The 144179-nt window shown below is 41.2% G+C and overlaps 6 protein-coding genes across 15 annotated transcripts; 2 read left to right on the forward strand and 4 right to left on the reverse strand.

The window, feature by feature from the left end:
* Positions 1-3730: 3730 nt before the first annotated feature.
* RTF2 (replication termination factor 2) lies at positions 3731-54962 on the reverse strand. 2 transcript variants are annotated; one of them, XM_073309300.2, is made up of 9 exons: positions 54819-54959; positions 52189-52283; positions 51993-52086; positions 49585-49724; positions 44171-44249; positions 10789-10902; positions 6385-6439; positions 6207-6299; positions 3731-4542 (listed from the first exon to the last, which is right to left on the reverse strand). In XM_073309300.2, exons 1-9 carry the CDS (start codon positions 54885-54887, stop codon positions 4355-4357), a joined length of 927 nt encoding a protein of 308 aa, XP_073165401.1. In that variant the 5' UTR covers positions 54888-54959; the 3' UTR covers positions 3731-4354. The 2 variants fall into 2 exon arrangements, with proteins under 2 accessions (XP_073165401.1, XP_073165402.1); XM_073309301.2 differs by lacking the exon at positions 10789-10902 and having other exon boundaries at positions 54819-54962.
* LOC140897036 (putative beta-1,3-galactosyl-O-glycosyl-glycoprotein beta-1,6-N-acetylglucosaminyltransferase 7) lies at positions 26149-38072 on the forward strand. Of its 4 annotated transcripts, XM_073309297.1 has the most exons (5): positions 26149-26475; positions 30252-30310; positions 31078-32112; positions 32618-32713; positions 33783-38072. In XM_073309297.1, the coding sequence occupies exons 3-5, from the start codon at positions 31137-31139 to the stop codon at positions 34007-34009; spliced, it is 1299 nt and encodes a 432-aa protein (XP_073165398.1). In that variant the 5' UTR covers positions 26149-26475; positions 30252-30310; positions 31078-31136; the 3' UTR covers positions 34010-38072. The 4 variants fall into 4 exon arrangements, with proteins under 4 accessions (XP_073165398.1, XP_073165400.1, XP_078704471.1 ...); XM_073309299.1 differs by lacking the exon at positions 30252-30310; XM_078848345.1 differs by lacking the exon at positions 26149-26475 and having other exon boundaries at positions 29955-30310.
* A 1804-nt stretch (positions 54963-56766) lies between the features above and the next one.
* Positions 56767-92088, reverse strand: CASS4 (Cas scaffold protein family member 4). 2 transcript variants are annotated; one of them, XM_073309302.2, is made up of 7 exons: positions 88849-92088; positions 72421-72852; positions 67031-67135; positions 66407-66556; positions 62179-63537; positions 61013-61093; positions 56767-60212 (listed from the first exon to the last, which is right to left on the reverse strand). In XM_073309302.2, the coding sequence occupies exons 1-7, from the start codon at positions 88882-88884 to the stop codon at positions 59799-59801; spliced, it is 2577 nt and encodes an 858-aa protein (XP_073165403.1). In that variant the 5' UTR covers positions 88885-92088; the 3' UTR covers positions 56767-59798. The 2 variants fall into 2 exon arrangements, with proteins under 2 accessions (XP_073165403.1, XP_073165404.1); XM_073309303.2 differs by lacking the exon at positions 88849-92088 and adding an exon at positions 85369-88022.
* Positions 92089-92214: 126 nt separating this feature from the next.
* On the reverse strand, positions 92215-107866 carry CSTF1 (cleavage stimulation factor subunit 1). The gene is made up of 6 exons (XM_073309304.2): positions 107169-107866; positions 100778-100973; positions 98032-98309; positions 97199-97396; positions 95576-95966; positions 92215-93120 (listed from the first exon to the last, which is right to left on the reverse strand). The coding sequence occupies exons 1-6, from the start codon at positions 107313-107315 to the stop codon at positions 92861-92863; spliced, it is 1470 nt and encodes a 489-aa protein (XP_073165405.1). The 5' UTR covers positions 107316-107866; the 3' UTR covers positions 92215-92860.
* Positions 107867-108546: 680 nt separating this feature from the next.
* On the forward strand, positions 108547-120431 carry AURKA (aurora kinase A). 5 transcript variants are annotated; one of them, XM_073309308.2, is made up of 9 exons: positions 108547-108739; positions 109721-109779; positions 111272-111560; positions 112175-112229; positions 113199-113390; positions 114963-115101; positions 115972-116120; positions 117634-117808; positions 119557-120431. In XM_073309308.2, the coding sequence occupies exons 2-9, from the start codon at positions 109726-109728 to the stop codon at positions 119746-119748; spliced, it is 1245 nt and encodes a 414-aa protein (XP_073165409.1). In that variant the 5' UTR covers positions 108547-108739; positions 109721-109725; the 3' UTR covers positions 119749-120431. The 5 variants fall into 5 exon arrangements, with proteins under 5 accessions (XP_073165409.1, XP_073165410.1, XP_073165411.1 ...); XM_073309309.2 differs by lacking the exon at positions 108547-108739 and adding an exon at positions 108747-108855; XM_073309310.1 differs by lacking the exon at positions 108547-108739 and adding an exon at positions 108897-108978.
* A 4423-nt stretch (positions 120432-124854) lies between these two features.
* On the reverse strand, positions 124855-134408 carry MIMS2 (mitochondrial inner membrane scaffold 2). The gene is made up of 3 exons (XM_073309311.2): positions 133719-134408; positions 129636-129811; positions 124855-126725 (listed from the first exon to the last, which is right to left on the reverse strand). Exons 1-3 carry the CDS (start codon positions 134196-134198, stop codon positions 126509-126511), a joined length of 873 nt encoding a protein of 290 aa, XP_073165412.1. The 5' UTR covers positions 134199-134408; the 3' UTR covers positions 124855-126508.
* Between the last annotated feature and the right edge of the window lie 9771 nt (positions 134409-144179).

Genomic DNA, 144179 nt, shown 5'->3' on the forward strand with positions numbered 1-144179 from the left:
TTAAATAGATGGATACTTGAGGTAAAACCCCAGCTCCAAAAAAAGTCAATGGCAAAACTCCCATCAATAGAGCCCTGTGTGGATACACAAATGTGTATCTAGATCCGATCCACTATCCACAAAAATTATCTGTGGAGTTGTAGGGCTCTACACTGGGGGCTGGGCTGAGGCTCCAAGTCATCCCCCCCCCCGAGTCCAGTCAGGGAGAGCCATGTGGGGAGCCTGCGTGGAGTCTGACCCTCCACCTGCCCTCAGCAGGGTGAGGAGCTTGGGGGGGTGGGGGGAAAACACAGCTGGGGCTGCTCTCAGCACCCTCCCCCCACCCCACTGCGAGCAGATGGAGGGTCCGCCGTGGCTCCCCACAGCTCCTTAGCTGGGCTCCATGCTGGCCTGCCGTGGGGGAGACCTGTGGAGCTGCCCAGAGGCTACTCAGGCCCCCTGCCCAGGGCAGGTGGAGGGTCTGCTGTGGCTCCCCACAGCTACCCATCTGGCTGTTACCGTCGCTGGGCTGGAGCCGGGTTGGGTAGACCCGTGCTGGCAGCTGTGCGGAGCTGGGGTAGACCCGTGCTGGCAGCTGTGCGGAGCTGGGGTAGACCCTCCACTTGCCCTGGGCAGCTCGACAGGTCTCCCCCAGGCCAGGCCAGAATGGAGCCCAGCCAGGGTCCCTGCCCCAACCCCACCCCACCCAGCGTTCCTGCCCCTCAGCCCCTGCCAAATGTCCCTGCCCCCCCAGCCGAGGGCAGGTGGAGGAACCCAGGCTCCCCACAGCTGCCAGTGTGGCTCTCCCTGACCCAGCCTGGTCATGGTAAGAGCCGGGTGGGTAGCTATGCAGAGCCACAGCAGACCCTCCACCTGCCCTGGAAAGGGGGGCCCTCCCAGCCCCCGGCCCATGTTCCTGCCTCCCAGGGCAGGTGGAGGGACCCAGGCTCCCCACAACTGCCAGTGCGGCTCCCCCCGATCCAGCTCCAGCCGGGGGGCAGGCGGCTTGGAACTGCAGCCCAGCCACTGTAAGAGCCAGGCAGGCAGATGTGGGGAGCTGCGGTGGATCCTCCACCTGCCCTAGGCATGGGGCTCAAGCAGCTCCCCCCCCAGTGTCCCTGCTTCCCAGGATCCCTGCCCAGGGCAGGTGGAGGATCTGTGCCATGGTTCCTCACAGCTGCCCACTTGGCTCTTACCATCAAAGCCCTGCGTGGATACAAAATTTGTATGCGCAGAAATGGTCCATGGATATCCACATCCATAGATATAAAGCAGATACCCATGGATGTGCAGGGCTCTACCCTTGCTTCCCATGCTTATTTTATTTTGATAGTTTCTTTGCCAAACCATGTGATGATGTAGCTATAAATATTTAGCATTATCCCATAGGACTACTACATATAGTAAAAAGGTGTGCTTGAACACACATTCATTTGTTGTTGAAGCAGGATTAGATTGCAGATAAATTGTCAATTTCTGAATTGTACCACACTGAACTCAACATTTGTGCTTACGTAATAAATGAAAAGAATGAAGAGGAAAAAAAAATACAGAACAGGAAGAACAAAGCTAATTGCTAACGCACCCACATTTTATATTTATGTTTAAGTACTTCCTTGAAACTCAACTAAACCTCAACTTGACTTGATTAGAATATTAATTGTATGTATCTTAAGTGTTAACATATTTGGACAACTGAAATGCTTATGTATGTTTCATGACAAATTCCCATGGAAATAATGCTATCAAAATAATTACAAAATATTAGTTGCATTCTACACACATGAATCAGAAAGACCACGTAGACAAGTATAAACAAATCTAAACTTCCAATTAATTATTGCTGATCATAAAGGAAGGCACTTTTCAAAATAAATTACAAGGCTAATTAATTGCTGTCACACAGAAAAGTAACAATGTAACATCGTTGTGCAGTAGCTTTAAAAGCCTACTACTTACTGTAACTTTAGCTTGGTTAGTTTGAACAAAGGCTATAACATTTAAAAAAAACAAAACTAAAGTTTCCAGCTTTTATTTTGATCAATTTAGATATTATTGGATAACAGTATCGAGTATTGTTAGACACTGAATAATTGGAAGTGGAAAGTTAACATTTAAAAAGGCCTGCTAAATTTCAAATAAGGTTAAAAAAAGGGCTCAGAGGAAGGCATATGACAATCAAAGATGACTAACATCTAAAAGTTGCTCTATTCAAGCACTGACATATGCTATGTAGGCTACCAGGAACCTTTATGGTCATATGACAAAACCAACCACTTACTTCAGTCAAAGTTACAGGGACAGACTTGATCAAAATAAGAGCAAGTCGCTGTGCCTTGCTGTACATGCACATAGTATCACTCAGTTCTACATAGGCAATACAGTTCTGACTTGGACTTGAATTGGACTGGTTAACATGTTCAGTTCCTGTTAGAAGCTTTAGGATAGGAATCAAGAAACATGGATTATAGACGTTTTGGAAGCAGCACATTTCAGTAACCTGCAATGCAAGAGTGCAAAGAAAGATTACCACTGTGTTTGAAGACACAAAGGGCCCAAATTTAAAATGGTCTTTATTAATGCACGCCCCCAAAGTTTGCAAGTGCATCTCTTTATCCACATAAAAGAATGCACACATCTGGGTGAGCATTTGCACATGTAATTACACTGTTTTGCTGGGCAAACATTTGAACTCAGAGATTGAAAGCATTTCTTTTGGGATGTCTGCAATTTAGTCCACAGCTTTTTAAATAAATGTGGTCAGATTCATCATGTAATTATTAAAGAAGAATAATCAAAACACTCTTCCATACTCTTGCAAAATGATTCCAAGAAGAAACTGAAGGACTCATTGAAATGTATAGATTGGACTTCCATAGTTTAGCCTGTCTAGAGTAAAAAGGAAAAAGGGGTGAAATTAGCAGCCATAGTGTGGTAAGAAGGCTTGCAGTTTCTAAAGAGTAGCTGGGAAATAACATTTAAATAAAATAGATTTCAGAAGTCAATATTTCCATACCTGGCACTATATAGTATCTGTAAACTTCCCCCTTAAATCAAAACTACTATCTGGCACAGACATCATTTAAAACATGTAAAAGTTTTCCATACATCTGGACTTTTTATATTAAAAACAAAGCAGATGGGCTAAAGGCAATTTTCTTTGCACAGTCGCAAATAAAATTTTTTTAAAAACTGAGTTTGATATTGATTTCTCCAAGGAGTCCTCGGTAGAATTCTTCTCTCTTCCACCCAAACCTTGAGTCAGAATCACCAATCTTTCAATGTGTTTAAACACACTGATATTCATTTTAATGTGCAAGGTTCATAAAACAGCTTTAACCAGATGAACTAAATGCTTCTCCAAAGTCTGAAAACATCAAAAGTTACGGTAATAAGTGAGTTCATATTTTTCAGTTGAGCTAAAAGGATTTGGATCCATTAATTTGTTTTAATTAAAGGCAAATTGCTGCTTTATGGTGTACAAAACCCAGCCTCAGTGCTACTTCAACTGCAAGGAAGAAAGCTCCAGCTCAAGTTTCAGCATGGTGTGATGCCATTATCCTCCACAGTTCTCCACCAAAAAGATGGAAGCCCAGACTTGGTATTTCTAATGTAAGAAGGGAAAAAAAGCTAGAACACTTTTTGGGGGGAACAACAAACAATTTTGGTGCCTTCTTTAAAAATAATTTAGCAGTAAATAGCAAAACATTTCCCCCACCTCCATTCTCCTTTGAAATGGAACAGAAGACTATTGTAAAAGTTTTTACTTTATTTCTGAGATCATACTGAGCTTTCTGAATGACTCCATCCTGACATATGTTAATTCAAAGTGATCTCCAGCACCTTTAAGAGAGACGTGTACTGGTTTTGACTAGAGTCAAATTAATGTAAGAGAGGAAATATTGTGGGGGGGTTTATTGTTAGCAAGCAGTGTCAGAAAGTTACAAACATTAAATTTAGTCTTAACTAACACAAAGAAGTTCAATTACAACTGCAGCTAAAATTGTGTAGGTAATCATTCTACATCTAAAAGCATAGAAGGATATATTTACTAGTAAGCAGATTCTGCAATCCTAACTGGAACTGCAATCAAGAGTAAACTACTACTCAGTGTAACTAAGGATGGCAGAATCTGACCCCAAAGAATTATATTTTTTGTAAATAATCTTTTAAAGTAAGTCACATTACCAGACATGGATTTTGGCCATCTATTTCTTGTTTAACAATAGCTGAAAACAACCTAAGTACACAGGTTATTTACAAGTTTATAAACAATTTGCAAAGATTACAATGAACATCCTGTATCAGAGTTACACAGAAAAAGCCTCAGGGAAGAAAAGCAGCAATGACTTTTACAATCATGCATACAATTGTTTCAGAAATAGTATGCTGTGTGAGTAATCCAATTGGAAGACTCCTCCTTCGAGCGTTTTGCTGAGCTGTGTGACGTAAAAATAGACTTGTATGCCTCTGATTTCTCCTCACTGTTGGCAATGGATCTCTTGGTGGTGCCAGCTGAAGCTTTACTGATTTTTTCTGATGCAGAAGAACTTTCATTAGCTTCTAGAGAAGAAACGAAAATTCAATTTCTCTAATTTGCAAATTTAAAAAGCCCCTAAGTTATTAAATCATTTTTGTACCTCTGGAAGATAAGTTTATTGATGGCTTGATTCAGAAATCTGACAGCTATGAATATCTTTCATGAATGTATGAGGTAGGTTCTAGTTTGTCATTTGTACCTCTTTCCGCACATACAAAATTGGCAACTAAATCTAGATACAGGAAAGTATGTCTCTCTCCACTCTGTGTGCATGTACACCCTCCCTTAGCCTTCTGCACTGCTTAACACAGTATTGACATCATCTACTCCTGTATGCAAAAAACAGAGCTCTGAACTCTGGTCTTAGCAAGTAAGTGTAGGAGGCTATTTTTCTTGATGAAGTGAATGCCAGAATCATCATTTATAAACTGAAGAACTCAGCCCTTCTTTGGGGAGAGGCAGGGATCAGACACTTTTATAATGAAAATACTCTGATTACTACACAAAAGCACTATTGCTCATCATATAACTATCTCTGGATTCATCAAACAGATAACTTTCTCTTCAGAAAATGTTGTCTTCTCTTACTGTAACTTACATGATTTTGAGTCTCATTTCTAAACTCTGACTGACCTTTACAATGTGCTCATTTTTATAGCTCTGGATAAAAAAAATCAATGTGAATTAGAGACATTAAATTTTGTCATATTACCTAAAGTCATACTGCTACTCTTAGTCTGGACTAATGGGTAGCCAAGTGTAATCTTAACTGCATGACTGCTGCTGAATATATTAGGTATGTCCTGAAGTTATTCTCCAGTGTTCTGATATGTAACAGAACAGCAATCAAGTTATTAAAATATCCAAAGCTGATTAGTTTCGTTTGAAAGGAATGTCAAAAGAGACTTGTCCTTCTTCAGATTTAATGGGAAATAACAATTTTTCTGCAAAAGTTATAAACTCCTCCCCAACACTACCAACCTTGCAAACTTAGATGGGCAAGAATATTTATTTTTACCAAGTTAAATCCTATAAAAACTGGAATTGGTAATGAAAACCATAAGGTGACCCTGTCTTATTTTACACTAAGTCCTCTATGATGCATTGAACAAATCTCTCACAGGGTCATATACGGGGGCGGAGGGGGGGGAATAACACTACTTTTAGCATAGCTGACGCTTTTATGGTTTGAGAGGAAATAGTAAACAATCTTCTTCAACTCCTAAATAATGGTATTAACACCACAAAGTGGAACCGATTAAGATACAATCGATAAAACAGACACATAAAAGAAAATATGGATGATATTAAGTACCCAATTGTCAGACCCAGGCTTCTGGGTGTGCATGCAAACATTGGACTGCACTCTGCCCACACGCTTGTGCATTTGGAAAGTTTTAACACCTCCATGTGTGCACAAATGTTAGAATTTTACCTCCAACTGGGCTTTATAAGGACAAATTCTCTAACACTCTGCACGTGCTTACATTGGAATTTTCAAGCATGTTTGCAACACGTGGTTGCATGGGTATGTATGAGCCATTTTGAGCACACACCAAGGGAGGAAGGGTAAAAGCCTGGTCAAAAATTTGGCCCCAAATAGCTTACAAAGAATCTCTAAAAATATCTGAACACAGGAAAACTGTTTATGAAAATTTTCCCAGTTAAACTGAAACAAAACACCAACCTGCACTCTTTGTGAAGACAATCTGTTTCCTTTCTCCAGAATTAGTGTTCATACCATCTTTTGCAGTCTTTACTTCTGATGGCCCTGGAGAATCTGCAGAAAAGGAAAAAAAAGCAAAAGCATAAGCTGGTTAAATTACTCAGAAGGTAAATGTAAGTTATAGCTGTGACGACGTTACCTTCAGTGGTGTCTTGTTGAGAGACTGATTCCGCTGCCTTACATTTCTTTGATTTCTGAAACAATATAAGCAGAAAACAGGTTACATTTAGAATCTCCATACTGGATATCAAATCAAGTGTGCATTTGATAGAAATTCAAGTCCCTTTGCTATGCTTATGTTTTTTCTACAATGAACTTGTTTCTTTCCATACAGCTGCTTTATGCTTTTCTTACTATTTTAGTATAGAAAATAATATTTGATTAGCTTGGAGGCATCTCAAATAACAACACATAGGTTGAAACTAAGCTGCCTAGAAGCAGTTTTTTTTCTTATTTGGTTTCATCTTTTTACTAATAAAATTAGTCTTTGTATTTTTTTTTAAAATGACCAGCTCTTCGGTAATTTTATTGACTAGCATTGAAACCATTTGGTGAGATACTACAGCTGTGCACAATTGTAATGAATAATGGCATTTCTGAACAAAAGAAACTTCAGCATAAACAAATAATTGGAATCCTTACTATAATTCAATCTTTATTTTTCTCAATTAATCTTGGTTTTAGCTGCTTTATATTTCCTAGTTTTATGAAGGCATTCCTTCTTATATGGATACTCACTTGAAAAACAAAGCTTAGTAGAACAGTTCATTTTAATTTCTTAGAAGGCTGAAAAAATATCAGTTCAATAGCATCTCTTGGCAAGATTTTCAAAGCCCACTTTTGTATGTGCTCAAATAAAAAATCTCTGTGTTAGACTATGTAAAAATACATTTAAAAAAACCGTATGAAAGTATCAGAGAAAAACAATGACAATATTTGATGTTTAAAGATTTGCAGATACTGTCAGCAACTGTAAATTTCTTCAAAGTGAAGAAATTTACTAACACTGCAAACAGATGACTAACCCCCATGAAGGTAAACGTTTAAAATATGTTGCTGAATCTATGAGCTTGCATACTGTCACAAGTATGATTTAATCTTAGGGGAAAAAGTGACCTAGCAAATGCTGCTCTTAGTCTTGTCCAGCAGGTGATGCTAAAAGACCACTATTATAAAGCCAGAAATAAATTACTCAAAAAGAAAGGGCATACTTGTGGCACCTTAGAGACTAAACTAATTTATTTGAGCATAAGCTTTCGTGAGCTACAGCTCACTTCATCGGAATACTCCTTTTCTTTTTGCGAATACAGACAAACATGGCTGCTACTCTGAAATAAATTACTGTGATTCCATCCGATGAAGTGAGCTGTAGCTCACAAAAGCATATGCTCAAATAAATTTGTTAGTCTCTAAGGTGCCACTAGTACTCCTTTTTGTGAATACAGACTAACACGGCTGCTACTCTGAAATAAATTACTGTGATTTCTTTGCAGTATGTGGATGTAAAGAGCACTCTTTTCACTATGCCTCCATCTTTGTGTTATGGACATGCAAGACACTGAAACTTACAAGAATGCTATCTGAGTGCTTCAGGAAACAGGATTTTTGTATATTTCAATAACCTGTCTGCTTCAAACACAGAACAGGCAGAGGGAAGGGATGATGTATCGGAAACGTCTTCGTTCATGGAAAAGGTCTGCACACTAAATCTGACAATGGATCACCTGACAACAATTGAGGCTTTCACATATTAGTTCTTCATCCAATAAGCAGACAGAATTAAACTTAACAGCTTACAACAAAAAATTGCATTTTCAGGGTAGGTTTTAGCATTGAGTATTTCTTTAGCAGCCCAACTAACAAGCCTGTCACACTTGCCTGCTCTCCAGTTAATCCAGAGTCCAAAGTTCTTACTGACACCGGATAACCAATTAGAGGTGTTGAACAGAAGAAGATGCAGCCCTAATAATATTTACTGATACTACTGAAACAACATGGATTTGGGTTTTTTTTGGTTTGAACAATGCAGAATATCTACAAAAAACTTGGCATAAGACACGTTTCTCTCTTCCACATCTCAATTTTAGTTCTTGAAATGATCTTCTCATTTCTGAAGATAGATGAGGAAGCACTGTTCTTGAAATGTAGACCTAAATAAGAGTTTTGTTCATTCAAATTTGCGTATTTGGATGGTTGCTACCCAGCAATTCCAAAGACCAAGGAGGCTCCCCATTGAACCAAGGAGAAGCTGCAATGAGCACACAGTATTTATATTAAATACTTCTTGTATAATATGCTACTTTAATTCAGTTTGACAAGGATAAGAACAAGATGCACTCTACCCACAGGAGAAAGGATCAGCAACCAAAGACCAAAATTAGATTGTAAGAGAAGTTATTACTCAGACTGAGTGAAAATAAGTTAAATGTAAAAACTAGTGCCAGTAAAATAAGTGTTCTTTCGTATGGCTTGAGTAGGTAGCAACAACTACAAATTAGTAAAATATGGGTTACTAAAAATGGTAAGTTATTTTATTAAAACCTATTTAGAAAAGACTACCATGAGCTTAAGAAATGAATATAAAACATTGTAGAATGAAACTTGTATAGATCTTATAGGCAACCACCTGTTTCAAACAACTGTTCTAAAGGATTCTCAAATGTATCAACTACAATTCTGTTCCTGTGTTATTAGAAAACCATCTCTAAGAGGTCACTTAAAATAGGCTTCACCATAATATAAAAGCAAATGCAACTGAGGATAAGTGACACACAGAATAACTAATTAACACATTCCAATTACACATGGCTGGCCTCCAGCACAACAGCACTGAAGAAGCAATCCTATTACCCTGGTTGGAGAATTAATTTTGCATTCTGACATATTTTAGCTTTCTTTCCATTCAAAAGCTGACTCAAAACAGAAACAGCTGAAAAAAGCAAAACTACCCTGGGACTATTTCGAAATAAGTTGCTGCAGCAATTTAGACTCTTTAGGCCAACTATAATTCTTGACTATTTCATGAAACACAGTGAGGGGGAGTCTACTGGAAGCTGGGTGGTGTTCTCAGCACATATTCAGGGTGGTGAGATAGTGTTTCGGACTGAGGGTAGGAGAGAGGTACAGGTGCAAGGAGGAGCAAGAATAAAGCAGTTCGTATTTCAAGGATCCTACCAGTTCTGTAGTTAAAGTTATAGAAGGATTTTGGCATGACCTTTTCATTTGGATTCATTCTTGGACTCTACTGACCACATATTACTCTCTTGAAAAGTCCTGAATTTGTGTACATACTGAATACAAATTTAGTCACTTCCTTGCTTCAGAACAACTACTCAAGTAGTAGCTAATCTGGTACAGAAGCCAATGTTTATTTCTCTCTGATTAATTTGTTAGATTATAAATTACTGAGGTGAGCAGAGAGAAAAGGTGGAGCTATTCTGAATAATACAAGAGTTTAAACTAAAATTATGGTCGAAAAAAACCACCCCAAAACTGTAATTTGGTCAGCAGATACGGGTAACAACTTGATGCTTGTGAAAAGTACCACAAAATCTAATGACAAGAAATTGGGACCTTGGTTTTACATCTCCACCAGCATGGCACCCCAGGTACTGTGGAAAGGGATTGGTTTTGCACCAACTTAGAAAAACAGTGCCACCAACTGCACCACCAATTGCCAAAATACTAGGTTCAAATATTGGCCAAGACTGACACTACTTAGTTGGTGAGATCTGATGATACCAGAGCTCGAGATGGGCATGGCTATCAATGTCTGTTAGAGGCTCACCACCCTGAACAAAGTTACATATCCAGGTGACTTTTTAAAACAGACTAGAATAATGAACTATAAAGTGATGCACACACTATCCACATACACAGGTGACTAGGAGAAATATTTTTCTTCCAGTAGCAGTGTCCCATGAGTGAGTTATGTACTTTTATTATGCACAATAAGGATCAATTAGATGTAGTCTTTATGTTGAATATCTGCAAAGTATGTTTCAATATATTTATTTCTATTGCATTTTTTCCCCAATTATCTTCATTATCCTTTGTATTGACATTACATTATGGTATGCCAAAGTGGCCGCCATACACTTGAACTGATGTTGGTTACTTTGGTCTTAAGCATAACAATATCTTTCCGGGACTTGGTCTGGAATAGACAGTGGAGATTACTGAATAAAGCCCCTACACTTCAGAATAGTATGCAGAAAATCAAAATGTTTTGCATCTAAAATGCATTGTCTTGCTGCAGGAGAATGCTGTAGAGAAACAACTAATACTTTAAAAAAAATTGTTCTGGATAAAACTGAAGCATTCAGATCAGTGCGTCCAACGTGAACTAAAAAGAGAGTTACCAGCAAGAAATAAAATCTGGATAGCTTAGAATGAATGTGGTTCATTCTGAGAATCAAGGAAGAATCTCTGTTTCTACAAATTGAACTTTCACCTATGAGATCTATTCATAAAAGATCTCATTACACACACACACACACACACACAACTTCCTAGCATTTTTAAGTCTCTGTAAAATCATTACCTTTCCCACTTTACTCTTAAGCCTTCTCTCCTCCATTCTTTTCTTCAGCACTTCCACATCGTCTTTATTACCATTAAGTATAACCACATCAACATCTTGAAAGGGAACACCACACTTGAATAGAAAACAATGAAACAAAACATAACTTTTCAAGATTGGAAACAGATGTTTATGCTTGATGGATCTTTGTTTTAAAAGTACAGGTTTTTTTGAACACTCTTCAAAGAACTGCCACATCCTTATCTTTCCTTCCCTCTGCCTTTCCATTTTCATTTTCGCTCCCCATTTTTCTCAGTGTATATTTCTCTATTTTTAGACACTGATCAGAAACTGCAGCAGAAATGGCATTATACTATGGTCTTGCACAGAAGTGCTCCCACTCATGAGGGTGACTAAGGAATGAAAACTACAGTTAGCACTGGTAAAGCATCTGCATGGGAGCCCAATGTGATTCCATTTTGCAGCAGCTAACCGTGCAGGTTGCCTCATACTTGTCAACTAGGAAAATGGAGGCATATCCATTAGTCCTCATGCTTGATGTTTGTTAAATACTGAAAGTTAAACATTTGCACATATATTAACCCCAATTTAATCTAGACCAGTATCATGTATACATGTAAAGATGACATGCAAAGGGTTGTGCACTAATTTTGCTTCTTTCTGAGGTATAAATGAGGGCTGAAAAGAATTTTTTTAATGTTTTCCCCTTAAGCAATGGTGAATTTTTCAGACACCCTCTGTTTGTTAGGTGTTTGAGTTAAAACAAGAATAGTTTTGAACAGTGCAACCGAAAATTCCTCTTCTGTCAATTGTGCCAATATTCTCTCGGTACCTGTGTCAGAATCCTACTAGTTCTCCAGAGATTTGTAACATTTTCCACCAAAAAAAAAAAAAATCTAGACAATAACTGAATTTCTAATAGGAAACCAAAACGTCAAGCCCCCTTCATACCTCATAAAGAAGAAAACAGAGCCTAAACATTTTTTTTTGTTTTTAAAGCACTTTGAAGGTCCCCTTTAAAAAGGGGTGAACATGGGTTTTAGGGTTTTTACCACACAAAGTCCTTGAGTCTTTCTTGTAAATAATCACATTGTGAGAGAGAAAGCTAAAAATAAAAGTGAGCAATTAGTGTCAAATCAGTTCAGAAAGCTAGTTTAAATCAGTGCAGCCCTCTTATCTAGGCACACTTATATTGGTTTAAGAGTGCCTTATATTGCTTTAGCTCAACTTAAACCTGCAAGTCTATCTCCATTCAGCACCAAGCCAAAACCGTGACTGGCTGACAGTATACAAATCGTTTGGAGGGGCAGCTCACTATTGTATCTAATTAAGAATACACACACACACACAAAACACATCCTGAAGTGAATTTTGTTTGTGTTTTGATAGGTTAAAACTTTGCTGTAGCATAAACAGATTACTTAATTAGCTTTTGGCACAAAAAGGGAGACAAGACATTTCCTAAGTTAAAAGGCGCTGCTCTAATGGAAAAAAAGGTTGTGATGGGAGTCCACTCTCCAATTTCCAAGAAATGTAAATGATTAATTGATTAGGTGGACAACCTTATTTTCAAATATGGTTAAGGATGTGTCTAGGATTACATGTAATTACCAAAAAATCTTTTCATTTTTTTTAACATCAGCATTAATATATTTTGGAAAGTTAAGGAAATTAAATTTTCCTTTTTAAGGTGCCTGATGCATAGATTGAATTCAATCATCTACTACAACAGGGGTTAATTTTCTTGCCCCTCCAGCAGACTTAAAACGAAGGGGCAAGAAATTGCACGCAGCAGAACTGGCGACTGCACATGTGCAGATAATATACACTAAGTAGACCCAAACCAGCAGTAAGCACTACCGTGGTTGATTCATATCGTCTTACTGTGACACTGTTAGTACTGGTGTCACAGTAACCACCATTAACAGTTGGTGCTCCCTCCAAAAAGTCATTTGCTTCTGGATTCTGACCTTGCTGTCCGAAGTGTTTTCTTCACTTGGTGTGTACATGCAATGTACATAGAAATTAGTTCTTAATCTGGATTAATAAAGCCTTCAGCACAAAGGATAGTAATGGAAAAAACAACAGCAAGAGAGCCATAGTGGAAGGAATGTGATGCTATTGTACTAACTACTAATTTGTCTTAACAGGACAATGAGATGATTTTAATGAATGTTTTATCACTTCTAAATTTCCATCATCTACCATAATTACAATTGCTTTTCCTGTAATAGAAACTAAACTAGAAAACAAAGTTGGCAATATTCTTTTGTTCCATTACATCAATATGGGTAATTCTTATCTTACTTTTCCCCTCTTTTTTTCAATTGCTAAATCAAAAGGAGAAAATCTCTTTCAAAGTAGATGATCGGAAGTATTTTCTAAATACAAGAGACCATAAAACATAGCTATTAAACTATAGCCACCATGATTTCTAGTCAGTCGAAGGAAAAAATTCAGTATTTTGGTCTATTGCAGAAACAACCATCCCACAAGTACATCCTTTCAAAGGGATAATAAATACTGATGATCTTAATGGTGAACCATGCACTTAAGATACAAATAACTACATTTACAAGAAATTAATGTATCAATCTGCATAGAAAATTCTAAAAATATTCCAAGTGTATTAGAAAATTCTGAATTTGTACAAAACCCTATTCCATGCAAAAAGGTACAGAAACTGCATAGTTACACCACTATTTCTCTCTTCCCAGTAGTAATCTTACCTGGATTTTTTTTTTTTTAATTAAATGGTACCATTGTACATTTTCTGTCCCAGTTGTAGATTTTTCTAACAGGTCCAGATTCTAATTTTCTTGCATAATCCATTAAAGAGGAAATCAACTTCATTTTTTTCTACAAATGCAACTAACAAAAGCACACTGGCATTTTTCCGCTGACTTGTTGCCTGTGAATGTATTTAACTAATATTTTAAACTATGCCAATTCTGCTCTGAAATTTGTCTCTCTCAACGGGGCAATATTTTAAAGTGAATACTTCTGTGTATTGATCAGAAACAAGTATAAAGATATCACCCTTTCAGAGGTTTATTCCAGAGAGACTGATGGGCAATTTGCTTTCCACAATGGCATAGCTATCAAACTGCAATTTTTTTGAAAGGCGGTTGTGTGGATAAAAGATGATAATGAAGGTAGTGGGACTTGTACAAGATATTAGAGTTGATATAATTTCTATTTTCCTCCTCTTGTCTCTCAACTACTGCATTCCTGATCTACTCTATCCAATACATGTAAGACTAAGCACTTACACATTGCTTTACAACCCAAATGCCCTGTATGTACATTGACTAATCTCCATGAGGTACAAAGTTTTCTTCCATGCATTTTTCAACTTAATTCATAGAAAGAACACTTACTTACCCTACAATAACAGTGGATCTTTGAAATGTTGAAGTAGCTTTGCGCAAGTTTGGAATCTTTTCTGAGTAAGTGTGTCAGAGCCATGCATGCACCCTGTGCTCCCATGCAAGGACATAAATGGCTGAGCAACCACGATCTTCCCTCAGTTCCCTCACAATCTGAAGCCTGTGACTGCTGAGAACCATGAAAAGCAGGAACAGAAGATATAGTCAGACTATATCCCATGACCCAACATCTCAAAGAATCACAACCGACTGTAGGGTCAGTAACTGGTTCTCAAGTATGTGTCAGTGTGGTCCAATTTTGGAGGGTTCTTGTCTTCCAGAGTCTCCTCAGATGAGCTGTCTTCTCCTGAACCATAAATACTACTAAAGATCCTGGATATATGTAAAATTGTTAAAAACCTTTAGATGGTACTTGGTGGTAGTGCTTTTCTACTAACTTTGAGGGGGAGGGAAAACAAAACTGGAGTGTGCTACAACCCCTTTAGCTGGGTCTATTATGTCCTGATTGATTGGAAGGGCAATTATTGATGGTCCTGAGGATGTCAAACAGCTTATGCATGTTCTCTTGGATCACCATTGTCTTGATGTCCAAGGTTTCAGTTATCCTCATGAGCAAGTTCTGGAAGGCCTTAAAATCATTTCAAGCCAGTGTCAGGACTGATCTGACTGTCTCATCAGGAGAAGATAAAAATGCCTTTGGTAGGGAGGGCAAATGAAGTGTCTCCAGAACCACCTGTGCCTAAAACAAGGAGTTTCCTCTAGCTCAGGTGTGAGGAGCTTGGTATGGCCAGTGAACCTGTGGATGCAAGGGACTTTGTCTTCTTCCTTGAAACCTGAGATGGACATATCGGAAGGTGGGCCCCCCGTAAGGCCAATATGACTGAAGTGGCAAGTTATAAGAGTACTGGCCAGATTGCAGTTGACTAGTCCATTGTCAATCTTGCATTGGTGCATGGCATGGGATGTCTGGAACTCCCTAGAGGGCCCTTTTCTGATTGATGCGAGCAGGTTCCCTTCTTGATAGAGCGGAGAAGGTATAACTTGGAGATGACAAGAAGAAGTATGTCCATGAACAGTAGTGCCATTGGATGCAGGGCTGCTGCCTGCTCAGATGCAGATGTGAGAGGTAATGAGTCTCTCTACTGAGTTCTCTCTCTCTACTAGGAAAGGTCTGCTGATTGATGCCATTGTCTGTACTGGTGCTGGTCTTGATTGGTACCAGTGTCACTATTTCCTCCACTTTCTTTTCAGTCAGTACCTTGTTCCCTGGGCTCAACGTTGATGAATATTTTGAGCTTTCCTTGCAAGATGATTCCACTGCATGCTCAGAGCTGTGCTTATGCTCAGCACTTCTTGAAGTAGATGGCATATATTCCAGATCTCTAGAGTAAGTGCTGATGCACTCGGCACAAACGCTGACAATGCCGAGGGTTCTGGTGCTCTGTTCAGTTTCTGAGATCCTGGCACTGGTAGCAGTGGCTCGGGTGCCCTTTTAGAGGATTTCTTCTCCCCACTGGAACTGGGGTATACTGTCTGGTTACTGGAAAATTTGCCATGGATAGTCTCCTCTACTCTGACTTGGTAGATCTCTTCTCCAGGCTCAAACATTACTTTCATGGATTGCTCAAGTAGATGTAATTTGAGCCCTAGTGTCTCTCAATTTTCAGATGTGGGACAAGAAGGAATGGCAGATTGTTGGGGATGTGTGCTTCCCCGAGGCACAATAGGCATCTGCCGGCTGTCAGTTAAGGGCATAAAAGCATCACACAATGGGCAAGTTTAAACACTGTCGGTTTAGAGTCTGCTATCAAGGTGTTTGGGGCAAAGAGCCTCACCTTGTGGTGTGGGGGCATACAGATTTAATAATTTTATTAAGATGTTAAAATAAAAGGAAAACAGTACAGAGTTTAACCATAATTTCTGGTTATCAGCCAATAAAGTACATATTATCAAGGGGTGCAAAGTTCACTTTAGGATCGGTTGGAGTAAGGAATACATAATCTGCAATATCCCCGATTGGGGTAAAAGGTTAACGGGTCAAAATTACAGACATTGATATATGGGGGTATGTTGTTCATATAATGGGTATGTTCAGGTATGGAGGATAATGAGTGGATACGATGATGAGGATGGATTTACCCTCATTTGGTGAGATTTAATGTTCAGTGAGTTTATAGTTCCAGTTCATATGGTCCAATGGAAAAAGTCTCTCAGTCCCTTTCTCATAGTTACTACTATTCTGAAAAGATTCTGGGCTCGTGTGCATGAGGCATATGTGAACTTACATTGAGATCCACAAGGACACTTACACTTGGCAAAAGACAACTTCAAAGGATAATACCAATGTTCATGTTTTTAAGTATTTTTTTTAAATTTTCACAGATTTTTAATTTTTTGAAATGTTCACAGTTGCAGGAAATATCGGGGGGTGGGTCAGACAAATTTAATAAGATACAGATTCAAAAAAGGAAAGCTTTATAAATGTTAAAATACAAACTGTCAACCTCACATGTCAAAATAAACCAAGTAAATATCATTAAACCAAACTCTAAAAAGTTATCAAGCAGCATTACTTACTTTGCCTGTCTGTAAATTTCTATCGACAAATATTTTTTCGATGGTTTGTGTGTGTATGGTGAAATCTGTTTACTGACATTTACCAATAAAAATCGAATCCTTCCAAGCCTACGTATACTTTAAGAACAATGTTTCATTGTGCGTATCCACTATCACTTGGCAGATGCTTTTTTTTTTTTTTTTTTTCACACACACAAAGGGCAACTGTTAGTGGAATTTCCTTATCTAATCTCTCTCTATCAATTTCTGTCTTTGCATGTTCTGTAAGATGAAATGTTTTCGGCTGGCCAGGAAGATACTACCATGCCCATACTGCTTAATGCTAATTCTCTGCTTTTTTTCCCCTTCCATTCAAATCCCTTAATTGTCTGTTATTTAATTTATTTATTTCCAGAGGGGATTAACTGTTTGTCTAATAGACATTTCTCCCCTCTCCCCCCATGAGTTTATAAGAACATTTATGCAGTATTTTGACTGAAGTCTGTTTAATTTTTCTGTTGAGATGTAACCTCTCCCCTCCATAATTTCAAAGGTGGGGGCCATATGGTTCAGAAAACTAATCCTAACACAGAAGGAAAAGAAACCTTGAAGGAAAAAGTAAGGCCTAGAAAGATATGTACCGAAAACCACTTTGACAGTAAGATAAATGTCTCACTAGTTCTGCTGCTCCTACCTACTTCATATTTCAGCTGCTGGTGGATAAGATACTACAACACTACCAACTTGTTATATTCTTATACTCTTGGTCATTTGTGATCCGGGACACCAGAAAGCTTGGCAGTCAAGACAAATATGTCTTTGTATTAAGTGGGGAATACATGGAGGTTACTAAAAATCTTTCCCTTGAGTCAGTAAAAGTCCTGTAAAAAGACAATCAAGTCCAGTTGGAGGCTTAGTAGGTAAAGAATCAAATACAGACACCCTTACACAAGGATGAACTGTTGTTTTTGGAAGTATTGCTCTCAGATGATCATACAAAATGACCCTATAATCCATTAAACCAGTGTTTCCCAAACTTGGGACGCTGCTTGTTCAGGGAAAGCCCCTGGCGGGCCGGGCCGGTTTGTTTACCTGTCGCGTCCTTTCGGTCATGCCCAGGAAGACAGATACAATAATTTTCTGTTCAGGGTTTACTGCAACCAATACATGCATCTCCATGACCCCAACCTTGTCACCGCAACATCTCCCAGTACCTTACTGCCATAGTACCTCATGGCATTAGAAGATCCTTTAAAAAGTTTTTCTCCCCTAATATTTTTCAAGTGTTTAAGTTACTGCTTGTGCCTTTAATTTTGCAATTATAACCACTAAATTTGCAGACAGGCACAATGTGAAAAATCTGAACAAGCAACCAGCTCCAGTTACGTTAGAGTGACCAAATTCTTCCAAGATATGGTAAAGTGAGGACAGTTTGAGAGATTGCACTTTTAAACAGCAGCACACTGCATGCAATGGAAAAACAGACTCCATCTTTCTCTACTGCTCCACCAGAAGCAGTTTGTTATTTGTAGTTTTGAACAAAAACATTGCATAGGTTTTTAAGTTGGCCGTGTCAGTGGACCTACAGCCTCACAAAGTTTTTTCCTCTGAATATTGCCTTCTGTGCTACAAAAAAATGATGTTTCATAACAAATCAGCTAAAATGTGAAAGTCTGGAATTAAAAAAATAAGGAAGTGGGATTCTACCAGTCCTTAAAGGAGGAGAACGAAGGCGAGACAAGATTATGATGATCAACAGATGGCTCAAGCAGTAGTGCTTTAAGGAGGACTTTGGGATATTTGACTACTGGGAGGCATTCATGGACAGAAGACTGTTCTCATGGGATGGCACAACTGATTAAAAGAGCTCTAAACTAGAAACTCTGGGGGAAATGGTTGGGAGATGCTCATGTAATCTCCATGCCAGATTTTAACATTGAAAGGGAGGAACATCAAGTAAAAGAGGATACCGCAATGGAGAACGGAAGAGCAGTGGGTAGGAAAATGTACATTAAGAGGAAAGATAGCTTCATTGGTCTGAGCACTAACAGTCAGGTAGGCGATACTGGCAATAGAATGACTACACCCAGCTGGGTGAGGAAAATGGGCAAAGCCAAGCAGCAACCATTAAAATGTTTGTACACCAATGCAAGGACCCTGGGTAACAAAATGGAGGAACTAGAACTATTGGTGCAGGAAGTGAAACCAGATATAGGGATAACAGAAACATGATGGAATAGCACTCATGACTGCAATACAGTTATTGAAGGGTATGTGCTGTTCAGGAAACACACAAAGGCAAAGGTGATGGTGCACTGTATATTAATGATGAGGTAGACTGTAAAGAAATTAGAAGTGATGGAATGGATAAGACAGAATCTATTTGAGCCAAAATCACTTTAGGGAAGAAAGCAACTAGAGGTTCCCTTGGGCTAGTGCTTTCTTAGTGCATTCCCTTGAGTATACTACAAACGCCCGGGATCTAATTTGGATATGGATAGGCACCTCTTTAACAATAATTTCATTAAAAACATGACTGGGAATTGTGTGGACTATGGGAGACTAACTTCCCAGATATAGATTGGAGGACAAGTGCTACTAACAATAGTATGGCCCAGATTTTCCTGGATGTGATAACTGACAGATTTCTTCACCAAATAGTTGCTGAATCAACAGGACGTGATGCCACTTTAGATTTGGTATTGGTGAGTACTGAGAGACCTCATAGAAGAACTGGTTGTAGGGGACAATCTTGCGTCAAGTGATCATGAGCTAATTAAGTTTAAACTAAATAGAAGGATAAACAAAAATAGATCTGCAACTAGGGTCCTTGATTTCAAAAGGCCTACCTTTAAAAAATTAAAGGAACACGTTAGAGAAGTGGACTGACTGAAGAACTCAAGGATCTGAATGTGAAGAAGGCTTGGAATTACTTTAAGTCAAAGTTGAAGAAACCATCTGAAGCCTGCATCCCAAGCAAGGGGAAAAAAATTGCAGGGAAGGGTTGCAGACCAACCTGGATGAGCAAGCAACCCAAACAGGTGAGTAAGAGAAAGCAGAAAGCCTACAAGGAATGAAAGCTGGGATGGATCAGCAAGGAAAACTACCTCTTGGAGGTCAAAGTGTAGGGATAAAGTGAGAACTGCCAAAAGACAAGCAGAGTTGGACATTGCAAAGGGAATTAAAACCAAAAGGTTCTATAGCCATATAAAAAAATATAAAACAAGGAAAGAAGAGGTGGGGCTGCTAAGCATTGAGGACTGGGTACAGATTAAAGATAATTTAGGCATGCTCCAACACCTAAACAAATACTTTGCCTCAGTTTTTAATAAGGCTAATGAAGAGTTTAGAGGGAGTGGTAGCATGACTAATGGGAACAAGGATATGGAGGCAGAAATTACCACATCTGAGGTGGAAGTCAAATTCAAACAGTTTAATGGGACTAAATTGGGGGACCCAGATAATCTCCATCCAAGACTATTAAAGGAACTGGCACATGAAATTGCAAACCCAATAACAAGGATTTTTAATGAATCTGTAAACTCGGGGGTCATACCCTATGACTGGAGAATTGCTAATATAGTTCCTATTTTTAAGAAATAGAAAAAAAGTAATCTGGAAAACTATAGACCTATTAGTTTGACCTCAATTGTGTGCAAGGTCTTGGAACAAATTTTGAAAGAGAAAGTAGTTAACAACATAGAGGTGAATGGTAATTGGGATAAAATACAACATGGTTTTACAAAAGGTAGATCATACCAGGCCAACCTGATCACCTTCTTTGAAAAGATAACTGGTTTTTAGACAAGAGAAATACAGTAGATCTGCCTGGAATTCACTACGGCATCTGATACAGTTCCACATGGGAAATTATTAGTTAAATTGGAGAAGGTGGGAATTAAACTGAGAATTGAAAGGTGGATAAGGAACGGATTAAAGGGGAGACTACAACAGGATATACTGAAAGGTGAACTGTCAAGCTGGAAAGAGTGTTTGTGGAGTTCCTCAGGGATCAGTCTTGGGACTAATCTTATTTAACGTTTTTATTACTGACCTTGGCACAAAAACTGAGTGTGTGTTAATAAAATTTGCGGATGACGTAAGGTTGGGAGGTACTGCCAAAACGGAGGAGGACCGGAATATCATACAAGATGATCTGGACGATCTTGTAAGCTGTAATAATAGAAATGGGATGAAATGCAGTGCAACGTCATGCATTTAGGGACCAACAACAAGAATTTTTGCTATAAGCGGGGCACATATCGGTTGGAAGTGACAAAGGAAGAGAAATTGGTGTATTGGTTGATCACAGGATGATTATGAACCACCAATGTGATATGGCTACAAAAACGGCTAATGCAGTCCTGGGATGCATCAGGCAAAGTATTTCCAGTAGAGATAGGGAAGTGTTAGAACCATTATACAAAACACCAGTGAGAACTCACCTAGGATACTGTGTGCAATTCAGGTTTCCCATTTTTAAGAAAGATAAATTCAAACTGGAACAGATGTAGAGAAGGGCTACTACTACTAGGATAATCTGAGGGAGTGGAAAACCTACCTTATTAGAGGAGACTCAAAGAGTATGGCTTGTTTAGCCTAGCCAAAAGAAGGCCGAGGGGAGATCTGATTGCCCTCTATAAATACATCAGAGGGATAAATACCAGGAAGGGAGAGGAGTTACTAAAGTTAAGCACCAATGTGGACACAAGAACAAATGGACACAAATTGACCATCAACAAGTTTAGGCTTGAAATTAGGTGAAGGTTTCTAATTATCAGAGGTGTGAAGTTCTGGAACAGCCTTCTAAAGGGCGCAGTGGAGGTAAAAAAAAAAAAATCTAACTGGTTTCAAGACTGAACTTGATAAGTTTATGGATGGTATGAGGAGACTGCCTATAATGGCATATAGCTGAGCTGTTACTGCTAGTAGCAAATATCTCCAACGGCTGGTAATGGGACACTAGATGGGGAGGGCTCTTAGTTACTTCAGAGAATTCTTTTCCAGTTTCTGGCTGGTGGGTCTTGCCCACATGCTCAGGGTCCAACTGATCGCTATATTTGGGGTCTGAAGGAATTTTCCTCTGGGTCACACTGGCAGAGACCCTTAGGGTTTTTCGCCTTCCTCTGCAGCATGAGGCTTGGGTTGCAGATTTAAATGGTGAATTCTCTGTAACTTGAAGTCTTTAAATCATAATTTGAGGATTTCAGTAACACAGCCAAAAGTTAGAGGTCTATTATGGGAGTGGGTGGGTGAGGTTCTGTGGCCTGCAATGTGGGGGTCAGATTAGATGATCATGATGATCCCTTCTGATTTTGAAGTTTCTGAGTTTCTTTGATTGTGCAAAACGTCTATTGACAATCAGGTTTCCTGTTAAAGGTGTTGTCTCAGAACAATAGAAGGCATGCCTTTATATAATCTATCTAGATGATGATGAAACTGAAACTGCCTACAACACTACTGAACACGTTTACCGACTGACTTTGCCTCTCTTTTCTCGTTAAAACATCTTGCAGAGAAGACGAATCAGAGAAAAATTGAAGGAAATTCCCATGGATAAAAACACAGCCAAATCAATTCTGATCGTATGATTCAAGTTGTAACTGCTGAAAGGTAGGACACTGAATACAAGCAGGAAATAGGCACGAGAATGAGCAATGTTACAGTTCAGTTGCTCACAATTTGTGTTCCTTTTCTGTAAGTACTCTAATTATAAAATGTGTCTAAATTTCTTTAGTCAAACTATATATTTGAAGTTACCTAATCTAAGATGGTTACATTAAACAATTATTTCAACTGTGAGAGCAATAGGCATCCAAAAGCCTTCAGAATCTGACTTTACAGATATGTAGATAGATACACATACACACGCTTTACTACAAAAATGGTAATTTCAGATTCTGAAGGTCTAATACCTATACAATTCAAATAATTGTTCAATAGGTACAGAAGATACAACTAGCTACACACACACACTCTGATTTCAGTAGGTAGCCAGAACTTAAAGTATAAAAAGAATAGCTTTTAGAATAAATGAAAATCTTTTAAAATAAGAATTGAGCTGATTGCATTGATATGAAAAAAATTACATAAGAAAAAAGCCTTTTTAGTACCAATATTTAACAAGTTTTCATTATACTAAAAATCTTCTCTTCCTGCCACATAACAAAAATCAGGGTTTGTACCTCAACTACTTAGACTATATGCTTTTTTAGGTACGAATCACCTTCTTGTTCTGTGTTTGTACAGTGGCTAGCACAGCAGAGTCCTGGTCTAAGACTGGGGCTCCTAAGAGCTATGGTAATAATAATAGGTACAAATGTACCTTTTATACCTATTAATAATTTTAGCTTTATACAATATCTTAACTTTAGCAAAGCTTTTAATACAGTCTCCCACAGTATTCTTGCCAGCAAGTTAAAAGAGTATGGATTGGATGAATGGACTAAAAGGTGGACAGAAAGCTGGCGAGATTGTCGGGCTCAACGGGCAGTGATCAATGGCTTGATGTCTACTTGGCAGCCGGTATCAAGTGAAGTGCCCCAGGGGTTGGTCTTGGGGCTGGTTTTGTTCAACATCTTTACCAATGATCTGGATGATGGGATGGATTGCACCCTCAGCAAGTTCGCAGATGACACTACACTGGCGGGAGAGGCAGATATGCTGGAGGGTAGGGATAAGGTCCAGAGTGACCTCGACAAATTGGAGGATTGGGCCAAAATAAATCTGATGATGTTCAGCAAGGATAAATGCAGAGTCCTGCACTTAGGAAGGAAGAATCCCATGCCCTGCTACAGGCTGGGGACCGACTGGCTGAGCAGCAGTTCCGCAGAACAGGACCTGGGGATTACAGTGGATGAGAAGCTGGATATCAGTCAGCAGTGTGCCCTCGTTGCCAAGAAGACCAACGGCATATTGCGCTGTATTAGTAGAAGCATTGCCAGCAGATAGAGGGAAGTGATCATTCCCCTCTATTCGGCACTGGTGAGGCTACAACTGGAGTATTGCATCCAGTTTTGGTGCCCCCACAACAGACAGGATGTGGACAAATTGGAGAGAGTCCAGCGGAGGGCAATTAAAATGATTAGGGAGCTGGGGCACATGATTTACAAGGAGAGGCTGAGGGAACTCCTCAGGGTTATTTAGTCTGCAGAAAAGAAGAATGAGGGGGGATTTGATAGGAGCCTTCAACTACCTGAAGGGGGGTTCCAAAGAGGATGGAGCTAGGCTGTTCTCAATGGAGGCAGATGACAGAACAAGAAGCAATAGTCTCAAGTTGCAGTGGGGGAGGTCTAGGTTGAATATTAGGAAATACTATTTCACTAGGAGGGTGGTGAAGCACTGGAATGGATTACCTAGGGAGGTAGTGGGATCTCCATCCTTAAAGTTTTTTAAGGCCTGGTTTGACAAAGCCCTGTCTGGGATGATTTAGTTGGTGTTGGTCCTGCTTTGGGCAGGGGATTGGACGAGATGACTTCCTGAGGTCTCTTCCAATACTTATATTCTATGATTCTATGAATTCCTTCCCCCAACTTTTGAAGGAGTCAAGAGGAGTGGCACAGTAGTCAATCCTTGCTCACAGACCTTCATGATGTATTTTGTGTTTGTGTGTGGGGGAGAATGAGGGAGAGGAGCAAGAAAACAGCAATTGGGGAAGAGCAGAGGCTTCAGATTTGTCAGAGGCTGATGCAAGAGAGATCCTCAAGAATAGTCTGCGGACAACACCCTTGTAAGAATCCCAGCATCTTCCTCTTCATGGCAGCTGGGAAAAAGTAGGTTGTGTTTCTCACTAAGATATTGTTCTTGGATCTGCCTGGTGGATCCCCATTTCCTCACATTTTTTATTGGCCCCTTTGGCCAGTAAGCTGCTAGCTGATAAGTGCCTGATAAATTTTTCAAGTGCTGCAGTAACCCAAAGTCATGCAGGAGTAGATAGTCACTTTTCCGTACAGGCCCTCAGATGGGTGAAGTGGCCTCCAAATTAATTCTAAGTACAAGCTCTTTGCTGAAAGCTGAAAATATATTTGGATAAGATTAACTTCTTACTGCTGAACAAACTTCTAGGGGGAAACATTTTCTTTGGAGTGGTCTTCTTCACTAGTCAATCCTATGACTAAACAGACCACCCAACAGTGACAACCAGTGGAACACTCCCTCCAAGAATACTGTGCTGACCCAGTCTGCCTGAATGTCGTCTGTATTGTGAGAAAGACAACATGTGTCGTTCTTGCAAAGGAGCCCCCCAGCTCTGCACAGGGTGCACAGCCTTCAATTCTAGGTCAATACAAAACAGTACTTCAAAGACCAGAAGCCTTGGCAAGACTGATTGCCAGAGAGTCTCTCAAGGAGGCTGACATCTGTCATTTATATCATGTACAGGACTAAATACCCCACAAAAGTCTTAACACATAATTCTTCCAAACTGTTCATCAAGGAGGTTGTTCAGCAAAATTAACTGGGTGGCAAAATGATTTTATTTTTTGGGGGGGCAACAAGAGAAACAGTAAAAACAAATGACAGAAACATGATTTAGGATACTATCTGAATTCTGCAGTTCATTTCCATAGGATCCATGAAGCCCTATGCAAATGAAATAGAGAGAAAATATCAACCTTATTTTAGTTATGAAAGGAACGGTCATCCAGCACATAACAATATTCACTGCAGAGATGTGATAATTAACACATTACAGCTTCTAAAACAATAGTGCTATTGGTTATTAAGGGCTCTATGCTGCAACTCTGTATACAGTATGCATCCGATGAAGTAAGCTGTAGCTCACGAAAGCTTATGCTCAAATAAATTGGTTAGTCTCTAAGGTGCCACAAGTACTCCTTTTCTTTCTGTATACAGAGCTTCCTTTGAAGTCAGCAACTTTCATTTTTGGAGTGCCTGCAGCAATTCCTTAAGATATTTCTAGGCCATCTCTGTACTTATTTCTGACCAACAGACTTTTTGTTCAATCAAAGTGACAAAAGTGCAGCTGTAGACCTACTCACACATATTATTTTTAGACGGCAAATACACAAAATATTTCTCTCTCTCTCTCTCTCTCAAGGTAGTTCTCATACCCAAAAGCTCCTCAGCCCCTACTGGGCTTATCTATTATCTTTTTACTTATGTAACAAGTGTTACATTTTATAAAAGCAGAAGGGAAATATTTAGATTAGGAGAATGCAAAGAAAGGCAAGTGTCTCTTCTAGGATTTTTGTTTTGTTTTTAAACTTCAAGCTGCTATGGAAATCCAAACACACCCCTCCATTATACTCAGTTGTCTGCTTAAATTGGAAAGTTTCAGCAGACAAAGAGTTAAGAGATGCATAAGGTTTTTTCCACATCATTCACAGTGCTGTGATAGCAACCCAGAGGTTAAAGCCACAGCAATACTATTTATAATCAGCTACAATGTAGTTTCTACAGATCTCAGACTGATTTTTACTTCCTTAAAAGGCTGCGTCAGAGCAATGACAAAACCAAACCAGAGAAGCTCAAGCTTCCTTTCATTCTTACGTTAGAGGACATTGCTGCTTCTGAATATTAAAGGGACTACTGCAGAACAAATATTATGCAGTTAAGTGAACTAACCAGGAAATCATTTCATGTTAATATTTAACTGATTTCACATGACAACATAAGGAACAAAATGAAGGACTTAGCCTGAATTTTCCACGAAGGACAATGGATTACACATGGGATTTCTTTATTAAATTCTGCTGCAAATATCTGGCTTCTCTTGTACAAGGTGAGTTTCCATAAGCAGGGTTTTAAGATTTATTTATTGCTACATCCCTTAAGAGAACTATAAAGAATGCTTTAATTTTGACCAAAGCATTACACTTAGTTTTAAAAGTGTTTTTCAATATATTGTTTGTCTGAAAAATACAGTTCCTGTTATGTATGTTTACGAAGAAAGATTATTATATGTACAAATCAAAGCTTTAAAGCCTTCATAAAATTCAAGATCTTGTAACTGCAATTTAAGGTTTCTAGCAAACAACTCATTTTCTTACAACTGCGTAACCCAGTGTTTTATAGCTTTTGTATTAGCATTTGCATTAAACTGCAGTGCTCAAAAATTTTGTGCAGTAAACAAACGAAGATAACAGCTAATATATTAGTCTTCATAAACCATTTTGATGTTCTAGGCAGTACGGATCCAGTATTCAACTTTTTAGCGTCAAAAGGATTTTAATTTCAAAGAAAGTATTTATTTGGGGTCCAATCTAGCAAAATTTTCATTTACCTCATTTGAGGATAAGTTCCAGAACAGAAGATGTTTCAAAACAATTTATTTAAAAAAAAAAGTCATAAGTAGTAAGGATATAATAAAGCGACATTCACTACTATTACTTTCTTTCAGAATGCAGGCTTAGACTTTAACATTTTCTAGAATTTTATTGCTCACTTCCCTATATAATTCTACCACCATCTGTTGTATAACTCTCTCTCTAATCAGATAAGCTTCATTTCAAAGTTTTTTTTAATATATATATGTACTCAGGTTAAGTGCTTTTTAACCTCTTGCTTTCTTTATAATATTTTCTCTTCTAAAGGCATTTGATTCACTGAATTATGAAGATGTGTGAACTAAAAAGTTTAACTAAACTTTAACTTTAACGAAATACACAAGTGCATATGCAGTAGCTGATTTAGGGATACAGTGATGTGGCATGCTACCAATAGTTCCCCCTCTCCCCCACACACATACAATCCAGAAAAGTTACCACATACAAACCTTGGAATTTTAACATATTAACCAAAATTTTCAATTGAGTGCCTGAATTCAGCACCTAAAATTTATACCAAACAGAGGTGCCAAGCACCCGAAATAATCATTGACTTCAGCACCTCTGAATCAAGACACATAGGTACCGAAGTTTGAAAGTACTGGCCATAACGTAACAAACTACTCTGAGTATCAGGTATATAACCATAATAACTCTTTGCTTATGATGATACTTGTAGATATTTTTGTTTTAGTATATGCAAATTCAAGTTCACCCAGGTACAGAGGGCTTGAGCAAAGGTCCTCCACACACACTGCCCCTTTGAGGGCAGATGGAGGTATGGGCAGAATGGCTTTGCAGGAGGCTCTCCATATTGGCTCAATATATTGCCTGGAAGGTCAGATAGGGGCTACAGGATATTCATATATCCAGTGGCCCAAACTTCCCATTGAGAAGCACAGAAAGAGCAACAGCTGTTTTTCCAGCTTTCAGGCTGGTATAGTGACTGTGGAGGGCTTGTGTTTTAGCCCCATGGCCTCATGATGGGTGACCTGGAATTCTGTATTTCCACAGAAAGCTTGCCTATTCAAGCCTTGTGCAGAAAGGAGGGAATTTCAACCTGACCATAATGCTCTACTTGCCTTTAAATGTAAGCATACTGAAGAAAGTTTGCAGTACCTTCAAAAAAATTAAGTAACAACTGGCACAAGAAAAATGAGATTATAGTGAAAATAAACCACTGACACCATCCCTATAATTTTAAACTAAATACAGTCACCTTCACTAAGGGGACACTGTCAAGTTAAAGACATCTAGGTAGATTGTTAGCAGAGACTTCTGATATTTATATATCCTATGTAAAACTTATGTATATTCTTGTTACTGTTCTCTTGTGTCCTTCCTACTCTCAATCCTTCCATGCATTTTATCTTTCTTAGACTGTAAACTCTGCGGCCTAGGACTTTTTTTGCTCTGTGCAGTACCTAGCACACTAGGTTCCCAATCCTGACTGAGGCCAGTTAGTGCTACAATAAATAAAACAGATTACGAATATTTCCATGAAAAAATGTTAAAGTGGATTTTTCACCATTTGTTTGTTTTTTACATTTGGAATTAAAATATTATGCATATTCCTAAAATGTCTAAGAAATATATACTGGGGAAGGAATCTTCTCTTCTTACATGTTTGTGAAGTGCTGTATATATTTGATACTATACAAAAACCAAAACTCTTTATAATGCTTAGCTACTACAGTGCTAAGCACTATAGAAAAACCCAAGACAAGTCCTAATAATCTCATGCAAAACCCCCTAGAGGATACTATTTATAGGTTTGACTGTTTTAAAGTCAGTTTAAATATAAGTAATAATAAACAGACTATAATTTGATTTCTCAGTAACTTCTCAGTTTTTAAATCTATCCATTAAGAAAAGAATTCTACCTCCTACAGAGATGTTGCATTTCCTAAGCTGGTTCTAAAGCATATAGATAGCAGTCCTATAAAAATGTATATGCTAGTGGATTTTCAATATCGTTTAATAACTTTGCATTTTCTGTCCTTCAATGCAATACTTATGCTGATGTCCAGCACAGTGAATGTCCCATGTGACACATGCCCTAGAGATCCCACCATTCACTGATTCAGAATTACTTCTTTGTTCTTTTTAATAATTCACTCATTATAAAACAGTTTTTCTGGCTCTAAGACAAAGCCAATGCCACCCTACTATAACAAACCCTCCACCCTGTAACCCCTTCTACTGGGTACATAATGTCCATTATACTAACCCATTCTTGGATCTGTTAGTCAGTTGGCAGCAGGCTACACTTCCAGTGCCTGTCACGTTTCATTTCTGCTGTGAAAACACTTGTGTCTATCTTTCAAAGACATTCTTCTCGTCTTGCTTTCTCTACAACATGAAAAGGTTGATGCTGGTGTGAGTGCTGAATTGTTCAGCTTCAAGAGATGTAATGGGCTCACTTAAAATCATGCTTGCATATATATGTTTACAAAGTAAACATATCCCTTATGAGCCACTAAGAAAATATTCTTCTGGGACCTGATTTCCTGATGTTGTTCTTAGGCCTGCGTGTTCAGTGCATACTGAAGAGTACTGCTGACTGACGCACAGTTAGGGCATAAAGCAAAATGGATGAATCTTCCGTCTAGATTCATCGTTCCAGAAAATGGATTAATGTGCTGAAGGGGAAAAATAAGACATTCTTCCAGCTTGAAATCCTGAGCTCTTTAGTAAGGACAATATGATAAATACATTATTTGCCAAAAATCTAATAAGATTTAAAGATTATATGTTATAGAAGATCTCCAATTTTCGACTTTGATTTGTGTTGAGTTGTGTTATCCTCTGTGTGTAATGCTTTAGAAGCTAGAAAACAACATTACTTTATTTGTCCTTCTATTTGAAAGACATGAGAAACTTTTGTTTTAACAAAAGCATGAATCTTAAGATTGCAAGAGAGCTATGGAAAGATCTAGGTTACTAAACTGCATTGATTTTCTTTGTTCATGAGATTCTAATGAAAAATTCTGATATCAAGTGATGACAGATGCAAAATATGCTATATTTATGTGTGAAATATCAATATTTTGCTACAAGCAGTTAACTTAAATAAAGGTTAAAAAAAGTATTACATAAAGCAGTAGAAAGCATGAATGGTCTTCACAATTACATGTAAAACTTAAAAGTCCTAAAATAATATTTATCAGATGAGATTCAGTGAAATTGACAGTCTTTTCTTTTCTATATATCCTATGCCAAATACTTCAAGGATAAGGATTAATGACTTTGGGAGACTGGACTGCTGTAATGTCATGCTTATGATCTGAGGTATCTGTAAATATATATATATTTTCACATATACAACATGAAATTCTAAACCGTTTTGCTGTAACAGAACTGAATTGACTGATCTATACATATTAGAAAGTAAATTACAGCTGTTGTCTTTTAAGGATAGGTTTAAGCAAGCTTAAAAACAAGAAAATGCATTGTGGTTTTAGGTCTTGTATTCAAAAGCACTAATTTAAAAGACGTTACAGACAAAAAACCAAATGAACCATGGCTCACTTTTTATTATAATGATGGTAACAAACAAACTATAGAGATACCTTTGTGGATCATACTGTGATCTTTGGCTCTTATTTTAGTAGTTTTTCTACAGCTAAAACATATCACAGAGAGAGATATGAAGCTTTAGTATTGTCAAAACATATCTGGTATGTCCTATCTACTCCTGTCAGAGGAGCATCCATTTAATAACAGCTGTAAAAAGAGACTAAAATATTAAATAACTCTTGGGCTGACAGAAGAAAAAACAAAAATACAGCTAATGTAAGTAATAATTGGAATCTATGGAAAATGCAACAGCGGATATGTTCAACTCCTTGTTGTCAATAAGGATGAACACAGGGTGGGGGAAACAAAGTTAAAGTTTATTTTAAAATGTGACACTTATTCCTAACTGCCTTCCCATATTGGTGCTTGTGAAATTTAGCACTTCTATGCAATACTAAGAATACAATTTCTGCATCTACAAATGCACAATTCCTTTAACAGGTTAAAGGAATTAAAACACTATTTTCCCCCCCTTTTAGGTAATTTGAAGTATGTTTAATTGAACTATGGTCAGAAGAAAGTTTCTAGAGAGCAAAAAATGAACCAACTTGATGCAACAAAATCAGGATTTTTAATGTGCATTGGACTCTGTATTTTCATCTTCACTTTTATCTATGTAAGAAACACATTTTCTAAAGAACCAAGTGAACAAAAATCCTTCCCAGATACAGCAGAATGTGGTGTTTATCCAGATGAGCTTTGTTCAGCGCTTTTTGAGGGGAAAAGTGCAGCACCTCAAATTGGAAATTTTTGTCAGATGATTCACCAACCTGAAATGCCTGACTGCATACGGACTCCATGCAATTGCTCTACAGTCTTGAAGACTCTGCATTTTATAACAAGACCACTGTCTGAAGAAGAAGGAAACTTCTCCTTGGCATATATCATCACAATTCATAAGGAGTTAGAAATGTTTGTGAAGCTACTCAGAGCCATTTATCTGCCTCAGAATGTATACTGCATACACATAGATGAAAAGTCACCACGGTATTATAAAATCGCAGTGCAAACACTAGTTAACTGCTTTGAAAACATTTTTATTTCATCAAAAAGAGAAAATGTTGTTTATGCAGGATTTTCAAGATTACAAGCTGATATTAATTGTATGAAGGATTTAGTTAATGCTAAAACTCAATGGAATTATGTTATTAATTTGTGTGGCCAGGATTATCCCATCAAAACGAACAAAGAAATTATACAGTACATCAAAAGTAAATGGAATGATAAAAATATGACTCCTGGGGTGGTCCAACCTCCTCATATGAGACATAGGACGCATCTTAGTTACAAAGAATATGTACATTCAGGAACATCCTACGTGTATCCAACCAAGAATATGAAAGATGATCCTCCACATAACTTAACTATATATTTTGGTACTGCTTACTATGTACTCACCAGAAAGTTTGTGGAGTTTACACTGACTGACGTACGTGCAAAAGATTTGCTTGAATGGTCAAAAGACACATACAGTCCAGATGAGCACTACTGGGTCACACTGAATCGTTTAAATGGTAAGACACATGTTATTTATACCATGAATTGCCTCCTTGTCCCACATTATTATGACATTTCACCCCAGGAGGGTGATGAGGTTCCCTTTGGAACCCAGTGGTGCCATTGTATATCACCTGCAGAGGTTATTTCCTGCATCCTCAGTGGATGTACTGCAGTGTCCACATCCCTGATGGTTTGGGAAATAAAAGATGGAATCTTGAAGTAAAACAAGTCTCACAAATGGCAGTGCAGACCACTAGTCACTGGGCTAGAAAAATGCAGCTTTTAAGCATGTCCCCTACCCCCCATCTATTAATGACTTGTTCTAATCGAGTAATAAATTGGGCAAACCTATTAGATACTTCCATTTTCTGTTATTTTTAATATCGGTATAATGAAGAAACAATAAGGCAATACTTTTAAAAGACTGCTTCAAAGAATCTAAATTATTTGTGTTACATAGAAAAAAAAAAACAAAAACCCACAAAACTCTGTTTGGCTTTGGTTTTTTTTTTTTTTAAGATGCTCCAGCTGCTACACCAAATGCACAGTGGGAAGGAAATATACGAGCTATTAAATGGAAAGATCAAGAAGGAGTTGCACATAATGGCTGCAAAGGTAATGTGATAACTGAAAACAGAACTAGGCCCTTTCAAAACATATTGTATTTATGAAATACCACTATCAGATAAATTGATGCACTTGCTCTAATATCCATTGCAGAATAATTCTTATGTTTCATAACTATCCATGAAATGTCTCAGTCATGGATATTTTATTTTTAAAGTATCAAATAAAAGCAACCATACTAAATTACTCTCTTATACCCAGTCCAACTATCTTTCGATGTCTTAGAATACTGCAGACTGTTACAGTACCTATTTAGTAAACTGTTCTTTTAACCCCCAACTAAGAAGATATTTTTATAATTAAGTGAGTTAATGACAGAGTTCCACACATTTTACGTTTCAGTAGCATTAAATCTTAAACTAGTGTTTTTACAAGCCACTGCACACTCACATAATTCCCACCTATTAAATGAGCGTGTATCCAGTGCACTAACCTTAGTAGCTCCAGTCTTAAACAGAAGAACAGATTTACTTGTCATCCATTTGACAAATATGCATGTTGAACGAGTGAGTGTGCATGTGCCCATAAGGTAACTCAGGGTTGGCCCATGTGCAGTCCAGAAAAATAGGCAAAAATGCAGAAATATAGTGATGTCTAAAGAGCAGTTTGACCCTGGTTGAGTATTCAATCACCCACTTTCATTTAAACCTGCAACTGCCATAAACTAAGCATACAGGAAATTTAGGTACAGGATAAAACAAGAAGAATGGATTGTTGTATCCCAGAGGAGAGCATGGAATCAGACCACCAACAGGTCAAGTGAGCAACATGAAGCACTGCAATGTGTCACTGAAGCAGCAAGTCTGAGTACAATGTACACCCCTTTGCCTAAAATCAATAACAGTATGTAGCCCCTTGTTTTCATAAGTAACTAAACAGTAATATTCTTTAGATTTACTTGAACCGTGCTTCATAAGCAGATATATCTATTTGTCCTTTATGTTAGTAGCACCTTAAAGTATTTTAAAAAACATCTAATTCATTATTCCCCATTTGTGTATCTTCTGCATTTCAGTCAGCTGGGAATTGTTAATATATTTACATTTTGTCTTTGCAGGTCATTACATCCGAGATATTTGTGTCTATGGACTGGGAGATTTACAATGGATCATTGAATCACCTAATTTATTTGCCAACAAGTTTGAGCCTACAACATATCCACTTGTTATGGACTGCCTAGAGAGACGCTATAGGCTTAAAGTACTGCAGCAAGCTGAAGTCCCACTAGAAGCCCACTGGCATTTTCAGGAAAGTAACTATTTTAACATGAAGTTGAATGTCTGAGCCTACTGAACATCTAAAATATTGAGGGGAAAGAATGGGAAGAAATTAACAACATGTCTTTTAACAAGTGCAGAGTTCTCTATGTAAATTATATTTAGGGAAGGTGATATTATCAATCCAGCTCCTGTTCTGTTGTTCACCAACTACCATCTCTGGGAACTACAAACTGTAAGAAAGTTCCTAACCGTGTTAAGAAACCCTTAATTACTGAGTAGAGTAGAACCACTATTACTTCAGTACAGACTTCTTTTGAGAAAGTTCTGAAGAATATGGACAAAAAGATCAGAAGACAAATTTTTAATAAGGGAAGAAGTGGCTTTTCCCCCTACACCTGAATAAACTACCATATGATTACATATGAGACTTATCAAAGAGAAGCAGAAAATTCAAGCTACTCCTTAAAATGATTCATTCAATGGGGAAATCATTGTTCTATATGTCCCTGAAGAAAGCACCATTCAAGTTGCTGAAACAGAAAATAAGAAGCACAGACTGAACAAAGACAAAATATTAAGATTTTAAAGTTAAAGTGGTCTCTAACTATATCTAGTAAGTAACTTATTTTGAATCAAGGGAGATGATTATGTACAGTAGTCTTAAAGGGACAGTGTAGGTTGAAAACATTCACGGAGTTGTTTTTTTAACCTAAGAGAGTTACAAGTAACGCCTAAATTTCTAAAACAAAGTCAAGTGTCAAGTGATATGTATACATATACATACACACACGTGCTATTTTCTCAGTTTATTTTGTGTATTTGTCAGCACTTTGTATATAGTCAATTCCACTGTTTTGTTGATGGCCTGTTGCACTTCCTGGCTCATGCACTAGCATGGCAACATCACTTATGCACTGCTCTGGTGGAAGCTTACATGCATATTTTTCACTGGAGGGTATTTATCAGTAGCAGAACTGCTGTTAGTTGAGTTTGGAGCTGGGGGTGCACTCTTTTCCTGAGATCTCTGAATGGAACTGGAAAACAATGGGAGCAGGGACAGGGCAAGAAGGTACAAACAGTACCTGGGGTTTGGGAGCAACTGAAAACTGGGCAACAGGCCCATACTTCCATTCCACAGGGTATGTGCCTGCGGATATATGCAGGCAGCCCAATTCTTTCCAACACCTAAACATAGCTGTAGAGTTCAGAGAATATCTAGCCACATATGGACATGCATACCACCTCCAAATCCATTTGTGGACTAAAGGAAGCACTGTTCTGCATCTGGAAGGTGGTGTCCCCATCCAGACCCTATGAACAACCAACAAACAGAGGCAGTAGCGCAAGGATTCCACATAGTTTTGGGCAAGGACTTGTCTTCACTTCCTGGGACTCCTCTACTGGTTCTGGGGAACAAAGCAGTTCTTCTCTCCTTAAGCCCCTCCTGGCAGGCCTTACCTCAATCCTGCGCTGAAATGACCAGGAGTATGGGGCACAAGTCTGTTTGGGTGTGTTGGTGTTCTCAGGCCAGCCCATTCTCCTTTGAGCAAGAAATCCACATCAGCAGAAGAAAAAAAACAATTCAGACTATGTCACTGATGAAAGGGATCTCTTGGAGAAACTTCCATTTTTTTAGGCCACTTAAAAAAATCCAAGTCATCAGTGTCCCCGGAAAAAAATGTGTGCAGTGGCACCTCAGTCCCATGACCCCAAATACACTCCTACATTACCTAGAAGTGAACTTTGACCTAATAAAATACATACTATTATTTACACATTGCACATCTAGAGACTTCCATCTAGATACTATTTTTTTTCTATGGCTGCCAATGGGTCCTGCTTCTTGAAAATTTTAGAGGCATTCAATAGACCTTTGCTGTGCTCTGCTATTTATTTATGTATGGTATTTAATGGACTTCTGCCATGCTTTGCCAAGCACTTTTAAAATCATCTGATACCACTCTCTGGAGTTCCTTTTTCACTCGTCTCAGTCTCCCCATATTATTTCTCTGGGGAGTTTATAGGGGCTGCCTTAAATTTAACCCATTCTCTAGCATGGTACTAATTTCTTCATATTTAAATTCTGAAACCCTTTTAATGCCATTTCCCTAAATGCTAGCTTATGACCCCCACACTAAGGGGTGTATACATTACATACTCTAGACGAGCGGATCCAAGTTATGGCACTACTATTTTGGGGTTCCCCCAAGGACTCAGTTCAACTCCAGTCTCGTCACTTAGCTTCCTTTGTCAGGCATACAGCAAAGTTGCGCTGAGTTGATCAGACTCAAGTGTCAGGGGTGGATATATGGCACACATCCAAAGTTACCCAGCATACCTCTTCTTTTATTTAAATTTACCCATTTGCACTGCATCATACATTTTGGGGTTGGCTCTGTGACTTTGAAAGAACAAACCCCTATACAGCATGCACTGTCCAAACACTACTGACTTTTTACCTCATTTTATATTCAAGGCTTACCTTATCCATTATGACCTTGTCCATTGTAAATGGTTCCCTGGGTGTCCAGACATTCTGTTTCCAGCTTGATGATCCATTTACCTCCCTAATCCTGTCTCTCAACAAATAAGGCCTCACGCATGTCCAATTACTCATGTCAAGTCAGACCTATACCTGTGAGGTAGCAAAGTATTATTCCCCCCTTTCCATATGCAAAAACTGAGCCACAGAGAGGGTAAGTGACTTACCTAAGGCCACAGTGATTTCCCTTCCTGAGGTTGAGTTTGGAGCTGAGCCATACTATTGAATGGTTTCTTGGCAGCATGGTTTATTTGAAAAGAACTTTAACATAAGCACTGAGCGTCTGTTTCCCTATTTATTTAGCAAATCAAGAAATTCAAACTCTGCCTCCATAATTATCCATGGCATAAAAAAAAGATCAGAATACAACTTAGTTATTTAAAAATACATTGCAGCATAAATCTTATGAATTTCATGGTTTAGAATCACAGGATAAACTAGCAAATGCCTTTTCTCAAGAAAATTCAATAGAAGAGCATTTTTCACTTTGTTTAGACTGATTGAAAACTAGGGATTTTTGTCATGTGCATCAGTCATAACAAAATTAGCTTTGAACCATCTCTTTAAATACCATTATAAAACATTAGGTGTATTTATCTGCTCTGCACAAAGTTTTAGAAAATAAAATGTAATGATCACAATCATTTTGTTATCAGAGCCACTATAAAGGACTCACAGTGCATAGCTTGCAAGTTAACAACCCAATCTGCCATCCTTATTCACAATGAGAAATATCTTTCTCCATAATTAATTAAATTAGTGGTTTACTTGTGTAGCAAGGAATCAATTAACATGTGTATGGATAGCAGAATCTGGCCCTAACAGAATAAAACAGAGAAAAAAGATTTAGTTTACAGCTGACATATGTACATAAAAAAGCCTCGTTAAAATAGTATTAAGGTACGATTTAAGAATGGGCAAGCCAAGAAGTTCAGAGTCAAGCCTGATCCTTCCTTAAATGGCTCTTCTATATTTTATATAGTTTAAATGCAAAATTCTCCATATAAAAAAATTGGGGGGAGGGCAAGAAGTCATCTAATGTCGACACAATGGGGCAGTTTAAAAAAAAACATTTCATCCCTAACTCTCAATTGGCACAATCTCGTTGAAGTAAAAGCCTTAACAGTATTTTAACTGAGTGTTTTCAACCACAATTTTAAAACAAGTCATTAATGTGACTGGGAGCTGAGAACAGCATTAACATATATTTACGGAAATTTATTAAATGCACATTATTGTTTTTTACCAGCAAATTGCTCAGGGTTGTTTTAGTCTCATGTCAATCTGCATTTACTGACTTTTAAAAACTGTTGACTCAATAAACTTCAATCTATCATGTCAATCTGATTATGTACAAGGAAACAGTATGCTGTATAATGTATCAGAGATGCACTGATTCTATGGATGAAAGGCATTTGAAACACTTCTGAAAGTTGTTGCACATGTGCAACAGCTGTGTTTTCAAGAGAAGCATATTTGTGTAGGTTTAAAAGGCATTATTTCAAATAAAGCACTATAGCAAGAGTGTATTCAAATTTGTTGAAAATGAAACATTTTCAAAATAAAATGTTAAAGAAATGCAAAAGATGGCATATAAAACCACCGCCTTCTATTTATTCACATTTACCTTACCACAGCTTATGATAAATGTTATATTTAAAAAGATGCCCCTGGTATCAGAGAGCCTGTTATATATTGCAAGGATAAAAATAGAATCTTAAATATGGTTTTGAAGAACATAATGAAACTTGTATTTCGCTAATTTATCAAATCAATGGAACAGAAGTACATTGTTCAAGGTTCTGCCCACTCTCCCATCCTGTCCAATATACATATTAATCCCCTTGGTCCCTTCAAGTTCAGTCTTTGCTCTGCAGGAATGCTTGAATAATATTGCCAACTGTATGCATTACAGCCTTCCTACTGAGTGCTTGATGAAGTTGTGATTGCCTGCCTGAGGTGGCTCACATCTCCATTTGCTCCTCCCACTTGTTATTCAGAGGGGTATAACCAAGTTAAGAATCTTGATTTCACTTTTGACCATGGCCTGGCCTACGGTTGCCAACTGTTTGATCACAGAAACCTAAACACCCTTGCTCCGTCTCTTCCCTGAGGCTCCCCTCACTCCATCCCCCCAACCCTTAGTCTCTCGTTCTCCCCCACCCTCACTTTCACCGGGCTTGTACAGAGGGTTGGTGTGTGGGAGGGGGTGTGGGCTCTGGGCTGGGAGGTGGGGCCAAGGGGTTTGAAGTGTGGGGGCGGGGCTCTGGGCTGAGCCTGGGGCAGGAGGTTGGGATGCAGAAGGGGGTGTGGGGTGCAAGCTCCAGCCAGGGGTCACTTACCTTGGGCGACTCCTGGGCAGAGGGGTTAAAGGCAGGGTCCCTGGCACCCCGCCGCTCCCAGAAGCGGCTGGCACTTCCAGCAGCGGCTCGGTGTGCTGCCCAAACCCGCAGGAGCCTCCCCCCAGGGCAGCAGGGACGTGCCAGCCGCTTCTGGGAGCGGCAAGAGGCAGGGCAGGCCTTAGCCCAGCTGCTCCGCTAGACTTTCAGTGCCTAAAATCTCTGAGTTTGGCTTCAGTGGCCCCCGGGAGATAGGACGTGATTCCGGGAGACTCCCGGTAAAACTGGGAGGGTTGGCAACCCTATGGCCCACCCATGGAAGCCTGAAACATATCTGACACTGTAAAAAAAGTGCTTTTTTTGGTTGTGCCATTGCATCTTCACCACTCGATGACCTCAAAACAGCAACACAGACCACAGACTATAGTGACAAGCCTGGTTTACTGTAAACCTCTCGTCAGTCCTCTCATTGTGGCTACTCCTTCACCCACAGTTTCTTCAGAATGTTGCATCAAAGTTGCTCCAAGGTTTGAGCTACCATGATCACATTATGTGCGCCCTGTATGCCTTATAGCTGGTGGCTACAAAGGAGAAAATTAAAAATCAGTAGTCCCAGTTTTAAAGTCTTAGACCCTAACGGCTTTGGACCCTGATTATATCAAGGTCTACTTACTAGTGGAACTTGTTCTAATGCTCTTACTAAATGCCTTTGAGATGACCATTATCAACTTGAAAACTAGCCATTTTCTAAAAAACAGAGTTAAAATAATTTCAGCTATTATACCTGTTGCTAAATCACCCTGTTAATCTCTGCAGCTTCACAATAGTTTCCTTTTTTATAATGTTTTTTCATCCCGGTTGCTACATGAAACATTCACACAAAAACAGTAGAATGAGTGACTACACAGGAAGAGTATGAAAATGTCCATTATATGCCAAGTACTAGCTCATCAGCTGGTATCAGTCAGGATAGCTCCATTAAAGTCTGTGGAGCTACAGCCTGTATAAAAGTGAAGATCATGTCCAAGTTGCTGACAAACAAACAAAAAAACGAGTCAGGAATTTTTCTTCCTTCCAACTCCAAATTTAGTAATCTGAGGTGCTATTTGCAACATTAGTAGGTGACACGATTCCAGATCAAAGTGCAACTGAAAGCCTTTCTTTTACAATTGCACAATTCCTTCTGAAGTTGACAGGAAATCATGCTGCTGTTCTGTTGGATCCTGCATTGTGGAACACACCTCCTCGAAACCTTCTCATTTTGTGTTGTCCAACCATCCGAAGGTGCTTCCTCCCTCCAAAAATGTTTCTGTTCTTCCAGTTCCTTTCTTTTTCCTCTTAAAGTCATATCCTGCCATTGATATTTTAGAAGTATGGCATCTTAACTGATATTATATTTGTTTTCTCCTTTTCTGCGGCAGCTCCAGGGTTTTCAAAAATACTATTCTGTATACCACTCAATCAAATGAAATGCTTTTTAAGTATTTAGGCCTATTCTAGAATCAGAGTCGCTCTGGTTTAACTATAAATTGGGTGAAAAACTGATTTAGTTAAACCAGTGCACTGTGGACAATCTTAACCCAATTCAAATCAGGTTTATATCAATTTGTCTTAAATTGATTACATTTAAAGGTAATTAATATAAAACAGATTAAATTGTATTGAGTGTGTCTAGTTTTTCCACTGGTTTAAATCACATCTTTGGTAAAACTGGTGCAAATTTTAACACACACAAGGTGTAACATTTTCGAAAGAACCTAAATGATTTAAGAGCCTAAATCTTTTTAAAAAAGAACAGGAGTACTTGTGGCACCTTAGAGACTAAATTCTTTTAAGAGGTTCTAAGAGCTCTCCTGCCAACAAACAGCAGCTACACTGTCTCGTTTAGTGGCACGGCTGTAGCGGCACAGCCGGGTCACTAAAAACTGTGTAATGTACACATAGCCGTAGTTGTTCAACAGGTTTCACATTTTTAACGGCAGCTCTGACTTGAATCCTAAAGCCGTAGGAGACAGAGGTGTGAAGAATGGAAAAACTGTGTAAAATCAACTTCAAAAAATTCTCAAATGTTAACCATTGCATAGTGCCTCTAGTAAAGGAAAGCAGCAATGACAGTTGCCTATTGTACTCTTTCCTGTTTTGTTAGCAAAACAAAATACAAACCAGGACTTAAAAAGTTTCCAGCTACAGCAGAAGAATGTAGATGGGTAATATATTTGAGATTTGCTTCATACAAGGTATTTGCTGGGAATTAATGAAGTTATTTCAGTGCTGGGGGACCCTTGTCAGAAAAGAAATGCAAAAACTGCTATCCCTTCCTTCCCTCCAAATGCTAGTGATTTCAGAAGCCTCTGAACATAGTACGATATGTATCTCGCTGAAATGAGCTGAGGCAACCTGAATTTTCTTTTGTTACCTTAAATCTGACTCAAACTATTCCCTCCCTCCCTCTCCTCCTCAAAAAAATATAAGGTTGCCCACTGATATGAAGAAAGGGAACATAATCAAACACATGACCTATGGGTTATGCTGTAATAAGCTTACATTTCTCCTACACACACACACACAAAATCCATTTAACTTTGCAATCAGTGTAATCACAAGAGCCATGCTAGCGCTGATCATTATTGCATCAGAAGTTGCTTCTTCTGAGAACATGTTCTCACTTATCTTTAAGATACTGGTTAGCAAAACAGAACGTCTTTAAATACATTCAGCTACACAACAGAAGCTGTCGCCATTGCCACTATTTAGAATGTAGCTTCCAAGACGTCTCTGTGGGAATTGGTAAAATCCAGAGTTCGACATTGTGGGAGGCCTTGTGCTCCGAGAGACAGCCTATACTAGATATTAACAAACAGTATTCCTAATAGTCAATCACTAATCATAGAACATACTGTCTATAGAAAATGACAGCTTTTTTACTTCAAATTCTCACATTCACTTCAGTTTTTAAATCCACTACTGCACAAAGAAAAAGACTGCACCAGGGGAATACAGCTAATTATTGCTTTCAATATAAACAAACCATTAACTACGAAAGCATAGAAACCAGCTCCCTAAGGACCCTATTTACTAAACTTCTATTCACCTTCTGTGCATGAGGCAACTGGATCAGAGCTATCTCAGTGTAGATTTCAGCGTTTCTTTTCTGAACAGTCAACTCTAAGTTCTTCAGTCTTAACCACATATCAAAGGAAGTGCAGACCAAAATATGGGGCCTGGTCTAAACTTAAAAGATTTTACTATGTCAGTTAGGGGTGGGATTTTTGTTTTTAAACCAACAAAGCTATGTCTGTAAAAGTCCTACTGTACATACAGTTACACCAGTATAGCTAATGTTGGTTTCCCGAACTCGCATAAAACTACACTGGTAAAGTCACTTATATACTGATACCAGTGCATGTAAGCTAGGAGCCCCCACCTCCCTCCCATTCTGCCTTTGTGCTGCTTCAAAAGGGTGCCCCCAGCATGGTGCAGTGGAAGTTCATACCCTACCCCTCCTCTGTCCCCCTAAGTAAAAAGTACAGGATTGGGAGTCAGGATTCTAGCTCCAGTTCTACCCAAACTAACTCTGAAATAGTATTGAATCAGTTAAAATTGAACCAGCGGAGGAGTTAAGACCTACTACAATCACAATTATACTGAAAGCGGTATTGAAACGTTAGCAGCAGCTATTTGTGAATCACTTTTATACAAGCATTCAAGGAGCATGAGCCTGTTCTGGGACCACCAAAATTCTGCACTATATTCAGACCTTGTATGACTTTGGACAAATCAGTGAACATCCCTGCACCTGAGCTTCAACATCTGCGGAACCAAGACAATGTCACGTAGTCACCATGCTGTTACCAGTTAAAGACTAATGCAGCAGCTCAATCTTCATTCCAGCAATCTATGAACCATGCATCCTCTTCTCTTAAATACTCCAGGACAAATACCACTAAAGCAAATGTGTAGGTCTATCTGCTAGATCTTGTATACATGAACTTTGTATACCTATGGTGCAGAATGAATATTAATTTTAAATCAAGACAAGCTGACATATGTGATGTTTCAGCTTTTTCTAGCAGCTGGTGTAATTCATAGATTCCAGTGCCAGAAGGGACCATTGTGATCATCCATTTTGACCTCCTGTATAACACAGGCCATAGACCTTCCCCGAAATGATAGCTAGAGCATTTCTTTTAGAAAGAGATCCAATCTTGATTTTAAAAATTGTCAGTGAGAATCCACCACAACCCACGTTTTCTAATCCTTTAATCATTCTCATGGCTCTTCTCTGAACCCTCTCCAATAACTCAACATCTTTCTTGAATTGTGGATACCAGAACTGGATACAATATTCTAGCAGTAGTCGCACCAGTGCCTAATAACAAGGTAAAATAACCTCTCTACTCCTACTCGAGGTTCCCAGTTTTTGCATTAGCCCTTTGTCCACAGCATCACACTCAGAGCAATGAAGAACACCCAACAAACAAAATTATCAATGGAATACCGTAAAATAAAGAAAACATTCTTTTTGAGCACACTAATGTCTTCAAGAACAAGTCAAATAACAGAAGCAAAAATAGAGTAAATAATTCTCTTGTGCATTCATATCATTGCTTCTAGAAAAAGATTAAAAGAAGAAAGAAAATCCATCTGCACCCTGAATTTCATCAAGAATTCACATCAGTGTTTATTTATGCATCAACACACAAGACTGTTTTACAATGTTAAAATCATACGCAGTAAGGTTATATATATATATATAGTGTTACTTTTTCCATCTCGTTCCAAGCAGAATAATTCAAAGTAACTAGTCTTTTACTGTAAGTATTAAGATTATTTAACTATTTAAAAATCTGGGAAAAAGTTATCTGATGTTTTAACATTATAAATGAGTCAAAAGATTTTTTTTAAAACAAACAGCAAATGGCAAGTATTCAGCAAATATAAAAAACAACCTTTCCTTGAACTGAAATTAAAAGACTACAGTGTTTGGGAAAATAATAAAATGAACAAAACATTTGATTTTGGAGAACAGCTGTTATAAAAACAAACTAACTTTAAAAACATGGGTTTTAAGATGTGCATTTTCCAAGACAATCACAAAGGAACTATTTAACTATCAATTCTGTTATAAGGCTATAAAGTATTATTTTCAGGCTACTAGAAAAGTGAAATCTTTGAGTTTTGCAGATGCAGCTTCAATTTGTATGTGCATCTGTTGAAATTTTTGTGTGAAGAAGCATTTGCAGCTGGCATAGCGTGTCTGTATATTTATGCGTACACCCCAACTATGGCCACATTTACTCCTATGTGTTTTTAAAGAAAAACAAGATTTAAAGCTTAAACTTACCCGGTGACAAACTTCTGTTTTAATTTCTTTAAGAGCACGTTCAGAGAACACACAGCCACAATTCCGCAAAAAACAAAACCTTGGGGAAAAAATAAAACCAGAGTAATTTGATTCTAACGTTTTAGAAAATTTAGTTTACCAGTAACAGACATTTTATTTTATACATGTGTAGTAAATAAATTAAATCAACACTTCAGATTGCAGCAAGTAATTTACCTGTTAGCTTTTTGTACACCTCTCTGTGGCTACTCAAAAGAAACACAAGTATGACATAGCTAATTTGCATTAATGATATTGAGACTCATTATAATTACTAACTGAACAAACAATAAAAATCAAGCATTCTGAATTATGCTATGTACTTCGTTAATTTATTCTGACTAGTCTAATTTGGTTTATTTTTATACTATTTCAGTGAATACTAAAAAGTTCACTACAATCTCTCAAAAATTTATGAATTCTTACAAGGCCTAGTATACTTTGCTACCGATCCATGTCGGTTCCTCAGATCCTCTGAAGTATCTAAGCACTAATCAAACTCTGGTATTTGTATGATGAGCACTTTGATGAGTGATGGACACTCTCCACCATGACTTTTCCTGTTGTGGCTGCTGCAAAGATCATATTCCTAGCCCATCACTTTCCCAACCTGTGTCGCCCCTTCCTTTGCACATCTCCACTGGCTCCACTTTCTCTATCACATCAAACATAAGCTGCTTGTATTCACTTTCAAGGCCCCTCACAGTCTATCCCCATTTTATTGTCTCTCATTCGCTAATGAGCCATCAATTGGCCCATCAGCCTCCTTCGCCTACTTGTTAAATTTTCAAACAAATTTCTTCATATATTTTTCATAGACTTCCCCTCACACTTGTGAGGTGCCCCCGTAAACATGCACTAAGCTATCTCATTATCCATCTTCAAAACCTCTCTCAAGCATTTAGGAAAAATGTGGACAAACTGGAAAGAGTCCACAGGAGAGCAACAAAAATGATAAAAGGTTTAGAAAAACCTGACTTGTGAGAAAAGGTTAAAAAAAACCTGGGCACGTTTAGTCTTGCATGAAGACAACTGAGGGGAGAGCTGATAGTCTTCCAATATTTTAAGGACTGTATATAGAAAGAATTGTGATTAATAGTCCTCTATGAAACTGTGACAAGAAATAACAGGCTTAATCTGCAGCAAGGGAGCTTTAGGTTAGACATTAAGAAAAACTTTCTAAGTATAAGGGTAGTTAAAGCTCTAGAACAGGCTTCCAAGGGAGGTCATGGAGTCCGCATCACTGGAAGCTTTTAAAAACAACTGGACAAACACCTGTCAGGGATGGTCTAGGTTTACTTGGTCCTGCCACAGTGCAGGGGGCTGGACTTGATGACTTCTCAAAGTCCCTTCCAGCCCTACATTTCTATGATTCTAAGATTCAATATGTCTGTGTGACACGGTGCTAAGCAGAAAACTGCTTAGCCTACCTTCTGTCACTCCAGCTCCAATTAAGGGAAGTGAATTGAAGCTAGGTAGACCATCTGGCCCTGATTGGGGAAGTTTGAACAGCTGCTGCCTCATCAGGCTGGGGCTGGATAAAAGCCTCAGGGGAAGGAAGCAGGGAGGGGGAAGCTGGAAAGAGAAAAGCAGAGCAGAGCAAAGCGAAGTGAGATAACTCTCCCCCCCCCCCCCCTTTGCTGGTGGACTGCAAGAAGGGGACTACTTGTATGGTGGAAAGGTGGTGGGAGCACAGTCTGTAAATAAAAGCACCAGGTGGGCACTGCACGTAAAGGTCTCTATATGACTTTCTCAGCCCAGCAGGGGGCAGGAGCCAGGAGGGCCCTGCAGGGACTCTGCTACATATGGGGGCTCATCCGGGATTATGCCAAAGCAAGAATTTGGCAGCATGAGATGGAAGAGACCTCGCAGTGGCTGATCAAGCAGCAGGAAGGGCTGCAGAAGGCAGTACAAACTTTTCAGCAGCTGGAGAAGCAGGCCCTGCTCAGCTGGCAAGCTGAGCAGCAGAGGAGCCTGCAAGATTTTATTCAGGAGCAGATGACCATTCAATGCAGCTCCTTCAGAAGGTGGGAAGTCCCCCCAGGACTTGGGACTATGTAAAATGGGCCTGGCAGATGACCCTGATGCCTTTCTGGGCACTTTTGAGTGGGTATCTATGGGGGAAGGATGGGACAGGACAACCTGGGCCCTGCAGGTGGCTCTCTACCTGGCTAGCAAAGCCCAGGTTGCCTATATGGCCCTGCGTGAAGAACAGGCCAGGAGCTACGACATGGTCAAAGCGGCTGTCCTAGATTGGGTAGGGCTGTTTGCTGAAAAATATCGCCAGCACTTCTGGGCGGCAAAGTGGACAGGGGGTTTGAGGACCTGGGCCTTTGCCCAGAAATTAATGGACTGGGCCACCTGATGGTTGAGAGCTGGTGCCCAGACTGCAGAGGAGATCATGGATGCGCACATCCTGGAACAGTTTTTACAAGGCCTACCAAAGAGAACAAGGGTATGGGTGAGATGGCACCAACCAGGCCCGGTGGAGGCTGCGGTAAAGCTGACAGAGGAGTATGTGGAGGCAGACTCCCCCAGGAAGGAGCGGCACCCCTATAAGGACAAGGACCCTGGGAGAAAAATCCAGGAAAACCCTGACCGGGAAGGGTCTGGGGAAAAGAAGTGGGGAGCTCCCACGGGGACCAGGCAACTCATCTGTTGGCGGTGAGGGCAAGTGGGACATAAAAAGCAGGACTGCCCAGATATGGACTGCGGCTTTGTGGAATTTTTCAGGTGGACCAACTCTAGGGGACAGGGGAAGGGGCAGAAACTGTCCATCATTTCTGTGAGGGTGGGGAGGAGACCCCAGCAGGGTCTGGTGGACTCAGCCTCTGCCTGCTCTCTTGTCAGGAGGGGGTTGGTGAAGCTGCAGTGGATAATCCCTGGGGCCAAAATAAATCTGGAATGTGTCCATGGGGATGAGTAGCAATGGCCCAGGCACCCCTCAAGATTTGGGGCCAGTTCCGTTGGAAATGGGTCGGGGTGGTAGAGGGCTTGCAGTACCGACTAGGACCCCTGCCCAATAGGGAAATGAGATTGGGCTGGGGGCCCAAGGTGAGAGAAGGGAGAGACCTGTTTAGGAAGGGGGAAGAGGTCTTGGAGATAGAAAACCCTAGACAACAGAGCCCGAGTCAGGAAGGACGGGAGAAGGGAAAGGAGAAAGAAGATAGGGAGGGAGTATCTGCCCCTGGGCTCTCAGCAGAGCCAATGGGCCCAACAGAACTTTCTGAGGCAGACCCCCAGAAGACTAGGCCCAAATCCTGCTTGAGGGGTCTGGGGAAACTGAGGTCCTGGGTGCCCAGGAGGAAGCTGGGGCCAATTCTGAATCCCTGTCAGAGGTGAATGGGTGAAAGAAAGAAGGGCGCACTCAGGGGTGTGACTGGTGTGATGACCTCTGGGCGGAAGCAGAGCTAAGGGGTGGCCCACCCTCCACACAATGTGGTTTCTGCAGGTTGGGGATGGCTGAACCCTGCAAGGAAGCTCCAGCTGGTCACCCAAAAAAGGAAGGACTCCCCAGTAGGACCCCACCCGTTAGAGGAAGGAGGGGACCTGTACGGTTGAACCACGTGATTTGGAAAAAGCGGGGAGGCGTGTGACAGGTTGCTAAGCAGAAAACTGCTTAGCCAACCCTCTGTCACTCCAGTGCCAATTAAGGGAGGTGAATTGGAGCTGGGTGGACCACCTGGCCCTGATTGGGGACGCTTGAACAGCTGCTGCCTCATCAGGCTGGGGCTGGATAAGAGCCCCAGGGGAAGGAAGCGGGGGAAGCTGGAAAGAGGAAAGCTGCAGTAGAGGAAAGACAGTGAGGGGAAGCAGAGAGAGATAGCTTGCCCCCTCTCTCCTGCTGGGGGACTGCAATAAGGGGACTACTTGTATGATGGAAAGGTGCAGAAAGCACAGCCTGTAAATAAAAGCACTGCATCTAAAGGTCTCTGTATGACTTTCTCAGCCTGGCAGGAGCCAGGAGGTCCCTGCAGAGACTCTGCTACAGTCTGTCAGGGAGGGTTTAGATATACTTAATCCTGCCTCAGCACAGGGGGCTGCACTAGATCACCTCTTGAGGTCCTTTCCAGCCCTGCATTTCTATGATGCTTACAACAAAAAGCTGACAATCGTTAAGCTGCGGAGACCACTGTCTACCATGCTGACCAATATTGTCTGTTTCCTTGAACTCCCCAATCTGTATCCCTTTATTGTCTCTTGATTTATAGATTGCAAGATCCTTAGGGCAGGGATTGTCTTTTTTTGTTGTTGTTCTTGTGTGACTGTACAGCTCCTACCACAATGAGGCCCTGGTCCATTAGTAAGGCTCATAGGCACTACAATAACTCCAATAGTAAATAAATAATAATGTTGGGGCTATTCGCAGTAATTTTCACAAAACATTTGATTTGAAAATCAATTTGAGAAGTGGATTAAACATAACGGTCATTTTTTAAAATATGAACCTAAGTAAAATGTAGAGTCTTGGTGAGGTTAGCTAAATTTATGATTCCTAACATAATTCAGTTTTCCAATGTTTGATATAAAATTTTAAGTTAAGACAAACATAATTCTTACCTTTATACAGTCCAAAATAACCATGTTACTGTGCATAAATACATAACAAATTTATTACTAAATGAGCAGTATTGCCAATGGGAGCTATATTCTTAACATTGTCTTTGTGGCATGAGTGTTGTTATACCTTAACTTTAGGAGATACGCAGAAAGGAAAAGAGAAAAGAAGTGTGTGACGGATCTGTTAATGGTTCTAAGTATGGTTTTATATGCTTTAGGAAAGAATTTCCTTTCCAACAACCCAAGGTGGCACATGCATAAATAAATAAAATACCAAAGCTTCAAAGTACCATTAAATAAGAGTCACCCCCTCCCCCATCCTGAAACACTTGCTGACATTAAAAGGAAAATAACAAAGCCTACATGAGCCAGTAGGCATTCACCTGTCTGACTGTTACAGAATACAGTACAATTTAAAATGGATTATTGGAATGAATAAGCATTAAAGAGGAGAACTTTTCTTGCCTGGGGTATTTATTTTGAGAGGCAGAATATTAGGTCATCATCATCATAAAGAAAATGGGTGAGGATATTTTGAACATAATTTGGTAGACTTCCACTCTAATTTCACAGATCCACCACTATTCCATTCCTCCAAAATAATGTGTTGCAACAGGAGGACTCCCTGGGGCTGACCCCGCAACACTGAAGTTAATAGAAGTTTTGCAGTGGGAGAGGGATTAGAGCCCCCTAATGAAGCTATGACAATTTACAGCTGCTCAGGATCTGTCCTCCCACTATTTTAACAGTTTCTAAAATATTAATTTGCACAGTTCTAAGTAAAGTCCAGTTAAAGTTACATGCACGATACTAACCGATGCCTTCCATTCATTTCCAAGCCCACCACAGGGCAAATAAAGCGTGCACACTGGATGTCATCATATTTATCACCTTTTGTGTTCCCTTTATCACCTTTCCAAGCTGGATTATCTGCAAGGTTCAGCTCTGTTACATTCTGAAAAAGACAAATGTAAGTTTTTAAGTTGTGTTCTCATGATGCTTGAGACATGTTGAAGTGGTGATGTGCCTGAAGATACATTTTCCTTTATGGCTTATTATATGAAGAAATGATGAAATTCAACAAAGACAAGTGTAAAGTACTACAGTTAGAAAGGAAAAATCAAATGCACAACTACAAAATGGAGACTAATTGGCGAGTGTATAGTACTGCTGAAAAGAATCTGGGGGTTATAGTGGAGCACAAACTGAATGAGTCAACAATGTGATGCAGTTGCATAAAAGGCTAATATTCCAAGGTATTTTAACAGGTGTGTCATCTGCAAGACACAGGAGGTAACTCTCCCACTCTACTCAGCACTGGTGAGGCCTCAACTGAAATACTGTGTCCAATTCTAGGCACCACACTTTAGGAAAGATACGGACAAACTGAAGAGAGTCCAGAGGAGAGCAACAAAAATGAAAAGGTTAAGAAAATCTGATATGAGGAAAGGTTAAAAAAAAACTGGGTATGTTTAGTCTTGAGAAAAGATAACTGAGGGGGATAACAGTTTTTCAATATGTTATGGCTGTATATAAAGAGAACTGTGATCAGTAGTTCTCCATGCCCACTGCAGGTGGGGCAAGAAATAATGGGCTTAATCTGTAGCAAGGGAGATTTAGATTAGATATTAGGAAAATCTTTCTAACTATAAAGGTAGTTAAATCCTGGAACAGGCTTCCCAGGTAGGTTGTGGAATACCAATCACTGGAAATTAAGAACAGGTTGGAGAAACACCTGTCAGGGATGGTCCAGGTTCACCTGGTTTTGCCTCAGCACAGGGTCCTGGACTTGATGGATTCACAAGGTTCATTGCACCCCTTCATTTCTATGATTCTATTTTATATTAGAGCTTGCCATTATAAATGTTATTGGAATGACATTTTAGGGTCACAGACACTGTACCAAGTTTTTATAAGTTCAGCCATACAGCAGCTCTGAAATTTTACAGCTGCAAAACTTTTGAGATACATCTGGCAGGGGAGACTCAGAATTCTATTCCTGACTGGCAGTGTTCTAACTGATAATTCTGTAGTACAGTATAAAGATTTAAAAATAAACTATTTACAAATTGGACATATTGGCTCAATATCAACTAGCCTCTTTCCCAGTTTAGCCTCACTGTGCCTCTCTTTACTCCACTGTTTAAAAGGTGATAATACCACCTATGTTACAGGAGTAGTATGGGATTGGTTATTTAATAGTGACATGCAAGATATCATGAACAAGGCTATGTTTTAGTCACAGGTATTTTTAGTAAAAGTCACGCGCAGTAAACAAAAATTCACGGCCCGAGACCTGTCCATGACTTTTACTAAAAATACCCATGACTGCAACTTGGGGGTCTGCCTGGGGGAGGATGGCCCAGATGGTGCGGGGGAGGGGCGCGGCAGCAGGCAGCCCGGGATCCCTGCTGGGGGGTGGGGGAATTTTGGCAGGGCCGGCAGGCTCCCTACCTGGCTCTGCGTCTCTCCCCCCAGCAGCAGCAGAGTTTGGGTGTGGGAGGGAGAAGGGTGTTGGGGCATGGGATGGGGTGAGGCGGGCTCTGGGTGGTGCTTACCTGGGGGGCTCCCCTGAAGCAGTGACATCACCCTCACTCAGCTGCTAGGCAGAGGCATAGCCAGGCAGCTCTGTGACAATCTCGCAGCCTTAATCATGAGCTATTCACAAAGCAAAGGGTGACCCAAATGCAGCTCTAAATTCTATGAGGGCAACTTATGTTTAATGCAGAAATGCAGCTTGTGAAGACAACACAGTACAGCATGCAATACTCCACTTCAGGGCAGGAAGAATGCCCGTTTGAATCAAGATGGAGTTTGGCAAACTGGGTGTGGTAGTTTCCACAGGTTGCACCCTCATAGTATAGAAGAAAGTGAGTGAAATCTGCTCCATTTTATACAGACTGGGTACAGACTTTGGCAATTTGAGAATGTGGCCATTAGTTAAAAGTATGAGTACCCGTACCTCTGCCATACAATATATCATAAAGAGCGATACCCTGCAATATAGCAACAGCGTCTCTGATATCGTAAGCAAACACAACTGCTACCAAAGTATCAAACTGCCTGGAAATGAGATGCTAAATTTACATGCTATAAGAATTTACAAAATTATTTGCTAAACTTTCCATTTTGAACTGGAAAAAGTGCGAGAACAGTACTTGAAAAAATAAGATATTAATTGGCTGCCTTTTAGAATCAGATTTAAATTTTGGCATCCACTTACCTTAATGCTCCTGATATAGGATGCAGCCTGCACAAGGGATTTATCAGATGACTTGTCCAGTAAAAATTCAATGATAGCATCTTTGTTATACAGCCTACAACATAAAATTTGCAGTCAAAATTCTGTGACTTTTATAAACTACATTTATTAAAAAATTAGTATTTTTATCAAGAAAGCTAAAGAAAAACAGTCATACCTTCCCAGCTCACAGGCTACAATTGGTCTCCTTAATTCTTCTTGACTCAGTGTGCAGTAGTACCACTGTGCCACTAATTCTGCATTTTTGTCAACCTGAAGGAAGAAAAAACATTGGTTTATCATTCATTTCAGATGGATTTTTCCAACTGGCAGGTTTATCGTTCAAACCTTTACATTTGAAACCAGCACCCACACCCTATAAAATGACAAGCAACCACCCTCCTGGCTCAAATTCACCTGATAAAATGCTTTTTCAAAACCTTTCAGTGAAGATTCTGCATATTTGCTAGGTTAGTGTTAGCCAAAACACTCGTTTCCCCTATATCTGACTTGGAGCCCAAACCTGCAAACCGTTACTCATGCAAGTAGCCCCACTGATTTCAACAGGACTCCTGACAAATGTGTAACTGCATGTGTAACCACTGCAGGATCAAAACATTAGATTATAAACTCAACCACGAAGATGTGGGGGAGGGACAGCAGGGGCAGTGTCTTCTAGTGCTGTGGTTTTTCAACCTCTAGTCTGCGGACCACTGGGAGTCTGAAGACTGTGTCTAAGGGGTCTGCGAAAAGTCGTCATTATCACAGAACAGCAGTTTTTAACCTTGGATCCACAGACTGTCTAAGACTTCCAAAGGGGTCCGTGCCTCCATCTGAAATTTTTTAGGGGGTCTACAAATGAAAAAAAAGTTGAAAACCACTGTTCTAGTGGTTCCCATCCTTTCTGTTGGAGCCCCTTCCTTGGGGTGGATTGACAAAGTAAATAGCAGGTGAGTTCCATGCTGTGCAATAAGTAGCACTCTCTGCCCGTTTTAATGGCATGAAGTTTAGCTTCATTCCCATAACAAGCCGTCACAAAAGAATGCCGTGTTCGCTTAGTGTGAGATAAAGAACCACCTCCACCTGGAAAAACACGCTGCAGCCTCACACTGCCCCCCCGGTGTCTGCAGAGGGAGAGAGAATCCAGAGGAGTTTGCAGTCGCCAGCTCCAAGACTCTGGGGCTATTTCCCTAAGAGTCACTAACAGGATTACAGCGGAGAACTCCAGCTGTTTTAACATAGAATATCAGGGTTGGAAGGGACCTCAGGAGGTCATCTAGTCCAACCCCCTGCTCAAAGCAGGGCCAATCCCCAACTAAATCATTCCAGCCAGGGCTTTCTCAAGCCTGACCTTAAAAACCTCTAAGGAAGAAGATTCCACCACCTCCCTAGGTAATACATTCCAGTGCTTCACCTCCCTCCTAGTGAAAAAGTTTTTCCTAATATCCAACCTAAACCTCTCCCACTGCAACTTGAGACCATTACTCCTTGTTCTGTCATCTTCTACCACTGAGAGCAGCCTAGATCATTCCTCTTTGGAACCCCCTTTCAGGTAGTTGAAAACAGCAATCAAATCCCCCCTTATTCTTCTCCTCTGCAGACTAAATAATCGCAGTTCCCTCAGCCTCTCCTCAGAAGTCATGTGCTCCAGGCCCCAATCATTTTCGTTGCCCTCCGCTGGACGTTTTCCAATTTTTCCACATCCTTCTTGTAGTGTGGGGCCCAAAACCGGACAGAGTACCCCAGATGAGGCCTCACCAAAGCCGAATAGAGGGGAATGATCACGTCCCCTCGATCTGCTGGCAATGCTCCTGCTTATACAGCCCAAAATGCCGTTAGCCTTCTTGGCAACAAGGGCACACTGTTGACTCATATCCAGCTTCTCGTCCACTGTAACCCCTCGGTCCCTTTCTCCAGAACTGCTGCCTAGCCATTCGGTCCCTAGTCTGTAGTGGTGCATGGGATTCTTCCATCCTAAATGCAGGACTCTGCGCTTGTCCTTGTTGAGCCTCATCAGATTTCTTTTGGCCCAATCCTCTAATTTGTCTTGGTCCCTCTGTAGCCTATCCCTACCATCCAGCATATCTACCACTCCTCCCAGTTTAGTGTCATCTGCAAACTTGCTGAGGGTGCAATCCACACCATCCTCCCGATCATTAATGAAGACATTGAACAAAACCAGCCCCAGGACCGACCCTTGGGGCACTCCGCTTGATACCGGCTGCCAACTAGACATGGAGCCATTGATCACTACCCGTTGAGGCAGACGATCTAGCCAGCTTTCTATCCACCTTATAGTCCATTCATCCAGCCCATACTTCTTTAACTTGCTGGCAAGAATACTGTGGGAGACCATGTCAAAAGCTTTGCTAAAGTCAAGGAACAACACGTCCACTGCTTTCCCCTCATCCACAGAGCCAGTTATCTCGTCATAGAAGGCAATTAGATTAGTCAGGCATGACTTGCCCTTGGTGAATCCATGCTGACTGTTCCTGATCACTTTCTTCTCCTCTAAGTGCTTCAGAATTGACTCCTTGAGGACCTGCTCCATGATTTTTCCAGGGATTGTGGTGAGGCTGACTGGCCTGTAGTTCCCTGGATGATCCTCCTTCCCTTTTTTAACTCTGATCCTGACCCTAACTGTTTTACTGGGGGAATCCCCTGGCTTCCTGTTCAAACCTCGACTGCAGCTCCAGCTCCCCCTCAGTGACCAGGTTTTCCACACTCCGGGTGGGGGTCCAATCCTCCCCGTGCCCCGCGGACCGGGCCAGCCGCCCCCAGACATGACTCCCTGGAGCACACTCCTACCTTCTCGACCTTCCGAGGCCCTTTCACTAATTCGTGTCTCTTGGGGATGGTCCCCCCGTCGCAACCCATCGTTCCCCTCCAAGCTGCACTTCCGCGTCGACCCCCTCCAACAACAAACGTACTTCCGGCAGGATGAAGAGTGCTTCCGGCGCACGAGGATGACGCACCAGGGAATCGGGTTGCTAAGGTCCCCTAGCAACCAGTCACACAAAGGGCGGGGGAAGGGGAGGAGGTTAAGGCTCCGGTGTTGAGCTCTGTGTCCGCTCCTGTATGGGTTCAGTGGCTGGTGGGAGCGCCCGTCCTGCTCCCACACCAGGGCCCTGGGAAACACGCACCGTACCACAGAGCCCAGCAGGGCCCCCACATGTCACCCCAGACCTGCACGCAAAGGCACCGGGGGTTGGGCCCTGGCACATGGGAATGGCACTGACATGCAGCCACATGGGGTGCGCTGACACCTGGGGATGAGTACTAACATAGGGGTACAAGGGGATGGGCACTAGGGTTGCCAAGCCTCCAGGATTGTCCTGGAGTCTCCAGGAATTAAAGATTAATCTTATGTCATGTGATGAAGCCTCCAGGAATACATCCAACCAAAATTGGCCACCCTAGTGGGCATTGAGATATGGGGGTGGGCACTGAGATATTGATGCATGGAGATGGGCCCTGGGCCACGGGGATGGGCACTGACATACAGGCACATGGGGATGGGCACACTAGGATGGCACAAACGTAGGGGGATGGGCACTGGCATGAAGGCACACAGGGACAACATGGGTGCCTTAGGGTTGCCACTTGCCCAAGTCTTCCCAGGATCATCCCTTTTTTGAGGTAGCTAGCCTGGAAATCTGTAAGGCTCCTCAGTATACACTGCCAGCTGTCCAGTTTTTATGGGGGTCAGGATTGTGCCGGATGTCGTGGGTTTTTGCACCTCAGAGGTGGCAACCCTCGGGCGTATGGGGATGGACATTGGCATAGAGGCACACAAGGACAGCACGGGCACATAGGCATTGGGGACACTGGGCATGGCCACTAGGTAACTCGAGGGGATGGAAGACCACAAGTCTCGATGAAGCCTCCTCGCACTAGGCCCAAGTGTCCTTGGCTCCATCCCTCCCCGACCCCCCCAAGGCATTCGCAGCAGTTATGCTGAGGATCTGCGACAATATGTTGCAAAGTCAGACTGCCTGAAACTAAACAAGGCCAAACAGGGCAGATATGGCAGAACAATGCTGAACAAAGCAGCTTTATATCTATAGTTTAATAGATGGTACAGAGAACAAGGGAACTAGCTGGTAACTGGATTGGCTGGCTATATGGATACTTAGGGCAGCTTCCTATTGGATAAGTATGCTGAAGAAAGGATGTATAAAAGCCTGTGTAACTTCCTGCTCTGGGTGCAGGATTTGAGATTCTATTCTCCCTGTACCTTCTTTGAAGGTACAAATAAATTTTTCTGCTTCTCCACCCCGTTGTGATTATTGGGTGATGCATACCGGGCAACGAACTCCTGCTGTTGCTTGCCTCTGGCACTGGGTGCCGGCAACATAGGGATGGGCACTTACATCTTGGCAAACTGAGAGGCACAGGTATAAGGGCCAGACACTAGCATGTAGGCACACAGGGACAGCACAGGCACAAAACACAGAGGACTGGGCACTGGCATGTAGGCACACATAGGCACATGGGGATGGACATTGGCATATTTGCACACACGGATAACACACAAAGACAGGTCCTGGCACACAGGGACAAACACCTGGGCCTGGGGACATGAGAACAAGTAAACAGAATGGAGTCATGCACTGGCAGGCATGAATGAAAGATGTATGTAAATAAAATGAGCCCTTTTCTGAACCTTTTTCAGATTTCATTGGCCAGCATCTGAGAACAGACTGCCTTTAGGGTCTCTCTTTTGTGGACCTTTGACCTTGATTTATGTGAGTGTGAATGCAAAGCAGCAATAGTGATGTCTCTCTCTCCCTGTCTGTCTCTCTTACACACACACTTCTCATGCAGTTCTTTTTACCTCCTCAATCTCCTTCACCTTCACAAAACAAAAAGGTCAAATTTTGCTGCCCTTACTCTGGCAAAATTCCCATTGACTTCAATGGGAATTTTTCCAGTGTTAAGATTGCAGAATTGTGGTCCATTGTGAGCCCTCATGTATCCATCCAGTAAATTTCTAGATCCATTCAGACCATGTCCTTAGTGCTGAGACTCTAAAAGGATGACAGTCATCATGTGGACACCCTCTCACTGAGAACTAGATTAAGACTAGGTTTCACATAGGCCACTGAAAGAGGCAGCAGAAAGGTTAAATTTAAACAAACAGCCTAAAAGTAAAAAGTACTATATCCTTCTACCAAATCCTGGGCCAGTCTCTTTAATAAACCATTTTCATTATATTAAGACCCTTGTGTTTTTTAGTTATTTACTCTTGTACTTGAATGTGATGCTTGCAATACTGTTTATAGTGCAATGAAATTTTCCTTTAAAACCCCACCAATGATTACTGTTGGATGTTGTGCAGTAAAATTACTTGCCCATTTTATATTTGAAAATCCCCACCTTAACATGTATCCTTTTCTACTCTTTCTTCGTTGATAAGAATAACAAATAGTAACAGTTATGTTGGTGTTCAGTTTCTTTCCAGAGAAAATACTACTGAAACTTCCACATCAAAGGGCCTACTTCTGCCCTGGATTTATACATGTACTATATTAGACTTCTTTGTGGTTGTTTGTTAGGCGCTCTTCACTAAGCTATAGCTCAGAGTTACAAAACCTACTTAATTGATACCATCATGTAAACTGATTCAAAGCAGGCTTTGTTTGTTTTTATTTTTTGTTTTGGTAAGAAGGTTCTAAAATTAAAATGCTTTCAGAAAACACTGTTAGGAAAATATGGGGAAATGAACAAACAACTGGTTCAGATATTAGTCTGAACTTAGAGGATCAATAATAGCCTCATGGCTACTTGTTCCTGTTCTCGCTCCCTTTTCTTGCATCAAATAACTGGAAAGAGATCCTAAACCAAATACCCTATCTTCTGCTTGGCCCAATTAAGTCTGTAAGAGAGTTGTTAAGGACATAGGCACAACATCATTTTTGCAATGGTATATTGATAAATTAAAACTATTTTTATCAATATGTTATTTATTAATGTTTTGTGAACAACAAAAATTGTAAAACTCATTTAAAAGGGAAAACAGAAGAACAAAATTAAACATCAGAAATGCAGAGAACAAATTTCTGCAGATATCAGGCCAGGCCAAAATATGTACAGTGTGCTCAAAATAAAGAACGGCTTAAATATTTTTTCTTTGCACTTCCATTGGAAATCTGTCTGAATGCAGCTGTTTCAGCAATGCATTCTGTTGCATGTTGGAACATTACACTGAGACTTAGCCAAATTTTCTTTACAGGCACAAATTGCACCCGAATTTTTGCATCCACAAATGAATTGCGACTACAAATGATGGCAAAACTAACTGCCTGCTTATCAGAAGCAAATTATACAGATAGAAGTTGTACCTACAAAAGGAAAACAAGACTTGAAAATTTAAGCCATATTTGAAAAAAAATAAATTAATTGGTAAAAAAAATACAAAACAACACACAAAAACCTATCTAGGTGTTTATATGGCCTCCATCACTGTAATAGCTGAGCACCAGAAGAGAGAGAAATCATACAAAAATCATTGGCTCAAATTCCTCAACTATGCAGAATTGTCCTCAAAATGAGTGCACATGTATCCTGCATTACTGTGCACCCATATTCTGGCCAGCAGCAACCCAATAAACAGATTATTCCTGTCTTGACATTCACCCTAATTTTGCATGAACAGCCTGCATGGATCTTATGTGTGTTTTGTGATCGTAAACATGCTGACCATGTTCCCTAAACTTTGAGGCCAATTCTGTAATGGTCCATTATAGCTTCTCCCATGGAAGACCTGTGAAGCAGTTGCTCCTTGGGTTTAGATGAGAGCCAGTATGGGGAGTCCAATCATTTCTCTATGGTGCTGGGTATAGGTTTTCTGTGGCCTATATACACATCATCTGCCAGAATTTGTTCCATACTGTGCTCATAACATTGTAATATGAAAGATCTGTAAATGACATTTTATTAAAAAATCTGTAGTTTAAAACAAATACGGTAAACAATCCCCTGGAAAAGAGAGAATGATGATGGCTTCACATAACAATGTATCACAATTTATATCTTGGTCTGTTATCAGGAAAACCAGTACAACACTTACATTTCCAAGTGAAAAAGAATAGAAAAATATATTTATCTGCTTTGTTTGGAAAGATAAGAAATCAGACAAATAATAAAATAAGTGTATAACCATACTCTATGGAAATTTTTGCCAAGCCATTCCAATGATTGATTGGAAGGGTTGACTCAGCATTTTCCAGATAGTGCTCTAAACTGTTGTGTGGAAAGTACAAATTCGATTCCTGGTCATAGTGGGTATCTCTACACAGCCCGTGGGAGTCAGCCTCCTAGCCTAGGGTGATAGACTCGGGGTAGCTGGCTTTCACCAGCACTCTAAAAATAGGTGTATAAACAGTGATTTGAAATTGCAGCTTGGGCTGGAGCACAATCTGTAAAGTCTAGGAGGGGTTGAGTTTCACATTCTGAGGTCCAGACCAAGCTGTCACTTCAACGTGCTGTCTATACATCTGTTTTTAGAGCACCAGAACATGTCCCACTAACCCAAATCTGTCAACCTGGACTGGGAGGATTGTTGCCGCAGCCTGTGTAGACATTCCTCAGGGCCTTAGTACACCTTTCATTGCCCAACAGCAACCTCGACAGGGTATGGCTGATTTAAGACTGGAATTTGGGTTCTTTGTGGAGTCCTGTCTTCCTCGGCTCTCAGGATACCATAGTTGAGGGGTTAAAACCCAGAAATCGGGGGAGATCCTAAAGTTTTCACCAGGATTCTCTTCTAAGAATGGAAAGGCTTCTTCATTCCATCATTGCCCTAAACTGCTGAGTGTATTTAGACAGCTCATCAGCTTGATTTTGAAGTTCCTGTATGGCACCTGTCTTTGGATACTGCACTGCTGCATTTTTGGTGGCAACAGCCAAGTTCTTCAGCAGGCTACAAAACTGGCTGCTGCTGCAGAGGATGTCATTCCGAATATCCTTTTCTTGAGTTTCCTGACAGAGAGAATCCACCAACTTTTGTCCCACCATAATGATCAGTTTGCTCTGTGCTATGAAGACTTCTGGCGGTTGATTATTGCTAAGACTACTGGTAAATACACTAATGGCCTTATGAAGGGCATCAAAATACAGTCTACAATTTTCTGAGAGAGTGATTTTCTTTGCCAAGTCCAGGTTGCTCTGAATATTATGCTTTTTTGAAGGTGGGAAAACCTAAAAAAGGGAAAAGAAAACAAGAAAGACATTCAGTTTGGTAACACAGAGATTGTTTCCTTATCCACTTTATCCTGTATTCTCCTGTAGTTTCAATTAAATAAATTATTCTTCACGTTGCTGCAGCTGATTTGCCGCAGCTCCAAAATTGTCACAGCCTGGAGACCTTTCGTAATTATAAAGCACTATTTCTAGCTTTGGTAGGCCATGAAATATCAGATCTTAAAATGATATGATCCTAATTGTAATCTACCTTTTGCCCACATACTTACACTTCACTTACAACATGATTTTAGTAGTGGATGTCACAAGAACTGTTGGAGTTAAAAATCAATGCTTTAAAAAGGCTGAACACTTGGAATTCTAGTTTTCAAATGCTATAAAGTATTTAGGCCTGATTGTACAGGGTATTGGCTTCACGGGAGTTGTGGGTAATCAGAATTCTGAAAATCAAGGGTTTCATCTCTTATTGTGGCCATTGAGATATTAGCTGGTTCAGTCATACTCAAAATAAAGTGAAAAAGGCAAGACAGTAAATAATGCTATGATTTAAAATTCCAGGCTTTCACGACATGAGGATTAGAAGCACTTCCCTAGACTAGTACAAATGTTTTCAGGACTTGTAAATTGTTCCAAGCACTGGTCCTGGACAAAAGATCAGTAAAAAAAAATCCCTTCATAAAAAATTGATTTTTCCAGTCAAATTCTAGCTTTTTAAAATGTTAGCAAGGTGTAGAAGCCATATATAACTTCAGGGACCGAAAGCCTTTACTAGCAACAATTTTCAAAATCAGAAATACCTTTGTTTTTAAATCTGCATTCTTCTTTGCCATCTCTTTAGCTGAAAGGGTTTTTTTCACCTGTTCCAACCCAGGAGACTTCTGAAAAATGAAAACACTTGAAATGATTTATATATTGTTTCAACATACTACGGGTTTTGTTTCATATAGCGCTATAAGAATTCCTTGTTTTAAAAATTACATGCAGTCAAAATGTTGCTACTGTATAGAATGACACCTGCTGTTAGAAACATAATGTGATCAGCTGTAATTTCTACTACAAAATTTAGGAGCTGACCCTGAAAGGAGTAGTAGCATCGGGCCCATTATCAGTGAACTACTTCCAGCTAATGTCAGTATATGTTACGACAGAGCCATTTGCTGTCTGATATTTGTTCTGTGTACTCTGTTCCCAGAGTAACTTCCAATATTGTTTAAGTCTAGATATTATTTCCTGACATTTGACTGAAATACTTTCCCTCTTTCCGAGTTTTATACTGCTGCCCATAGTATCTGAGTGCCTTCCGAGTAAAAGCAAGAGCTAGAACAATGTTCCTAGTGAGCTTCTTGGACTCTCTGGCATTTCTCCCTTTCTGGGAAAATTACTCAACTGACAAGCACCTGGAAAATTAATAAATAGGTCAGTTAATCTACAGTATGAGATTAAGTTGCTTAGACCATTTGGTTTGTGTGTTAACACCTTTTGTAAATTACCCCTAAACTGCAAAACGTTTGCTAACAAATCACAAACAGGGCAGCTGACATTTCCGGCATCTGGGCACCATAGTTGATGTGCACCGAAAACACAAAATTGTGCCATAACTATTAACGTTGAATATGCTGACACGAAACAAATAGCACCCTAAAGAAACACATTGTTTGAAGCTGGGCTGAAATTTTAGCCCTAAGCATATCTGGGTGGTGAGGTTCAAGATCTGCTCTCTATGAATGGACAAGCCCCACTTCTCTAGTCCTTCTATATTTGACTGGCTGTCATGGTTGTGGCTGCTGTGGCATTCGTAGCCATAGACCTCCCAAAAGCCTGGAGGTAGGCAATCAGGCTAGCAGGTGAAATTGAATATAAACCAAAGCGAGGTTTGTGGTAAAGCAAAGTTAAAATAGAGCAAGTAAACTTACCTGCAAACAACATGAAGCAGAAAATTGGCAGCAAATCATGTTATACTGACCTGTAACTGAACATAATCACAGTCTTCAGTGACATTTTCTCTTGATTTCTCAGAAGAGACTTTATTTTTGTTTGGTTTATCCAAAGTATTTCTTTGGAGTGAATTCAGTTCTATTCTTCTGGGTATTGGGATCGGTTTTGCCATTTTACGGTCTGTATCAATTTTTGGTGACTTCGTCTCTTGTTCCTTGCAATTCTTTTTGAAGAGAAGCTTTCCATTAGCTATGATGATAGAAACAAATCTCTTGATATCATCTGGAATTGTGCGGGCTACCATAACAAACCGATCAAGATCATCTGGGTTATTCTGAGGTTTCTTAATGACCAGAACTTCCAGTGACCAGTTGCAGTTATTTAGTGCTTCCCTTGTTTCTACCAAGATCTGGAATGAGTCTGTAAGAATTTTCAGCTGTGTTGTAATTCTGGTTTGAAGGTTATTGTCAGTGACGCAAGAGGCATTCACCTTGATGGCTTGAGCAAAATCCAAGAATTCTCCCAAAGATTCTTTTATGTGATCAATTGCTCTATGGATTTCCTCAAGGTTTGTCTCCAGGTGTTCCTGGAATCTCCACTTACTGCTTACAAAAATCATCAGACTTGCAACTGAACTGGATACACTGTGCTGCAGCTTGGTCAATGTCTCTATGGCTAAGTCAAGCTCCAATTTAATTTCTTTTGCAGGTTCTTCTGATGATGACATAGAAGAGGACTCAGCAGAAGTGCTTGATGATGTAGATAGGGTGCTGGTTCTATTGTCCACACTGGAAACTGATAATCTGTCTTGTTCTAATTTGGCATCTTTTGACAGCTGTGGAGGAATGTTGTAAGTATGGTTTCCAAAACTACTGTTGTTTTTTTCAGTCCCTTTCCTGTGTTGTAAAGCAGTAGGCAGCACTTTTGGAATATCATAAACATTTTGTTCAGAGTTCTGTTGCTCAACCCTTGGAGTCAGAAAGCTTGGTGGAACATGATAGTTACCGTTTTGCTGCAAAAGTAACATGTTACGTGAGGATGGTACATTATAACGAGGGATGTCAGGAAAGGTTAATTTTCTCTGGGTTGGTGGAACATCATACATTTGTGGATTCACTGATTTGCTTTTGATATTTGTTGGTGGAACATTTTGCAAACTAGAACCATATCTGGCTGGTGGTACATCATACAGCACCTGCTTTTCCAGGGAACGATCGGAAGGATCTTTTTTTAAACCCATTTTTTCAGGTGATACTGGAATATCGTAAGTCCATTCTGACTTCCGAGGATTTGGCAAGGTATTATAATGACCCAAAGATTTTATTTGAGACAAACTTTGTAGTGAAATGTCATGGTCTCTTGTGGTTGTGGGGGGGACATCATACACCTGGAAAGCAGTACACAAGGTTTACAAGCGGCATTTAGAAATATAAGGTCAGATGCAGAGGCATAGGTCAATGAAATCAATGGAGCTATGCCGATTTACACCAGGTGTGGCTCTGGCACCTAGTTCTAATTCTGCTCCCTCTCTGAAATGCACAATCACATTGCAAATAGGAAATATCTAATATTTTGACCAAGTATATTTTTGTCACATCCACAGATGATCAAACTGTAAGGTAATGTTGATCAAGGATAGTATTAGATAGTGCAGTGAACAAGATTTCATGACCCTCTTAACTAGCAGAACTGATTCCAATCTCTTTAATTTCCAGTAGTCATACAAACATATGCACACATGCAAATTAAAAAAAAATGCACAACTGACCACACTAAAATAATTGCACTGTGTTTACATTTTCAAAGGCTTCCTGAGATGCATACAGATCTTATTCAGTGGCATACAATAGCTGCTTGTGTACATCTGACCTCTACAGCTTGAAAAATGATGACTGATTCTGGTGCAATAAGGCCAGTAGTAAGAATAATATACACTTTGGGCCAGATGGTGCTTTGCTGCTTCACAAGGGTGGTGGGGAGGGAGTTCAAGATGCAACTGGAGTGTGCAGTCGCTGGGCACAATTGCAGCGTTTGTGATTTGCCAAGGTTTCCAGGGGTGCAAGACACCCTCAAAAGTGGCAAGGAAGAGGTGGGTCCCTGACTTTCCCCCCTTCATTGGACCATGTAGCTGGCCAGATATACAAGGTGTGGGCAAGCTGCACCTCTAATGGCTCCCCTGAACAATGGGATGCTCACTGAGGCACAATCCCTCCCAGAGTTTAAGCTGGGGTGTGGCGCTTAATACTACATCCAAAGCAGGCCAGTCCATGCATCACGACTGAGCCTACAGTTTTCACTTTTCACCCAAGGATCTCAAAATGCTTTACAAATACTGGTGAAGTCTCACCACATCCCCATGAGGTGTAGGTATTATGTATTTCAAATTGTAAGTTCTTTGGGACATGGATCTCATTATCTATTTGGCTATCCTTGTAAAGCTCCCAGCACACTTTTTGGCATGATACAATTATTATTATTAATAATATAATTCCTATTTTTAAGTGGATACACTGTGATATGCATAGATTAGGTGTCTTGCCCAAGGTTGTGCAGTGAGTCATTGGCAGAGCTGGATACAGTCATGTCGACTAGCTGTAACCACTAGACCACACTCTCATTTTACAATACAATGCAAGTTATTCGATTCTGTTTCAAGGTTACAAACATGCAGATATTCAAGAATATAAGAATCTGACATCACTTTTACTTACCAAATAGTTTCTTGAGTCACCTTTTTTGGTGACAATGTCACTTTAAATACAGTAAGCAAACAAATACAATGATAGTTCCATCTTCAGCAGGTATCCAGTATAACTAGTCTCATTTCTTACTTTAAACTTACTTAATATTAAAAGTAAGAAATCCACCAAATGTGATCTAGTTTAAATTACTATAAAATGGATGCACAACTGGCTGAAAAAACACACTAAAAGAATAGTTATCAATGGATCAATGGTTCACTGTGAAACAGGAAGGACATATCTATTGGGGTTCTGTGGGAGTCTGTTTTGGGTCAAGTACTATTCAACATTTTAATTAATGACTTGGATAATGGAGGTTTCAGAGTAGCAGCCGTGTTAGTCTGTATCCGCAAAAAGACAAGGAGGACTTGTGGCAATTTAGAAACTAACAAATTTATTTGAGCATAAGCTTTCGTGAGCTACAGCTCAGTGGAGAATACACTTATAAATTTCCAGATTACATCAAGACAGGAGGTGTTGCAAGTACTTTGGAGGACAGGTTTAGAATTCAAAATGATCTTGACAAATCAGAGAATTGATCTGAAATCTATAAGATTAAATTCAATACAAGAAAATGCAAAGTGCACTTAAGAAAAAAAAGCACAAATACAAAAATGGGAAATACAAAAACGGCTAGGTAATACTACTGTAGAGGAGGCTTTGGGGAGAGGGTTATAGTGGATCACAAATTGAATGTGAGTCAGCAATGTAATGGAGGTGCAAAAAAGGCTAATACTCTAGGGTGTATTAAAGGAGCATTGTATGTAAGACTTGGGAGGTAACTGTCATGCTGTACTCTACTGGAGTACTGTGTCCAGTTTGGGGCACCACCCATTAAGAAAGATGTGGACAAAATGGAGAAAGTCCAGAGGAGAGAAACAAAAATGATAAAACGTTTAGAAAACCTGATCTACGGAAAAGTTTAAAAAATGGGTATGTTTAGACTTGAGGAGAAGAAGACCAAGGGGGGATATGTTAAGGGCTGTTATAAAGAGGACCGTGATCAACTGTTCTCCATGTCCTCCAAAGGTAGGAAAAGAAATAATGGGCTTACTCTGTAGCAAGGGAGATTTAGGTTAGATATTAGGAAAAACTTTTCAACTATAAGGACAGTTAAGTTCTGGGTTAGGTTACCAAGGGAGTTTGTGGAATCTCCATCACTGGAGTTTTTTAAGAACAGGTTAGACAAACACCTGTCAGGGATCATCTTGGACAGGTGCACTTGACCCTGTCTCAGCACAGGGGGAGGGACTAGATACCCCTCAAGGTCCCTTCCAGTCCTACATTTCTATGGTTCTATGATATTAAAGAAATGTAACATTGACGTAGTGCTGTTTTTATGTTTATTCTTCTTGGCAGATTGATGGCACTTAACTATTGTGCTGGTGCTCCACCTCACATCAGAGGCATATACAGCATATTAGTATAACCATACACCCTTTCATGTGTTCTGCTGTATGAGTGTGAAAGTATTAATGAAAGATTATTCTCTGCCATTCAGTGAGTAACACTTACACTGCCCACTGGAGAGTCTTGCTGGACATGGATTTTTGCCTTTTCTGGGCTGGATGGGATGTCATAAAGCTGTTGCTGCTCTTCCTGGATATATTCTTTGAAGAGGATCGGCATAGAGCCCTTTCTGGCTGTGGGTGGAGTGGCACACCTCTAATAAAATACAAAAGTAAGGTTGACTTAAATACTGTTTATCACTGCACCAACTTGAAGACTTAGGGTCATAACTGCCTTAAGTTCATGCAAGTATTCTGTGTGTGTACTCAGAGCAGGATCCAGTTCTTAGAATCTACAGAACTGTTGAATAATATCATAATGCTGTAGGGAGGGGAGATGGGCACTAGGTGGCGCAGTAGGATGTTACAGTTAATTCTTGAGGATTTGGATCCAGATATATTATTTTAAAAAATGTATCAAATTTAAAAGAGAATCAGATTCTTATTGGGTTTTTTTAACTTTCATATAGAATTCTCTACCAATCTTTATAGCAGAGTTCAAACAATAAATGAATAAAAAAGTTATAATTTACTTTTAAATTTTATAACACCGTTGCATATGATAAGGACTCAGAAGTCCTGAATTCCAGTCCTACTTGATGGACATATTCAGTGACATGACAGGACTCACCTGAGTGAATAGGGCTATTCGGTGTTGTGGTGATGGAACATCATAAACCTCACTTTTTATACATGGTATGGAGGCCCGAGATGGTGTGGGAAGAGTAAACTGGTGCTTGAGGGGGAAAAAAGAAGAACGTAATGAGAAAGTTGAAGTGATCTTAGGGCATCTTTGAGAATGTGATGAGTCTCATGGCCATTGCTGGAAGAATTCCTTTTGGGGTGTTAATTAAAAAGCTTCTGTCAAATATTCACTGGCCCTAAACTTGAAAACTGCTCACTGTCTGCCTATTAAACAGACAGGGTTTATTTTTCCTATAATTCCCCTTTACTAGTATTTCCACTCTATTTCAGAGATGAATTATTGCCAGATTAAAGGCCTCACATATATATATTGCCTCACATATAGCCCAGGAAATATAAAAGATGTGTAGTGAATCAGTCCTGATCCAGGTACCAACTAGATCTTTTGGCTCCCAAAAAGTAAAACTGAAAAGAGATCCATGGGGTTTCTACTCCAGCTTTCCTATGGGTACAGGAACATAAGAACATAAAAACGGCCTTACTGGGTCAGACCAATGGTCCATCTAGCCCGTATCTTGCCTTCCGACAGTGGCCAGTGCCAGGTGCCCCAGAGGGAATGAACAGAACAGGTGATCATCAAGAGATCCATTCCCTGTCGCCCATTCCCAGCTTCTGGCAAACAGAGGGTAGGGACGCTTCAGAGCATGGTTTTCAAGTGAGAGGAGATTATAGTGGGCGGTAGCACCAGTATTTTTAAAGTATGTGGTGCTGTAAAGGAGGTTGGACTTCTCTCAGAAGGAGCAAACCTGTTGTTCTCACCTCTTCCTCTGGTCCTGTCCAACTCCTAGAGCACATGAGTCTGATGGGGGAGCTCTAATGCATAGACCTGTTACAGATTTATTTCATTGTTTGCTTGAAACGTTGTTTTAAGAGGCATAAGAATGAAAATACCGCCATGACGGGAGGCTGTGGATATGTTTAGTTAAAATGCTATCAGAGTGCAAATAGATATGAACACTGGGAAAAGGATTTTTCACCCACTCCAAAACCACCCTGAATTTTGTCTATTCAGCAATGAGACGCCCTTGAAACTGCACAGTGGGTCTATAAATCACAGAATCATAGAACATCAGGGTCGGAAGGGACCTCAGGAGGTCATCTAGTCCAACCCCCTGCTCAAAGCAGGGCCAATCCCCAACTAAATCATCCCAGCCAGGGCTTTCTCAAGCCTGACCTTAAAAACCTCTAAGGAAGAAGATTCCACCACCTCCTTAGGTAACCAATTCCAGCACTTTACTACCCTCCTAGTGAAAAAGTTTTTCCTAATATCCAACCTAAACCTCCCCCACTGCAACTTGAGACCATTACTCCTTGTTCTGTCATCTGCTACCACTGAGAACAGTCTAGATCCATCTTCTTTGGAACCCCCTTTCAGGTAGTTGAAAGCAGCTATAAAATCCCCCCTCATTCTTCTCTTCTGCAGACTAAACAATCCCAGTTCCCTCAGCCTCTCCTCAGAAGTTATGCGCTCCAGCCCCCTAATAATTTTTGTTGCCCTCCGCTGGACGTTTTCCAATTTTTCCACATCCTTCTTGTAGTGTGGGGCCCAAAACCGGTCATAGTACTCCAGATGAGGCCTCACCAAAGCCGGATAGAGGGGAATGATCACGTCCCTCGATCTGCTGGCAATGCTTCTACTTATACAGCCCAAAATGCCGTTAGCCTTCTTGGCAACAAGGGCACACTGTTGACTCATATCCAGCTTCTCGTCCACTGTATCCCCTAGGTGCTTTTCTGCAGAACTGCTATCTAGCCACTTGGTCTCTAGTCTGTAGCAGTGCATGGGATTCTTCCATCCTAAATGCAGAACTCTGCACTTGTCCTTGTTGAACCTCATCAGATTTCTTTTGGCCCAATCCTCTAATTTGTCTAGGTCCCTCTGTATCCTATCCCTACCCTCCGGCGTATCTACCACTCCTCCCAGTTTAGTGTCATCTGCAAACATGCTGAGGGTGCAGTCCACACCATTCTCCAGATCATTAATGAAGATATTGAACAAAACCGGCCCCAGGACCGACCCCTGGGGCACTCTGCTTGATACCGGCTGCCAACTAGACATGGAGCCATTGATCACTACCCGTTGAGGCAGACGATCTAGCTAGCTTTCTATCCACCTTATAGTCCATTCATCCAGCCCATACTTCTTTAACTTGCTGGCAAGAATACTGTGGGAGACCATATCAAAAGGTTTGCTAAAGCCAAGGAATAACACGTCCACTGCTTTCCCCTCATCCACAGAGCCAGTTATCTCATCACAGAAGGCAATTAGGTTAGTCAGGCATAAACCATTGCAACACCAAATTTGTGACCTGAAGGAGCTTCTACTGAAGCTTTATGTTGCAATAACCCATTTAAAAGTGAGAGGCAGTGTTCTCCACCACATCAAACTGTCACACCCACCAAATTCAGAGCAATGTGGTGGAAGGACATATTATGTGGAAGAAGGACAAGGCCTCAGCTTTTTATCTGCCTGTTACATGTTTGAGAAAGGCCTGGCTGACTAGTTTCTTGTAAGGAAAGGAAATAAATAAGTGAACGTGAATTCTGTTATTATTTTGCAAAAGAAGCCATTTCTCTTACAGGTTTCAGAGTAACAGCCATGTTAGTCTGTATTCGCAAAAAGAAAAGGAGTACTTGTGGCACCTTAGAGACTAACCAATTTATTTGAGCATGAGCTTTCGTGAGCTACAGCTCACTTCGAAAGCTCATGCTCAAATAAATTGGTTAGTCTCTAAGGTGCCACAAGTACTCCATTTCTCTTACAAACCATCTACACTGACAGAACTGTAAGAGAACAGGCTTTATTTTTCTGCGCAGAGCAGGTAAGAAGGTAAGTAGAGTCCAGCTAAAAGGTTCTGGTTTGGCCCAAATCTACTTTCAGATACAGACAATCTTATTTGGTTGGTAGTAAAATGTGAATCAGTGAATATCATACCCTATTACCCGATTTGCTACAGAAAAGAAATCGCTTTGTATATTTTCAGGGTCAAGCAAGCTAAGACAACAGATGGCTGAAATTTTTATTGGATAAGAAGTAAAAAAAAAATTACAATCTTTAAAGTGTAGGTGGAGCATGCACACAGGGTTTTTCAGAGGGGTTTATTTTTTTCAGTCAGAGTCCCTCAAAGACTGAGTAGCTTCACCCAGCTGCTCAGAGAACAGCTGAACATGTCAGAAGATATGCCAGTTGTCCCATACCATCTACATGGGGTAATCTAGGATACTTCAATTTGTACTGCTGTACTCAGATGGGCTGTCTACCTCTACACCTTTAAATGCATGTGTACATGTCGCTGTTGACTCCTGTGGTACAATTGTTCTTTTAGTAGCAACTGTGATGTAGCTCAGGCAAACCTGAAAGTGTAAATATTAGAAACATCTTAACGATTTTAAAGTGTTTTTTCTTTCCTTGTGGCACCTTAGAGACTAACCAATTTATTTGAGCATAAGCTTTCATGAGCTACAGCTCACTTCATCAGATGCAGTATGTAGTTCACGAAAAGCTTATGCTCAAATAAATTGGTTAGTCTCTAAGGTGCCACAAGTCCTCCTGTTCTTTTTGCGAATACAGACTAACACGGCTGCTACTCTGAAACTTTTCTTTCCCTGTTAAAGGAAACAGCTATAGCTGAACAAGGTAGAGTCAACATATAACAGCTTAGCAGGTATCACAGGGCAGCAGTATAGATAGATAGATAGATAGATAGATAGATAGATAGATAGATAGATAGATAGATAGCAAAGCCATGTAACTCTCAGCTTGTGCTCCTAATTCAATGGAAAATGGGTATGTGACAATTTCAGGGCCTGATTTTTTTAAAAGTTGGGGGCACAACTGCATATGCAAAATGTTCGTGCACTGTCATGCCCAGTGTGTATACGCCTTTTTTGCAAGTAGGTGCATAGATCAGGTCATTGCCTGTGCAGAAGGCTAACTATGTTCCCTTGAACATTCAGTTACACGCTTTGATTGTGCAATTATGGTAATCACACATGAAAACTGGGAATGCAATTTTGAAAAAATGGACCTCAATCTCCACAGATACACTAAGTTCCCTTGGTTTTTCAGCATCTGTTCACCAGGTAATACATAGAGCAACACTGTTGTCATGGTATCCTTCCTTTTGATGCAAAGGTAGGAAAAATGGCTAAAGGAGGTAAATGGAGCAACATGAGATGGCTCAGAGTAAATGATTAGATGAATCGTCTGCATCCTTTATAGACTGACTTAATATTTAAGTCTCTGCCTTAGATCATTTAACCTTTGTATCATAAGTTTCATTTAGGGGATGGTTAATGTGAAGCTCCCATACCCAAGGCCCCATGAGTCTGTGAGACAAAACATAAAGTAAAATAAACTGTAGTGAACTTCACTGATAAATTCCTGCTATTACTGCTCATTTTTCATTAGGAAGGCCTCCGAGGCAATTCTTTGTTACAGGGATGGCTGTTTTCAACTGCTTATGTTAGGGCACTCAATTCACATTTAATAAAAATAATACTTAGTACTTATACGGGCTGTTGGAGTGCCCGAGTATTGATGGGATCACCCAAATGTGAACTGGGTAATCATGCATCCAAGCCTAAAGAAAGGCGAGCAGAGAAAGAGAGGGTCTCTCACTGAGAAGCTGAAACAAGGGAGCAGTTTTGAAGTGACTCCTGAAATGGATAGGGACTCAATGGAGCTATCTGGAGAAGGAGGTGACCTGGTGCATGAGGCGACCGGCAGCAGCATTCTGCACTTATTGAAGAAATGGGAGGTGAAGAGACTAAAGGGAAGAGAGTTGCAGCAAGAGAAGATGATAGTCTGGCTGAGAAGTTCTATAACCACATTGCTACAAATTATCTTCTATAAGTGTCAAAACCAAAGGAATATGTGTCTGTGCCTCAACCACTAACGGATGAAGCTCTGGAATTTTATAGCTTAAGGAATTTTAGCATGTGTTTGTAGGAACCTTAAATTGCTATATTCCACCCAAAGCAGTTATTATATTCCTCTTCACTTCCTGTCCTAAATAATTGGGCAGTTATATAGCTGCCACTTACTGTCACGGAGGTGGCTGTTTTTCAGTGGGGGGTGATGTGATTCCAGAGATGACGATATGTGTTTTATGGGAATATTTCCAATAGAATAACAGTATTTATTCAAGTAGCCTAAACAAAGCATTGTTTACTTGGCTGACTTCACTGCAACTTTCAACTGAAATTCTCAAGTCCTTAGGAGTCTGCTGAAAAAGTAAAAACCATCAGGCTTCCCTTCCCCTCTCACTGGTATTTTCCAACACTTGAAACCTTAACACTTGCTTATATTCTTACCTGATTGGTTAGGCTTTGGATCTTTTCACTGAATAATTGTGCAGCTAAAGCTGGCACTTGATATATTTCTTGAGTAGGTGGAGAAGAAACAGAAGAAGGAAGTGGCTTAATCCAACTGTCCATCCGTTCATACGTAGGTGACAACGTGGAAGACTTGGGAGCTGATGGAACCTGGTAGATATTTTGTTGACTGATGGGCAATTCCTGAGAATCAGGCTCAGAGGAGGGAGACAACGTTCCTTCCTGGGAACCAGCAAGGAGTTGGAGGCGATTAGCAGGAGCCAGACCTTGTCTTCCATGGAGGGAACATTTCCACCATCCTTCACTCTCTAAAACATTCTGCTCAAGAACCGTTAGGATGTCTCCTTTGCGGAAGGCTAACTCATCTGAACACTCAGCCTTGTTGTCATATAATGCTTTTGCCAAGGTACTCTAGAGAGGAAAAACAAATAAAAAAGAACACATGCAGTAATATTTGCACTGCTTGTATTATTCAGAAGTGTTATATGGAGCTACCAGATTAACATTTCTCAGCACCTAAATTCATGCAAATTCAAAACTGCTAATATTTATTCCTAGGATCAGTTCTCAAGGCATTGGTTTTACGAAGTTAAACCTTTTGAACATATGCCTGCCATGTTTTAGTGTGTTACAGAAATAAATAATGCTATAATCATACATTGCATTTCTCTAGCACCTTCCATCGGAGGATCTCAATGAAAACATGAATTACATTAGCCTGATGAACACCCCTGGAAAGTAGGAAAGTATCATTAGCTGAGTTTTCTGGATAAGGGTACTAAGGCAGAAAGCTACTCAGGTCACGCAGATAGACTGTGACCGATTCAAGAATAGAACCCACATCTCCTAACTTCTGTCTAATCAATCTATCTATTTACAACTCTATCACACCTGGTATCTGAGTGCCTTGCAGCTCCAAGTGTTAACCACACATCCATCCTCCCTCTCTTTTCACATAAAACACAGTGCTGGAGGTGTTATTATTCATTTCCTTTCTTAGAGCCAGATATAAATGAACCACCTGGTAGTCACTACCCTGAGGATTTCAAGAAAATAACCGCTGGTGCTAGCAATGATAGATATGGTAGCTGCTGCGGTTTTTACTGCTTTATCTTCTAACCAAGCCATTCTAGATGACAAAGTACAGTAAATACACCAGTGGCCAGCCTACACTAGCATTTCCACCAGTGTTAGTACTGGGAGAACAGCACCCAGTGCCAGCACGGGGATGGGGAGGGGGAGGGCGGTGTCAGAGAGAGATTTCCCTAAATATTCAGAGTAGGCAAGACCCCTGCTGTGAACATGAGATTAAGGACATTTCAAATCAATGAGCATAATAAGAGATCTGAGAATAGTGATGCTGCTAGTTACTTTATTGTGGAAGATAGTCTCCATAAGATACTTATATGGCTCCCATTATGATAGCATCCAAGCATCTTCTCATGTATTTATTCTCGCTGCACTTCCATTAGTTAGGAAGTGCTATTAGCCGCATTTTACAGGTGGGAACTGAGGCACACTACACATTTGTGACAGAGCAAGGACTTGAACCCACGTCTGCCAAGTCCCATACAAGCATACTAACCAGTAAACTATGCTTCCACTCTGTTCAATTATTTATTGTGATCATATGTATGTGGCTAAACATGTTTTGTTCTTAGAACTCAGGTTTTTAGTAAGCAATATCATTAAAATAGCCAAAAGTATAGCAAACGTGGCCTTCATCACTGGAAGAAAAGGAGTACTTGTGGCACCTTAGAGACTAACCAATTTATTTGAGCATGAGCTTTCGTGAGCTACAGCTCACTTCATCGGTCCGATGAAGTGAGCTGTAGCTCACGAAAGCTCTTGCTCAAATAAATTGGTTAGTCTCTAAGGTGCCACAAGTACTCCTTTTCTTTTTGCAAATACAGACTAACACGGCTGCTTCATCACTGGAGGCATTTTTGTACAATTTACTACTGCTGATAAAAGAATAAAAAGAAGTATCCACATACTATTTCACATACGTGGCTTTATTTTCAGCTTCAAAATAAGATCAGCCACTCTCCCCATGGAATGTGGATTAGGAAAAACAGTTTCTTATCCAGAAGTGCGAGTAATGTCCAAAGAGATAGCGTCTGCATTGGAAATATAATGCCTGATATTTTTATCCAGTGCATTTGCCATAAAGCAACAGCTGGTTTGAAGTATCAGGAGAAGAAAATCAATTTGTCAGCTCAGCTGATGAAAGCAGCCTGTTGTTGGTAATATAAATTTCTTCATAGGGATGGCTGGGAACAATGGCCCTTTTATGATACATGGGTTGATCCACACATACTGCACTAGCAGCTGTCAGAGATGGACAGCAACAGTCCCACTTACCTTATGTCATAGTTTGATTAAAATGTTCTTGTTGCCTTGTACGTGTCAGTCCCAAATTCTACTTTGACAATACCAAATGCTTGGGACCACCTGTGTTTAAGTGAGACATTCTGTAATCTCAACATACAGTATAACCCAGAGAGGGACAGGGCATTTCACATTGTCACAATTGTGAATAAAGGCCAGATTTTCCTAGTATCGTTAGCAGTAATATTACAATAGCAGTGAGCGACTCCAGCCAATACTGGGGTCCCACTGTGCTATGCACTGTATAAACACACAGTAACAGACAGTCCCTGCCCCTAAGAGTTTGTGAACTACATAGAAAGGATGGGCAAAGGGAATATTTATATCATCATTTTGCAAATGGGGGGCAACTGAGGCATAGAGCAATTAAATGACTTGTCTAAGGTCTCACAGGACACCTGTGGCATAACCACAAGACCATCCTTCCTAGTTGCGCCAATGTAAACGAGAGGTGATATCCATGGTATGACTTGAAAAGACATTTGGCTATCAACCTATCTGTAGCTAATTATTTGTTGAGAAAACGCTATCGTAAGAATTTTTATGCCTGAGTCTGCAATTGCAGTGCACATATCAGATTTCAGAAGGGTTGAACCGACTTACAACAGCTTTAAGCTTAGCCCATGTACTTTACTTGGAATCTCTACAATTAAGGACCATAAGTTATGGCCCATGTTATATGAATGTATGACATAATAGTCACATCATCAGTGCTTCAGTGACACCCAAAAGTGATTTCAGCAGGCATTTCTGGGGGAAATTTGCCAAGTACTCTCTAATCTCCTTGCATAGGGATAGATGGGTCTCCTTCTACTGTGAATGTATGGAGCAAGACAATCCCACTATCAGAGATGACACTAAAGAATCCTTAATCCCCATCCCTTTATTTTTGTATCTTAAATTTCATTCTACAGTGTTAGAGAAAAGTTGTTAAAAAGTGTTAGAGAAAAGTTTTATTAGACCTGTACCAATAAATGTTTCATCTGGTGAATCATCATCAAGATCCAATAATAACCAAGGGGGAACACAAAATTAGTTGGAGACTTAGCGAAAATGAGGCCTCATGTTTTTAAGTATAGGAGTCAGTTTGTCTCTTGATACACAGATATTGGCATTGTTAATAAAAACTGTAAACATGGCCCAGAGTGTTTTATAACTTGTAAGCAAACATTCATATATATGATTGCTTATGTTCTGTGGCTAAATTATATGGGTTTACATTTTCAAAAGTGGCCTCTATATTAGACACTTGTGCTGATGTCAAAGGATCACACATGCTCAGCACCTTTGAAAATCAGGCCCTAGCCATGTAAAATTGGGCACTCCAATTAGACACCGAAAATTAGAAGGTACTTTTGAAAATCTGACTCATGAAATAGCAAATCTGTTGTTCTCATGGATCATGGATCATCTTGCATTCCATTTGAGAGCTCCATTCTTAATAGATGAGCTCAATAGGTGAATGCAAGAGAAATGCCAGAAATTTCTGGAACAGCTTCCTTAAGCAAGATGTAATAATTAAATTGAACTAGTGAATGATTCAAGGAATTGGACCACACTGGGTCCGATTAAGTGACCGATTTTAAACAATGGTTTTTAAAAGCATAATTAGATTTGAGAAGGCAGTCAGTTTGGAACAAATAAAAACAAAGATGCCTTTACATTGCGTATATTGACATGTGGACTTTGGTCCCAAGGGAAGTAAAGTCATTGTGTCACAAATACCTTAGAGAGATTTACAGAAGGGCAAAGAGTAATTTTATGGCCATTAATACAACTATGCAACCTATAGTGATACAGTACAAGTTAAAGCTCGTGCTTCAGGGAGTATGGTCAGCACCACGGGGGTCAGGAGCCAATTCCTTTACATCCCCATATTCTGCATTGCACAAATCAGGAGATATTATAGGATTTCTTCCTGTGTCCTCTGGAGCATAGGTACGGGCCACTGCTGGAAGTCTGATTCCAGATTAGAGAGACCAGTAATCTGATTGGTATAATAAATCTTATGTTTGTAGGTGTTATTGTCTGCTCATCCGCTGGATGATATGATGTATGACATTTGTCATTGTATGTTCAAAAGGCCTGGAAACTGCCTGAGTATATTAGTGAGGATTTTAGACCTATTTGCCTTCCCACTCATATTTGAAGAGATTTTAGCAGCATGCAGAAACACTTATGAAACCTTATAAATGTGCTACAATGTTATTACCCAAATTCTAACTGTTTGTTCCTTTACTGTTGTTATTTTAATCTCCTGGCACCAATTCCTGCCATAAATTGTAAAGCATTTTGCATCTAGATCTTGTTGTGAAAACCCAACTTCCTCCCTTGAAAGGTTTCAGATTTCTGTGTATTTTCTGTGTTCAGAGTAATGAAGGATCAAGGGAAAACCACAACAGCGTATTGTTATGCCAACATCAGCAACACAAAGCCAGTGAGGTAGGTTGTTCTGCAATTAACCCCTGAGCTCCAAAAAATAAAGAAAAAAGAACATTTTTGCAGGGCATAAAAACGGTAAATTGTATAGCTTTGCCTTCATTCCATGCCTTGTGTTCTCCTTTGCCTATCTATTAATAAGTATAGTAAGTACCATTTTTTCCCTCGCATTTCCTTTCTGACTATGGTGGTTAATCATCATGACTCTTACAACTTTGACAGCTAGGGAGTGAGCAAGAGAGCATAATACTTTAGGTAGTACCTTTCATCTAAGGAACCTATACAGCTTTTAGCAGATATATTATCATTACATATCATTTGTATCACAGTAATACTTTAGAGCAGGGGTGGGCAAACTACGGCCCCCAGGCCGAGTCTGGCCCCTCAGGGCTTTGGATTTGGCCTGTGGGTTTGCCCCCGATGGTGTCGCAGGCCCGCGCCACTCTCAGAAGGGGCTAGCACCATGTCCCTGGGACCCTGGGGGTGGGCAGAGGGCTCCGTGCTTTGCCCTTGCCTCCAGGCACCGCCCCCCACAGCTCCCATTGGCCGGGAATGGGGAACCGTGGCCAATGGGAGCTTTGGGGGAGGTACCTGGAGGCGTGGCAAGGGCAGCACGCGGAGCCCTGTGCCCCCCCTCCCCCAGGGGCTGCGCAGGGACAAGGATCCGGCTGCTTCCCGGAGTGGCACGGCATGGGGCTAGGGCAGGCATGCAGGGAGCCTGCCCTGGCCCTGGTGCACACCGTTGCCACCCCAGAGCCGCTTTAGGTAAGTGGCGTCGGGCCAGAGCCCTAACCCTTCCTGCACCCTGCCCCGCAGCTCCCCGCCCTAAGCCCCCTGCCTGCACCTTGCACCCCTCCTGCACCCCAACTTCCTGCCCTGAGCCCCCTGCTTCACCCTGCACCCCTGTGCACCCCAACCCCCTGCCCTGAGCCCCCTGCTGCACCCCACACCTCTCGTGCACCCCAACTCCCTGCCCTGAGCCCCTTGTCCCACTCTGCACTCCCGTGCACCCTAAGCCCCTGCCCTGAGCCCCCTGTCGCATCCTGCACCCCTCCTGCACCCCTGCCCTGAGCCCCCTCTTGCACTCCGCACTCCTCCTGCACCTCAACCCCCTTCCCTGAGGCCCCTCATATACCCCGCATGCCTCCTCTGCCCCAATCCCTTGCCCTGAGCCCATTCCTGTACACCTCACCCACTCCCACACCTCGCACACCCTCCCGCACCCCAACTCCCTGCCCAGGCCCTGCATACAATTTCCCCACCCAGCTGTGGCCCTCGGCCCAAAAAGTTTGCCCACCCCTGCTTTAGAGCCCCAGTCTTGGGCCAGCACCCAAATGGGTGATGCACAGACACTTTGAAAATCATTTGTAAGTAAATGTAGTAGTGGTGAAACATGCTAGTTTGGCAGACTAAAGCCCCCTGTAATACCCCTGTGAGGAAGGTATTATTATACTAGTTTTATAAGTGACTAAACTGAGGTACAGTGAAATTAAGAGAGTCACTGACAGAACCTGGCATAACACGAGGAGCCCCCTGGCCTTTGCTCTGCCATTCACCAACACTCTCACAGCATAGACTCGTGCACTCAGATCCTCCATTCTGTGATTTACATTTACTCTGAGAAGTATAGTGAATTACTAAGCAGCCATTGCTTGCTCTAGTTGTTCCGAGATGCTTTACAGTAAGACACTGACTCTTAAAAGAGCTCAGCCTGGTACCTGATTTTGTGCCCACAGTAACTCTGTGCATAATTTTGTGGCTGCAAATAACTGCAGACCTATTTTATGAGATTTAAACGTTTGACTACCTGATCTGCCAGTATCGTCAGGCTGCAAGTGTGTTATCAACTGTATCTGCAGTTATTTGCCCCAAGATTATTTGTGGGTGCAGAATTGGGGGCACCAAACTTGAGCTCATTTTTCAAAACCAGGCCCCAAATATTCTTTCACACTTGCCTGGGACATGTGTAAAGACTCACTATCAAAGGCCCTTTCTGTTATTTGAGCAGAAATGCTCTCTGAAGATTGTGTGTGTGTTCATTAGCCAATCATTCCCACGATCACTGAGACCTCTGTGGGCTGCTGGGATAAGAGATAGTTCTGCTCTGAGGCCAATGGGAATTGCATTTTTTGTTTGTTTCCAGAGAACCGGAAACTGGCTGTCTAACACCATCAGCCACACAATGCTGACTAGGACAGCTGTATGCAGCTCTTGGGTAGTTTTACATGATCTCTATACTTCTCTTTAATGTGCACTTGAAATACTCAATGCACTATAAACACTAAAGCAGCAGAGATGAGATCAAAGTATGTTTGTCTGTGTTGTTTGTTGCTTCTTTAAAGGTCCCATCTTCCCTAAAAAAGCAGTATAGCAAGGACACTAACATTTTCCCCATAAACCCCACTGCTACCATAAAAAGATAAAGGAACATGATATATTAGAAACCAAGTCTCTAAGGTGCCACAAGTACTCCTTTTCTTTTTGCGAATACAGACTAACACGGCTGTTACTCTGAAACCTATCAACAGATGATGAGTTAATCATTCCCACCGCAAGGTAAATTTCAGATAGCCAATCAAAGAATTTAGGCCTAGAAAGTGACCATCATCCCCAAGCACCCCATGAGAATTTATTCTCCTCTGAATATGTATGCATAACCCCTATTTATAACCATGTGAGTTAATTACATAGTTTGAGAGGAGGAAAGTCACATTAAAGGCTGATAACAGAGATGGTTTAGCTGTCTAAAAGCAGCAGTTTTAGCTCCCTGGAACACAAGTTAGAATCGTTGTTCAGTCAACACAACCCTTCACTCTTCTGAAAAGGTAAATTAAATTCTTCCTTATCACATAATGCACCTGATCAGACAAAATCTGAAAAGGTGAGGTTTTGCACAGATATAGGTCCCATGATCTGCCTGGCTGCTAACCTCCACCCCCCAACCTGAAATGATTAATGGACATGCAGTACAGAATTTGGGAAGCACATTGGGAACCTTAAGGATGAAAGCTGCTATGTAATTGTATGTTTATTAATGAAAAATAGTTGGAAATAACGTGGTTAGAAGTCCACAAAGCTGACAATGCAATTATTTAACCTTAAGTAGCTGTAGCTACATATACAAAAACATAGCATATATTTAGAAATAAAGAAAAAATGTTATTTTACAGCATGATATAGAGTTAATATTTCCAAGAAATAAACGACACAACTATGTTACAGAAAATAAAATCTAGTAGACATATAAGCAAATGTCACTAGCAAAATATTGCACGTTACAGTAGTCAGCATGGTGGCTTTCCAATCAGAGAAGGCTGTCGAAATGTTGGCATTTCACTTATGGACACCTGCAACTTGTATTTGAAAATCCTTATTAATTATTAATTTTATTATTATTTAATACAATCCAAAAGCATGCTAGGCATTTGACAGAATCTTAATTTCTAAAGAAAATAATTCCAAAGATTTTTTCCTTCTATTGTCTTTAGTTTGCTTTTTTTTTTTTTTTTTAATAGCTATTTCAAAAGTCTGAACACAGTTTTTTAGTCATGGGAATTTTGTCTGCAGATTGAGATTTACATTCTTAAAAGATGTTGTAGCCACATTTTGAGAGTCTTTTAAAACCTTTAAAGTACTCTTTAGTGCAGGATAATATGACTTTAAATATTTGAGCAGAAGAAGAAGATACAGTTAAAAGCTGTGGATAGTTTGCAAAACAATTATGTTGATGTATCAGTAACACCTCTTGGCATGTTTACTGAACTGTTTCCAGTTAATCTATTCACCTCAGAAAAGAGCTGAACAAATAAACAATTCCACATGCCTTTTAAAATGTGGAATGAGGTTCCCAGATGAGTCCTTTTTAAATAGTCTAAATTAAGCCAATTTAATGTGACAAATTAAATTAACTGTAGACTGCCAACAGTTAAAATATACTAACACATGCAGAAGAAAAATAGAAAATCCTCAGATTCTCTGAAGTTTCCCTAAATATATGTGCCTTAATTCTGACTATGCCTGACCATATGTGTTTGCTCTTGGTATAGATGATATGTAACATTTTTGGTGGAGCACAGGTGATCTGAGATGCTTTCATTTAATCCGTGGATCTGTTTGTGGTTAATGTAACTAGAAAATAACAAAAATGTAGCAAGCATTAACTATTTGGTTTGATTTGACCCTTGTTCCATACACAGAAGTCCCATGTTTTTGCGTACGGAAATTTTTCAGGATTTGATATAAATAAGTGTTTGAGAGCTAGGAACGGAGAGGAACACTTTATCTATTTTATTCTCTATGCAAAGGGTTATCTAACTGTTAGAGGACCACTTAGGGATCTAATTAACTGTTCATTTCCTGTTTTTTAGTGGTTTGAGTGTTATTGAACTCGAGGTTCTGGAAGGCCATGAGATACCACAAGGCAACCATAGCTCTGCATTAATTAAGGGTTTTTTTGGTTAGCGAATCTAAGCATCAGGTTTAAAATTCCAAGAACTACAAATTTCAAATCCAGAAGGATCAGCTCAGCTCTTGGAAGGATGAAGATCTTTCCAAACTGGAAAAATTGGCTTCCATTCTATGGGCGATACCTTTTGGAGGAGACTTTACACATGGAGTCCTGTTTCCTCAGTACTGTATTACAGGGAGTTGGTAGCGGCTCTATAGTTAAGGTAGTTTCCTACTATAAATCTATTTTTCAACCCTCCTCAAATCCCGTCCCCTCCCCGACAAAACTGGTCAATTCCTGACTCCACTGAAGTCAATTGCAAAACTCCCATTGACTTCAATAGGGCCAGATTTCAACGTATTTTCCTAAAATTTCACATGCCACAACTCCTGCCAGAATTTTTCCAGGAAGTTGGGAATCAAAAATAATAAATGAGTTTTAAAAATACAATATTTTTTAAGAAATTCCCTGCACTTAATTTTTTGAAAACATTCATTTTTTTTCATTTTAAAATGTATTTAATTCATTTATGTATGTTTTGACTCATTCTATCTCCAAATGGTCTTGGTCTAAAGACTCCAGATGTGTTGGCTTGCTGGCCATACTGAGGTTAGCGGCCTGTTAATAGGTTTAGGTACATTTAGTAGGGAAATTACCAAGTTTAGCTATCAAGGCATATTGAGAGCTTTAGGTGGGTTGTATGTACCCATCACTAAAGTAGGCAACAAAGAAGATTGACTAGAGCAGGGGTTCTCAACGTTTTTCTGTCTGAGCTTCCCCCACATGCTATAAAAACTCCATGGCTCGCCTGTGCCACAACTGTTTTTCACCGTATAAAAGCCAGGTCCAGTGTCAGGGGGTAGCAAACAGGGCAATTGCCAGGGGCCCTGTGCCATAGATAGCCCTGCGAAGCTAAGTTGCTCAGGCTTTGGCTTCCGTCCCAGGTGGCAGGGCATTTCAGCCTCGCACAGAGTCTTCAGCTTTCTGCCCTGGCCCCAGTGAGTCTAACGTCTGCCCAGCTTGGTGAACCTTTTGAAACCTGCTTGCAGGCCACCTGAATCCCTGTTTGAGAACCGGCCACTGGACTAAGGGATCATTAAAGGAGGGATATAGAGAAGAGGCACAGAAAAGATCTCTGTCCTTTGCCCAGCCAGGAAACTTTGCTGGCCAGAAGGAGGCTGCAATAGGAACTGGAAGATAACCTTGTTACTGGGCTTCATCTAAAGAGACTTTGTAAATTAAGGACTGGTTGTTTTCCCCCAACTTTAGCCCCCCTGAGTAAGCCATCCTCTCTCTGCCACTGTGCACTACACCTTTTAAAAGCTAAACTTGTTAAAAAGTCTGGAAACTGAGCAGTAAAGGGATTCAGTCAGTGCCCTAATCCCATCTATTGTTTCCTTTATGGCCCACTTGATTTAGAGGAAATTATTTGCAGAAGTAACATTGTGCCATGTATCTAATTGCAAAGGTTTCATTTTAGTTGTTGCTATATTTTTCCCCCCTACTAACGTAATGGTGATTGCATGCTATCCCACAGGCTCATATGACATTTAAAATAGGATGATAGTGACTGTCTGAACTTGGTCAGAATTAAATTTGAAAGCCAAGTAAAATAAAAGGTAATTGGAGAAACAGGCTGAGAGAGGTTGTTTTGCCCATTCACAGTGAATCAGTAGCAGAATCAGGACTAGAGGCCGAATCTCCTAGCTCCCAGTGCCCTAATCCTTGACAGAGGTGCCAGAATATGTGCTCCCACTCCCCGCCCCATTTGGAAAATGTCAATGAAAAGAAAAATAATTGTTAAATTCCCAAGTTTTTGTTTAAAATTCCTCAAAGGCTTTGGTTTTCTGATTTAAAATTTTTAGGAAAGCAGGTACTTCTTGTGGAACTTTTCATTGACTTGAAAACCTAGCTTTTCCACTTAAACAAACAAACAAAAGCTGATGGAATTTTTTTGACCAGCCATAATCACTAAATCACACTTCCACCTACATGCAGGAAACATAATTAGAACATGTTGAAGCTGATGATGTTAGCATGCCCCTTATATAGTAACGAGGGGGAATTACCTCCTAAATTACAGTTGCCAGGGTCAGCTTTATGTGCTAGACAAAGTCCAAACACACAGTTTTCCATTTTGCAGAAGTTCTTACCTTTCTGCACAAAGGAAACTAATGCTAGAAGAAGTCATTCCACCTGGCATCACGGGGTTAATAGAAAAATGTGGTCTGTGGAGTGCGGTCTTTTTAAAGCAGGGGTCCGGTAATTTGGACAATGTTGTCTTCCCAGCTTGGCTGCTTTGTAATGTTGGGAAAACATTTAACTTCTCTGTGCCTCATGTTGCCCACTTATAAAATGCGGGAGCAAAATACTATTCACAAGATTTGCTGTGAGGACTGATAAATCTTTGCAAAGTGTTTTGAGATAATCAGATGGAAGGAACAAGTGCAAAGAATGTTCGTTACTAATATCTGTGGTTCAGCTTTCCATTACTAATGTGGAGGCTCAATTTTGAAATTTACAACCTGGATCTCAAGCTGGACATTTTTATATAACCTTCTGAGGTCCCTTCCAACCCTGATATTCTATGATTCTATGATATGCTGTTACAGCAAGCTTATATGTGCAGTGCTGAAAATCCAGACCAAAATATTAAGACACATTTATAACAGATATATGATCAGCGTTGCATGGGGTTGTGTTGTTTTCCCATGAAAAAACAATTGTATTCAAAACTTTCTAAAGACAGAAGGAATCGTACTGGCTATTTGCTCTTTTTCAGTTCAGTCATTACTGTAGAACAGTATTTTAGGATGTGTTCAGTCATTCTAGTGTATTTTGTCCTCTCTGCACAAATGTAACTCTTACTCATATTACTTAACACTTGTACATCAAAGGGATAATCTGCCCATAGGTTGTATTTGAACAGTTCCATAAATCATACATTTGTCTTCTACTACACCGCACAGACATTTGTATGGCTTCCCTCTTTTGAATAAGGAAAAGGAGTACTTGTGGCACCTTAGAGACTAACAAATTTATTTGAGCATAAGCTTTCGTGAACTACAGCTCACTTCATTGGATGCATCCGATGAAGTGAGCTGTAGCTCACGAAAGCTTATGCTCAAATAAATGTGTTAGTCTCTAAGGTGCCACAAGTCCTCCTTTTCTTTTTCCGGATACAGACTAACATGGCTGCTACTCTGAAACCTCTTTTGAATGAGATCCAAAATGAAGATGAGATGCAATCACTTGTGCTCATTAAAAATTCCATGGTAATTATGAAGGCAAATGGCCAATTAGACATCTAATAACCTGCTATTGTCATAAATGTTGCTTACCAGTACAGTATACTGTATCACTGTATAATTCTTTACTTACAGAAGAATGAGTCAAACCTAACTTCTTTAGACAGACACTCTCCTCCTCTCCTTGATAAAATAGAGTAGTATTTTTTCAGATAACTATGGATTGCATGTTAAAAATTAAGATTGTATGTTACAAAGTATCATGTTAGGAACTAATAAACAGAAATAGAGCATGCTTTAAACAGAGATTGTAGCAGATGCAGATATACATTCCATATACATTCTCACAGAAATGCGATGCCATTAAATAAAATACAGCAGAAGTAATAATCTAGTACTTACATTGACTTTCATCTTGTCTTTTCTCTATTATTCCATTACCTAAATGAGAACAATACACTCTCCCCTTCTCAAAGTGAAGTTCTTCAGCTCAGACTGAAGTACGGTAAGGTTTGGCTAGAAGCCTGGGTATTAGACTTTCAGCCTACACCTCCCAGTGCTGGACTTACTGTGAACCCTGCCGAGGGTGAAGTGAACAGCCACTGGGAATGAATGGAACTAATTACATAGTAAATTCTCTCTAACGTTACATGGCCTGCAGCTATGTTCATGCAAAAGAAGGAATGGCACTCGGTCAAGCCTCCAGGAAGAAAAGGCAGAAACCAAAATAGGAATTCTGATATTGTAGAGCTATAAGAACGTCACGTGGACACTGCAGTGAAGCTAAGACAGAGTGATTTGAGTGCATTTGGGGGCTTTTTCCCAAGGTAGTATCAGTTCTTCTTCCTCCTCAATTTGTATTTAAAAACACTTCGATTTTGAATTTTTCATGTTCAGGTCACTAGAAATGTCATGGCTCAGCAAGACCTTTACAGCTATATAAAACACTGCAGAAAAACCACATATTTTAAAAGCAGAGAATCTGAGAGACCAATGCAGAACAGTTCACAGTTAACATCTTCTGTTTTGTACAATTTTCAAAGGTTCCTTTATACAGAAATTATCTTGCCTCCATTCTGTTCCTTCCTCTTTCTACAGTAAGCATGTTCACTCTCTCTCCCCAAAACACTTTTATAATGAAAAACTGTGCCCGTGTCTTGCAGGGGGCAACAGTTGGATTTTTGTATTTTTCTCTCTAAATTTTAACCTTTTGCACTTGAAGTTGACTTGGTAATGCAGAAACATCCAACCAACCTTTCTAGTCATGCAAAATATCTGGTACAATGAAGCTCACTTGCAACAAATTCTGATCCTTTTCATGTGACAGGCATTGGTATTATCAGTTGTGAACGTGCAAGAAGAGAATTCAGCCTAGAGAAATTGCACAAATGTACCACCACAGACCACAGAACTTTTAAAACTATATTTTAGAAACAACAATGCAATCTGTTGCCACAGAGCTGCTCTAAATGTGGCATAATTGACCACAGGAAGACAATGCCGACTTCAATAACATAGAGCATGCATAAGGCCTACGCTACTCCACAGCTCCCTCCTATACTAGAGGGTCAGGGGATGGGATTTAGAGAAAGAGAGCATGGCTGCGGATTCCATAACGCACATCTGACTCCTGTTCCCCAAAGCTCTTGACAAGTACTGTAAGTTAGGCTATTCTAACTTGCTGCTGGTGGCTGACTGGCACATAGCCAGCTCAGGCACCGGATAGCTTAAAATCCTTGCACAATGCACAGCAGAGCCTGGGAGGTTGCTGTGGTTGCAAGGTGAGAGCATGCAACTAAAATTCTAAGCGCTAGGTGTTCTCCTCTGCAAGCTTGATCACTTACTTGCAAGTATGCAATTAAAAAAAGTATGCGCATGTACTGAGCATTTGTTAATGAGAGAAATTTAAGAGTAAGCTTAAGCGTGTCTGACAGGAGCTTAGCTATCTGCATCTTTTTGTTCTCACTTCATGCTGCTGCTAGACAGGATCAACTTGCCAGCCACCCACCAGAACTCATTACTATAGGACAGGGCCCTGTGCACACGCTGTCTCCCTGCCCAACACTCTTTACTTTGTGCATATGCACATAGGACGCTGCACCTGCACACTGTACAATCAGCCCTCAACGCATATCCAAAAACATTAACAAGGTGTCCACAGAGCATGCGAATGCACTGGATTCCATTACAGAAGCAGTTTGTCCTGCAAAGGTCGGGGGGGGGGGGGGAAGTTGCTAATGATTAGCTGTGGCAATAACACTCATAGACCCTGGAGCTGGGGGCAGACGAGGTACCCAGGACATGGCCTTACCACTCTTTGGTCACAATACCACTCGCTCACATTTGGAGGGGGTGGGTGTAGGGGTTCATGGGCAGGGGAAGTGCCAGGAAGCTGGTGAGGAAGGGGGCTAAGAGGGGAAGAGGAGGGTCAGAGAGAGATGCAAATCTACCCCCCCCCCCCACACACACATTTAAATGATGCTCAGGAGCCCATGTTAACACTACTGTTTAGTTCTTTCATCATAATGGGAATTTCTGCACAGCCACAGCTGACAGCCACTGTGCTCCAGCTATAACAGGACTCAGTTTTTGCCCACCGATCTTGCCAAAGTGTTGCTATCACAGAATAAACTATAAAAAATGATGTAAGGCCATTAAAATGACATTGCCCGAGAGCCTCTGGGATAATGGGAACCAATAGGTCATTTAGCATGTTGCATCAGAAATTTGAATGGTTTCCTGACTTCTTACCATACTTCATCTCCATGAGATATGTGTATTTGTAGAAGGGCAGTGCTCAGAATTTACAAGTCAGGTTGATATTGCTAAATTCAGTCAGCCACTGCTAAACTATTTTGACTTCTGTGACCAAAATATCATACCTGGAAATTTGCTAAATTGAAAATAAAAGCATTAGGAGCCAAAGAGAGGGGTAATAAGATAACTTTTTAAAATATGAGTTTCAAAACATAAATGGATCAAGTTTTCTTGTCAGTAATAGAGAGGAATATGTGTCCCATTGTCTTCTGATGAACTTAACATGGAATAAGAGAGGTCAATTTTTTCAAACAGACCGTGACAGAAAACTGAACACAGTAAATGTTCCATGTAACTCCTATCAGGTGCTTTTCCTTACATTTCTGGTATCGAACTCCAACCCCCCCCCAATCATATTTACATGATCAAGGTCATGAACATTACACTGGGAGCCAAGAACTCCAGCATTCTCTTTGACCCTGACATACACTGACACTTTCTGCAAGTTATTTATATTGCAGTCGGGCCCACATGTTGCTAGGTAGAGTACAAACGCATAGACAAGTTCTCTTCTTTGAAAAGCTTATAAACCGATTTTGTAAGTCTAATAAAAAACCCTCCATAATTTAACTTGTTTTTTATCCTGCCTGTAAAATAGGGAACTAACTTATCTACCATACAAATGTGTTGTGTGGAGTGTTTAGTTAATAATAGTACATTATCATACCATCAAAGAGCTTTACAAAGCATTCTGAGATAGTAATAAGAGAGGTGGTACCTTCAAGACAGAAGCTGGGGCTTACTTAATTTTTGTCAGTATAATTAACGCTTCTAAAATCTCTTAGGTTTCCTTTTACTCAGAGTTGCATCCAAGGAGAATTTCTTCAGACACCAATGCCAGTGCCACAGCCAGGTCTCCAACAGCAGAAATACAAGCAAACATCCGGTACCTTAGCATCCAAACCAAAAACTCCCTTTCCACAATTAATTGGTAAAGATATAAAACATGCATGATACTAGAAGAGTTATTCTGAACTAAATATCTATCTATCTATCAAATCACACTTACTTCAGCTCCTAATATTTTAAGTCATTAAATTCTGTTCTCATAAACCATCAACCTACCGTTGCAGATGTGTTGATTCTGCTATTTTTATCCATAGCTATCACCAAGCAGCCGTGCCACTTTGAATATTATAAATAATCACTGTATAACCAGTGTTATACAGAGCTCAGTTTTGCAAAGTCACAATGTGTCAGGAACTATTTCGCAAGAAAAAAAAAAAAAAAGTCTGACAAGTATTGCCCTGAAAGTCTTTAGCTATACAAAAGGTTTCCCATAGAAGTCAATTTCTGTGACAGCAGACAAGATTAAAACAAACAAAAAACCCTAACAGCGTCTACAACGAGAATAACTGTCTAAAAAGTGGAATTTTCCTTGATCTGTCTGTCACAGACTTGTTGCAAATAACCACAGATACAAAAAACCCACGCTTCTGCTTTGCTACATGTTCCTGTAGTTCCTAATTTAGAAGCTTGATGGAAGAACAGTTTACTACAAGCGTTTGCACAGCACTTTAATGAAATAACTGACTGCCACAATCCTATGAATTCAGGATTTCTAGCCAACATTTTCCATATCTTGCAAAATTTTCTCACATTTATTACAACACAATTATTATAACTTTGTGTTGTAATAGCCTGTAAGCTCTATGGGGTAGGGAATTTGTGTTCTTACATACCTACAAGGCACCACCATACTACCATATGTGTTGTAAGGTACATTTTGTATGAAAGACACTGAAAAATTTAAGCAACTTTGACTCATCTCAGAAGACAAATTGATCAGTCTGGTCTCCTGTGATATTCCTCTACATTTTAAGAGGATGAGTGGTGGAGTATGACTCTCCCATCTAATTTACTCTCATCTGCTATCCAGCCACCTGGATTTTTTGTCTAACCCTTCGGGCTGGTGTCAACTAGGTGCAGCATCGGCACATAAAAAGCGTTGAGTTAGAATGTTTGAAAAGTATCTGTTCAACTAAACAAGCTGAACAGAAAATGTCAGAAATCTTAGGAAAGTACAGTTACTTAAACTGCACTTCGATTTGTGTTGTCCATATGGATTCTACTTTTGGTGTGCATGTGCCGTGTGAAAATGAGATCGAATTCATTTGGCCAGCAGTCTATATTTGGGCCACACCTGTGCCCTAGATACTCTGCATTCCTCCCCCCACAGGGGCCCAACTGTTCCTCAGTTCCCTTTACTAATACAGAATCCCACTGGTATAAGACTCTGTAGAAGCAGGAAAGGAAGGTGAGCCCCAGAATTCATGTGGACAACACTTCCTGAAGAACCAGTTACTGTAGGATAACCATTTTGCGCCTGCTCCCCAGTGTCTGTAATGTCCACATGGATTCCATTCTTGGTGGCTAACGAACAGTCATCTATTTAAACAATGACTGCAGGACTAAATGGGCATCCAATTTGGAAGATTCTGCCAAAGAGTAGGGACTTGTAAAGGTCTGGATTGAGCCCCACATTGCTGTTCACAGATTTTTGAGACAGACATTTTTTGAACAGGCTACCTAAGCTCTAGCGCCGGGGTGTCAAAGTCCCATCCTGTGGGACATCTGCGGCCCGAGAACCTCCCCCACTGCGGCCCACAGAGGAGAGACGCATGCAGACAAGCTGCAGGCAATGTCTGCTGCAGGAGCCACCCTCCACATCTCCTACTGGCTGGGAGAGAGGGACAGAGATACTATCACTAATCACCAGGCAGAATCATCATCATTAGTTGCCGGGTAGAGACAGCCATAGAGGCAGTGTTGCTTTTTTTCCCCCACAATGAATATAAACAAGTCAAAATATTGAACACAACTATCTGATGTCCACCTTGCTGCAATCCTGAAGGTTTCAACTGCTGTCACTGAGGGCAAACATCAACAAACTGACACAACTGAAGCGTTGCCAGGTGTCTGGCAAACACTAAAAACTCTCTGGCAGGTGAAGAATTGTATAAAGTTATATGAGTTTTATTATTTCTAAGAAATTCAAATAAATATTTTCTTTTCTGAACACCATCTTCAGTGACATTATTGGCTCACTGGGAGGACTGGCCCTGACCCTAAGGTAAATTGAGTTGGAGATCCCTGTTCTAGTGGAATGAGCTCTAACCCTCGCTAATTTAGAATATATTCTGATGTAGTCAGAATCCCACTTAGAAAATCTCTGATAGCGAACTTCTTCACTTCTGCAAAGGCCCCAAATGGTCATGTTTGGCTTCAAAATTAGGCGCAAGCCAGACCTCTAAAGGGAAGTACAAAATGTCCCCCAAGAAGTGCTACGTAGCTCTTAGCACGTAAGCTTTTACATAAGGGATACCTACATTTACAATGCTGTAGCAGCCCAGCTGCAGTGCTTAGTGAAGACGCTACCCATGCTGAGGGGAGAGCAATCATCAGGGGTCTGAATGGTTTTGTCCCATTAATGCAGAGAGTCTCTTACTACATTACATTTGTGAAGTTTAACTTCCCCTAGGGTTGAATGAGATTTTGGAAAAAATTGGGAGCTGAATGAACTAGAATACTAAAACAAATATGGGTAGGAACTTGAGAGTGACCCTATCCTTACAAAATGCCATATAATGAGGAGCTGATGGGGGGCCCCAAATCTTTCCTACTCTTTTAGCTGATGTAATAGCTATTAAAGAGGCAATCTTCACTAGTAGGTGGTTTAGGGGAGACCTATCAACCCTGTTAGAACGAGAGAGGACACTCATCAACCTTGAGGAAAAACATGAATCAGGGCCCTAAGGAATCTTGCCACTGCATGGAAGGAAAAAAACATGGGGGTGGAAAGGCTGGTGGTGTGCAGATATTACTGCTAAACAGACTGTCGTAGAGCTGATAGAAAGTCCATCTTATTCTCCTAGCCATGAAACAGTCTGCTGATTTAGTAGGTAGAACCAGAGCACTCAGTAGGGCCATTACTGGCTTCTGGACTGTAAAAGATTAGCTTATGATTAGAGATGTGTAACAATCGTGTCTTGTTAGTCAGATGACAATATGGACTTTGGGATGCTGGGAGCCTGGTGTGGACTAGCTGTCTGTACACACCTTGTTGGTAGCTTATTAATATGTGTTGACCTAGTCTTTGAAATTGGACCAGATCAAAGCATATTAATGACTGTTAACGTATGCATTAGCACGATGCAGTTGGTCTAGGGTCTGTGATGTGATGTGTGTACATACGTATGTACGTACAGATTCACACTTCAATATGCCACGAACAAGTTCACATATACAAGCCCTGAGTGATAAGAGACTACCTAAGTCAAACAAAGACCAAATGCATGCTATACAAATTACATACTACCCGACATTTGTAGTCATGTCTTGGCACTGATGGGTTCAGGTCAGCTTGCAAGCCTCTATTTGCTTCACAGTTACAGCAGTTAGTTAAGAGAAATTCAAATGAAGGTCAGCCACCAGATTTCAAGTCTGAGCTTTAATATCAGAACTAAAACATCATTTGTTGAATTCATCTAAACCATTTAAAAATGGATGTTCAAATTCTTATGGCACAAAATTCTGGCTCAGAGCTGGAGAGCCACTGGGCCAATTTTTTTTTTTTTTAAATGAATAAAAAGATACAAAACCAGAGCTTTCACTGCACAGTGCATGAATCAGAACTGAAATACAACTTAAAGCTTCTTTAAAATATCTGGCCAAGTTCTGCTGAGAATTTGTGTAATCCATTCTTTAAAAAAAAAAACAAACAACTTTAATAGGTTTGCACAGACGTAATGGAGAAATTCTATACAGATTGAGCAAGATTCACTTAAATTACTAACATTTTGAAAATTTAGACATGTAAGAGCAAGTTTAAAACTATCCCTGTAGGAAGGATTCATTGTATTCAAGGATAATGGTTGACTACTTACACAATTGATGCCATACACACCAATAAGGTCAGTGAGTGAGGGAAAACTCAATCTCAGTACTTTCATCTTTTCCCACCATGTTTGACAAAGTTAAATACAGACATAGCATGGCTCTTATTTAGGCATCTGTTGGCAGTACACTTAATAGAAGATGGTATAATCTAGATAATCACTGTTTTATGAAACTGTCTTTAGTCTGTGGTTGACCTTCGGTACCAAAATCGAGCTCTGTAGTCATCACTGCATGTCATGAAACCAGGATTGGTAGGAGAATGAACAATACACCGGACAATGCTGTTATGCCCCAATGACAGAAGATTTCGCCGTTCTGCAGTTCTTGAGTCCCAGCAGCAGAGACTTATGGTCCTTTCATCAGGCAGTAACACATAGTCCTCTGTGTGGTTAAAGACTGCCTGTGTTCTGTGTACTTGTCGTCCACTCAAACCAGCTCCTATAATAGCAGGGACATGATACTCATTAAAGGTGCAAGTAAAACATGTAACCTACAGTAGCCTTGCTTAGGGGGCAGATTGTCAAAAGCATAAGGAGTCTCTTTTAGATATTACTTGCTAACGACCATCAACAAGGGCCAGCTTTGTGTTCACCAATTAACAATTAGAAGGGTTCTTTGACAAAACTGTGCTCTAACATTTCTCCTCTCACCCTCACTGCAGAAAGGCTATTTGCTAAAACCTCAGTAGCACTAAGGGAAGCAGCAATAGTCACAGGCCTGAAGAATGACAATTACGATAGGGAAAATGCTCTTGCAAATTGTGCATTTATATATATATATATATATATATATATATATATAAAGCAACACACGCATGCACACCTCTGTGTAATGTAATAAAAAGATTAGTATTAGATGCTGAACACAGCTCAGATTTGAGAATCAGATCACTAAAGTTCATCAAAACTTGCTGAAACTACTACTGGACCATCAGAAGCCAGAGGACTGCAGAAAGAACTGTGAAATGAAGGCACAACTTCATATTATTTTTTAAATCTTTCTGGGCAGTTACATCAAATCCTGACTTAAGGAATACGAGATGAGTTTGGGAATAAGGAAGAAACTATTTATTTATGATGAATATTTAGCATGGTGGCCAATTTCTACTCAAGGAGTATTTTAATAGGGATGCTGAATGTCTCGTGATCTGTCCAAGCTTACACAGCACCTACCCACTCTTTACCTGACTCAAAACCAACAGTATTAGTCCCTCATGTGCAGAAGCATTAAATTCGGATGCTCAATGAAAGTGTATGCTTATTTATAGAGAAAATTCATTATGTTACATCTCCCTACATAGTACCTATGCAGAAGTCACAACTATCAGTATTGGCGTCAGACAGTCTAGATGTGTTTTTGCTAATAAAATTTGATAAATTATTCATTTTTTTCCCCACACTTAAAAAAATACATCAGCGCAATCACTTACAACTACAAGTGACTTTCAATGAATTCGTTACAGTAGGTGTTTTTTTGGTGGGGGGGTAGGGGTGAAAGAGATAAATGGCACTGGGCACAATACTTTGCCATATTTCAGCCTCTATATAGGCAAGTTCAGAGAGGTGCTTGGAAATAAAAGGGTTTTTTGTTTGTGTTTGTTTATTTTTTTAAAATACGCAATTCCACATTGTACTAGTCAATACCACCACAATGTGAGGGTTCGTCCTTCAAAAACTATCTTGAGGAAAGAAAATCTATATACATTCCAACAAACGAGGTTTACCTGTGAAAGAATTCCATACTACTGTAAGTATTCACACACCATTTCATAGAAGTATAGAGAATACCTGAAGCCCTTCCTTCCTAACTGAATCAGTCAACCAAATCAAAAGACCTTCACAGAACACAGGGCATGAGCACAATGCTCCAACACCACTTCTCCCTCCAGTAGCATTGGTGAGAAACTTAGCACGTAGCAATTGGTAACTAAAACTGGAAAGAGCACAGCTAACAGAGGGAAGTGCAAGTTCTCATTATCAATATCTATAAATAATATATAAACCATTATCTAGCTAGGCCATTGCTCCCACTGTAGAAGTTTAGCATTAAACTTTCTTATAAAAATGTTTCACATATACTATGGCATACACAGACTTGATTTGATTAAATAAGAGAAACAATCAAGTAAAGTGGCTGCACTTTACAAACATTTTGTGGTTGTTTATGGAGGCTATGCTGCACCCTGCTGGTTAAAAATACTACCAGTTTATACTTTGAGCAACAAGATCACTGTTAAATTATACTGAGCTCTTTGCAGATTGAATCAAAGTGTAAGTTTCTGGTTTTGGCAGATCAAACTGCCCTAATATCTCTGGCATCAATTTCACAGTAACAAAATCTCCTGTGGAGGTTAGGGAAGACTGAAAGGAGCCACCAGTCAGCAACTTCTTGCCAAAAATATATATCTTGATAGGTCTACTTTTGTTTTCCTTTCTGGAGTAACTCAAGAGAGTTGTATATGATGATGCTTTCCCTTGACAGACAGCTAACAGCCAGCAAACCAGACAGCAGAATAGTAATACATCATCTGAACAAATGAAGTAATGATAGAAAGCTATCCAAATCCACTTATATTAGTGTAAGATAGTGACCAACGCCTAAAGACAGTCAAGAATGGAATGAAGTGACATATCTGTTACCTGTGACCAAGAAAAGAAAAAAAGTGGGGAATCCTAGAATTTCATCTTCACAGAAGAAAACTTCCAATTAACTTTAGAGGTTACTGTTCAACAGCACAAGGCTATCATGATCTTATGAGTAAATTCTGAAAAAATCTTTCACATACTTAACTGAGCGCATCAGACACTGGACTAAGCACTTAAAAATTTTGTGCTGCATCCAATATCATTCCCATCACTAGTTGATTACTGCATGAACAATTTTTGCCACATACCTGTATATTTGACCAGCGTTCGACCTGTGGATATCTCCCATAGTTTAGCTACAGAATCTTTTCCACTTGACAGGATGTACTTTGAATTTTTAGAAAAGATGGCAGAACAGACTTCAGCCCCATCATGTGCCTTCTCAAAAGTAGTGATACATCGATTTGAAACACCATCCCATAATTTGATGCATCCATCCTTGCTTCCCGTCACATACATGTTAGCACTTGCATTATAGTTTACTGAACATATAGCATCGGTGTGTTGATCTTGAGGATTGCAAGACACAAAACACTGGAATGTATTGATATCATAAAGCCGTAAGGTAGGGTGCTGGGTACCAACAAGTATGAAGTCACCAGAAGGATGAAAAGAGATGGAGCGTAACATTTCTGCTTCCTGTGTGATGAGAAATATATAAATCAATATTAATATAAAGAACCTATTTGCAGAGAGAAAATCCTGGTGGATTCACAAGTCTGAAGTTCTAGGATATTTTCATCTTTAAAAAAAAAGTAAGTTCAATTCTTAATTAGTATAGGGTTTAGGGCAGAATATAAATTGGAGAACACCATTCCCCTTTCCACTATATTGCAGTAACATATTTAGATCGATCAGGATTACACTTGAAGGAGTTCTCACAACAAATTTTTTGTTGGCCTCAAAGTGCGGCCCCCAACTCTATACATGTCCAAATCATTGTAATTTATTTATGAAGGATTTTTTTGCAGACTCAATATTAAAAATAATGTACAGTTGTCTCTATTCTTTACTGGACCTAAACAGAATAGAAACACAAATAAGGTGCTTTGCACTTTTTTTTTTTATCCCAAAAAGCAAAAGAAACAACAAGAAAAAAAGACAGACTTGCTAGAGAGTGTTTGTTAGCACTTTTCACAGCAGACTTAAACATCATTTTTCACAGCAGACTTACTCAGTCCCGGCAAACCTGGGGACACACTAAGCCCTGGATGGGGAGGTGGGTAGGGAGAGGGATGATGAGCTCAGGGACAGAGCCCACCACCACCACGCGGCCAGAGAACAAAGCTTTAAGCCCCATGACTGGAGCCCAACGACACTGCCTCCGGGGAAGGTGAGACAATCACTGGCTGCCTGCTCCTCTGTTTTGTGTGTCTCCAGAGGAGGGCAGGGCCCAACCACTACTGATCACCTCGGAGGAGGGGCTGATGCTTTGCGCCCCCCCATGACTGCCCAGAAGGCTGTGGCCGCAAGGAAAGCCCCCGGTGGCCGCATTTGAGAAACACTGCTCTAAGTCCTATATCAATTTTCAAAGCCAATTCATGGGGCAAGGGGGAGAGAGGAGCAAATTTTCCCCTCAACAACCAAAAAGAAATCCATAGAACTTCAATACTATTCATAAAGGAAATGCCAGAAACACCACTTCTAACAGATTCAGGTTTCCCCGGTGGACATAGAGAGAGAGAAGAGTGGACATTTTATGTACCTAAATTTGTATGCATAATCACCACAAGAGTATCTGCAAATTGGATAATAGCATACTCCTGTGTATCTAGCTATTTCTGCATGCAGACACAAATTAGCTAATTGCTATCATGGTAGTTGTAGACCTCAAACTTTTTTTTTTTTTTAAAAAGACTATAACCTCTAACCTGGATATACTTGAAGGCTCTTTTGGCAGAAGGTTTTGAATAGTCAAACAATTTAAGTGTATAGTCCCTTGAACCAGATGCCAGGATCTGTTCTGTTGGATGGAAAGCTAAACATGTAACCTCATCCACATGATCATATAGCGTCCGAATAACAGGATGATTTTCCATGTTCTGCTGAGCTGTCTCATTCATCATGACCTATAGAAAACATTTAAAACAAGTCAATGGAGAGTGTTTCCTTCTTACAAAGAACGAACCATAAACCACTATCCAACTCTTGTGTTATTACTCTGGGGCATTTAAAAGATAGATACAAAAAACACCTGGGATCTCCTGGTAGAAGAGAAAAAGTGAGTTTTAAACATGCATCAATGCCTGCCTCATCTTCCAAACAAAGATTGTATTTTTTGATGAAAATCTATGCATATACTTAGAATGATAATCTCAAAGTTCTTTGCAAATATTGGTCATTAACACCCCCATGATAAGTATACAATATTCTTCTTTTACAGAGAAGCAAACAGAAACTGACAGAGGTTAGTGATTTGCCCAAAGTCAAAATGGAGTTGACAGCAGAAAAAAAACAACACTCAGTGGTCCTGAGTGTTAGCCCCTTGCTCTAACTCACAATACGACCGAAACAAATGTTGCACTTATTTTGTTTCCGGCAACATTCTTAAGACTGTGCACTACCACTAGCTGTATGCAGATTCCAGACAACAACAAAAAGGTACTTTTTTTTAAGTATGCCATCAGAGGCAGAACAAATGCTATTAAATGGATGTAGCATTTTTATCATTCACTGACTGATCATGATTCATGTGATACTTTACCTCGATGGGCATAGCACTTTTTGCCAACATTCTCTCTGTATCAAGAATTTTTATTGAGGCATCAGCAGATCCTGTAGCTATTAACTGCCCATCTCTGCTATATGTAGCTACGCGACATGGTCCTTTATGAGATGTGACGTAACAGGTCTCATATTCAGAAGCCTCGGGGGACATAGTCTGGACATCTGCATCAAATTCTAAGTCAATCCCTGTTCCTGGTGCTACTGTATCGGAGCGTCCAATTGCATACTGAACTGCGCTGTCATCGTTCTCCATACCTGAAGGATGAGAGATTAAATATATTTACTTTCTCCACAAAAAGGTTGACGAAGTCTTCATAAATATACTAGTAACTGCTTAGAATAGCCACGATTGTATCTACAGCCAGCTTTCACAGGAAATAGTAATGCCTGCATAGAAAAAAAATATTTTTTTAAAAAGGACAGCTATTTACAGAACTTTTTCCTTTGCAGCTCAGTAAAGAATACCCAAGAAAAAAGAGATTATGACTACCATAATCACCACAATGAAGCAGTGCCAGTAAAGGTCCCTGGTCCATGACTAGAGCTCCTAGGTACTACAATAATTCAAATAAGAATAATGAGAACCATTATTCCTCCATACACTTATATCTCATATTTAACACCTTCTTCTCTTAGTGGACGTTGCAGCTTAAGCAGGTACAAGCTCAACATTTTAACCACATCATTAACTCTAGTCTGAACAGAGGTAAATGGTGTTCCCCGTCTATGTCACCTAACCCTGTTCAGAGTAGTGTTGGATGACATGGTGTTGAAAATGCTTGCTGTTACCATCAGTAGTAAATTAGAGATACTAATTTTCCTAGTTTAGATAGATCTAAAGCTTACTATATTTATACTCTCAGAGATGTGTGAAACACTATTTCAGTTTGCTATGCACCCTGCTATTACATTATTCAAGTAGATTTTCAAAGAGATCATGATGAAAAATAGCTATACTAAGACCTCAACTGCCTTAACACTGAAACGTGTAAAGTTAAATGCTGCATTTCAGAGCTCCTTGTAGTTACTGTCATTAGTTTTGTCTGAGCCAAAGAAAAGCTAGTTGACATGCTGAGATTCAAATCAAGACGTTACACAAAATAATATAAGAAGGCAGTTTGATCCTTTGTTGTGATTTCCTAGCCCTTGAGGACTGTTAAAGCTTACAATGCTTTAAATAGTCGTTAAATAATTTTACTCATTTGGTAGTAAATTTTGCAGCACAGTTTTTTGCCAGTATAAAAATTTTCTCCCCAGTATAAAATTTCTGCTCCATGGAAAAATCAGGAGTATTTTCAGTAAACAGGATACTTTTAGTCTCTGTCACTTTAACAATAAAGTGCCTCCAACACTAATACTGCAACACACACACACACACACACAAACCAGACTAGTGACAGATCTAAGCTTACTCTGAAGCTAAGCTACCACACTGCGACACAATACTTTTGGTTTTAGCAGATGTCACTAACTTTTCCATTAGTATTCTTCTGCCTAACTCAGTTACAAGACTTTCCACAATATTTTGTTGGTATCTGTTGGTGAATAAAATTACCCTACCACACATTATTATTATTTATATTCCAGTAGCATACAGAAGCCCCAATGATGCATGTTAAGAGGCACTACACACACTAAGAGTCTATCATAGTAAGAGACAGTTCCTATCCCAAAGGCCTTATCATGTAAATATAAGAGAAACAAAAAGGTTGAGAAAACACAGATGTATAGAGTGGTGAAGTGACTTGACCAAGGTCACAAAGCAGAGACTAAAACCCAGGTCTGAGTCCAAGTCCAGTATCCTAGCCACTGGACTACACTGCTTCAGTTACACCTGTTTAGAAAGTAAACATTTAACAGAGATTTCCTATTAAGTTCCATCCTCCAATACATAGTGCATTCACCTGCTTAAGAGAGAAATATGTTTAGACTTACACCATCACCCAGACATTTGTCAGACAATAAAAAAACTGAATTCTCATCTGACACGTAATACCAGTGTCAGTAACAAACCTATTACTATATACCCTGAAAAACCTGGGACCTACCTGCCTCCTCAGCCTCCCTCCCCCCCCCCCCCCAACATGAAAAAGTCCCTCTGACATGTGGCAACTGAACTGAAACCTCATAAGAGAGAGGGAGTGACTGGCAGAGCATTCTCTGTGAGGGTCCTGGAACTCTAAAACCCATTTCCTTTCTAGATCTGTAACAGTTTATTTATTTATCTTCAAGACACAATGCAAGGCCCACCATTTCTCCTGTCTGCGAGGAGACTGGTCTCGAGTAGGTCTACTAGTGTTGATGTGCGATTTGATGGGTCAGTTAGTTTCTATTATATTTATGGATTATTTGATTTTATCTAGGAGATCTAATAGCCCCATTTATTCCATGTACTTTTAGAAGACTGTCGAGGATCCAGGGCATTGGATAGGCACTATTATAATTTGAAAAAGTACAAATAAATAAGTAGATCCTAGAAAAGAGTTATTGAAAGACTTTCAACTGTACAGCAACATTAGTAGTTATCGTTATATAAGTGAATGAGAACATCTACTTTTAGATTGCACTGAGTCCACTACAGAATCACAGAGATGTAGGGCTGGAAGGGACCTCTAAAAGTCATCAAATCCAGCCCGTGCTGAGTCAGGACCTACATACCTGAACTTCATCAAAAAAGTCTGCAATTCCTAGTTTACGTACATGAATCCTGCATTACAGTTTACCTAGTTTAATCAGATGCAGCAGTTGTTCAGATGGTGCGCAGACTGATTGTGGTTTTATCTCATTTATCAGGCCATTGGCAATGTTTATGTATCCATCATACAGCAATTGACTAATAATCAGTTTGTAAAGTTGTTGACGATCTTTCAAGCTTACTTTTGTTCTATACATTGTGAGCAAGGAATGCCTTGCGGGTGCCTGAAACAAGAGAAAAAAATACTTACAAAACAGTTACATTGCAATGGTGTAATTTTTCAAACAGAACATCTCTTAACACCTTTCAACACTAAATTAAAAAGTTATTGTATACGTAAAAGAAAGATTTTCAGCTAAGATTCAAAACTAGATGGACAAATGAAAAGAGATAACAGAAAGCTGTTGCAGACAGTAGCAACTACAGAGGAGACAGACCACCAGTTACCAGCACTCAGACTGTGATTAAGGACTGCTACAAAGGTGAGAGAAAAGCAACACTGGCTAGCAATGTTTGCCTCCTGACAGTAACCTTTCTTTAATTCTATCAAGCAGGTGTGGGGAAATGGGCACACAGTTGTGAAGGACAATGTTAACACACACAATTTGTAGGGAAGCCAAGAGGCAAAACGTGTATTGTATGTTTTTCAGTGAAGCCACCAGATGAAAAAACATAACCTCCCTGCACCCAACACACCACCCCTCCCCCAATCCATCCATTTCCAGCCCCAAAGAACAATCGATTGTTATAAACGGGGAGGGGTGAAAGCAAACTCAGGGGCGGGGGAAGAAACTGTCTGGAAGGAGAGTGAACTGCCAGCGTTTCCTTGGGACCGCGGGCTAGAGGAAACGGCCTTCGGCAAACAAGCAGAGCTGTAAGCCGCTCAGCTCAGCAGGGCATGTAGGAAAGGAGTTGTTCACACCGCCCCGGCACCTACCAGCCCGTCTTTCTGCCTCCCTTGCTCTCCCCCTAAAATGGCGACTGGAGCCCTGAGAACATCGATAGATGCCGGAGGCGGCGGCTAACTGTATCCCAATCACTCCCCAGCGCAATGTGCAGCTTTGCGCTACTGAGCATGCTCGTGCACAGTGAACATGCTCACGCACATCTGCTCCTGAAGCCCGCCTGCTTCCCTAACTAGGATTATACAACGTCCTGCTGTTCCCGCAGCCGCGTTACAAGGAGACAGGGGACAAATCGGAGAGGTGGGATCTTACCTGCAGTGCAGGGATCCAGACTGCACACTCAAGGAAATCATGCAGCTAGTGGAGGCAGGCGAAGGAGAGGGGCAAAATCAGGCATAGGGAGTAGGGGCCGGGGTTAAGAGCCTCTGCCAGACAACGGGGGGAAAAGGGGGAAACTAGACACATAGAGAGTTTACTAGAAGTGGGGCGAGATGTCTGTGTGGGTTGCAAAAATAAGCTGTGCGTGGCAAGAAGACTATTGTTTACACTGCTTAGCAAAGGGGTATCTCACGGTCCGCTTACCAGGGCTGTTTTTAAAGGCATAGAGCATCTCAATGCCTAGAAAAGGCACCTCTTCCTTATCTGAAACGATGTACTGAGCAGCTAAAGAAGACTGAATACAGTGAAACACAAACAGCATTCCTATACATGCTTTTAGTATTTTAACGAATTCCTTTTCTGTCTATGTCTGCATAAAGCCTCAGAGCAGTTCACTAATTTGTTTTATCTACTGTTCCAGTCCCTGAATCAGATTCCATTTCTTGTAATCCACTGTCAAAGCTGTTTCCTGCCTTTTCATTATTTACTTTTTAAAATTGTTTTTATTACTCTTATCTTACACTTCATTTATATTAACATTGTGCAAACAGATGCCATTGCACTATTTAATTTATATTTTAATAGCAAGCAACTGAAAATATTAATAGTTGCTAGAGGTTAACAATCACATCTCACATTGTTTCTAGTAGAACACTTCATATGTTTTTACTGTGATTTTGCAGTTTGCAATTTTTAATTTTTATTTGCACAAGTGTTTTGTTTTGTTTCGTTTTTTAAATCAAATGACTTTAAGGCTGGCATCAAAACTTCTTTAGTTTCCCTTTCCTTTCTTTGATTGGCTTGAAATTGTGCCTCCTGGGCACTGACCTAAATTTGGGGCTATCTGAACAAGGGGTTCATGAGATACAGTACCTACTCCTCCCCCACCTCCCCACTTTTCTTAATATTCACATGTTCTGGTAGTGAATGTTTGATCACAGATAGAGATCAAACCAGGTCTCAGATCATCACACCAGGGTCTCAAATGCTTGAGAGCCACCTCAATGGAGTGTATGGTATCATACACTATATCCTTTTGGGGGAAATCAAATTACATTAGCAGCCAAGAACTTTAATTCTGTTAGGAGCACCACTCTTTAAAGTGCTTGATAACATGCCACATGGATTATACTGAGCCTGCACAGAGAGAGAAGATAGCTGGAAACGACCTCTACATCACACATCTTGAATGGCTCAAGGGGGGGACTGTTATGATCACCAAACCTAAGCCACAGCCTGGTGGCAAATCCAGCCCAGGACAGAAATCCTAAATAAAAGCAGGAGATACAGTTTGCTCCAATCTGCCTCTGTCAAAGGGAGTTTTGGTTTTGTGGAAATGTAATCTAAGTACAGCAGAATATTCTGAAAGTGCTGAAACTTTTTTAAAAAAAGGAGAAAAAATTACACATGCAACTGCTCCCTGGAACGTGACTGGGGTGGAAGAGTAGGTGGGAACGGGGGTGGTGGTCTTAGAGCAAGGGAGGGGGATATATGGGACTGGGTGGGAAGGAGAGGGGTTGAGAGGGTTAAGTGATGGGGAGGGACACTGGAAAGATGGGACATGGAGTTATTGGGGGCTGGTAGAATAGGCAGACAGGGCACCTCTCCTTTCCCACGTACATGCCACAATCTAGAGCAGGGGTTCTCAAACTGGGGGTCAGGACCCCAAAGGGGGTCGGCAAGGTTATTACATGGGGGGTCGCGAGCTGTCAGCCTCCACCCCAAACCCCGCTTTGCCTCCAGCATTTATAATGGTGTTAAATATATTAAAAAGTGGTTTTAATTTATAAGGACGAGCACACTCAGAGGCTTGCTATGTGAAAGGGATCACCAGTACAAAAGTTTGAGAAACACTGATCTAGAGGGTCCAGCCCATCTAGAGAGGTGTGGACACCCCCATGCAATATGTGGTGACCTGCCTTCCAGGGAGTCTGAGCCCCCCCAGTGGTGTGTCTGGCCACTGTGTCTATATCAGGATCTTAGGAGTCCCTGCCCATCTATGGTGGTTAAGGCCCTCCCATACATGCCCCCCTTATGTGAGCCAAGTTCTGGAAGGGATTTGTTTGTGTAGGGTGGGGAGGAGTGTCTCACCCTATCTCCCTACACCTCATGCGAGTTAGGAGATGACTTTTTAGATGATATTTATATTCATAGTTAACATGCAGTATTAGTGGGATGCTATTTTCAATAAATGTGATTTAACAACAAGATCGGATTAATTTCCTGATAGCTAAAGATAAAAATGGAAACAGCACATATTTGTGCTCACTATTAAAAAGGGTGGACACTGAACTGGTAGGAATTGAGCATGTGACTGTTTCACTCAGCTTGGGCTCAAAACACTAATATTTAGCATGAGTATGAAGGGCTTATCAATGGCACAATAGCAGCAAATATAGCCCAAGACTCTGGCAGGTGGTATATGCATACCTTAATATAAAACCGTATGTGTGCGCATGTACTGATTCCAAGCATTTATTAAATAAAAAAGTAAACCATTACTAAATATTGAGAGTGACTTTATGAAAGCATGAAATACAATTATGAAGTCAGCTATTGGCTATTCATTTTAAAGTATAGATTCTTCCTCCACTGAGAAACTGAAAAATCTACTATGTGACTCTGGAAAACAGAAATCGTGGAACACAAGATACTAGAGGTTGGGCACACTGTTAGACCATCCATCCTAAAAGTGGTTAATGTCAAATTTTGACTACTACTTAGTTATGATGAGTTTTCTATTTTAAAAATGCATAAGATTCTAGAACTAATGTGGAAGCCACACAAGATATCCTATGTATATACAGGAGAAAAACAGCAATTCTCTTAATGGAAAAAATCAGGTATAGCTTTGTTATATATTCCTAGTGAAGTCAGAGTATACGGGAAGGTAAATAGGAAGAGTAGAATGTCATCATAGTTATTTTAATAAATGTACTAAAATGTGTCACAAATTTGGTACCCTAATGAAAGAAACTGGGTTCTCTGTATGAATATTGTGTTTAATTAGTGAAAAATAAAAAATGGTTGAAACCAAAAGAGCACTGAAATACAGTAGGATATAGTTATATCTACAAATTAACAGTTTAAGAGAAATAGATGAGGGTACCAAATATTATTTAAATATGACCCCCCGCACCTGAAAGGAAAATATTTGCAAATCGTTACTGTAGTTCTTGAAATAAGTGACATTTATTAATGAATCTATTTCTATTTATAGTTTCCGTAATTAGGAAATCATTTGATTAAATTATATTGATTTTGCAGAGAGCACAAAAGTCTACTGCTGCAACCCTGTCATATGCAAGAAAGAAAACAAAGATTGCATAATGCTAAGAAACTCAGAAGTGTATTAGAAACACATGCCATATGTTTGAGCAAGTAAGTAAACAGAATAGGATAGGTTTCAGAGTAACAGCCGTGTTAGTCTGTATTTGCAAAAAGAAAAGGAGTACTTGGGGCACCTTAGAGGCTAACCAATTTATTTGAGCATAAGCTTTCGTGAGCTACAGCTCACTTCATAGTGTTGCATCCGATGAAGTGAGCTGTAGCTCACGAAAGCTTATGCTCAAATAAATTGGTTAGCCTCTAAGGTGCCCCAAGTACTCCTTTTCTTTTTGCAGAATAGGATAGTTCATTGCACAAGAACAGAAGTTATGGCCCAGTATCTAGGCAGTTACATATAGCGCAGATGGAATAACCTGGATAAGGGTCAGGATTGTGGTAATAATTCCAAATTAATAAAAACTTCAACTGATATGTAACTAGAAAGTTAAAAATCACAGCAGAAGTTCAATAAATATTTTATAATTTTGAGTTAATTGAAATTATATTTTGCACAATTAGTGTAGTCATTTTTTCCATCTTTTTTTCCCCGAAAGGCACAGTGTGACTCCTGCAGGAGGTGGGCAACATGTGCTCTGCCTTCCACAGGGAACCAGTGAAAACATCCTGAGCAGTAAAAAAGAAACATATACAAACTTTGTGCAATTATAGTTGTGATGTTTACAAAATGTGTCTACTGTATAACTTTTTAAAAGGTAAATATTTTGGTTTTCTTGCAATTATACAATCAAAATACAAATAATAATAATAGAGAAATTCAATTTTAATGTACACTTAGCTAGTCACAAAAATAAGTGTTAATTCTGTTTTTAAAAATAAGTTTAGATACTTTTTAAAATGTTGACATGTAAAGTAAGCGATTCTTGTTTGCCTTGCTGACAGCAAATTATGACAGATGGGGCACTGCCATCACAATTGGTTAACTCTATTCTTCCCATCCCCTGGTCAAGGGGCAGCAAATTGTGATGGGAGTTCTTCCCCTCAGTCAGAATATGCCACTTTAGACCAGGAGACAGGGAAGCATAGAGACAGCAAATTGTGACAGTGCAATAACAGAATACCTAGATGTCAGTAAGGGCTATCAGCAGCAAATTGTGCCAGGAGCATGGGGAGTACATGCTAAACAACCAAGAGCTGGGTGACCCGGTGCATGTACACCACAAAAGCGTGAGCCTGGGAGCATATACAGACCCTTGGCAAACGCCTACTTTTTGTGGGGAGGAAAGGGGACTGTAGGGTGGGACTAGGAGCATGGAAAGGCAGATTCTATTCCCGGTCTGGAAGCGCAGGAAGTTCTAATGATAACACCAGTCTAGTTCAGGAGAGCACAATTCATTTATTTCCAGCTCTAGCAGAAATAAGACCTAATGGTTAGCTCAGAGCATGGTAAACTGAGAAATGATAAAGAGGCTACAGAGATCAATGGCAGTATTCATTGGGAGGGGCCTGGAAAGGGGTTAGGGATTGAGTAGCCTAATAAGATCTGTAATTGAAATTCAGAACTCCTGGTTTCAATTCCTTTGATAGAGTGAGAGCAGTGGGATCTCAGGAGACTGGGGATTGGGACTGCTGGGTTCTACATCCCAAGCCTCGCTGGAAGCAAATGGAACTGAAAGTCACCAGGCCCCACTGCTGGGTGCTTCAGACCTCTGGGATGACTCCAGAATTTAGGAGACAACATGGTGGCACACTCAGACAAGGCACTTCAGGGTGCCTCAGCAGCAGTGCTGAAGGCCTGTCCCAAGAGAACAGACCCGCCCAGCCCACCCCCGCAGAAACGGCCCTACTCACCTCAGCCTCAAGGAAAGGCAGCCGCAGCGGCCGTGGCTCAGGAGCGGGGGAGACCACGTTACTCAGGCCCCGTGGAAGCGGACGTCTATCACACGCTGAGGGAACACGACGGCCTGACATCCTCCTCACACCTGTCCTCGCTGCCATCTATCACACGTCACCGCCACGCAGCCCCACACGCCGAGACCACTTCCACACTCGTCCCCACGAGCACGGTGGCAACGGGAGATGCCGCCTAGCTCACGCCTTCAAAGGCCTCAAGCCGTCCTCACGCCGGGCCCGCCGGTCACACAATCACACACACAATGGCTCGAGAGCCCCTTCACGGTTGTGCGTTGCGGCCCAGGTCCAACGGGAGCCAGCAGGCGACACGCCCGGCTGCTAGTGCAACAGAACGGCCCGGTGCCCCCCTCCCGCGTGCCCTCGAGCGCCCAAAGCCCCGCTGGTGCGACACGCTGGCCCTGCGCTCGACCGCCCGCTGTCCGTGGGCCCTGTCACTGACCACACGTCACCGCTGCTGCGACACGCTGGCCACGGTCCCACTCACGTTGGTGCTCGAGAGCCACAGCCCGGAGCAACGGCCGCGGATCACACGTCACCGACCGCCGGGGCGACCCGCTCGCCAGGCAAGAGCCCAGCCACCTTTCTCCGCCTGAAGCTAGGGACGAGCAGCTTCTAAGGCAGCCCCCCCCCCCCAAGTCCTTCCCGTCCCCACCCCCCAGGCTCTGTGCGCACTCTCTGCGCCAGATCTTAATGGCCGGCGGTGAGGAACAAGGATGCCTGTTGATTGGCTTCTCGTCCGCGGCGCCGCCCGCCGATTGGTTCCTAACTGTTCCTCAGGTTGCCAAGCGAGCCTCTGAACGTCACGGGCACGACTCGGGCGCATGCGTGACCGCTACCCGCCGCGCCCTCCCGCCCTTAGCGTCGCGTTAACGCCGCTACGTGCGTTCTTTACGCGTCATCTCGCTCTTGTTTCCTCCCTACACTAACTACGTAGACCGACGCGTCAGTTACGGACTTTCCTCTTTTCTGCTTGGTCGGTCTTTCATTACGCAAAATCGCGTAACTCCAGGCCGCCCACCTGTGGCAGCGCAGTTATCATAAACGGATTTGGGCTTGTGATTTTCCCCAACTAGGATTTATTTGGGGGAGGGGGCGACTTCTTTTAAAATGGTTGCTTCCGACTATCAGCCCGAAGCGACAACCATTTTAAAAGAAGCCCCACCCCCCTCGGCGTGAGCGTGATCACGCAAGCACGTCGCATCCCCGCCTTCCGCTTAGGTTCGTCAAAAAAGGCCGCTGATCTTGTCACGTGGACTCAGGAGGCCAATCATCTGCCTCTGTTTTAAAAAACTCAGCGGATTATAGTAACTGGCTGCATTCCTTGTCACGTGGCCTCGAGAGGCCAATCCTGGGCCTCCGCGGGCGGGCGCCTGAAAAGAAATCAAATCATCACCGGCAGATCGTTTAATTATCTGTTGTAAGGTATCGCTTGCCCCTAGTACGGTGCGGGGGGGGAGACGTGTACCAGTTACAGGCTGTGAGAGTCCGGACCCCCCCCCCTCCCGCAGGTGAGTGACTGGCAGTCACACACCTCATCCGTGCCGCGGCGGCATCGCTGGGTACTGGAAGTGGGGTCGTGCAGCGGGTCGCCGCGTTTTGTGTCCCGGCGACATTGCGGGCGGGGGTGAGGCTCGGGGGGCAGAGGCGGGGCTCGGGAGGGGCTAATGGAGAGCGGCGGCGGTTTAAAGGGTAGCCCAGGAGGGCGGTTTGAATTCAAACAGCTCGGGCGGTCGGGGCGGTGGCGACGGTGAGGGGAGCACGGGGCTGTGGGGGATCTGGGAAGGGGGCCGCCTCGGGGCTGAGGAGGGCGCGAGGCGCGGAGTAGGGAATGAAGAGGCTGGTGGGAACGGGGCGTGGGGAGTTGCAGCGGGGGGGGGGGGGGCTTCACGGGTGGGGAGCGCGTGGGCGGGCTCCCTCAGGAGCCGGTGGGGAGCGCGTGCGCGGGAGGTGCAGCAGGCAGGGGCTTCATGGGGGTGCGGGGCGCCGCCGGCGGGGAAGTGGGAGACCTGTGCAGTTGCGTTTGTGAGCGGGAGCCGCATGGAGCTGGAGGTGAAGCGTTGTAATGGGGAGAGGGTTGCAGGGGGAGCTGGATTTGAGGGGTATGAGGTGTGTCGCTTACAGTGCCAGGGGATTGTACTGGGGGAGACTGTAAAGGATACCGGGTTCCGAGACTCGGATTTTTCGGGCCAGTAGGAACCATTACGATCCTGACGGTAGTGGGAGGAGATTGTGCAGGACCAGATGTGGGAGTGGGAAGACTACATCTGTGGGTGGTGTGGGGGTTTCATTGGGGAGGGGCACTGAAGGTATGAAAACTGCAGCGGGGTGTGGGTTGATATAGGGTGTGGATGAAGAAAGCAGAGTGTGAGGGTTGGGGGTATGAGGAGGACGTGCAAGGGGTGATGAGGAGAAGGGTGCTCTGTATGGAAGATATTTCTAGTTAATGTCCCTGCATGAGACAGCTTTGCAATTAAATGTTCTCTATTTAGGCAATATGGAGAAAAATAGTAAAGAGAACCACAATGGGCTCCCTGGTCACAGTGTCAAGGTAAAGTGGTCTTGCACACTTATTAGGCAAATGCATTTTACTTGGCTTGATCATATGAGGACTGTAAGCCTCTATTTGTTCACTCCACAAATTATCTGTGATAATTATCTCTGACTCTTCATCAAATAGGTTCCGCTTTTTTTCGTAAAGACACAGGGAATATTCTCCAAGCTACTCTCAGTAGCTCACTGCTGTGGAGACTTAGCCACCTGGAATACAACTTCTACAGACTGCTTCTGCATGGTGTTAGTGTTAAAATGTTTTCTTGTGGGGTGGCAGCCATTTCTTGTGATATGGGTCTTTAAATATCTAAGACTGTGATCATCATGCTGGGATGTATTCTTAGGAATGTTGCAAGCGAGACACAAGAAGTAATTCTTCCATTTAGCATTGATAAGGCCTCAGCTGGAGTATTGTGTTCAGTTCTGGGCATCATACTTTGGGAAAGATGTGGACAAATTGGAGAAAGTCCAGTGGAGAGCAACAAAAATGGTTAAAGGTATAGAAAATAGACCTGTGAGGAAAGAATTGAAAAAATTGGACTGTTTCTTCTAGAGAAGAGAGGCAGATCTAAGCCTTCAAGTGTGTAAAAGGTAGTTAGAATGAGGAGGGTGATAAATTGTTCTCTTTATCCTCTGAGGACAGGACAAGAAGTAATGGGCTTAAATTGAAGCAGGGGAGATTTAGGTTAGATATTAGAAAAACCCTTCCTAACTGTAAGGGTAGTTAAACACTGGAACAAATTGCTTAGGGCGGTTGTGGATTCTCTGTCAGGTTTTTAAGAACAAGAATTCCTGTCAGGGTGGTCTAGATAATACCTAGGGCATGTCTACAGTATGAAATTAAGTCGACTCAAGTTAAATCAATGTACAGCCACTGCAGTAATTAAAGCAGTGTTTCATGTCCACATTATAGTCCTGTCTGCAGTGCACGTCCTCACCGGGAGTGCTTTCCACCGACTTAACTGCATGCGCATTATGGCACACTGACAGCCGGGCCCCTCGGCGATGTAAGTAACGCTGTGTCTACACGGACGCTGCGTCGACCTAACTTCATCGATCTAAGCGCTACACCTCTCATGGAGGTGGAGTTATTAAGTCGATGTATTGGGCAACTTACATCAGTGGAAACTACCTTTTAGTGTAGATGCTTACAGAGTTAGGTTGACATGAGCTGCCTTATGTCGACCTAACTCTAGTGTAGACCAGGCCTTAGTCCTGCCTTGGTGCAGGGGACTATCAACATTCCTATCAGTCTTGACATTTCTATGATTTTATGATATCCTCCTTTCTGTATGATTTACTTTTTTTAACTCTTAATGGGTATATTAATTGAGTGTAATGGAGCTAATTAGCTCATACACAGGTAGGAAAAAACACTTGCCTGCCTGTAATAATAAACGGACAGGCCCAAGGAATAAACTACAGGAAAAGCAGAACTTCTAGTATGTTGTACTTGCCTCTACTGTAATTAAATGTGTTGGGTTTTTTAGACTCTACCCACCATTGGGGATGGTCCAAAACGGCTCCCTGTGCATCAGCAGCATCCTCAGAATCGGATACCTGGAGGTGGAGTCCAAGCACAGCGTATTTTGTGTCCTTCAAATTTGGCTCAGCGAGTTCCTGTACAGTCACAGGCTCAAAAATCTGTGCTGTCAAACCAGAAACAGTCTCAAAACCAGCTGATGCAACAGCCTCGACCAACTTTTCTAGTTCAACCAAATTCTAGGCCTCAGGCTCCAAGTAAAAACAATGAGGAACCTCCACAGGCTTCACTATCTGGTAAATATAACTGTAAATAAATGTTTCATTTTCAATAATATGCAGTCAACTTCAGCATATTAACTAAATTGGCATGTATTCTTGCTGCATGCATAAGAGATTTGTCTAGTTTCACCTTGAACCATAATTCTTTTCTATTATTTTTATTATCATAGCACCTATGAGTCCTAATTATGGACCAGGACTCGGCTGGGTAAGGTGCTGTGCAAGCATAGAACAAAAAGACAGTCCCTGCCCAAAATACCTTACAATCCACAAGAGAATGCTTTACTAATGGGAAGACACGTTAGAAGGGTAGTTCAGACTTGTACAGAGTTTTCCTGTATTAAAAAAATCCCTTGTAGTTGTGATTTACTAGCTAGTGTGATGCTGCTTGCTTTTTTATAGGCCAGATTAGTAGCTTATTCATATGAGACTAAGATAGTGGTCACTGATGCTCAGATACCATGGTAATGGTTGCAATAGGAGAAACTAAATAGGTTCAGGCTGTCCATGGAGTCCGAGCCTGACTTGTATGCAAAACTTGGGAACTAGGTTGAGAAAAATCATTTTGGAAGCAGACAGTGGTGTTTATGAACTATAGTTATGAAGTGTTCAATTCTCTTTATGTGCAGCAAAAAGCCTTGAAGCAGAAGGGACATCTGTCCAGAAAAATGAAGAAACTAAAAAGTAAGTCCATGGGTATGCTGCCATTGATGTCTGTTGGGGCCAGGGTCTCTTTGTATTTAGGACTAAATAATGTAGCAATTTGGATGCGAAGTATTTTGTTGACTTAACCACAACTATTGGTTTTGAGCCTGTTTATTATCAGAAATGCTGTCTCTGCATTTGTAAATACCACAAAATATTTTGGAGCTATGAATATGAGATACTTTGATGAAGTTCTAGGAAATCTTTAATCTGTTTCATGACCTGATAACCTTCAAGAGCAAAGGCTTTCATAGCTTGTTTAAAAAAGAAAAATCTGCATACTCTTTAGCCAAAAGAGAACTATATGCTTTTCATTTAAGAAGCTATTCTGAGTGAAGATTTTTTTTTCTTGTATGGAAAACCTCAACTTAATGTTTTTTGTTTTTCCCATGAAGCTGGACAAAATTTTATATTTTGAAACTAAATGACAAATGCCTCTTTCCAGACTCTCAAATCTTCTGCACATATACATGAACATAGGAGGAAAATGTATTAATAGCATGTGCAAGACAGAGTTGTTATGGCTCAGCTCACAAGAGTATGCACACTAAATTAGGTGCATGCACTCTGATATATCCAAACCACTGATCTGTGCACACCTTGATTTGTGTGCACAAATTGGACATTTGTGTCCAGGCATGCTTTTACCTTGGCACATTCAACCTGGCCATGTGCAAAATTCCCTGCACAACTGAAGATTTGGATCCAGAAGTGTGAAAAGAGAACTGACCCTTACATGTTGCATTCCTTTTCCCAAAGATAGGTTTTCATTTCTTGGGTAACTGGCCCTAGAAGGGGGGAATACTTGGGGCCAGTTAATTTGGTATAAATGTGGAGTAACTCATTTGACTTCAGTGGAGTTATTCTGGGACGTTATCCCAATGTATCAAGAAATTCTAGTCCCTGGTGTGGCTTCTAGCAACTTAAAACTGTTTAACTTTCTCATAGAAGGCAGTGGTGTCTTGACGACTTCGAAATTGGCCGTCCTCTGGGAAAAGGAAAGTTTGGAAATGTGTATCTGGCTCGTGAAAAGCAAAGTAAATTTATCCTGGCGCTGAAGGTGTTGTTTAAAACACAGCTGGAAAAAGCAGGAGTAGAACATCAGCTGCGGAGAGAAGTAGAAATACAGTCTCATCTTAGGTAAAATTGATCTAAAACTACTTTTTTAGATATGCTTCCAGAGAACAGGAGAGACAGTTGGACTCCATTGTATCTCTTGACCCTCAATTAAAGGAGGAGGGTAGGAATATCTTGTGAAAGTTACTCTTTCGGGATGGCCTGGGCAAACCAGTCTCCTGTGTCACTTGTATGATATTAGGGCAGGCTCTCTAGTTTTTGTACGGTGCCAAGCATTTTCTTGATATCTAACTAAGGTTGATCATTTACAGACTATCACATGTGTGGAGCTTGCAATATGAATCTACAGGGCAGGTTTTTATGCTTTGTCACAGCAACCTCTCAAAACAGCAAGTCAATTGCATGTCTCTATATTTTATCCTGACCTTTATGCCACACAGTAGGAAACAATTAAAGGAATTGGCCTTAACAACCCCCCTCCTCCCCCCCCCGGTCAAATATTATATAAGGGGATTTCTCCCACTCGTTTTAGATGGCTCAAGTCTGTACAATTCCTTTAAATGTTCCTTAAACTTTCTAGTCTTCTACGTTCTGGAGTGGGGGGAAATATTTAATATCCCTGAGTCTATGGCTACACCACAGAGCTTACAGCGGGCCAGGGTAGCGCTGCTAGTGCTGACGCTGTAAGCTGACGGGAGAGAGCTCTTCCATTGACTTAATTATTCCAGCCTCCACAGGAAGCGGTAGCTATGTCAGCAGGAGAAGCTCTCCTGTCAGCCTAGCAGTATCCACACTGGCGCTTAAGTCGGTATAACTTGTTGCTCAGAGGGGTGGCTTATTCACGCTCCCAAGTGATCAAGTTCTACCAACATAGACTTTGATCTTGGTAGCATGGTTGGGAAGGCTGTCTAGAGAAGTGAGGTGCACAAACAAGGTGTCTCTGAAAAGTTGTATAAAGATGGGGGGCGGAGGGGAGCTTAAACAATCTTTGCTCAATTGAGGAAAAAGGAAAGGAAGTTAAAAATATGCACTCTAAGCTGTAGCAGCTCCAGAACTTTACTTACTAGCCTAAAGGCACTAAGATTGACGTATGAAATTGTCCTGCTGTATTTTCCACTGTATGCATCCAATGAAGTGGGCTGTAGCCCATGAAAGCTTATGCTCAAATAAATTTATTAGTCTCTAAGGTGCCACAAGTACTCCTGTTCTTTTTGTGGATACAGACTAACACAGCTGCTACTCTGAAACCTAAGTTATACAGTAGGCTTGCCAAACAGAAGCACTCTGAGGTGAAATGCTACAGAACTACACTGAAGAAATTTCTTGAATGCAATGGCTAGCAGACTTAAAAAAAAGTGTCTTCAAAATAAAATCAATCAAAATCACCTTTCTATACTAAAGTTGATATGTGCTTTGTCACTGGTATAAATTTTAGGGAGCGATAACTCCATAAAATGTTAGCTAGCAGTCTAGCTCCTCCAATGCATGAAACTCAAACTAGGTGCTAGTAACTACATAACATCTATATCGATGACCCCCCAAAAAATGAAAATGAAAATCAGTATTTTGTTTGTGTAGAGGTGTTTTCTGGTAGAAAAATATTCACTTTTTTTTTTTTTTTTTTTTTTTTTGCAGGCATCCCAATATTCTCAGGCTATATGGCTACTTCCATGATGCCACAAGAGTCTACCTAATTCTAGAATATGCACCTCGAGGAGAAGTCTACAAAGAGTTGCAGAAGCTAACCAAGTTTGATGAGCAGAGAACTGCTACTGTAAGTGTCTCTAGAGGTTTTTTTATCATCCACCAACCTTTTGCAAATGCAGTTAATATCTGAAGCATAAAGTTAGACCTTTAGATCAAAATCTGACATTAGGCACATGAGTGCATCTCCACTGAAATCAATGCATTTGGTAACTAAGAGCAGAACTGATTAAAAAAAAATCTTTTTAGTTTTGAAACTAGATATTTAGGAATAGTCTAGAAAGTTAGTTACTATGTGCATCATAAACGTTCGCTGTTGGCTGCCACTTTAAGGTCCTAGACGTCTCAAGTAAGTATAGAGGAGGGGAAGGTGCTGTAGAGTAGGGGTTCTCAACCTTTTTCTTTCTGAGCCCCCAACCTGCTATAAAAACTCTAGGACCCACCTGTGCCACAACAACTGTTTCCCTGCATATAAAAGGCAGGGCAAGCAATAGGGGGCAGCAAGCAGGGCAGTTGCTTGGGGCCCGTCGCCACGGGGACCCTGTGAAGCTAGGTTGCTCTGGCTTCAGCTTCAGCCCTGGGTGGCAGGGCTTGGAACCCCAGGCTTCAGCCCCATGTGGTGGGGCTTCGGCTTTTTGCCCTGGGCCACAGCAAGTCTAATGCCAGCCCTGCTTGGTGGGTCCCCTGAAACCTGCTTGTCCCCCTCCAGTGGGCCCTGGACCCCTAGTTGAGAACCACTGCTGTAGAGCACAGCACTAAATAGTCAAAGGGGCTTAAAAGGGTGAAATAACTTATAAAGTGTTAAGATAGACCTTATTGGGCTGAAACTGACAACACTGCCAATTTCATAATGGGTGTCTAGACACCAAGTTCTCTAACAGTTAAGCTAAGGAGGTTACTATGTCTTTAACATATACTGTCTCATGGGATCACTTTACAGTATATGACAGAATTGGCAGATGCTCTATCATACTGTCATTCAAAGAGAGTGATTCATAGAGACATCAAGCCAGAAAACTTGCTGCTTGGTTCAAACGGAGAGCTGAAGATTGCTGACTTTGGATGGTCTGTGCATGCTCCGTCATCTAGGTAAGAACTCAGACACTACGTACCCTATCATCTCTTGATGCAGCACAAAGCTTCATGGCTCTAAATAAAATCTTAGTATGTATTAAAGAACATACACCACTGTCACAGCACTAATTGAGGAAGGCTGATGCACAGAGACTGAATCACACAACTGCAGCTTGCCTAGAAATATGCACACTGTGTCATGAGAACCCCAAAACTGATTGGTTTGCCCAGTTTATTTACAGGTCTGTCCTACCTTCATCCCAATCCCCTTCGATGTGTTGGTGCAGAGTGTAGCAAGAAAGCACTGTTTTAGTGTATTTGGAGCCTTGCACCCCTCTGGGGAGAACAGAAGGGTTTCCGTCGTTAATTCTCAAGAGCAGGGATTCTCAACCTTTTTCTTTCTGAGTTCCTTCAACATTCTGTACAAATCCCACTGCCCACCTGTGCCACAATAACTGGTTTTCTGTATATAAAAGACACGGCCGGTGTTAGGGGGTAGTAGATAGTTCAATTGTCTGGGGCCCCATGCCACAGGGGCCACCTGCAAAGCTACATTGCTCAGGCTTCAGCTTCGGGTGGCGAGACTCATGGCCCCTGGCTTCAGTTCCATGCGGTGGGGCTTTGGCTTTCTGCCCTGAGCTAAGTTCCCTCTAAGCTGCGCAGCTGCCTATTAAGCACTGCACAGACGCTCAGGGCTGTGGCGGGGAGAGATGCCTCTCCCCAAGCCCCAGACCCGCCGCAGCACAGCACCCCAGCCCAGCCCCAGACTTGCTGCGGCTGGGGGACCGGCACCCCAGCCCAGTCCTAAACCTGCTGTTGCCTGGGGACAGGCGCCCCAATCCAGCCTGTCTTGGACCTGCCGCGGCTGGGGTACAGGTGCCTATCCCCTCCCCAAAGCCCACACTCCCAGCCGAAATCCTCACCCCATTCGCACTCCAACCCTCTGCCCCAGCCCTGAGCCCCCTCCAACAGTCTGAACCCCTTGGCCCCCCCCGACTCATGAATTTTATGTGCACCAATATGGAGGTGATGTGTCACACATCACCTCCATATTGGTGCATGTAACAAAATTCATTTCACACATGGGTGGAAATAAATTAGATGGAACACTAGCCCTGAGCCCCAGCAAGTCTTAACATGGGCCTTACTTGGTGGCCCCCCTGCGGCCCCCCCAGGGGGCTCCTGGTTGAGAACCACTGTTCAAGAGTATAGACCTGCCCCCTCTGTCATTGTCCAATGTGTGACACTTGAAGTGAGCTCTTTGGAGTAAAGGGAGCATCAACTACTATGTGTAATTCCTTGTGTAACTGAACACACCAAGTTATCAGTACAAATGTTGCCCTCAAGATGGTGTCTAAAAGTTAATATTCGACTTCTATACTTAACTATCAAGTTCATACGAGAAACTAGAATTTCTGGGTGGAAGCTGGTACTAGCAAAGTAACTGAGTGATTCTTAGAAATGGAGAATACTGCTGCATAAAGCCCAAACTACAGTTTCTGTATGAAACCATTTGTATGTGTTTTAGGAGGACAACTCTTTGTGGTACACTTGACTACTTGCCTCCTGAAATGATTGAAGGGAGAACACATGATGAAAAGGTGGATCTCTGGAGCCTGGGGGTTCTGTGCTATGAATTTCTAGTAGGGAAACCTCCTTTTGAGGCAGAGACATACCAGGAAACTTACAGAAGTATTTCAAAGGCAAGTATTGGGTCATTTTCACTTCTTCCTCCTAAGTCACCTATTCAGTGATATTAAATAGATATGGGGTGATAAAACTGAAATGTTGTTTTCTCAACTACTTAAAGGAAGGAAAATGGGGCCTCGATTTCCTGTGGTTTCCCATGGTTAATCAAAGAGCAGCCTAGCAGCTGTGATCCATCAGGAATTTTATCTAAATCAGCCTTTAGAGAAGGTTGGATTCTTCTCTTAATATGGGCTGTAACCCAGTGTAAATTAACGTACAAGCCACAGCAAAACTTTTACTGTCAGTGGGAGTTGTGCATAAAAATCAGTGTAGTAAATAACATTCAGTTATCTGTAACTTTTTGTTAATACACTGTTGCTACATTCATCATCCCTCTGAGGGAAAATAGTTACCTTTAGGACCACTACTTTCTGCCCTTTGATTCTCTTTCTTCTCCCACGCTGGGACTTCCCCTCTCTTTTCCCTATAGTAATTCCCATTTTTCTCCTCCCAAGGCTTCTCTTATCCTTTTTCCATTTCAGCTACTAGAAATGATAAGCAATTGAATAGTTGAATTCTGGCATTTAAGGTGCCATTGGTATTTAGTTACCCTAGTTTCTTTGCAGCGTTGTGTCGAATTTGTAACTTGGTCAGTGTTTCAGGCTGTACGAAGGCTTTTATTTGCTTCGCATATGAAAGGTTGCTTTAGTAATCATGAGTACAACAACATTTCTAACTCACGGTCTCACAATGAATTGGTTCACATACCACCTTCTTAAAAATCGTTGTGAAGTGAATGGATGGAATATGAAGCTTATGTACCACATTTTGGGGATTCCTGGTTTTACTCCTGGGGGAATTCTATGCCACTGCGCAATACAGAATTTTGCAGAAATTAATGTGCGTGCAGAATTTCCTTTCCCCCACAGAAATTGGCTGCAGTGCTGCTGGACCTGACAGAGCCCAGTTTGCGCATAGAAGACACTGCTGGGAGGAGGGGGAGGGAGCTAGAGGGTTCCCTTCAGCTGCACTTCCCCATGTGCTCTGAGGGAAGGAGACAATGGTGTGCAAGAAACTCCACACAAGCCTGGGTCCCACCATCAGGCTGTTTTTTCCTGCTGGATCCCTGGGCTCTGAGGGGTGGGGAGTTTCTGGGCTGGGGGTCCACAGTTGGGCTCTGGGTTATAAGAGGGTGGGTGTGGGGGCTGGGATTTGGTGAGGAGGAGGTGTGGGTATCTGGGCTGGGGGGGGTCCTGGCAAGGCTCAGACAGGGGGAGGTGGCTGGGTGGCTGTGGGATGGGGGAGAGAAACAGGAATTGGGTTGTCATAGGGGTTTCTTTAACTCTCTACTCCTGGGAAAATGGTGTCTATTGTTACAGACATACTTGCTCACAGGTATTTTGAAATCAATTACCAAAATAATTGAAAGTGATGTGATCATGTAGTGTTGTTTTGATTCTCAACATTTGCAGAATTTTAAAATATTGTGCACAGAATTTTTAATTTTTTTGGTGTAGAATTCTCTCAGGAGTAACCTGGTTTGCTTCTGTATAGTTGAAATGTGACGAGGCTGGGGGAAAAAAAAATCAGTCAGATCTCGTGTATGGGCTGACTGATAATGCTCTTCTAAACTTTCCTTTGGCTCCATCTACATCCCAGTATTCTCTGCTTTACTCCCTGTACAACTACAAACAATTCCTAACACCTGAAAATGTTAGTTCTATATTTACCACTAGAATAGTAACTTATTGCTTGTTTTTAGGTGGAATTCAGATTTCCTCCTTTTGTAACAGAGGGAGCTAAGGACTTAATTGTAAAGCTCCTGAAGCATAATCCATACCAGAGGCTGCCACTGAAAGACGTGCTTGCACACCCATGGATTACCACAAACTCTACAAAACAACCAAGCAGCCGGAAGAGTGAGGCTGCTACCAGTAACAGAACGCCATCTTAGCAAGGTGTCTGTTTCATGCTATAAACAATCTCAAATGAACTATAAGCAAAAGGAGAGCCCTGTAACCATGACTACTTTAATGCAGCCGGGAAAGGTTGCTTGCAATGAGACTTTAATAAAAGACCTGCTAATTAAAACAGACTGGGGGAGTGGGGAATGATTCAGTTGTGTGAGCTATTCACCATTTTAAACTCTCTTATTGTAATGGAGAAAATGTTTTTTTATATATATGTATTGAGAGCAGTTTGACAAGAAGTGTACTTAAAGAAGTTGATAGAATATTAGCCAACGTACTTGAAGCCCAGTTTGCATATGGGTCATATACATTGAGATGAGGCAAAGTTAAATGTTGTGTTCTTGCCAAAGGCCCTATAATGTGATCAGTCTTAATTTTTGGCTCCTACTTCCTCATAGCAAGAGACAGTTGTGGTTCTGGATATCTGTCATGGTCAAATAGTGCAATAATAAATCCTTGCGTTACCTACATTCTAACTTATTGGGCTGCTAAGGTTATCACAAATGTGCAGTGATCTGAAGATGAGTGGAAAAAGATGAATGTGCCTCTTCATAAATGTGTCCTAATAATTGTGTGCATTTCTTGCTTCTGTGTACTCTTTGGTCTGCTGTTGTGTGGAGGGGTGAGGCACTTGAAATTTGTTAAATAAAGACTTATTACATTTTGATAGGGTGGTAATGTTTACTGCACATACTGCTGGACTTATTAGATCTTAAACTAGAAAAATATAGCAAAATGTTTCAAATTAAAATGTAGACACTTCCTATTTTATGAAACATAAGAGTCTGATCTTAAAGATGTTAGTATACTTTGTAGAGCCTAATGACTTTACTGTACAGTTTCATGGAGGGTCATCAGCAATCACTTCAAATCTTTGTTTTAGCACAAGGATCTGCTAAATTATATTAGTATAACTGCTGTAAATCCAGTTTTGAGGTAAAGAATGAGGTGTGGGAATAGGCTAATGAGAATTCTTTTAAAACAAAACTAGCTTCCTATAACTACCATGGAAGCATTTGTACTAGTTAAAGTAACCCTTATACTACTGTAACTGTCCCCATGGGTCTGCATCAATTTAAATTATTTGTGTAAACAGGCCCATACACAGATTAAGGACCCACCTGTGTTTTAAACACAAGTTACTAAAACCTCTGCCCTAACCAGCATAGGGAACAGCAACAAAGGGGTATGCGTCAGCCTAAAATGTCAGGGTTTAAAAACGTGAATACAAGGAAGGTGGTTAGGGCTGAAATGTCAAACTTCACAAAGTTTGGTATCCTTAATCTAGAGGTAATAAACTCATGTTAATTTTCCTTTGCATATAGTCATGCTGCAAGGAAAATCCTAAACCTGGGGTGGAAAGAGGTTCTAGCAGCAGCCTGTTTAAGGGTCTATGATTATGTTGGTCTAAAGTTTCTGTATTGAATTAATTAAGGTAGTGAGCTGAAGCACTTTGAGCTTCTTTTTCTACTACTGTGGATACAGTAAACAAGACTTCCACATGTAAAGGTGAGCACTGAGGCACCTGAATGACTTCTACAGTTAGAAGGGGGCTAATAACATAAGAGGCCATACTGGGTCAGACCAAAGGTCCATCCAGCCCAGTATCCTGTCTACCAACAGTGGCCAATGCTAGGTGTCCCAGAGGGAGAGTGAACCTAACAGGTAATGATCAAGTGATCTCTCTCTTGCCATCCATCTCCACCCTCTGACAAACAGGCTAAGGATGCTATTCCTTACCTATCCCAGCTAATAGACTTAACCTCCATGAATTTATCCAGTTCTCTTTTAAACCCTGTTATAATCATAGCCTTCACAACCTCAGGCAAGGAGTTCCACAGATGGACTGTGCACTGAGTGAAGAACTCCCTTTTATGTTTTAAACCTGCTACCCATTAAAAATTAATATTTTGGCTTGCAGTCATCTCTCCTGTTAAGTTTCCAGTGAAGTGTCTCAGACTGCATTCACAGACAGGAATAAAAGTGTATTCTTACCTTGTTAGCAAGACAGTCTAGTTTTAATGTGTCAGTACATACAGAAGAACCCCTAGGGAGCCTGTGGAATTCATTATGAATCAGGGATCTTGTTTAAGCGTACTGCTGGGACATGCCTATACTTGCCCCAGCCCACATACCCACCCTCTTACCCTTCTGAGCCCAGCTTTGGCCCCCCACTGCCCTCTCAGAGCCAAGAGGAGAAACAGCCTGATTGTGGGTCCCAGGCTTGCATAGTTTCCTGCACTCTTCTGTCTCCTTCCCAGGGAATAGTAGCTGCCACAAACCCTCTGTCTCCCTCCCAGCAGTGTCTTCCATGTGCAAGCTGGGCTCTGCCAGGTCCAGTGGTAGCTACCAGCACTGCAGCCAATTTCTGGGGGGGAAAGGAAATTCTGCACACAATTCTAAGTTCTGCAAAATTCTGTATTGCTGTGGTGCAGAATTCCCCCAGGAGTAAATTGCATGTGATGGGCAAAATGGAAATAGAGTATTATAGGAAAATCAGGAAAAAAAGTCATGTTGCCACAGGATTGGATCCTGCTGTCAGTATACACTGGACCCTGTGTTCAATTTCAGGGGGTATCTGCAGTCACTGGTCCACACCTGACTGTCAGTCTTCACTTTTACAAGATGCAACTCTACTTAAGTGCTGCTGTTTCACATGCAATAATTTGCCACTGTACATTCCTTTGGTGTTTTGGAGTACTGCCATTTTTGCAATTGTATACATATGACTTAGGTTATAGAACTGCAATACATCCAAGCCTAAGAGATTTCTTACTGGAAAATAAACAACTAGAAGGGAAAAAAATATTTTATTGTATTTTCTACCAGTGTTGCCAATTTTATAAGGCCTTTGCTACTATTTCACAAACTAATTCTGTTTTCACATTTCTAAGCTTACACAGGAGGATTCAGAAATTCAAAATATATTTTTGATTTAAAATATATTGCAAAAATGTTCATCTAAACAAAGGTCGCAAATGACAGTTTTTACAACCAGATTTGTCTAATTCAGAGGTAAAAAATAGTCTCTCAATCTCACTTAAAGGGGACAAGTGCAGTTTAATTACAAATTAAATTAACTTGGCACGCTGGTGATTTTTAAAGTGAATATTGTTTCCAGAAACCATAAAATCATGACTGCATTACAGGAAGTAACAGATAGAAGGACTGGAATGCTATTTGTTTTTCTAATAGTGATAATAGAAAAATACACATTTTACTTAGAAATGAAAGAATAAAGTGATATGACCATTTGAATATTTTAAAAAGTAGGATTTTTTGTATCTTGCTATATCTTTAGTATCAAAGTGACTTCTCTGATCTTGAGTACTATTGCACTCTCTATAAAGCAATAGGGACCCATCAGAGAAAATGGCTCTATTATAAATAAGTATGGGAAAGGGAATAAAACCAAAAATGTTTCCTTTAAGGAAATTTAGACATTCTACTCAAGGTCAAACAGATTTATTTTTTTTAAAAGGCCCCGCAATGTTTTAGCAGCTAGCAAATCACAGGAGACTAGGGAAGTTACTGTTGTGAGGAGTTAATAATGCAACCACCACCACCACCTTCAATGGTTACTTTAAAAATATTTCAATTTTATCCAGAAAGTCCATTATTCAGTAGCATCACCAGAAGGCAATTTCAATTAAAAACTCAAAACATTCCAGCAATTAAACTAAAATGAAACGTAAACTCTGCTTGATAAGTTGATCACAAACTAGCTTACACACCATTGCAGGGATGTGAGGCACCCCATTTTGTCTCTGCACAAACTACCTGCATCATGGGTCACAATGCAAGAGGGAATGCAGCCACCTAGGAGCAGCTAACTCTCTCTCCTGGCCAGGCAGTGAGTCAGCCAGAGCAGCAGAACAGGCGCAGAAGGTGATTTAAGCTACATTAGAAAGAAGGCTAGCATCTTACATCTCCCATGGAGCAAAGAGGAAGCAGGGACCACACTGCAACTCTTAGTCACAATATGGCCCCTGCTCCTGGGGTAGTGCAGTTATATGCTGCCCCTTACTCAGGGCAGTTTGCAAGCTGCCAATCTAGCCTTAAGTCATCAAAATCCCTTGAGGTGTACACAATAGCTTATTTTGGACCCAGTCTTGGGCACTCTGTATTGCATGGCTATATGTACATACTAAATTCCACATTAGGATAGGAACATTGTCACAGTGATAAAATATTTAAGAAGTATTTTTCAACTGATTATTTAAAAGGATAAATAAGTTAGAATTGAATCATCATTGACACATCCTTAGTTCTTTGCACTTTCCTCAGCTTGGAGGATGTAGGTGAACTAGTCTGTTTATAGTCCATTTCACTTGCATTATGCTGCAGTGTTTGTTTCACCAACACTGCAGAGGAAAATCCAGATAAAGCTACTGAAAATATTTCTATTTAATTTCATAATTAATATATATGTCTAAATCTTGGGTCTAAAACTACCAAGTGCTCATTTAGGTCAATCTGACTTAGGGCAAGTCGACACCAGTGTTTTTCAAAGTTCAGGTAGCGACCCAGTACTGAGTTGCAGCATGTAAGGCTCTGGGTCACCTTGCTCAGCACCCAGGGACATTAAAAGTCCCATCGTCAGTGCTGCCCAGCTAAGGCAGGCCAGTGACTACCTATTCTGACACTGCGTTGTGCCCCCAAACCAGCCAGCAGCAGGTCCGACTTCTAGGCAGGGGGGCCACAGGGCTCTGCACACCGTCCCTGCGCTGAGCACCGGCTCCGCAATCCCATTGACTGGAAACTGGCCAATAGGAGCTGGGGTGGGGGGTTGGTGCTTGCGGGCAAGAGCCACGCGGAGCTGCTTGCGCACCTCTGCCTAGGAGCCAGACCTGCTGCTGGCCGCTTCTGAGGCACAGCATGGTCTGTGGTGCCAGGATAGGCAGGAAGCCTGCCTCTGCATCCCAGCTGCACTGCTGACTGGGAGTCGCCTGAGGTAAGCTCACACCCCAATCTCCTGCCCCAGCTTTGAGCCCCCCCAAATCCAGAACCCCTTCCTGCACCCCAAACCCCTCATCCTCAACCCAGAGCCCCCTCCCACATCCTAAACCTCTCATTCCCAGCCCCACCCAGCAGCCCTCACCGCAACCCTCTGCCCCAGCCCCAACCCCCTTATCCCCAGCTCTGCTGGGTCACGGGCATCAATCATTTTCTTCAACAGGGTCCCCAGACAAAAAGTTTGAAAACCACTAGTCTACACTACAGGATTAAGTCGACCTAAGTTACGCAACTCCAGCTATGTGAATAACATAGCTGGAGTTGCTGTTGCTTAGGTCGACTTACTGCAGTGCCTATACTGCACTGGGCGTAGAGTTTCTCCCATCCACTTAACTTATGCTTCTCATTCTGGAGGCGTATCGGAGTCGATGGGAGAGCAATCTGTGGTTGATTTAGCAGGCCTTCACTAGACCTGCTAAATCGACCCCCAGTGGATCAATCGCCGCAGCATCGATCCACAGTGTGGACATACCCTTATTGTGACTTCACGGTAATACTTCTGCAGTGCAAGAGCAATGTAGCACATTGGTAAGTTTTTGGAATTTACTGCAGAGATCAGAACTAAGCTTTTTTTTTCTGTTCACATTAAAATAGTTAATATGCACTCCATAGTAGGTAGCTCAGACCTGCAGATTTCTTGACCTGATGAATTATAGACATTGCAGCAGTTTGTAGAAACATGCCATATTGAGTTGTGAACAGCAAGCCAAATTGACAACTCAAACATCAAAGGAAATAGCACTTTAAAATGGTATCTGATGTGAGCTATGCAATAAAGAGTCTTAAAAGTATAGATCACTCCCATATTAAGTCATGTTAGTTTAATATAAGAATCAAGTGACTAGCTAGTGCATTGAACAGTCTGCAGAATTATAGCATATGGACTTCAGGAATGTATATGAGCTTCTTCTGCAGGGGCTGAGAACCTGCTACAGCTTGTTTTCAGTTGTAGATATGTCTGCTAATACAGGGCCTGATCCACCACATTGAAGCCTATGAGAGCCTTGCCACTGACTTCAATGGGCTTTGGATCATGCCCACAGACTGAAATTGTGGTCCCCTTGAAGTCAGTAACAGAACTTCCATTGATTTCAGGGGAATCAGGATTTCACCCAAATAGTCTACAGCACTCTAGTATAAATAAGATTCCAGTAGGGCCAGCTGCTAGTCAACCAGGAGAGTGAGCTTTCAAGTGATGCTCAGCATCCATACAACTTAGAAGTATGGAAGTACAGCATGGCCAGAGTGCCTTTTCAGAGCAAGAAATTATTTTAAAGGGGCAATGGATAAATACTAAGCACTGAGTTTGTGTATCAAAAGAGGCATTCACATGATAGGACAGAGTATGCTTCAGAGAATAATTAAATGGGAATTCAATCTTAGTTTAGTTCCTGAAATACACTATTATGAACTAGTGCTGCACTGTAGCAAGTGTGTTTCACCAAGAAAAAAGTAAGGCCCAAATGGCTGAGTTGTAAAGAGACTAAGATGTATGTTCTAAACAGTTTCCTCATTGGTAGGTAAGTGCTTATGTTATCACGGGCAGGAGTTTTCAGATACCATTTTAACAGGGAAGGGAAGGGGTTAACATTTTCCTGAAAGGACAAGCAAAAATGTGAGATGAGATCAGTATTAACATGAGTCCAAATAGGGCAACTGCAGTTGCCCGGCACCTTTAAAAGCTATATGAACATGACTTTTTTTTTTTAAAAAAAAAATAAGATTTCATCATGGGTTTGAGGCAGGAGGTTTGAAGAAACCAATCTTACGGAAATATCGGACAAGGAATGGCACAGAAACTAAGGTAATGCTGATTCGGACTGGAGCAAACACTTTGTGAATAGCATAGGCCAACACAAATGTGCTTGTACCAGCAGCCACTTTGGATTGCACCAATGCTTCATTGAATCCAAGTTTTAGGAGAACTGCAGTCATGTCCACACCACTGGGGAGGGAAAAAAGGAAAAAAGAATTTATTGTAAGAAAAAAATATATACATATCAAAAAGTTGTACCAGTTCCCTTATATTAGTAAAGAGATCTTTTGTTTACTTCGGATAATCTGTGTACTCATGCTCCTGTTCCCTAACCGAACACCTACCTTGGTTATTAGCAGAACAGTGTTAATGTTTATGGCATTACTTAAAAAGCAGTTAAACAGTGTGCCAGATTCTGATCTAACACAATGGATGAGTTTTCTAAAATGGAGCCACTCTAGGTTTATACTGCTCTCACTGAGATTAGATTGCAATCTTTCTGAAGATTCCAGAGGCCCATGCTGTTTGACATTTCCCTTTTTCTATGTAAATCAAAAGCCTAAAGCACAGATGCATTAAGAAATTAAAATTCCAACAAAGACACTAAACTGTGATTGACTTAAAGAGGCACCATCAACTAGAAATCTAATCAATTATAAATTGTAATTTGAGGTATTACATTTGTCTCTGAGCCCTCCCATACCTCCTCACCAATTTTTGTGGTTTTACAAGTTTAATTTTTCTCCTCTCCTATTGCTGTGTGAAAGGCCCACACAACATACAGAAACTGACAAAACACAAAGTGCTGTCAAATGCACAGTGTGATATTTTTGACAACTTCAGATGATGCCTGTTACAAGAGTAGGAAACAACTTTTCAGACTGAAGTGTGATATTTTTCCCCTCCCAGGTTGGTGTCCCTATAAAACCAAATACCTTCTCATTCATCCCCCTTTTCTCTGCTTTCACAATTGTATAGCTGCAGCGTCAGCCCAGTAGTCAGATATGTCCCTTATGGTAAAAAAAAAAAAAAAAAAAAGAGAGAGAGAGGGAAAAAAAATGTAGGGCTGGAAGGGATCTCAAGAGGTCACCTAGACCACCCCCGACAGGTGTTTGTCTAACCTGTTCTTAAAAGCCTCCAATGACAAGGATTCCACAACCTCTCTAGGTAACATCCCTGTTCTATTATTCTAACTTCTGAATTAAAAAAAATTGCAAGTTTGTAAATAATCTTTACAAGATTTAAAGTTTAACCAACATGCAAAATGAAACAGACGATCAGTAAATCTGACCTAGAGTAAGACAACAATACACCCATACATAATGCTGAAAGTTCGCTAATAGAGAAGTAAAAAGGCTGTTTGAATGCTAAACAACTTCTGTAAAAACAGACCAAAGGAAAGAAAGAGGGACTTGTCTCAACTCCTGCCATCCATCAGTCACATATACATTGTAAACAAGGAAGCTACAACTATTTTCAGTTGTCTAGAATAGGCTCTACATTCTGGAGTATTTCCTAAATGACATTGGAATGGTCCATTTTTCCCCACTGCACTTCTCGCACTTGGCCATAAATAAGGCTTAATAGGATTTGATTTACTTCCTTAGTCAGTGGTAAGCATCAATTTCACCTGACACAGAACTCAAACAAACAAAAATCCATCAACAGTTGGCAAATGCACCTAGCACCTACAGGAATCTGGTGTCACTGGCCTCACAGCCATGCAGAGAACCCTCTGCAGTCCTGGTGACTCACTCCCTGGCCAGGAGCAGGAGCCCGTTCAACAGCTGGGTGGCATCCCCCTAGCTGTGGGCTCCTTCTCCTCCTCATGGCTCTGGCCAAAGGTCTCTGCTCTGCCAAGCCAGGACCACAGCCTCTCCTTGCACCCTCTTGTCTCAGGTCTCTCAGCCACACAGAGAGCCCCCTGCAGCCTTACTGTCAGGGATACCCTAACCCTCCCCCCTTTATTTCCTACAAAAATGTGAAAATTAAAAAATAAATAGTTACAAATAAAAAAATGCTTAAAAATAAAACTCAATATTAATTGTCAAACTTACAAAAAAGATCAAATTCTGCTGTGCCTACATGTAAAGGTACATGAATTGTTTTGTAACAGGGGAGTTATGTTTGTGCAGTGCATGAGGGATCTTTGCTGCCACCATGTGCTCTGTTCCTGTAAATAATTATATACATTTCTAAAAATAGGACATGATCCCAGCAAAAGCCATGTACAAACTTCTCTTTCTCTCTCTCTCCTCCCTGGTTGTCCCCCTTCTGTTTATTTTTTTAATCCAGCCCTGTATTTGTTTTAATCCTTCTGCAGTTATAGGCAAAATTCTAACTGGTGCCTTTCAAGGAACCTACCAGCCTACATTATTCTTTTGCTCTCCTTCCTTGCATGCAAGTCCCCGAGTAGATCTCCAGAGTAATCAGGGCCGGATTTACACCTTACGTATCCCCAGGGACATCATCTTCAGCATGCCCCCTGCCTACAGGTGACCTTTGTGTTTTCCATAAAAAAAAAAAAAAAAAAAAACCTTTTAACCCTCTTAATTTTTAGGCACCCCTAGGCAAATGCCTACTGTGCCTAATTGGAAATCTGGCCGTGAGGGTAATCACCTTGTTTTGGATCCAGTTCTGTTTTTATTTGATTTATACTGAATTAAAAACACAACAATCTTCAGCTCCAGCACATGGCGGTGGCTCTCGGATCTCCACAGCTCAAGCCAGGGTTTCATTCAAACAGCACGTCCCCAGAACACGAACATAAACTGCCTTCTGGATGACTGCACTGACACACTCCCTATCCTCCATGCCCCCAGGTGCAGAGCAAGGTACATTTTAAATGCAAAACCTCATCTTTATTCTTGCTGGTCTCAATACAGACTGGTCCTAAATCTGCAGCTGCTCCGTACATGGATCTCCAGTTGGATGCCATGAGACTTCTGCACATAGAGCTGTCTGCTGTTGTGTCTCAACATTGGGCCCTGACTAGTCTCCAGAGTTAAGTATTGCCTCAAAAATCCCTGCCTACTTGATATTTCTTATTTTAAAACACAGGATTACCCAAGGCCAGAGAATCTGCAAGAAAACCCGCACCTTGAAACAGCCAGGTAGAATATTCCCAAAGACATTAATGAAATTCCAATGTGGAATGAAACTCCTACAGCGCCGTACTCTTTAAAAACTTTTTTCAGCTGCTGGGATTTGTTGGGTTTCTTCTCATCCTCATCACTGGGATCTGTGACTTCCTTTTCAGGGGATCTACTTGTGTCCTATCCAAAAAGAAAACGATGATTTAGAACGAACACTCACATGACACACAATGTCCAGGTTCCAGTTAATTGTCTCAAGCTACTTGTTAAGAAACAAAATAAAGCACAGAATGCTATGCCGTGCTGTTTTTAGGTGCTTTGGATAGGGGGCAAAACAAAGATGCACAGTATTAGGTGCAATTTACCCCATGGAAGAGAGTCCACACAAGGTCCACATGAGCCATTAACCTAGGCTTAAGGGATGCATTGAGCTCTGTGTGGACCCCAGCACTAGGGCAAGTTTTCCTATTACAGAATAATAAATATAGACAATCTGATCCTGAAACTGACTCAGTTCAGGCAGAGTTCCACCCACACAATCACCTGTAGGATAGGATACTTAGTTTGCATGCCAGAGTGATTTTGCTTTGTACCTCAATCCTCAGCCTCAGAGTGCAGATCCTTAAAGAGCACTGTATTGCCAAAGGCCAAGTGATTGGTAACATAGAAAGCTCATTGGACACCACATATTGAGAGATGTCAGCTTAAAATAATTTACCCCTGGATGAGGCCCAACATTTTAAACTCTTGTAAATCACGTTCTGTGCATCAGCAACACAGAGAAAGAACCTGAGAATTATTGCTGTAGCTTGGTAGCAATGAACAGCACTATCCTTCCCTGGCTGAAAAAATTATATGCTAGCACTGGTTTGGCTGCCATTGACAGACTTCTGCCTCAGCCACTGGGGAACCCATTTCATTTCTTCTTCTGGCATTTCTATAACAGAATAAGGTTTAAAATAGAATTTTCATATTAAAAGCATGTTTCAAAGCAACCTGATCCTAACCGTGCTAGATCGGACAGAGTCTTGGACTTTATCTTGTCTTAACTCCAAAGGAAATGTTGGCCAAGACAAGAGCGAAAAACCTTGGGACCTTTCATTTATTACTGGACAAAAGGATGGACAGAAGGGTTCCCTCTTCTTCAATTTACTTAATAGTAGGGGTGCCATTCTGACAGCCACTGAGACTGAAGCCCCCTGTTTATTTATAGCAGAGGCAGTGCCATTGGATGCTTCCCACCAGTCAATGTGCCTCAAACCTTGACCTGGATAGAGGAGAGAATATTTCAGTTTCCTTTGCCCATTCAGTCTTTTGACTCTCTCAACCTGCCAATGAGTAGGCCCAGTTAAGCTCCACATTATATATGCTTTCAATTTATCGTGCTAAAGGGTATCTCAGGCAGTCATCATACAATCAGGAGAGTGAATTTGTGTGGGGGGGTGGAGGGTGAGAAAACCTGGATTTGTGCTGGAAATGGCCCAACCTGATGATCACTTTAGATAAGCTATTACCAGCAGGACAGTGGGGTGGGAGGAGGTATTGTTTCATATTCTCTGTGTATATATAAAGTCTGCTGCAGTTTCCACGGTATGCATCCGATGAAGTGAGCTGTAGCTCACGAAAGCTCATGCTCAAATAAATTGGTTAGTCTCTAAGGTGCCACAAGTACTCCTTTTCTTTTTACAATCAGGAGAGGATTTTCGGGAACTCCAGGCTTGTTATATGAAAGCCAACTCTGCAAAACGAAATCACAGGATCTGAGATATAGCCTGTTCTTGTCACCCAAGTGACTTCCATGTCTTTCAATTTTGCTCTCACTAATCTAGGGCACTAGGCTAAAATACATGGAGGGAGCTTCTGAATCTGTATTGGCAGTGAGGCAAGAGATTTAGCCAGTACCATGTTAGCAGCTGTTTATGACGACTATCCATGTGGTCATGCCCTGTATATCTACTTGCTTAGTAAAGAAAGCTCAGAGAACAGAATTATATTCTATAACATCTCTGTAGAAAGTCTATTTTTCTTGGACCCAGGGAGTCCTGTAATGCCAGAAATCAACCCACCACAAGATTAAGGTGCTCAACATGTTAAGAATTCAGCAGTGACTGAAAGCAACCAAATGCACAGAGTTGGTCACAATCCTGGAGCTGAATCCCCTTGCCCTGGTCATGCATCTGGTTGATGAACTGGGGCCTCAGTGAGGGCAGATCCATATTAATGACATTTTATTTTTAGATTATTGTTCTGAGACAAAGGAAATTCAGTGTTTACTTGTAGAACCAGCCCTGCAGAAATGCAATGAATGAAAAAAATATTTAAAAGGCTTAGTTAAAAAAAAACAAACCAAAAAAACCCAAACACACACCATATTAGAGGGACTACTTTGAATTGAGCATCTGTAGTTATATGATGTTCTTTAGCAATACCAACAGGACTATTTCCCCCTAAACGAACACAATCTAACTGTATTAAGAATAAAAAAATTAGTATGGTCACAAAAGGGTCTCAAACAACAGCATTTAATCTGAAAAGAAAATACATATGGATAATGGTGCAGTCAGTGGGTGGTCTGATGCAGAAGAGAAAGCAGCTCATGTCAAGAACTCTAAGTGATGGTTCTCATTCAATTCTCATGGCATTGCTCTCTTCAGCATTTCTAGTGAAAACAGTATCATTACTTCCATATTTTTCAGGGGCACTGTACTCTGGAATTCCCACTGTTCTTAATGGGTACTAGCTGATGCAAAGCATCTCTGAAAAACCAAAGAGATGCATTTTTTATGGTTGACTACTTGGCCATAAAAATTAACCTGGAGCTGAACCTTCACATTTAGAAATTCTGGCACAAAGAAGTTTAAAAACACCCCTCCTCTCTCCCCAGCAAAAGAGAGGAAAAAAATTCCAAACACCCACATATAGTTCAGTCAGGTTGTGGAATTTTAAAACATTACACATTTTGTTCTAACGCACTCAGGTTGCATTCCTAACCAAGACCACTCCTTTTTATTTTATTTTTTTATTTTAAAGGTACGTGTATTGAACAGTGAAAATACATGTGCAGATAACTAAGGAGTCCAGACTCTGTCTTTGAACTGAAATAGGGAAGAGGATAAAAGAGATAAGAAAGACCGTTAGTCCCCCACCCCAGAACATTTTGAAGTGTCCTGCCCAGTGTAGTTTTAAGTGTCCCAAGTGACCGGGCCTCTACCATATACCTTGGGAAACGATTCTGCAGGCTAATAGATATCACTTGCTGGAACATTCAACCTAAACTTTCCAACTGAATTTCATCCCTTTTCTCTTGTGTCTTAACTGTCACTTCGGAAAAACTGGGTACTTGAGATCTTCTATAAAATTCAAAATGTGCAGTCAGCATATGGCAGAAAGCGAGAATCCTTCTCCTGTATTTTATGATGTACACACACATTACAAGTACTAGAACCATTTCCTCTATTTTAACACTTTCTGTTCTTAAAACCTATCCTACAAAAACTGAAGCAGCTTGAAAACAAGCAATGCTTTTGGCCAGTGTGTGCGGACAGGACATCATTATTATTATTTTTTTTTAAAAGAAGTTGTTTTACTGCCTGTTAAAACTGTGTCCAGTATGTGTAAGTCAGCACTAGCTATTACAACAATATAACTAGAAAGATTTCAAAGAACAAACAAACAGCTTCCTATGGGATGGAAGAAGAATATTTCCCGCCCTCAGTACCCTGCGGTGAGACCATCTCCCCAGTAGTGACTCCTTGGCATCTCTATTCCCTCAATAGATCTTGAGGGTGATGTAGAAAATTAACCCATTTTGGACAGAAACACTGTAGAACCTGAGAAATTCTGGTGCACAGATTAGGTCCTTATAGTTAGGCCAGGCACAGCTCCCTTGCCTCTCAGTGGGACAGTGCCCTCCCACTCCAGACCCCACGCAAGATGCAGCTTCATAAAGCACCCGTGGATTGCATGGAATGGGAGGAAGCCTGGGGGGGTATCCGTATGTGCCACTGATACACTGGCACTACAGAGAAGAGAAACTAAACCCACTTTGCAAGTTGCTGCTGACTCAGCCTGAGTCACCCTCACCCACCTTCCCGGAGCTGCCGCGGCTGCTGCTGGGGAAGTTGCTGGCAGTTGCTTGCAGAGTTATCTGGGGCTGCAGATGGCTGAACTCCGCGTCCTCTTGCACCTGCTGTCTGTATCCGAAGCCCCGGCGGGGGGGCAGATAACCCGCCTGAGCAGCTCTGCAGCCGGCCCGGCGGCTGGGATCAGCTGGGGGCAGGAAGCGGAGGGGGCTTTGCAGGCGCAGGTCCCCCAGGACGAGCCAGCTGCACTCCCGTCGGAGGCTGGGTCGAGGCTCCCTCCTGGGCGGAGCCGCTCTAGCTTCTCCTCCGCCGGGGACAGCCTGCACCTGGCCGCCTAGGAACGGCGGGGCCCCCGCTGCTGCTCTGGGGCTGCTGCGGCCGCTGCCCACCTTGCCCCAGACGATGCGTGCGGTGGCTTGGAGCAGCGCCCCGGAGCCCAGCGAGCGGTGAGCCGCCGGAGGGCCCAGGTGCGCCAGCCAGGGCATTGCTGCAACAGGGCCCCTTGGCCCGCGAGCCCGGCAAGGGAAGCAGCCCAGGCCCGCAGAGACTAAAAGAGCCACCCCCGCTCCAATCCAGGCACCCTCCTCCTTAAAGAGACAGCGCCCCCGCCTAGCGAGCAGGCCGGCAGCCCCGTTTGGAGCAGCCTCCTCCCCGGACCCTGGCGGGGAGGGAGACGCTAGGTCCCCTCCCTGTTCCCTCCCCCGCAGATCGTCCTCAGTAGAGCCAGGCCTGGCCGTCGCTTCTCTGCACCTCTTCAGCCCCCCCAGGGTACGCGCTGCAGATGGGGGAGGGCTCAGCCCGGACTGGGGCGGAGGGGCCGTTAGGCGTGGGGCCAGCGAAGCCCGGGTGGGTTAGTTATGCACAGGCAGGAGCGAGGGTGCTGAGTCAGCAGCTGGCTCAGCATACCCCGCTCGTCAGCTCTCCCCGGGCACATTAATGGGGAGCGGAGTGAAAGGCATGGAGTTAGCAGAGGGTGCCAATGAACTGAGTAGAGAGACAGCTAAAGGGCTAGCTGGGTGGAAAAGACGCCCCCTGCCCCCCCAGCTGCTAATACTATAAGCAGAGGGGAAGGAAAGGCTGGGGAGGAGAGTAGAGAGTCTGAAGGAAGGTAGGACTAGCAGCTAATAATAAAACTGGACCCTTTCCCAGAAGCAAGTGGGGGGAAGCTAGTCAATATTGTGTGCAAGTAATACTCTAGGCTCCCTGGCACAGTGGTGGGTGGCTAGAACGCCAGGAGTTGTGGTGATCAGGCTAGAAAAGACTCCCAGGGCCTGGGATTCCATGACAGCACATCTCATGGCTGCAGGAATGCAGAAGGGAAGCCCACAGGGTCTGGGGCCTGTCTACAGCACTCCCTTAATTCCCAGCAGAAAGCCCTGTTGTTTGGGATGGTGTGTGTGTGTGTGAGAGAGAGAGAGTCTGTCACCTTAAATGCAAACATCTGAATTTAAACATCACTGAGTTTGACAAAGAACATGGGAATAGCCTTACTGGGTCAGACTAATGATTCATCGAGCCCAGTATCCTGTCCTCCAACACTGGCCGGTGCCAGATGCTTCAGAGGGAATGAACAGGGCATGGTTAAGGACTCATCATTAAAGGTGAATTACAAAGGGGAAAAAACTGGCTTATGTCCTTTTTTGCTTCTTTGTGAGGTAGAAAGAAGTCCTGAAAAATATCTGCCTTAAAAAAAAAGGGGTGGAACAGAAGGTTTTGGAGAAGGGGTGTTGCTTGGTTTTACATTGGAAGTTTAGGTGGATGAGTCAATGGCAGCTAGAAATCTAGTGAATTTATGACAGTGCCAGAGACTGCCATATGAGTAGTTGACAGTGAAGAGGCTCATGCAGAAGTGCAAGAGACAGAAATTTCACAGCAGCTGGCCCTAGACTGTGGAACTTACTCCCACAGGAGACTAAAAATGACCTCACTTTCAGAGCTAAGGCCTCTGAGAGTGGACCTTATATTTTAGTTTTCTTTCAGTACATATACACATACCCACCCATTGATGTACACAAAGAAACATACATTTAAAAAAATCCTTTACAACCTTACCAAGCTATTTGTCCTACCAGACAGGAGGGAAGGAAGAAAGAGGGAAATATTGTTATTGTCATGTCTATATTTAAATACATGGGAGGTACCAATGGAAATGTACCTAGGTGAACAGGTAGATAAAATGCTCCTGCCCTTTCATTTCTGGCATGGGACGTCACAGTACACATGTATTATCATGAATATTTGCATTGTGGTAGCATCTGGGGCCCTGTGACAGACCACAACCCAATTGTGCTAGGCGCAGAATAAAAAGATAGTCCCTGCCCCAAACAGCTCACAACATCTTTGAGATCCCAGTCACCTCCTTTCCCAGCAAAAGCAGGGAAAATTGGACTTGACTGCCTAACTGTTAATTCTAAGTTATAAATATAACAAGAAAAACAGGAAGTAAAAATACCATCTAGGTGTTACATAGCTCAGTTGGAACCTTAGGTCCTGATCCAGCAAGTTATTCTGTACATGTGGAGGCCAGTGCCTGTGTGGATCTCCATTATCTTCAGTGGGGCTCTGCATAGAGGGGTGTACAAGGTGTGCATACCGGGGGTCTTTCCATATGGAGTAATTTGCAGGATCAATGCCTAAACTTCTGTGATTTTTAACTGTGCAACCTTAACTTTATTGAATATAGTTCAGAGCTGGGCTTTTACACAGCACCTTTCACCCTGGAGTCCTTCATAAACAGAAATCACATCACACTTTGCCCAAATGAATCTACCGCTGGGGTGAAAGTGGCTTCCAAATGGCACACACAATGCTGCTCCGAAACCCTGCATCACCATAAATTGTATGGAAAAACTTAATTAACCTAAGTGGTAAGCAGTGGTTCAGAAAGGTTTTTCTTCTCCCTAATGACCTATGTTCCCTAATGACCCATCCTTTCTTCCCTATGTGTGTTATTAGTTCTGTACACATACACAGCCCTGTACAAAAGGAGAACTGTGTCAAATACATAGGAGGTTTCCTGCCCAGAAAGGCTTGTAGTGTAGGAACACGTGCTGGAGCTGCACAGGACGACAAAGAATGCTACAATGCGGAAACAGCATGGTGGGTGGCCGTCATCAGTAGGATGCATCACAGAGCAGATGGGTTTTGAAGAGTCTTTTGAAGGAAGAGAGTAGGAGAGCTTTGCATATATTAAATGAGCATCTGTTCCAGACATAATGGGCAGCAAACACTGTACGAGCATTTTAGTCCTTGGTCCATAAATCTAGTCCCTTTCTGAGAGCTTGGAATATGGATCGTTTCCAAGACCACAACTGTTTTTCCTATCAGGTTTCTCTATTACTGCTCCAAAACATTTGCACATTTGCCCATCTACATAGAAGCATTTACCCTACGGGGGGACAGAGTTATTAACATGGTAGTGCCATCACGATTTGGCCTTACCTATGTGAACATAACCAGCTCATATTATAATGATGCCACTGAACTGTGGCAAAGCCCTGCAAATACCAGGGGCTTGTTTCTTATCTCATTACAGTGTAAATGAGAAGTAAATCTGTTGAAGGCAATGACATTTCATAGGCATAACCAAAATCAGCATAGAGCCCCGGGGTCTTACAGATTTGCTGCGTTACATACAGGCCAGGCCAAACCACAGCACTACCAAAGACTATTCTATCTAATCTTTTCTAATGATCAATCTATCCATCCCCATACATGTTCATTATCTATCTATCTATCTATCTATCTATCTATCTATCTATCTATCTATCTATCTATCTATCTTTGGTATTTTTATAGCACCTCTTACCAGATGATCTACATGGATCCTATCTGTGATATAAAAATTACAAGAGGAACCTTGTGAAGGTAGAACTTTTCTTTAATCCACTATTAAAACAATCATCTGTTTCTAATGTTTTGGTGATTACAGAAATTATTACATAAAGGGTCCTTTTATAGTTAAAATACTGAATTTGTGATGTTGAAAACTTTTCAGCTGACTAAGCAGTGCTCATACCCTCCTCTGGGGAGCTGGGGAACTTGTTGCCATTATGGAAAATGTACATTACATGTACATGTTATATGGATTGAGCCCTAGAACAATGAGAGTCTTAGCTAAGGCTGCTATATACAATGCATATAAAGGAAAAAGCCAGCAGAAATGGCATTGTGCTATGCAGCAATCTGCCACCAGATCAGGAATGGACACCTCTGACAAACTGTTGCACCCCCAAACACAGTCCTATCCTGGGTGGATCATACTTATATCTGACAGATACCTGAGAGATCTGCTTCGTTTTTACACTTTGGCAACCCTTCTATAACTTACCCTGCCAATAAAGTTTTACTGAATTGAAACTGAACAATACACTGAAAAAACAAGCATTCTCTTGAGGATGATGCATTCTCTTACTGCATTCACTTCTACTAAAGTGCTGCTGTCTCAGAGCAGTGCCCAGTATAATCAGGGGAAGGACCTTTGATTTGTAGGTGACAGTGGCCACATATTCATTGAGAGTGTGAATGGCAAAAGGTACTGCCTTCTTTGTGAGCCCAAGCAAGCTCCAGTCACAGTTGGCTTAGGAGTGAGAGGCAAGACCCTGGTTTCTCCAGTGGTAATTGAATTGAACCCAACAGTGTGGATGACACAAGGCACTCCCTGCTCATAGGTATGATCCCAGACTATGCCACTTCGGGGACAAGAGACTGGGATCAAGGATCAAGTATAGAACTGCAGTGTGGCTATCTAGAATATTAACCACAGGGTCAGGCTGATCCTTTTTTGCATAAAATAAAATAATTGGTGAGTCACTTTGCATAGACATTTCCAGACAGGGCACAATCCATGTACAAAATTAGAAACAATAACAGCAAACACTGAAAAAGAAACAAACATCCCAACATAACGTATCATAAAGCAAAGAGAGCACACAAATGCCAAGAGAAGAGATATTTGCTCCAGCCCTCTGGGAAGAATGGACCAAGAACATGGGGAGAAGACACACCTGTGAGAGCCAGATTAAGAATGCATGCCGACTGCTAGGATTTGCAGGGCCTGGCATAAATTCACATGGTGCAGCACCCATTCCATTCCCACATATCATAGAATATCAGGGTTGGAAGGGACTTCAGGAGATCATCTAGTCCAACCCCCTGCTCAGAGCAGGACCAATCCCCAGTTTTTGCCCCAGATCCCTAAATGGCCCTCTCAAGGATTGAACTCACAACTCTGGGTTTAGCAGGCTAATGCTCAAACCACTGAGCTGTCCTTCCTCCCATATGATTGCAATCTCCTTCCTTCATGTTGTCACAACCCAGCCTCACCTCTTTAGGCAGTCCTATAGCCTCTAGTAAGTGACCCTTACACCTGGGAATACTTGAAATCCTAATAGTGGACCTGAAAATTTTTTATCATGTGAGGAGGTAAGGAGGACAGTTAGGGGATTCACTCCCTGCTGTGCCTCTTTGATGAGCTGTGGAGAATGTGGTGAGCATGGCGAGCCTTGGAATGCAGGATGGTGCCCTGGCTGGCAGGGTAGTTGTGTGTGTCATGATGGGGCACTGGGAGAACAGGGCTGTTTTCAGCTCTGTTGGTTGCCTAGGATTAATGTTGCCAGTGCAGTGCTGTGACTGTTACCCAACCTACATCGGAAGTGTGTGTTAGTGCTCTGCAGTATTAGCATCTGAATCATCTGGTTTGATGTCCCTCTGGAATGCAGGGAGCATTGGGTCATAGCCTCCAAAGACAAGTTGTCATTGTTGGTGCAAAACCCCCAGGATTTAACTTTCAAAGTTAATCCAGGGGCACCAATCAGGAAAACGTTCTATGAAGCAGGCTTTCCAGCCTCTAAACACTAGGTGTGCTGTATCACAGATCATTAATATTTCATCTTTGGTTTGCTTTTATTTTAGTCCCTGTGTGTCAAAGACCCTCCTTGAACTTCTAAAATATTTACTAGCTGTTAGTATTACAGGTCCCATGAGGGAAAGATGAAATTGTATCCACTGCAGTGATTGTGATATCTACTCAATATTGATGAGAGGCACTTGCTTCTCTGGTTTCTGTATTCCTCCACCTCATGTAGAGGATGCAGCATGTTCAACTTCCATATAAACCAGGGGTCAGCAACCTATGGCACACATGCCAAAGGCGGCACGCAAGCTGAATTTCTGCTGCCGACCTGGGGTTCCATCTGTTGGCCCCCTGCCGGCCAGGGTCCCAGCCGCCAGCCCCGCTCAGCCCGCTTCTGGCCTGAGATACCTGCCGCCGGCCCTGCTCAGCCCGCTGCCTGCCTGGATGAATGGAACCTTTCTCTCCCCAAAGAAGATAATCTATTTACAGACATTGGAAAACTCAGCAAGGAAAAGCAAGGGCAAGGATTACATGAAACTGATAAGATCTGCATTTTAATTTAATTTTAAATGAAGCTTCTTAAACATTTTAAAAATCTTATTTACTTTACATACAACAATAGTTTAGTTATAACATATAGACTTAGAGAGAGAGACCTTCTCAAAATGTTAAAATGTATTACTGGCACGCGAAACCTTAAATTACAGTAATTAAATGAAGACTTGGCACCCCACTTCTGAAAGGTTGCCAACCCCTGATATAAACATAGGTTAGTGCTTACATCTCTGTTAGCTTTGTAACACTTTTGGTGTGGACATTTCTCAGGGTCAGCATGAGGACAGATGTAGGTAATTTCCATTTCCCCAGATTACCAAAAGTTCTCAGATTTGACCTATTGCCTCAGTGTAATAAACATGGGCTTTCCTAATATATCCATTCCTCAAACAGGCACCAGCACAAGATTTTCTTATATTTATGTATCTCTCTCTCTAACCTTCCTCCTCCCCAGCCAAGGCATTTTTCATACACATACTGTAACTATACCAAAGTATACTATTTACTATTTATATACAAACATAAAGCAAACTGAAGGAGTAGTTGCTCCATAAATCTAGCCAGATTTTTAACATTTTGCATTTTTGCTTTAGTATTTTTGCTGATAAAAACATCAACACCCACTCAAAATTGTCATGAGGTGTCAGTCGTGATTAAAATTCAAGTGCTTTATAAACTAGTTTAATGGGCTAATTTTCTGTTTTTAAACTAAGTGTTTTATTATTTTTAAAATTACACACATACCTACAAAAATACATGTTCATCTGTGTTTGACAGAAAGACCATGCCCCTGCTTTGTGCTCAGCCATAATACAAGAATATACAGCTCTTGCCGTGGATATGACTTTTGTAAAAAGTGCTGCAGTATGATGACACAGTGCCACACTTTAAAAAATTATCTATGATTTTGCACTGGCGGTTTCTGTGGCTGCAGTCAGCTGCTGGCACAGATTCAGTGTTTTTTTACAGATAGTTGATTTATGAGATTTATGGCTCCAAATGTCCTCTCTTGCGGGGTTATTTAATTAACATCTTTTCTAGAGGGCAAAAGGGCATAAAGCCCGATTATATTGTTGCTATTGTTTAAAAAGACAAATGAGGCAAATCCCATCCATAGAGACAATAATAAAATGTAAGGGATATCAAATGACTCCTAGGTTTGAGAATCTGTATATGACAGTGTATGGCTTTTGTTGTTTGGTGATGGTGCAGGTGTGAGTGCGTGTATGCAGAAGTCTTAGGCCTGGTCATTCAGTGAAGAGGGAAGTGGACAAGGTCTCTCACATTTTACTTTGCACAGGGCTGTATCAAGTTCAAGCTAAGATCCTTCACTGAGCTCCAAGTGGGCACAGGGCTCACATGCTGAGCTCAATGCAGGACTGATGTCTTTGGGCTGCCCTGGATTTTTGCAGTCCTTCCCACTGTTAGGGTTTGATCCTATACAGTGTTCAACGAGTGCTTCCTAATAGGTGTGAGCACACTCAACTGCCATTAAAGTCAATCGGACTTGAGGGCACTCAGCTCCTTGCAGGATTATTGGGTCCTCAGCTACATTGTTCAGAGTAATCAAAGCAATTTATAAATCACTGGTTTTATTTTTGTACTTTTTAAATCTTTTAAATGTAGCTATGATTTTCAAATTTTGTTTCTTATTAAATGAAATATCCTTTGCCCACATATGGCCTGGGTTGGGTTTTTTACTCCAGACTTTATTGAAAGATCAGAATAATCCCTAAACATCGCCTTTGACATTGAATGTCCATTGGCAATCATCTGCCCTCCCTTCACATCCTCCATCCCTAGGTGTTAGTGTGTAAGGCACACTTTTTCTCCCTGGTTTAGTTCCAGCACTAGAACTTGTTAGTCTGTGAATGCCATCTGGTGACAGAATGTTGCAGGTGCATGCTAGCGAGTCAGACTAACACGGCTGCTACTTTGAAATCTATTTATGATTTGTGGGCCCCTAAACCAGCAGAGGCTCTAACTGCTACAAGTATATTAGGATCTGAGTTGTCTCCTTTAATCCTTCTGCCAGGGGGTACACAGGACTTATCTATGTGTTGCCAAGTCTATTCAAGACGGTGGAGCCCTGAGTGGAAATTTGTGTTATCAATTGCCAAGGCTGGTCCTGTCTATACTACACCTCCTGTTTCCACCACTAAAAACTAGCTCATTTCTCTAGAGTGAAATACTAGCTAGTTCCTCTAGTAAATTCGGTCATGACACAGAAATGATGTGAGTTGGACCACGTTGTCAATAGTGATTTCTGATTTTGGGTGCCCCCATTTTTGATGCCAAACTGGGGACACCTTAGGCCTAGTTTTTCTGAGGTGCAGAGAACTCACAGCTCCCCTGGACTTCCACTGGAGTTGTGGGTGCTCAGCAGTTCTGGGAATCAAGCCCAAGATATCTCAAGATGGAGATCCAAAAATCCAGACACCCCCAGTTTCTGTCCACTTTTGAAAACTTCAGCCTCAGTGACTGCCAGACAACATTATTTATCTGCTGCATTCACCTTCAATTTATAATAATTCTTGTTTGCCTAGATTGAATGTAGCTATTGTGATTTCTAACCTGGAGTTGCTGTTGTTTTAGGATTACTACACTTTGCCCTTGGTAATTTTAATCTTTGAGCAGCCAGACGGCTGCTCTCATTTTATGCCATTATAATTATTATTACACTGTGATTATTTTTATCCATAATAACACATAAAGGAAGTAATTACAATATGAAATTGATGTACACTGAAGACCATGGGTGAAATCCTGGCCTCACTGAAGTCAATGGGAGTTTTGCTATTAACTTCAATGGGGCCAGGATTTCAGTCTTATAATAGTTCTCATTTAGATGGACTCAGAAATATTCTTCCTGCTTGTACTGGTGGAATAAATTTATAATCAAGTATTTAATCAAGTCAAGTAACATAGGAATATCTTTAACAAGATCTTTTCCTTCATTCCTGCTGGTAATCTTAGCGCTCATAAGTTTTTAATGCAAAAGTTATCTAAAAATTTAGTGTATTTTTTTTTGAACCAGTGAATTTGAAAAAACATCGACATCTTCCTCCATTTTAAGGGTTTCTGGCTCTTTAGTTACTGTTTGTAATTTAACTAGAACATGTTCTTCCTGTTCCTCAGTTTTAATGATTTAGTGAGAATGAACACTTAATGCATCCTCATTCATTTTGGTAGCCCCTAAAACGACTTCCAAAAATGCTTCAGATTTTTTAACCACTTTCCACAGTATCCCTAATCTAAGTAGAGTGGTGTTTTGCAAACGAGGAAAAGCTTACTATGTTTTTTTTTAAATTTCATAAAAATGCATGACAGCAAATTGAATTTACATTTTACAATGTTTTTGTATATGTTCATAATGCAGGGATTGAGAAACCAATCAGCCAACATATGATGCTCTTTAATGGGGAAATGAGTGAGACAGATCTTGCAGATGAGTGGGGGGTTATTGCATATGCATGACCGAGGCTGGATAATTTCACATTACCATTCATGTGTCATTAATGTAATGAGGAAAGCCAGGAGCTGATCATGAACCTCATTCAGAAAAGGAACTAGGATGGAATTTCTATAGAAATTAGGGGCCTGGATTTTTTTAAAGTAGAAGGAGAAATTGTTAAATGCTTTAATGGTGTGTTTTTTTCTCATCAGGAGACACAGGTTCCAACATGACTTAGGTCATGAAGCAAATGAGAGAGTGAGTGTAGCAAGCACATTGGGAAGATTAATATAGTCCCTGTTGCTAAGGTAACATACATGGAGGGAATCTACCTCTGTGCAGCAGAACAGCACAACGCCTAAGAGCCACTTATGTCCCACTTACACCCTATTCTGAGGGTCTGGGTGCTCGGGTCTTTATGCTGGCCCTCTGCTCAGAGGTGAATTATACCCTCTGAGCAGAGCTGCTTCTTTTCCATTATTCGCATTTTGTTGTGTCGGAAAGGGGGCAGTAAAGCGAGATGAAACTAAGAAAAAAATAAAACAAGCTTACTATACACATAGTAGCCTTCTAGTGGAGGGATGTGAGCAGATGAGCAGGGTA

Source organism: Lepidochelys kempii, chromosome 13 (genome assembly GCF_965140285.1).
Source record: "Lepidochelys kempii isolate rLepKem1 chromosome 13, rLepKem1.hap1, whole genome shotgun sequence".
NCBI classification, from domain to species: domain Eukaryota; kingdom Metazoa; phylum Chordata; order Testudines; family Cheloniidae; genus Lepidochelys; species Lepidochelys kempii.

Bases quoted from the DNA above. Each gene is read 5' to 3' on its own strand.
- AURKA (XM_073309305.2), top strand. From the start codon at position 109,675: ATGTCCCTGCATGAGACAGCTTTGCAATTAAATGTTCTCTATTTAGGC. The intron at 112,230-113,198 runs GTAAGTCCATGG...ACTTTCTCATAG, and splicing joins AAAAATGAAGAAACTAAAAA to AAGGCAGTGGTGTCTTGACG. The intron at 116,121-117,633 runs GTAAGAACTCAG...TATGTGTTTTAG, and splicing joins GTGCATGCTCCGTCATCTAG to GAGGACAACTCTTTGTGGTA.
- RTF2 (XM_073309300.2), bottom strand. From the start codon at position 54,887: ATGGGTTGCGACGGGGGGACCATCCCCAAGAGACACGAATTAGTGAAA. The intron at 10,903-44,170 runs GTAAGTTTAAGC...TTTCTATTCAAG, and splicing joins AAACAGAAGTTTGTCACCGG to TGTGGTGTTCCCTTTCAAGA. The intron at 6,440-10,788 runs GTAATGATTTTA...ATATTGTTTCAG, and splicing joins TTAAGAGTAAAGTGGGAAAG to AAATCAAAGAAATGTAAGGC.
- CSTF1 (XM_073309304.2), bottom strand. From the start codon at position 107,315: ATGGCAGCGAGGACAGGTGTGAGGAGGATGTCAGGCCGTCGTGTTCCC. The intron at 100,974-107,168 runs GTGAGTAGGGCC...CTCTTGTTTCAG, and splicing joins TGCCTTTCCTTGAGGCTGAG to GCACCCGCAAGGCATTCCTT. The intron at 93,121-95,575 runs GTATGTGGCAAA...CTGCTATTATAG, and splicing joins AACGCTGGTCAAATATACAG to GAGCTGGTTTGAGTGGACGA.
- MIMS2 (XM_073309311.2), bottom strand. From the start codon at position 134,198: ATGCCCTGGCTGGCGCACCTGGGCCCTCCGGCGGCTCACCGCTCGCTG. The intron at 129,812-133,718 runs GTGGGTGAGGGT...CTTTTTGGATAG, and splicing joins GCCGCGGCAGCTCCGGGAAG to GACACAAGTAGATCCCCTGA. The intron at 126,726-129,635 runs GTGCGGGTTTTC...TTCCCTCCCCAG, and splicing joins TTCTACCTGGCTGTTTCAAG to TGGTGTGGACATGACTGCAG.
- LOC140897036 (XM_073309297.1), top strand. From the start codon at position 31,137: ATGAACCAACTTGATGCAACAAAATCAGGATTTTTAATGTGCATTGGA. The intron at 32,113-32,617 runs GTAAGACACATG...TTTTTTTTTAAG, and splicing joins CACACTGAATCGTTTAAATG to ATGCTCCAGCTGCTACACCA. The intron at 32,714-33,782 runs GTAATGTGATAA...TTGTCTTTGCAG, and splicing joins TGCACATAATGGCTGCAAAG to GTCATTACATCCGAGATATT.
- CASS4 (XM_073309302.2), bottom strand. From the start codon at position 88,884: ATGGATAAAAATAGCAGAATCAACACATCTGCAACG. The intron at 66,557-67,030 runs GTGAGTCCTGTC...GTATTTTATTAG, and splicing joins GAATAGCCCTATTCACTCAG to AGGTGTGCCACTCCACCCAC. The intron at 63,538-66,406 runs GTAAGTGTTACT...ACTGCTTTCCAG, and splicing joins AAGACTCTCCAGTGGGCAGT to GTGTATGATGTCCCCCCCAC.